The sequence below is a fragment of the Aulonocara sp. 'chitande type north' Nkhata Bay genome, linkage group LG20 (genome assembly GCF_057382095.1).
Source record: "Aulonocara sp. 'chitande type north' Nkhata Bay isolate Kocher_YH1m ecotype deep benthic linkage group LG20, A_spYH_male_GT1.1, whole genome shotgun sequence".
NCBI classification, from domain to species: Eukaryota; Metazoa; Chordata; class Actinopteri; order Cichliformes; family Cichlidae; genus Aulonocara; species Aulonocara sp. 'chitande type north' Nkhata Bay.
In genome coordinates, this window is record NC_141363.1 from 3,177,290 (window position 1) to 3,299,278 (window position 121,989).

Genomic DNA, 121,989 nt, shown 5'->3' on the forward strand with positions numbered 1-121,989 from the left:
GTATGCCCCTGCTGTGAAGTCCTGCCTCCATCTACTTGTCGTTTAATCACTGGACAGCTGGACAGGTTCATACAAAATATTAGATGAGGCCAATTGTCCTATACATATTTGTGACCTAGGGGTGGGATTGATTGTGAACTGGAAAGGGAAAATGCTTAGGGAGCTGAGTACGGCTGCATCGTCACTGATTTGTAGAATCATTTTTGATTCGATACAGGATCCGATTCAATTTGATTGGAATCTGGAAAGTTTTGCCTCAGAAATATTACAATTCTGATCATTTAACAGTATATATCCATAATTTCGTATCTATTAAAAGAAAGCTGACACATGTGAGACTTAATTAGAGATGTAAACAGAGAGTTATGAAACCTGCAGCTGCAGAAGCCAGCGAAAAAAAAAAGAGGCAAACACAGCGCGGACCCGCCGACACATCAAAATCTGACTCTGACGCGTCGGGTCCGCGCTCTGTGTTCACGTTTGTATGCAGAATCCGTAAACCTGCTCCCAGTTACTGTTTTAGCTGCATGGTGTTTGACGACATGTTGTGAGGTTTAACCTGAGATGCTGGCGTTTCAGGCATAATAACGTTAATTTACAAATCGACACGGGATTTTAATGAATCAATATCACTTTATTCAATTTAGCATGGATTGTAATCAGAAAGGCGATAACCCACCCCTAATCAAGAACTTGCAAAGTAAAAACATGATCTATGTCAGGTAGCCCTTTTGTTATTTACATTTAAAAAGAGGATTAGTGTTACTGTGCGCTGGCTGAGTCTGTTTCTTTTCTTAGAAATAGTTTCTCCTGCCCTGGAGAAAATCCACTTGCATGGAACAGAAGAGGCTGTGGAGTGCAGGAACTACACTGCAAGCTGGTAGATATGCAGGTATTCCTGGGTCCTGCAGACTATCACCTAAAAACAATAAACAAAATGATTTTCTAAACTGTAGCAATGTAATGTACGTATAGTGTCAAATACATTGTTGTAGTCTTCATTAGCTTTAATTCACATGGAAGTGTTCCTAAAGTCATATGCTGTAATGATATTTCCATTATGAAAACATGATTTTGGACATTTCAAGTTTTTCACTTCGGCAGATAAAATGAATTGAGCAAAATCAACTCAAAAATATTCCCACACGCCAGAATGTCCTCTCTTCCTCGCTGGCTCCATATCTGTCAGTGGAATGATCACCTCTTCGCTCTCTGTCACCATCAACACACTCCACGAATCCCGTGGATGATTCACTTCCTTATATCCGTTTGAATCAGGTACCGAAGCAGTTACGTGCGTAATGAAGCTTCGGACGTCACTGGTCACGTGACTTTTGCCAAACGAAGCAAGCCTCGACACAGTGCTTCTGAACCAGTGTGTTGTCTTTTTTCGACACACGCTCCGGAGCGTCAGCTTCAAGCGGGCCATCACTAGGTTATACATTTTTGTAAATTAACACGGAACTGATGCACACATTTTACTAGACAACATTCTCTGTTTAGATGAAGATTTTTAAATAATATGATACAAATGCAACACATTTTCAAACACTTCCAAACACAAAAGAGGATTTTTTAATAGACACTGGATTAAACAAACTGTTGTTGAAAAAGTTTATATTAGAGATTTTAAAAAAATGTAAGAGCAATCCCACAAAACAAAAACAAACAAAACAAAACCAAAAAAAGCCTGCTAAAATATAAAAATGTTGCTTCAGCACTAATCAATTAATAGGGGAGACCGGGGATAGTTGTAACATTTTTGACATTTCTGTCTGTAAATTGGAGCTCGTTTAAGGTAGTGGATTCAAAATGTAATGCAAAGTATTTACATGTCTCTGCTATTAAATAGTGCAGCTATTTTCTCTGCAGCACAATTACCCATTGCATGGTATGGCCTCAAACACAAAGAGTGAAATGTTACAATTAACCCCATAGTCTGGGTTAGTTGTAACATATCCCGGGGTGAAATGTAACACAATGAAATAAGGGTACTAACAAAATATTAACATGTAATCTTTGTTTATTCAACACATGAATGCACTTAGAGCCATTTATGTAGCTGTGTGTGTGTGTGTGACAGAATGCAGAAATCTAGCTTTTGAACATATTCCAACCCCCCAAAAAAGACAAATTATGGAATTTTCTGCAACTGAATATTTCATTAATTTTGGTTGGTCTTCCTTGAGTTTGGCCTCATTGGCTCAGTGGGCATTATAACCTACAACTCTTGCACCAATTTTGAACATAACAATGAAGCTGAAAAAATGTAGTTGTTCACCAGCATCGCAATTCCATTACTTTTTATCATGGCTTACCTTGGTGTGGTTTGCAAAGTGCTTCAGAAAGATGAGGAAATCTGTTTCTTGCACCCATCCTGATTTATTTCCACTACCAGTACTTCCTACTGGTCCATCTCTGACACAGTGGTCAGCATAATGTATGTGTGGGAACACAAACAGTGGAGGAATTGTGTTGCCAATGGCATTAACCGCATATACAAAAGTGACCAGTGAACCTCTCTCTGCTGATGTCGTTGCCCCAACTTGTTTAATATAAGTTAAAGTAATAGTGTGGTAAGTTGTAACATCTGCATTATTGTTACAACTAACCCAGACTGTTGCTGTTACAACTGACCCAGACTCCTATAGCCATGAACTAGCTAACATTACAGCCAACGGCTAAAACATTAGCACTAAAGACCTACACAGAATATATCCCCATAGACATACAAATAACACAATTTAAGTTTGATGAGTTTAACTGCAAAGCAGATAATGCTATTAGAAATTGAAATAAAGTAGAAAAACTTACTTTTTGGCATACAAATTACTTTTTTTCGTGTTAAATTGTCTGTGTTTGACAAAATGTGCTGATTTTTCACATGTGATAGCAGAGCTGAATTGGGCATGCACAGGATGAGTCACATCATTTGAAACTTAGCCCTGATTGGAGAAATTGGAAGTGTTACAACTGACCCACGTTACAACTATCCCCGGTCTCCCCTACTCTCAACCTTCGGATAAACTGCCTTTTATATCCTATCGTTTACTGCAAAATCTTTTTTGCAGTAAACGATAGTTTAGTTAGATAGTTATTTATTTTACTTTGCTGTCCTCCTTGCTGCATATGTCAGATTTATAGTGTGTCTCATTCTGTTATTTAAAAGTCTCATCCTTGTTAAAAAATAAATTACGGTAGACTGTAATTTTAAATACCATCTATCTTCTACTTGTCGCCCTATATTAGTCTACAACATGTATTATTAGTCTTAATATTTGATGATTTACAGAGGCTTCCACACTCAAAATATTTAGATGACGTATTTAAATGCATTTAAATTCCCCATTCTGTCAACGAAGCAATGCTTTTAGGTCAATCAAACAGCGAGAAAGCACACATTCGCGTCAGATTAGCCTACTTGGCCACATTGCTCCAGGTAAACACCTGGCATCCAATCAGCAGCGCAACATGCAAATCGAGCAGGTATCAGAAGAGCAGGGTGCAGATAGGAAATGGGTATTTGCAGAATAACGCCCGTGTATCGGGCGGTGACTTCAGCATTTTAAAGGAATAATACTCTGAGCCTGTATTCAGAAACTGAGTTCAGATCGCCGGTGTCTGCACTTCTCAGGCATGCAAACACCATGGGCATAAAGTGTGATCAGGAACGCGTTTTGGCATACGGGAAAGACTGACTCTGTGACTGAGAGCGCTTTTCCAGATGGAGACTGACCTGAGGTTGGAGTCAAGTTTGTGGATCGGAAATAAAAGATATCGGGCCGTCCTCACAGGTTGGCATTTGAAATGGACTGAGGCGGATAAAAAGAATGGTGACAAGAAAACAGGTAAGTGCTCGTGTATCTCCCTCACATCTGTATCCTAGATGTTTAATGGGGCTTTATAGAGACTGTGTTTAAATGAGAGCGCGACACAAACACTCAGAAAGTTTCACAATGCACTTCTCCCCTGTTTTACTTAACATTTAAAGAGCCAAATATAAATGTGCACACATGGACCACTTTGCAACACCACATTTAAAAGAGAAAGTCTGCTTCGTCTGCACTGTACTGACATAAACTGAACTGAACTGACAAAAAAAGACAGTGGCCTACACCACAAACACCAATTACAAACTAGGCGTTAAGTTTGAACACAAGAAGGGGCACATCAATTGAATCTAAGTGCATGCAGAAAACGTGAAGAACGAGTTGAGCAGCACAAACATGACACATGACCTACAAAGGTAGTTTACTAAAAACACAGCCACAAACACACCCACCTCCTGGCATAATATTATAAGCCAACACTGAGCTTAAATTCTAGTTTGCATTTTTTTTTTAAAAAGTGGGTTTTTTTTTCTGTCTCATCCACAAATATAGGTGAAAAAATATTTTAATACTGTCCAGTTAAAACCACTAACACATTGTGATTTATGATACACTGCCATAGTAAATTATGTAGAATTTGATCCTTTTAGGTGTGCCAGTCAGTCAGCAGACACAATAAACCTTCTCCATCTTATGTTTTTAAAGGTATCACATAAACAATAGCTCAGCTCTATTCAAGCGTCCTCGTGAGCCACCGCATCTTAATAAAGCAGCAGCATAAACGAATAGGGGCACCATGATGAAACTGAAGCAGCATGGAATTTCAGCTAGCATTATTGTATTGTTTGGGCCTGAGACCTGGCAAGGAACCAGCTGTATCATGCATTAATTTCTATGACAAGTGAAAAATGAGAAACAATCCTTTTGTAGAGTTAAAAAGTTCACTCAGTTGCAGCGACACAAAGAAACATGTTTAATCAATTTTTTCACATTGTGCGTTTGCGCGATTGAAGTTTCAGTACCTGTGGCAGAGGTGGTTGGAGTGGAGAACGGTCGGGTGGAGATCTTGCCCCAGAAGTCAGTTGAAGACACAGACAAAGATTTCACAGGTGGGTTTTAGATGACGGTGTAGTTCGAAAACTATACACCCAAGTTCACAGCTTACTTTACAATTTTGTGCAATGTGTGCCTGTAGCCCCCCCTACTATCATCATCATCACCACCACCACCACTTCCAACAGTTGATACTATGGTTTTACATCATGGTTTCCATTTCTTGTATCTGTCATCTGCCTTCAGTTTTCTACATCAAGCGTAGCAGGAGTAGAAGCACTTATGGGTTGTTGTGGAACCTGGGCCGGACCCAGTTCAGCTGCCCCAGTCGGGTCCTCAGAGACCAGTGGACAAATCACCTAAGGACTGCCCTCAAAACTCACAGTAGGGGTGGATAATTGGACTAGAAACACAGCTGATATTTAACCTTGTATTTCTCCTAAATAGACTATTATTTTACTTTAACAAAAAAAAAATCTGTTGCATATCTGACGTTTTGAGCTCCCATCTGTGATATTCAACATGCATCTTTCAGGTCCTTTGCGTCCACATAGACTGTTGGTGTTCATCAACCCATTTGGAGGAAAAAAGAAAGGAAGAGAGATCTACCATTCACTTGTTGCCCCTCTGTTTGAGCTGGCTGGGATCAGCTCTCATGTTATAGGTAAACTGATCGCACAGTTGATGTTTAAAGTTTAACTCTGACACACAGCCTTACAGTTTACATGTAATCATTATATAAACTTTTTCAGTGACTGAACGGGCTAACCAGGCCAGAGACCACCTCTTGAAGAAAGATCTGACAGGCTTTGATGGGTAAGTGCTATCAGCGCAGCGGTATAAATACTGTTGTGAAAGAGCACTGTGAGGTGCTTTCATAATAGAAACGATTATGTTTGTTTATTGCAGTGTGGTCTGTGTGGGTGGCGATGGCATGTTCAGTGAAGTACTTCATGGTTTGATTGGGCGGACACAACAAGAGGCAGGTCTTTGTGAGACTGATCCCGCTGTCACATTGCAGCCATGCCCACTTCATATTGGCATCATCCCTGCAGGTTGTTGTTCATAAGCAATTATAAACTGATGGCTTCAGATTTAAAGGTGTCACTCTCACTTCCTGATATGTGTTATCTATTTTAGGTTCCACAGACTGTGTGTGTTATGCCACAGTGGGGGTTATTGATCCTGTTTCTTCAGCTTTGCACATCATTATTGGTGAGGAAATATTGCATACGGTCATGTGAAAAAGAACGTTTTCACAAGACTCTCTGCAGCTGCGTGGAAACTAAGTACACCCCATGTCTCAAAGAACTATATTCGGTAGCAAAAACTTGAAATAATTATATTCGTATTACCACTCTTCTTTACAATTTTGCTTCAGTTCATTGAGGTTTGGATATTTTTGTTCATGCACAGGTCTCTTAAGGCCCTGTCTGATCTGGACTTTTACTGGGTCATTGCAACATCTCGATTCTTTTCTTTTTAAGTTATTCTGTCGTAGATTTTGTGCTTGGGGTCATTGTCCTGTTGGATGACCCCATTTGGGACAAGCATTAGCTGTCAAACAGATGGCCTCACATTTGACTCTAAAAAAACGAACCCAAATCCTCCACCACCTTACGTGACTGTGACAGTCGGTATTAGGTGTTTGTGGTGCTGTGCTTGGTTTTTAAGAAAAATAAAGCACCGTAATGTTAAGAAATGCCCTTATAAACTTTTCCAGATTGATGGTTTTGAGGTCATTGCTGGTGCCCTTCCTCCTTGGCATTGTGTTAGCAAACACCTGAATGCTCCAGATCTGCACACTGCAAAATCTTCTGCTTTTATCGAGGTGCTCACACTTATGATAATCAATAATCAAGTGCATTTGATTAGCAGTACCTGGATGCTACTTCCCCTCAAAATTCCTATGGAAGCAGTTAACAGTGTATCGATGTTTTCATAGAATCGCACAGTCTTGTGAAAACTTTTTCTCATGAATGTAAAGGGAGTGTAACCCTGATCATATATATTTTTTTCAAAATTGGAACTGTATAAATAAGTTTGTATACCCACCCCTTGATGCCCTCAATGCCTTGCAGGAGACTCTCAGCCATTAGACGTGTGTTCAGTTCACCATGCTTCCACCCTGGTACGCTACTCGGTATCTCTGGTGGGCTATGGCTTCTATGGAGACGTACTGGCTGAGAGTGAAAAACACCGCTGGATGGGACCTCTCAGATACGACTATTCAGGTCCAGACCGATGATTCTTTTAAAACAAAGCAAATGACAGTCTGCTGAAGAACATTCTGTCAGATTCTCTATATTTATTTTTATCTCAAAGTTAAAAATTCACCCTGAAACTGTAACTGTTATCAAGATGACCAAATTGAAAGTCTCTAGTGGCATCTGTGCTTCCCTTTTCAGCATTTGCTATAGTAAAACCACTGTTGTTCTATTTTAAAATCTTGCACATATACAGTATCTGGTGTTCTGTATTTTTACCCAACCTTAATTTTTTTTCTTCTGTATAGGTACAGTTGTGTACCTGAGCAACAGAAGCTATGCGGGCATAGTTCAGTATCTACCAGCAGACCCACTGCTCTCCAGCCCTAAGGATAAAACGCGCTGCCTCTCAGGGTAAAACGCCTACTAGAAAGAGATAAAAAGAGACTGTGCTCTTCCTCCCATTGTTAATGTAACTGCAACTTTCACTTGCAAGTCAGGCCAAAACGTGACCTTGAAGAAAATATGAAAGCCTTTAACTTTTTTTGTTACTCTGGTGGGGGTTTTAAAAAGGAAGATCATTTTTAATCTTTTAATTTGAAAGCGAGAAGGTGCCCTTGTGAAGAGCATCATTATTATTCAAGGACTAGTGAAATGGGTCAAATTCACTTTGAGATACTGTAACTGCTACCCCCTGTAGCAGGGACTCGGGTGTTGGTTGCCCGTTCCTTGAGGAGGGTAGAAGAGACATAGCAAGAGAAACTTGATCTAGTTGAAAGTTGAGACCAAGCCTCTTGTTAGTACCTTAGTTTTTGTTTGGAGCAGGTGTCTCTGGCTGTCAGCGAATGGATTATAATGCTCTTATGAATGCTGTTGCTAAGGTCAGGGAGCTTGTTAGTTCACAGACTTGAAGGAGAGTGAAACTCTTTGTTCTTTTTAGGTGCAATGTGTGCTCCAGAAGTACAGAGCGACTATTCCCACACACTTCTGATTCAGGCTCCCTGTACAGCTCCCACTTCAGCCAGTACAGCAATGACTCTGAAGGTAACGATACAAATACTCGTAAATTCTGGTACATGATAACAAGATAACATCAAGACAGCTGCTGCAGATTGGTGCACATCTCAAATGTGGACTGTTGGTTTGAGCTTGACTGTGGATGCTGTTTAAGTGCAGTGAACTCACTGTCATGTTCAAGAAACCAGTTTGGGATGATGAGAGAAGAAGCCATCCAAAGATGGGTACCCTGTGACACTGACTGACACCACCACCCTTAAGTGTTGATGCAAGGCAGGATGAATCATGTTTTTATGTTGTTTATGCCAAATTCTGACTCTACCAACAATCAAAACTGGAACAAAAGTGAACCACAAAAGATTTTTTTTTCAGTGTTCTGTGGTCCAATTTCGGTGAGCCTGTGAAAATTATAGCCTCAATTTCCTGTTTTTAGCTGACAGCAGTCGCACCCAGTGTGGTCTTCTGCTGCAGCCCATCTGCTTCAAGATACAACTTTTTGTTTGTTCAGACGTGCCCTTCTCTATACCTTGGTTGTCACGACTGGTGGTTTGAGTTTTTCTTGCCTTCCTGTTGTTGTCCACAACACATATTGAAATAAGTAAAATCACACAAATGTTTTTTTTCCCCATTTCCTTACTCTATTAAAAATTGCCTTATAACCCCTGGGGCACATTGGCCAAATATTATTTTCTTTTAGAAATCATCAACATCTGCTAAAATCGTTCTAATTGTAGCTTCTCCAATCTCTTCGTCTCTCTTTAGGTGAATGGGTGAGTGTGGAGGGCAGGTTCAGGTGTGTATCGATCACTTGTATGTCCAGCTCATGTGCCAGGAGCCCATTAGGTCTCTCTCCGTCTGCTCATCTGGCAGACGGAACAGGGGATCTCATCCTAGTATGGGACACTCACCCACTGAGCTTCCTCAAGTTCCTCTACAGACACACAAGCACACAGGACCAGGTATATCACATTCAGCTGAAAACAAATGGACTGAGAAACTTTAGAAACTGCTTGACCCAATCGTTCCTGCTTCTCCTAGTTTGACCTGCCGTTTGTGGAGGTCCATCGAGTGAAGGCCGTCCGTTTCTCTCTCCCAGATGGCAGAGAAGAAGAGGTGCACGAAGGAATCGGAGAGCTGAATCGCGCAATAGGTGGCGAAGAGCGAGAATACGTGGACACTGTAAGCAGAAATGGATCTCAGCAGCAATTGGCACAGAGTGTGGTGGAGCGAGAGACGATGAACGAGCACAAAACAGTGGCTCCCATCCTGTGTGGTCTGTGCTGCAAAAAGACTCCAGCTGTGTCCGTGTGGAACTGTGATGGAGAGATTCTGCCTTTCACTGAGATCTTCTGCAGGTAAGAGCACCACCCAACATGTTGTTCTACAATTCAATTTTATTTATACAGTGCTAAATTACAACAGTTGCCTCATAGCCCTTTGTATTGTAGGGTAAAGATCCCACAATACGTTATGAAACATAAGATATATAATTAGATTTGTTCACTTCTGTCAGGATCCACGGTCAGCTGGTACGTCTGTACGCCAGGGGCATTGAGGACGGAGCAGCCATGCAGAACTGCAGCCAGGAGAGTGACAAGAATAAAAGTAGATGCATCACATACAAATAGTCTGAAGAATGGAGTGTTTGCATCGTGGGACTGATTTGTGAATTTATTAAAAAATTAAAAAGCCAGACTTGCTTTCTGTGATTGCCAAAAAGTTCCTTTTATTTCAGGTACTTCTATGGATTATCTTCATTGTAATAATGATGAAGACTATTTATTCTTAAATGTGCATGTGTGTGTTAGTTGACTACCGCTTGCTAATTTTGGGGGCTTTTTTTCTCAGTAAACTACATTAATTTATACAGTATGCGGCAAGTGAGCAGCTTGTGGTCTGAATTTTATTTATGTGCACAAGTTTTCAGAGAATAGAGTCATGGGAAATGCAAACAGAACTTGAAAGACAAAATCTTTGTGCAATGACTTTTTATTGCTTGACTTTTTATTGCTTGATTGTTCAGCAGCAGTGCAGATTGTATATCCAGCTGAATAAAAGGTGAATGATTACTGGTTCTACATTATCAGTGAACAATTTTCTAGCTTCACACAAATCTATGAAATGCATGACAATTTACAAACATATATGGCCCATTAAAATCATTACTTCAATAGGTTGTCACAAGAAACTACAAATAGTTGTTTAAAAAGATGTTTGTTCTTGCTGCACTTCAAAGTACTGGCAGGATCACTTAATGGTCTATTACTGATGTTAAAGAAACTGTGTGCATGCAGTTCCAGTTAGGCCTTGAACCTGGCAGAGACAAAGTACAAGAACCAGAATAAATCTGGTGAAAACTGCTGATAGAAATAGAAAAATATAAAGCCATTTGAAAACACGTTTATGCATTGTAAGAGATTAACATGTTAGTAAGAGAGTTCTTAGTTTAGATTAGAACATACCTGAGAGTTGTTCTTACCTGACGCCAGACATTTAAATGTGTTTCCTGCATGACTGATACTAAAAGAGGCTCCTGTTGTTACGAACCAGGCCAGCAGGTCCTTCTGGTATACATGGGTCTGTTTATGACTCCCATTGGGCATTAGTGACAGTTGTAAACAAAGGCCTTACAATACAGTGAACAATCTTGAATTCTTAAGAGTTAAATGGCACAGCCAGTAAATAATTATCCTATACTAGTATCTATAAGATACCATAAAGGTTGTAGATTTTCCATGTCCACAATGTCCAAAGGTCGTAGGAATACAGATATTTGCAATGCTTTTAAAAAAAATTGCAAGTAAAAGAGTGAATGATGATTTATTTAGAAATACCAGATTTACATCAAAATCAGACTGTTACAGCTTGTTTTAATCTCTGCTGTCATAATTAGTCATGAAAAGCAGTGCTTTCTTCTGTGCATGCAGAAATCAATCAAGTGCAGCAGTGACTGCAGTAAACTTGTTTGTTTGTTTACAATCTTTTCTCAAGTACTTGATTGTGAGACAGAAAGAATTAAGCGGTGTGGGGCTGCACCCACTTGTATGTTCCCTCATAGCGAAATCCCACTCTCTTCAGGAGATCGTCTGCTTCTCTTGGACCACGACTGTGGACATAACAGATAAGATGGAAAGAAGAACTGTCACTGTTAAAGTATGATATGCGTATTTCATTCTGCCTGATAAAACAGTATTTACCTTCCATATGTGTAGGGAATGGGGCGTGGCTTCTCTTTCTCTACTTGGTGGAGGAGGGGGGTGAAGATCCTCCAGGCCTCCCGTAACTCATCACTGAGACAGAAAGATGAAAACATTTCAACAAAAAAATAAATAAAAAGAGGGAACACTGAAAATCACTGCCTAAAAAATTAAAAAGAGCTGTTTAAACGTGGCCGGTGCACATCTCCAACTAAAAGTGTTGATAAAATATTTGGCAACAACTGTGCAGATGTGCTCATGTTTTCAATGATGGCACCTACCTGCGAACAAAATGCATTTGATTTCCACAGAAGACATCCAGTATGAGTCTTTCATAAGCATCTGGGAGCTTCACATCCTGCAGATAGACAGCAGCTGTTAAACTCCTACATGCATACTAAGTTCAAGTTTACTGGCCTACAGTATCAAGGATAAGTAACAATGGGACATCCACCATAAAAGTCTCAAAATGTATTAAATATAATATTATTTTAAAAGTGATTTATTGTGCTTTTTTCCAACTCCACCTATTGCCAAGAGAGTCTTTGAAGAACAGGTGGGTGTCACTGCTGTACTAACATCTGGAGCAATTTGTCTGAGATGACTGGATTAAGGATTTCCACACATACTGACATCATTTCAAGGTAGAACAACCCCCCCAAAAAACTGAAGCAGTCTAAGCCTAAGGTTGTGGCTCACAAGGATTGCTCATAAATAAATTGTCTTTTCCTTACAGAATATATACATTCTGTAAGGAAAAGCATAATACGTTTCCTGCAAGAGTAAGAGTTGCTTCTGAAAGCTGGAATACAATTAATATTTTGACATGAGCTTGAGGCACCTTGTATCGACTCTTGTAGGTGAGATCCAGCTCAGTCTCCTCTGGATTGAAGTAAACTCCAGGCCTCTTGGTCATCATTTTTAAGTAAATGGCTTCATCTGGCTGCACCCGCACCACCAGCTCATTCCTCTGACAGCAATCACCAAAAATGTCTCCCGGCACGTCAGTGAACTGCAGACGTACTTCTGCTTTCCGCTCATTTAGTGCTTTACCACAGCGCAGAATAAAAGGAACTCCTGATGTACATGGTGTGCATGGTGCGATGACATACATAATGGATGCAAAAGCAGAAGGAGAATTTAAGGAGGCTTGATAAAATGTAGACTAGGAGAGACAGGTGAGGAACAAAAAAGCTGGACTAAAGCCTCACCATCCCATCTCTCATTCTGGACATGCAGGACTGCTGTTGCAAAAGTTGGTGTCCAGGAGTCTTTGGGCACCGTGGGATCATCAAGGTATCCCAGTCTGGATTGACCTTCCCCTTCAGGATCTCCGACATACTGGCCAAGCACAACATCTGATACTTCAACAGGAGGTATACACTTCAACACCTTCACCTAGAGTTTGAGAAAAAAATGGGGTGGATAAAGGATGGCGAAGACTTGATAATCGTGCTATGGAAAGCAATTCCCAAATTCTTCCAATCCCTGGTTTTACCTTCTCATCCCTCACATCATCTGGACTGGTAGAAGGAGGTTTCTCCATTGCAACCAAACAGAGCATCTGGAGAAGATGGTTCTGCATGACATCTCTATATTAAGAAGAAAAGAAAGCAATGAGGGAAAGTTTACAAACTAGCTTTTTTTTAACTTACATTTATCTGAATGCAGTCTCTCTCACCGAATAATACCAAAGTCATCAAAGTATCCTCCACGGCCCTGAGTGCCAAAAGGCTCCTTGAAGGTGAGAACCACACAGGCCACACTGTTCCTGTTCCATATGGGTCCAAAAATGCGATTTCCAAACCTGGAAATGAGTGAGTAAAATATTACTAAAACAAAACAGGAGGATGGAAAAGTTGAATAGTAATGAATACTTCTGAAATTCAGCAATACTGTCTATGACAACCTGAAAGTTCATTCCTGTGATAATGTCCACCCAAAAAAGTCTGTACTGAGCTTGTTACCTGAGCACCATGAGGTTTTGGACCATCTCTTTTCCCAGGTAGTGATCTATGCGGTAGATCTGGTTCTCTGTAAACAGGGACGACAGGTGGGTTGACAGTTCCTGTGAACTCTGGAGGTCACGACCAAAGGGCTTCTCGACAATTACCCTGTTCCAACCTCTGCCACAAAAACAGTGGATTAGGAAAATGCAATCAACACCAAGTGAGATATTGACTTTAAGGACTCGTCAGGTACTAACTTGAGGCTCATGCAGTGGGTTCTGATGTTTTTGCTGACATGATGGTAGACAGTCGGTGGTAGAGCCAGGTAGAAAAGTCTATTAGCGTTGGCGCCCCCAGGGAGAGATGACAGATGTTTGCTGAGTTGGTCGAAGAAGCTGCCGTCATCATACCTGCCACTCAGGTAGGAGTTTTTACTGAAGAAGGCTGATAGGTAGTCGCTTTCTTCATCACTGACCTGAGGAAGATGTGGAACAATGATTTCTGAAAACACAAAATCTTATCTTTAATAGTCAAACACCCTTAAAGGTATTACCTTCATGTGGGGCAGACATGCTGCCTTGATGTCCTCTACAGTCAAGCTGGACCGAGCAAAACCCACAAAAAACGTGTTGTCTGGAAGAAGGCCGTCTCTGAATAACCACCTGAAAAATTCAAAGGTAGCAATGCAGAAAACTTTGGCCAAAGGTCAAACTCTTCATTACACAAGGTGACCAAACAACTTTAAAGCACAGCTCTGTTATTAATGTAGCTGCTGTGTGCGTGCTGCAGTTCTTTACTCACCATAAGGTTGGATAGATCTTCTTTTTAGCAAGATCTCCCTGTTTAAATCATACAAATTTAAAAAAAAAAAAAACAAAAAAAAAAGTTTCTTTAGATCTATTCACAGTGAACGGACACTCAGAGTCCAAAGACTAAGTAAACTTTGGAAATAATCACTGTGGTGCAAAAGAATCTGCAGAGTAATTGAATAAGTCACATTTTCCAGCAACACACCTGATCTGCAGAACTCAGACTTGTAAGTGTGAATTAGGTTACTTTAAAAAAAACATTCATGACCGATAAACATGCAACTGGTACTTTGTTCCCGGCTCAAAGCCAAAAACGGTAAAAATGTTTTCGCTGCTAAATCATCAGCTTCTATTGTTGCTCAACAAAGGAAAAAGTAGATGCAGCACATTTCAAACTGCATGCGCTCACACCTGGCTTTCATTCGGATCACCACACTGCAACAATATGTGAATTATTTTTATGCACGTTTTTTTTTTCCTCAAACCAGCCCGTGACTTCAGACACCGCGATGTGTTTAGAATACGGTGCTACTACAAGACCAGTGACCACATTAAACGAGACATTTCATCATATGCTGCATGAAAGAGCAGTTTTAAGAGCTGTACTCACAGATGCTCCCAGTATGATGAATAAGTGTGTATTGGAATGACTTGACCGCTCCTCCCCGTAAAGCTCCCTCCTGAGCTGCCCAAACACCTCAGAGCGAGTCAGACTCTCTGAGCTCATCTTCTGACCCATCTGTTCTTCGACCGTCTGCTGTGACCACTCGTTTCCCTGTGGCTGCATGACACTCGACATTTCAGCTGTCATCCTCGCCTTGCAGAAAAGTTTCCCGACTGTGTGCTGCCACCTACTGTACAAAATGGGTAATGCATCTGTGCCATTGCTTCCTCCAATGTAACCGCTGCCATTTACTCTGCTTTTCCATAAATCTCATTTGCATATGAAATCAAGAATCCTCACAGTCCATCAGCTGAAGTTTGATGAACCTGCTCAGTGGCGTTAAGTCACATTTCAGGTCTAATCACATGAATTTAATGCCATGAATGTTTCTTGCTCCTCAGCCACTCCTTAGATAAATGTTGCACAACTGCCTAACAGGTATCTCTGACAAAGCAAGTCTTAACTCTTTGTAGGAATGAGTTCTTATCAGACTACGACCCTGGACACAGTTTTCTCGGGCTGTAAAACGAATCATGAAGCGTTTCCAGGCTGACAGCTTAAGGCTACCGTAACTTTGAAGCCCAATGAGTTGATATTGCAGTATCAGTAACCAAAGAGTCTTTGTAAATTATTCCTTTACTTCTTCCTAGGAGTGGCTACATTTTGTTAATCAGTGCCAACCATTGCCCAGCTAAAAAGAAAATTAAGATTAGTGCCTTATGTAATATTTATCAAATATATACAAAGAAGCACAACGTACAACAGAAGATTGTTACAACTCCAATATATTTTAGTTTTTATGTATAAAACTTTCAGGAATAGTCTTGGCAATTAAAAACAAAATAAAACAAAAAAATAAAAACCCAAAAAACAAAAGACAAAACAAACAAACAAAAAAACATACTGTGTACAAACAAGCCCTCATCTAAAACATAATTTTTATTTAAAAAGCAGACATCTGTTACTCCTCAGTAAGATATAAACTTATGATCACATTCAGTGTCTGACAAAAACAAAGCAAGAAGAATTTTCCAAGTTTAGGAGCAAATCCAGTCATTTAAGGTCACGTTTTCACAGCTTCGCCCTGATCAAGGTGACACTCCCAGACGCTGAAGATCCCCAACCACCAGCAAATGTCTTTGCAGAGTTTCTTTCATAAATAAATTTAAAATGAACTAAGACCACCCCAGGCATCTGACAGATGTGACCGTCTTTACCTTGTCCCTCCTTCTTTAAATATTCATTCAGTATGCGCCCCAAGCTTCACAGCTTCGGTGAAGTTCTACTCGATCAATATTGATGTGGCTCCTTTGTGCCAGGTTTGAGAAAGGGGGGGAGGGTAGAAGGTATCAAAGGTCACCCGGCGGGAAGACTGGAAGGTCAGGTGAAAGTCCAGTGCTGGTGGAGTTCGGCAGCATTGCAGTCCATCAAAATCTGGCCTCCTTTCAACGCTAAACATTGTCCACTGCTTGGATTCTTCAGAAGATTTTCCTGAAGAACAGAAGGAGTTGGCAAAACTCAAATAAACATAATAATTAAAAGAAATAACTGTTGTTTGGATACAACAACAATTGGTTAAACATCTAGTTTGAGAAAAATCACAACCATCACAGGAGATTTAAAGCAAAAGATGGCCCTGCTGAAGGTAAAATCTCCCTAGCACCACCTCTAAAGTTTTCTACCTTACATATTATATATCATGCATTAAAGCAGTTCAGAGTGTACACACGGCAAGTTGAGGTTTTATAAGTTTTTCTTTGCGATGACCGTCCACTAGATTTTTCAGCAACCTCATGATGACACTCCGTAAGCTCATTCTTTTCCCCCTTTATTTCCCAGTTGCAGCTACCTGGAAGATGGCTGTAGCTTTACATGTGGTGGACAAGTATGATAGCGATTAGCTGCATTTGGCCAAATGTTAAAAAAGAAAAAGAAATGTTGGCCTCCAACTGCTCCTCACCTCTGTAAAGACCCACTCCTGTTCAGGGGCCACACTGGTACCTTTCCCCTTAAGCCGGCACAGCTCAAGCTTCACCGGGTCTGATCCCACCGCCGCATGAACACACAGCTGTTTTCCAATGTTATGACGCAGCTCCTTATGAGACGTATACTCAAAGTACTAAAGGACACAATCATCCAATTAGAACTCGAATGTTGAAAAGCATAATCAACTTGTCTTTAACATACTGCATCAGTTACTTTACCTGGTTGCCTCCCATGTTGTGACAATGATACATGATGAGAGGTTTACCCCCCTGGTTGTTCTCTCCAGCATCCAGGCACATATTAGACCCTAAGTTTTTAATCTGGACCAAACATGGACACAATAATTAAATAGTGCCACAGGTACACATCACATGTTGCGCATTAGATGTTCGCTATTCACAAAATTGACTCACAGATCCAGATTTTTCTGGATTTAAGTCCGGAATAAAGATCTCTGGGTAGACTGTATTTAGGTACCAGCTGAAGTTCTTGCAATGAAGCCTCTCTCTCAGATTCAGGCGATCAGAGATGTCTCCAAATCTATGCTGTACAGCAAAAGGGGCGTTATTTAGAAAAAAAACAAAAACAAAACACACTAATAAACTTATGAGTACAAAATCATATCAACATGAGTCTGAATTCCAGCCCAAAAGTATCAGAACAAGGGTGATAAATTATTCTTAAAACTGACCTCACTGGCCATAACTGCTGCATTTTGGTTACGCCGATAGTAGATCTTCTTGTAGTCATCCATCCAGACTTCAGCTAGGCGCACCTGGTTGCGGGTGATGACCTCAGTGCCCTTGGGGAAGGTGTGGGGGCTCTTGGTACGGAAGACGTGGCCCACCACAGAACAAGGGATGATCTCTAGCTGACCCCCACACTGCCACACCTGAATCAAAAATGACACTCAAACTCAGTAACAGGAGACTTGTGACAAAGTGGATCTGTGTAAGCAGAGATTAGATAAAGAGGTCTGACCCTGAATGACATTTCCACATTTTCACCGCCCCAAATCTCCATCTGGTCATCGTATGTTCCGATGTGTTCAAAGTACTTTTGTGAGATCGCGAAGAGACCTCCAGCAAAAGTGGGCGTTCTGAAATGTTCATAGTCAGACAGAAAACCAATCAGGTATTTTATACAATTCAGGAAGTTGAACGTGACACCAACATGACTGTTCTTACTTTACAGGGTAGGTTTCATCCTTGCGTAGCCTCTTTGCATCCTCGGGGATGGGTTCCCAGCCAAAAGACAGGCTCCAGTCAAAGTTACCTCTGTTATAGGCGCGGTTGGTGGCCACAGGCTTATGGAACTGGAAGCTGTTGAGGTCAATGCTGCTGATTTCTGGACTAACCACAGCAGTGGGTTCCTCAACAATTCGAGCCAGTAAGGGCTCGAGCCAACCATGGAAACACTCGCCTAAACGGGGAAAACAGGACAGTGATGGCTTCATATTTCTTAATATCAACTACAAAAATAATACCACATTCAGTGTAACATATAGACCAGGAATGTCAAACATAAGGCACAGGGGCCAGAATCGGCCAGCCAAAGACTCCAATCAGGACAACTGAACAGTTTTGGAAAATATGAAGGAGGCCATAGATTTTTGTGACTTAACTGTATTTTTGTGAGTTTTACAGCTTTGCTGCTGATAAAGAGCCATTCATGCTACAGCAAAGTAAGTGAATAATAAATAATTTTTTTAAAGAAATTAAAAAAAAAAAAAAAAAAATTCTGTAATTTTACACATTTATCATGAAGAAAAAACAAGATTTGCTGTTGAAATTGCACTTCTTTATCTTATTATAAGAAAGGATTAAATGTGTGGTTAAACTTTACACTGATACAAAGTGGAGTTTCGTTTGTCTGTTCCACTCAAGATCAAAGTGGGTTCCTTTTGACCCTCCGTGTAAAATGAGTTTGACCTCATATAGACAGTAATGACAGATGTTTGCTGGCATTATATTTAGCTGAATTTTTCTTTCTTCTGTGTGAAAATATTTAAATGTTGATGGAAAACACTGTAAATGCACAGACCAAAGTAATTAAGGATCTTGTATGAAAACGCTGAACTGTATCCGACGGTGAATCAGTTAGGCAGAAAGAGTTTAACAGTTACTAAATAAAAAGAGCGTAAAACAAAAGAGATAATTTCAACAAGCTGAATTGATTACGTGTGTCAAATGCAGCAGTCACTAAAAGAAGAGGTGCAGGTTTTGACTACATCCGTTTCAATACTGCTTCATTAAAAGCACTCCTTTTCTGGGGTCCTGCCCTTAAACTATGTGGTTTTAATATATTCATAAGCAGCGCATAAAACCAACACTTATTTAGTAGTACACGTAAGATGAAATAATCACGTATTACAAAATATGGACAAGTGAAAATTGTGTGGGTATGTGTGTATATGTATACGTTTACTGCTGTAGTAAACACTTGTATTAGAGTACTGGAGTATTAGATTATTTACAGTATTAGAAGCTGAAAAAGCACATACATTTAACCCTCCAACTCTGAAATGCCTCAGTAAATCACCTGGGATGATTAAAATGGAAACTTTGACTTGTGTATTGTTTGCATGTGCGTTTTCTCACAGTGTGCATCAAGGAAGGTGAGAACTTCAGCTTGCGCAATACTGGCACCAAGAAGCCTTGCTGTGATGAGGCCCTTTCTCTCTGGCTGCCTCACCACACGGACAATCTTCAGCTGACGTATATACTCCTCCAGCCTGCTCTTCAAATGCTCTGCAGGGAAGCAACATAATCATGTCAGTCCTTCCTTTACGTAAAACAAAAGTTGTCCTGAGGCAAGCTGCAACTTTGCTGCAATAAAAGTTACTTTGTAATCAATGCGGTTAATGTGACAGACATTAAACTTCAAACTAAGAGCATTTAGTGAAATGACATGAAAAAGTCAATCATCCATAAAGTTTGTACCCATGAGAGCACTGAAAAAAGAAATACCAATGAACTGTAAACACTGCTCGTAAAACTAGGTTACATTTCCTCTGCAGAAGCCTTCTTGACCACAGTGAACACCACATTTCTTACAAGTTTCAGTCTAACTGAATCCTCCAGCTTCGCACCATGAGCATTATGAAAGCGATCTGTTAGTCAAATGAGAACCTCACATACAGTAGGAAATGCATTTGAGGGTGCCAACATGATATGAGTGAAAACTGCTGCAAAAAAGGAAGAAAAAAAAAAAAGATATTTTAAGCTCATCTAATAGGCCACCAAATACCATTAATGAACAACAGGATGCTTGAGGTTTTTGATGACGTGTAGCAGTGGGCTCATTATTTTAGTGCGATTGCAATCTTTTAGCTACAACATTGTAGTAAACCTGACCTACAAATAAAAAGGCATTCCAATGACTGCACAGCTTAGATTCGAACTAGAGAGCAAACCATAACAAAGCGTCTTTCTATGAAACAAATGGCATGTCAGCAGATTTACAAAAACAAAAAAAACAGGTAAAAATGGTGAAGGTATGCTGATGCACAACATTTACCATTTCAAAAAGTGAGTAGTCAGCTTTGACAAACAGTGTAAGCAAAGTCATATCACCTGACATGCTGGATTGTATAAACACTTCCCATTTTGGAAAGCAGTGAACAGAATATTAAAAAGAGGTCTCTTATCATAACTGTTCTGCCTGCTTTCACCGTGTTGGAGGTGCTCCCAGCAGGCTTTCTATCACCCTGCAGCTCATATTCACTGTAGCAAACCTTCTGGACATTTCCCTGGTAAACACAGGGTCATTCTCATATATGACAATGCAGACCATTGTTTGCCTGCTCTAAATGCAAGTCTCTTCACCTATCTGTAAAGCACTACTTGCTTGCATTTTATGAGCAAGCTGCTAAAATCCCAAGTGAACACTCTAGTTTATCTTATCAAAGCTGATAAAGCGACTGAATTATTGCCCTAAAAATCCTGAAGGTCAGTTTTATTAAGTTGAGCCTTGTCAGATTTTCAGCATTTATCCCAGTTATTGCTTGACAGCTATTCCAATATTATAATATATATACACACAAAAAAAATAACCCACATCCCAGTGATTTTCTTTCACATTAAATTAACTATTCATGATTACAGTTATATCATGTAAGAAGTATTACTTTCTACAGGTGACAAAGTGGGGCAGTGGTTAGCACCATCATGTCACAGCAAAAAGGTTCTGGGTTCAAATCTAATGATCATCTAATGGTCAAGGGCTGCCCAAGCTTCCTCTTACAATCCAAAGACATGCTGCTAGGTTAATTAGTAACCAAAAGTGGCCACAAGTATAAATGTGAGCGTCAATGATTGATTGTCAGCTAGCACTGCAACAGACTGGGAGCCTCCCCTCCTCCTATGATGGCTGGGACACAATTTTATTTACATTATTTAAAAGGAAGAAAAGGAATAACTTTATTATTTGCTTTCTAGCAATAAAACTTTACTCCAACAGTGCTGTATTGTCACACACCACTGAACTGAGGCTTCTTGTCAGAGTCCTCCACATCACATATGCTAAGACATTACATGTTTTTTAACCCTTACCTGCAGTACTGGCATCATCTACCAAAATGATCTCTTTTAGTAGGATAGCAGGAGATGTGTGCAGGACGCTGAACACCGTCCTGAGGAGGGTGGACCAAGCCTCATTGTGGAACACTATAATAACACTGGTGGTAGGCAGAGGAGGGCAGCGACGAAACTTCCTCTCTACGCACCTGTGGGTGTGTGTGAGAGTGAGAAGCTTTCATGGTGGCAGTCTTGCAAAGTGACACATAAGAGAATATTCAAGGTTTGCTCACTGATACTTTACATAGCTCAATATGCATCACCTTTAATAACCAGCTCACAATAAAAGTCACTGGGCAGATAAATCTCCGGCCTACCAGGATGTACAAATGTTACGCTACACAAACAGAGCGGATTCAACTATTTACAACAGATTGCCTTGCATTGTACTAACCAGGATACTGCATTCTGTGCATACCATATTTAAAACTGGTTACAGTAAGAGTCTTTCAACTAAGTGTTTTTTTTCCCAGGGAAAATGGGAGCACATTACGCAAACAGATGTAAATAATTCACCTCTGTGAGTATGACCCCAGCTGCGATGCAGCACATTATCTGGCCTGTGTACATATCATCATACTTGCTGGCAAAACAGAGACTTGTCCAAGCTGTGTACGTAATAAATCTGATAACATGCTCTTACTCAGGAGGCCTGGTGTCATCCCCCAGACTGCGGCTGAGCGAGATACGGTCACTGGCAAACTGGTTGAAACAATGCCGTGTCATTCCCTCCTCCTTCTCCTTCTCCTCCCCTGGGGTCATGCTGTCTTTTTGAAACGCTCTCCCATCAGCCCCTGGAGCTTGGGGGTCCTGTGGTGGTCTCTCCAAGTGAGGTTTGAGCTCAGCCTGAGTGTACAATCCACTGGGGCACTTGGTGTCTTCTGTAGGCTGCTCTTTTACTGGTGGTGGCTGTGGAGCGCCGATCTGGAAGCCAATATTGTTGACAGCTTCTCGGACCATCCCCATTACCTTGTCCCTCTTTACCACCAGATCCTGTAACCAGGGGTCCCCAGCTGAAGAGCCAACATCCCTCTGAAGAACTACCAAGATCACCATGAAGAGAGTCCCCCCAAGGAGCACCAGTTTAAGGGGGGACATCCGCCGGCGTATAAAAAAACGCATTCTCTTAACGCTGTTAAGCAAAAAAAAAAGGAAAAGAGTAGAAGATGTAGAGTTTGTCTGTCTTGAACCTAACTTTGAAATACAATCCAGTCAACCCCCACACGCCTGTAACCCTTACCTTTTTTTTAAGCTGCTAGTCACCGAGCTATTTTTAAAGTAAATACAAAAATGAAAAGCATGATAACAATCCCTTAAACCGGCTTGCGCCTCTACAAGCGTCAACGGTCATTGCAGTAGGTAATCTAGCCAACCGTGCTCCTCCTCCTGTGTCTCTTTAGGAAACAGTCCCACAGGGCGGGTAGGTAGAACAGGGAAGAGGTGAGCGAGAACAAACACACCACACCTCTTTGTAAACACCTGAATTCACCTGTTCTGGCCACAATCCTCCACGAGCCACATGGCAGCAGGTGAGCCTGACCCTGCAGGTCCCATTCCAGTAAATAGGTGACGCACAATGCATTCCCTCAAGACACCCACACCCAAAGACACCTCATCAGTAATGATTACCTGTCACTTGATTCAGGAAGTAGTTTTTTTGCTACGTGGAGCATGACAGGAGCATAACTTCACCCAGCCTTGGAGGCTGTTTTCTACTATGAGACCTGAAAAATGATATCATTGCAATCCAGGACGTCCACGTTTCCTTAGCTGACCACTGTTAAGTAAGAGACCCATCACTCTTACTTGGTCATAATTAATTCACTTAACAAGCCAGCTGACTTTCAAACTGGCTCAACAGGACATCCAATATGGAGTTCCACAGGAGGAAATAAAGAACAAACCTTTCATTCATTCACTCATAACTCTCACATAAGTAAATACTGTGTAGAATTTACATCCCATTATGCCTACTCTTCCTTATCAGGAAGGCAAAACTTCAAATGAATCTATATCTTTAGGACTATCGTAGCGCATTTAGGCTGTGGTCAGCAAGATGCTGAGAGTGCAGACAACGCAGACAGCGGGCCTTCAGCGAAACGCGCTCACAGTAGAAATGAAAGAGGAAGAGTTGGTTGCATATGTCCTGGTTTAAGGTTCAAGTAGGGCCATTAAAAGCTTTAAATATAGCACGAAAAATACGCGTCCTGAGTCGTCTCAGATAAACTAGAAACGGCTCATTTTGTCCCGTGAAGCCAATCTGGCAATTAAGGTCACAGATGACACAAACGGCTCGCGACTAATAGGTGGGTATTGTAGATGTTTCTACACTTTAAATACTGCTACTTACCTCAAACCGACAAACAGCCGTCATCTGCACCTGGTCCCTCAGGCTCGATATTCCTTTATTGGTGTGTGTTCTCACACACGACGCGTTTTAGGGGATTTTTTGTTCCCTTAAAGTTTCCAAACAGGAGTTTAGCGTTAACCGGTCTCCCAGCCAGTGCTTTCACTCGAACAGGTGCCATTTGTTGAAATAATTAGTTAAAGTGAGTCCCCTGCTGGCGGCGCGAGTCTTGAACTTACACTTATTTCCGTGCGTCACATCTCACGCGCCAATTTTGACGATGGCACGAGGACCTTTCTTGAAACATACGAAATACAACAAAAATAAGAGCCGCAATTTAAAGAAAAATAAAATAAAGCTGCGGCGTTTCTTTCCCCCCACAAAGAGCCTCACTTGGGCTGCCAGCAGTTGAGACAGGCCACTGTTACTCGCAGGGAATACACATTCGTGCTGTTTTTCATCAGGGATTAGGAGGAATTTATGTCACTTAATTAATGTTCAGCATAGAGTGCTGTAAGTGGCATCGCTATTACCTCAACAGAAATTCATTATTTATGTGCACGCAATTAAATACTCTCTCCTGTATCACCCTCTTGAAACCGTAGACTGATTTATTCAGAAAACGAGAAGGAAGCATCTCTCGGGTTACTGTCATAGGGAGAAATCTTGATTGCAGTCTGCTGATTGACACGATTTCTAAATTAAAGCTAACAAACAGAGCACCACTGTCTGGGCTGAAGCTGGATTGTGAAAGTAGGCCTAATTATTAAGTCTTTATTATTATTACTGTGAAAGGTGGGGAAAGTGTGCAAGAGCATAGATTAAAACTGCAATCCAAATAAACACAATAAACAAATGTAAATAATAATAATAAAACCCCAAAACAGACATTTGTTGACTTCTTAACCAAGGGGAATTTAATCAGACCAATAAATGCACTAATGCAGTACTCTCAGACTGCCACTTTTTTAAAAGTAAAATGCAACATTGTTTAGTTAACCTTTCATATTGAAGCCAGAGAGGGACGAGCAAAAGTGAGGATCTTTTCTGCAGCCCATGAAGGCCGCATTTCTGGACAGAAAAGTGAGCATATCAATCAACTTTGAACCTTAAAATGTCAAAACACTCCTTGCAGTTGAATCAATCTGACCACCAGTACAGTAATCTAGCTCCTTCTGTAGTACCAAAGGCTTGGAAAAGAGTAGCTTTCTTCATTAGCTTCAGACAGAAATATTCATTGATACATACATTCATATAACTCGTTTCGGGGGTGGTGGTGGCAGGTGGGGTTACAAGCCTATGTGTGCCAAATACAAAATCAGGTCAAATACTGTTGTGTAAAGTATATACTAGTCCATGAAGAATGTGGACCTTGGAACTGCATAATCTCAAGGCAATACAGAGCAGACAGAAAATTTCTGCATACACTTAATCCTGAAGTGGTCAGGAAACCGGTTCACAATCCAAAAACATACATCATGTAGGCTTTCAGTTGGAATGAAATCAGTCAAAATCACAGTCCAGTAAAAGGCGTAGAAGACATAATTCTCTTCAAACTATCATTTTAACACACACACGCACACACGCGCACACATGCGCGCACACACACACACACACACACACACACACACACACACACACACACACACACACACAAATCAGGAATGGACACATAACTCCAAAGAATAATATAAAACATGCCTCGTAGCAACCAGTTTGGCAAGAAAGCATTGTCGTACAGTATCTTAAAAACCTCACAGTGAAGAGTGACGGTATGCCCACTTATAGATAAAGAACAGCATTCAGTAACATGTGGTCACACCCACACACATACAGCACATTGTCTCACACACACACACTGGTATAAAATGTTTCATAACAGTTTAACAATGTCTCTTCATTTCCGTGACAGTAATGCAATCGTGCTTCCTTCATGTCGTACTTCTTGTTTTTGGCTTGAACCAAAAAGAGAAAAAAAGAAATATTCGGAGAGCAAAGTGCTCAGAGATTTAAGGGAACCACAAACAGCCGAGATCCAGACCGTTAAAAACTACAGACTGGAGGAAACAAATAAGGCCCTGATAAGAAACACAAAAATCCAAGACAGGGTAGTTGCGTTTGTTGTCTGCATATATGTGCATACGTGCACGTTCTCCTTCATTATAAAGTCCACAACAAAATAAGGGTTCATGCCTGTCAATGACAGTGACATTACCGTGGCCTTTGCTAGCAAAAGGATGAATAAATTACTTAAGTTTACTGTACTTTTTGAGCAGATTCATTAGTGTGTGTCAAATGTCAAACACTTGTTCTTTGGTTATTTTCATCCATAGTGTTGTCCTTGCATATATTCTTTTATAAAACAGTTTTGTTTTTTCCACAAAAAAATAAATAATTACTCCAGATGAAATACTTGTACTATTGCTCATAAACACAAGCATAGTCACTTCCGTCCTAAGGCAACTGGGCTTCATTATCTCTCGGGCAGCTTGGGGAGAAAAAAACAACAACCTCCTAACACGAACAACACCCTCCATTTGTGCATCTGAGCAACATACAGTCTCGTCTCTGCTGGCCTTCTACTGTCCCCAGAGTGCTTGCACCACGCTTCGAGCTGACCACTCTCTGTCTCTCTTTGCAGTCTCTGACGTATCAGTGGAGTGGGAGTCACTCTGCGGTCAAACGGTCTCTCGTTAACTACCTGGGGGGCCACTGGTGAGGAAGTAAGTGGTCATCTCTCCCTTCCCCTTCACCTTGACGACACCTCGACATTCCAGCTGGTATCCATTGTTGGCCAACACGTGGTACAAGTCTGTAGTCACCTAAGAGATGACACGGATATTTGACACTCAGGATATTAGATATTCAACCCTTCCTAAGAGTCAGTCCTAGCTTCTCCCTAAAGCATGATGACGGAGGCATAAGTTTTTAAATATGAGGATTTAAAAAAAAAAAAAAATCTTCAGCACTTATTAGTGTCTGAAAAAAAGTAGTTCAATTGATACAAGTTAAACCAAAAAGTCTTCAAAATGTTATCTGGGAAATGAAAACAATCAGTTCACGTCAGTGCATAGCAGAGAGGGCATTTTGATATGCAGTAACACAAAGTGTGCAGCAGATGGCAGCGCTGCTGTAATGAGACTCAATCTTTCAAGGAGCTCTTTTGGCAGTACAGCTTTCGATGTTTCTCACACATTTCAAAATATCTGTTCTGCATCTATAAATAAGATTTTTTTGTTTTCCCAAAGCTAACTTGCTGTGGCTTTCCACCACTGAAGGAGATAACACTGCGATAGCTGCATGAAGTCTACAGGGAATTTAGATTTGGCTCTCTATTCCTCCCCCAGAGGGACTTTAGAGCACAATTACTGCTAGAAAACAACACAGGACTCTTACTTCGGGAGGGCAGATGTCTGGGCCTAAAGTGAAGTAAAGTGAAGGACGGTGCACTGATTGAATGTGCAGAATGTAGTATGTGTGGAAGCATCTGTAGTATGCTTCCACACAGAGCAAAGGTCTAGGTTTAGATATTGTAAACAAGACTTTGAACTGTGTGCGAAGAGCATTTCTCAGCTAGAGCGAAGATGGCTAATGTGCGGCCATTGTTTTGGGTGTAAATAAGCATTTCATGTTGGAATAACCACTGGCGACAATTTGATGACTAATTTAACGAGTAACTGGATTGGTATTCTATGTTGGCTGACTGATCCAACAATTACTAAAAGGACAAAACGTTTTCTTGTAAACATAAAATTGCAAACTGCTGGGGAGTAACTGAGTCACTGTTACCTGAATGTAGTCTGGCACGCCTGTGCTATCCATCCTGCTGGCCACATTGACCGTGTTCCCCCAGATGTCATACTGGGGTTTCCTGGCTCCTATCACCCCTGCTACAACAGGCCCCATGTTCAACCCTAAGAAAAAACATGGCTGTGAGACATCATAACAGATAGAGGACTTTAACTAAATATTAATGCAGCGTCTGCTTGAACGCATTATTGTTGATCTCCGTTGACTGACATCACAAAAGCGCATCCAAAGAAAACTTATCGGATTTCAAGAGCAATTTTCACTCTCCTTCGTGTTTACCTATCTTCATCTGGAAGTTGTTAAAGGAGTGCTCGTTGATGTATTTCATCTGCTCTCTAAGCCTCATGGCATAATCAGCCAACGCCAGGATGTGTGAACGGCCCTCTTTATCGTAGGTGGAGTCATTGAGGCCAGAAGCTGCCATGTAGGTGGAGCCAATGGTTTTGATTTTTTCCAGCTGACGGAACCTCTCCTCACTGATAATCTAGGAGAGAACAGCAAAGGACAGAAATAAAAGCAGCATAGCAACAGGTCAGCAGCACTGGCAGATGGTTACATCTAATGACCACACCGTGTCCAATAAATGTTTCCTAAATTATTGTAACGTGCATTAATTGTTCCTTATATTTCCTTTTGCTCACCTCATCAAAGTCAGCGATGATCTCATTGAGGAGCCTGAGACACTCCACCCCCTCGTTGTTAGCCTCCAGCTCCACATAAAACTCCGAAAAGTTGCTTATGGAGGCAAACATGACAGCAACACACTCACATGACTGATAGTACAACTCGTCATTACGACGCTCCCGTGCAAGGAAGTGAGCAGCTACGTCCTTTGGCAAGATGTTATGGAGCAAGCGGCGATTGTACGCCTGCAGCTCCTCCATGTCCTCCTTCTCCTCTGTAGCCTTAAGTGGGACAGGGAGGGATACGGTTACTTAGTCACGATGTCAGGTGACTGGATTCATGATGTTATTACAGCTGCTAGAATTGGCCTTTTCACAGAAGACAATTTGACACCACTCATAGTAAAGATTTTGACATTACATTTAGCTCCTTCACTTTTAGTCCTGCTGCCATATATGTGGGCTCAGCAGCACAGTGGCATGGCTTAATAAGAACAGAGCCACTGTTAAAGCTAAACTAACATGATTTTCAGGCTATGACAAGTCAAACTGCCCACAGTGAAAAATGTCTTTTGCTGAGTTTAAGTATTTTTGGTTTCCCTTTTGTTTATAGTCTACACACGTAATCGTTCAGCCTACCTGCAGCTTCCAGAGGAAGTCCAGACGAGCGGTGGACTCCACCTGCTGGCCGTGCAAGTAGAGAGCCAGAACAAAAACTGTGAGGATTATAGGAGTCATGACCTTTAGGGAGACCTTGGTCACATCGTCGCAGCTGAGGAGGGAAAGATAAGCAATGAATGAGTGTCTTCAATATTAAAACTGATGCATACCACTGTTCTGCAGTTTTATTGGAACCAAATCTGGAAAACAGCCAAGAAAGAGTCATGTCTACAAACTATATGGGCCTCTTAAAGTAGATATAATCAAATATACAACTTAACATACTGCTGCAGAGAATCATTAACAGGTTTTAATTGCCTCAGGGAAAAAAAAGAGCATATTTAAAAAAAATAGAACTAAACATGAAAGTAGGTCTATTAGAATATAAATCTTATTTTAAAAAGTAGGCTAATTTTAACCTAATCCACAGTACTGTGACACAATAGAGACTTTTCAGGTTGAAAACTGGGAAAACAGTGACTGTGTTAGCATTGCCGGTAGGGGACTCACAATTTGTAGGCAATGACCAGCATGTCTGCGTTGTCGAACAGGGCCACCTGAGGCCACTCCACTAGCAGGAGGAAAGTGAGCTGGATGAACAACATGAGAGCCAGCTTCCCTATGCTGCTGATGTGGAGGAACACAGAGCAGGCCAGCAGGGTCAGCAATACACTGTAGCTGAAATACTGCAGCACAGAGGAAACAGAGACAAAAGGAGGAGGAGGAAGAAGAGAAGTAGATTTAGGTTTAGAGTGGTAAGTCAAGATTTCACCAATGAGGAAAAACAAACATGAACATGAAGAACGCACCTATGATTCAGTGTGCATGTGCAAAAGCAAATACGAAAACCCCTTTTCAAATATTGGCTATGTAAGAGCGCTGTGTTCATTAAACTGCCCAGGTGATGATACAAAGTGACGCACACAAAGAGCCACTTTGAACTTCTAACATTCCCCCCCTCGGTTTCATGAAATCTTAACCACAACTGCAAGTGTGCACGTGTGAGAACAGACATTTTTAGTATGAGCGCTACAGAGGTTCAAGCACGTAATGAACCTTTACTTCTCTCTCTCTTTGTCACTAAGAGCAGGCTCTCTCATTCTCCATGTGGGTATCCGTAACAGCAACGAGGTGCTACAGCTGCTCTCACGCCTCGCACTCAAACTGTGAAAACCCCCTCTTCTGGATTGGGAATAATGAAAATGCGTCACAGACAAATATTTTAATCTTGCTGCAAATTACAAACAAAATTCAGTGAGATAAGACACGACTTCTCCTGTGGACACTCTCCAAACAATTCTGTTTCTTAGTGAGTGCTTCATAAAATCTGCCTCCTGGCTCTTATGAAAAAGCAACCGGAGGTGCTCATTCAGACATGAAAGGGACACGTTCAGAGGCCGTCAGAAGGGAACGAATGTCTGAAAGTGGCTTTACAGACACACAGGCTTTTTAAAAAATGCTGTGGAGCTGACCTCTGGAAAAGGGCAGGGCATTGTCTGGCTGGAACACAGAGTCGAACCGTTGCTGGTCAGGTTATAAAGCAGGCAGGAAGTCATTGATGTGTTCAACTCCTTGGCCACACACTCCTTCAGGTTCTCTCTGCTGCATGTAAACTGGCAAGAGAGAAGGAAACAGTTTGTCATTAAAGAGTCAATAATTGGAATCAGCGAGGAAGAGAAGCACATGTTATGCCTTATATTGCAGCACATATGGTGCTGGTTTTAGGAGGCGGTACAACATGTTTGCTGATTATTAAATAACTTTGACCAAGAGATGTACAGCGAAGGACATTTTTGCATAGTTTCTAGTTTTCATTGCTCCTCTCAGGTAAAAATAATGACTATAGGCATGTGTAAATTAACAAAGTCCTAGTAAACAAGGGGAACCTCAAGGGCTGTAAAAATAAGCCAGGAAGCTTCTCTCTTGGCCAAATGTGTTAATCCTCATGTTAAAATGCTCAGCTACACTTTTCATAGTGTATTTACATTCTGGTACAAAAAAAGGTTTGGCCATTAAAGCCACTTTGTAGCAATAGTTGTATCCCATGTCGCTTAACCCATTTTTAGTGGACTCATCTCACAAAAAATCTGTCTTTCTATGTGTTGCAGCCCATCTGAGAAGTTTTGTTTAGTGAAATTCATCTGTTACCTATGAACAAATTAACAGCGTGTATGTGTGTCTGTGCTTTGCATCCTTACCTTTCATAAATAAAGCTTGCTAACCAAAACTTGATAGCATTAGCTGACAACATAGCACTCTGCACCGAGCACTGCGAATACGTTTTAATTCTGGACTTCAAAAATCCAACATGGCACCAACACTCAAGCTTAAAAATGTGTGGTCAGGGGGGCAATGCCCATCTTTTATATAGAGATTTTGCCTTGAGCAGTATTTATGTCAAAATGCTGTATCTGATTATACCCTATATACTAGAAGTTTTCAGTATTCATATAGTCACGCATGTATGGAGCACATATAAAACTGAATGGATCTTTATAATGATCACATGAAGAAAATATTGATTTCTACAACCTCATCCATCACAGTGATAGATTATGATTAATTGCCTCTATCCAGCAACATCCATATAGCCAGAATAGTGCTTAATTACTTTATGTTAAAGTAATGTGTAATAATATTTAAAATAATCAGGAAATAAGTATTTCATGATGCAAAAAAGCATCAAAATTAAGACAGTCCATACCATGTTAGCAAAAGAAGAGATATAGAGGAGGAGGATGGTGAAGACGGCCACCAGTGTGCTGTTTGCTCGAGATCGGACTATTTTCTTGGTCACTGTCTGCAAGGCAGCTGGAAAAAGCTTTGATACAGACAGCAGGGAGAGCATCAGATAAGGGAGAGTTAATGCCATTAGCGATGCTGAAAACATGTAATAATGTCTCTTATCTACAAGAGGAACCACATGATTGGCGAAGGCCTTTGTTTCGTACTTTGATGCAAGAGTAGATGGCACAGACGAAGAGGATGTTGGCGAGGATGACGAAGACGCTAATGTAAAGACCGAGCATAAGCGGCGTTCTGAGGAATAGATGAAAACAGAGTCATTAAGATGTACAACTCTAATGAACTCCTCATAAACGAATCAAGAGCACATTTCCTGTGCACAATTCAGTATAACTGGAAAAGGCAACTTGTCAAAGAGAACTACTTACTTTGGGAAAATAATAACTTGAATGAAGCAGATACAGCAGAAGACAAAAAGTATGCAGGCCACATATCCCCCGAAACGATCGTCAACTTTTTTAGAGTACTACAGAAAAGACAACGAATGAGAAATCAGATGAAATGAATTTACAATTTTTTTCTTTTAGGGACGTTTTGGGGTGAATTTCAATTTAATTTTGTCAAATGTCAACCTTTTTCTCAAGTTCTTCAGTCTGAAAAGTGAGCAGAAACTTCTTGACATGATCTTTCCTCAGCTGGTCAATGCTGCGCGCATCGATGGCCCGTCCGAGAAACTCATCCACCTCATCCTCGGTGTTCAGTGCCTCCTGAGTACAGCGACTGTGAAGTACAGGGAACAATAGGTCACTGTCATTGCTGCGTGTTTGCTTCACTGTGAAAGTGTGCGTGTGTGCGTGTACATGTTTAGACATCTTTGTGAGGACAGAAAATTGGCACGTTACTACCCTAAGTGTGGAGCAATAGCCACTTATGGGGACAAAATGCCAGTCCCCACGAGGTTGAAGGCGTCGAGGCTCAAAATGTGTTTTAGTGTCAGAATTACAATTGGGTTATGGTTAGGTTTAGGCAAAGGGGAAGTATTATGTCGATTAGATGTCCTCACTAAGACATGAAACGAGTGTGTGTGTGTGTGTGTGTGTACATGAGGATGTTGCCCTATGCTGTGACACAGAGGATGACTCAGAGATAACATGGCATTAGTGTGTTTGATGGATCTGACTGTGCAAAACCAACAGTTTACTCTAAAGTTAAACTGCTACAGTGACAGCTGACAAATCAAACACTTGAAACTGGAGCCCACCCAAAAAAAACCCACTCACTTTTCTTTGCTGGATGCTTCATCGATGCCCTGAGAAAAACAAAAAGAGAGAGTGAAAACAAAAAGAAAAAACAGGATAGAAAAAGAAACAAAGGGAAAGAGATTATCATGTGGTCACAGTACGACTGAAAAATAGACACAGACTCAGACATCTGCACAGCTAATCCCTGTGAGCCAGACTGATGTTTTAATTAATGCTGGGAGGCTTCAAATTACACCCTCTTTGCCCCTAGGGCTGAAACCCTTTGAGATGGAGAAAAAAAAAGAGGAGGAGGGAAAAGAATGTACGAAAGAAAAGGAAATGAGACTTCAAACATAGAGAGAGAGGATGTCAGAAAAAGTGTGTGAAAAAGAAAACATATGCAGCTGCAGACTCATCATATTAGCTCGAATAGTGAACTAGGAATCCTTGAGAGCCCTACAGATCAGTACTTCTTCTCAGGTCCTCGTTGTCTTCTGTTACTGTTTGCCACTCAAATGTATTTATTTATTCACAGAACACTGTCTAATATGAAGCCAAAAGTAAGATGGGAACAAATAAGCGTGTACAGCTATGCCAGCAACTCTGTGAGGCTTTACACAGCAACATAAGGTAGGCATGCTTACGTCACGTCACCAATACTTATCTTAATACGCATGTTAGCATGCAAGTCAGGACAAGGGTAAGAATACTCTGTAACAGTAAGCTAAGATGCCATCTGTAAAAACAGTACCATAAAAATGTAGAAATACAACCCAGACAGATGACGCTACGGCTGAAGTGTCACTAACTTTAGTTCTTCCAGTCGCCACTTGAGGCCAGTTCCAAAAGCGAGTCAAATCTCGTCTTCATGTTAAAATGTCCAACATCACAAATTTAAATAAAGATGTTTGCAACCCGTTATAAAGAATGATTTTGTTCTCCCTTCATAACAATTTTAAAGTTGGAGTGGGGGAGGCGGGGGTCATTTCCTTCAACTATTTGGATTTTCTTAAGCCTTAAAAGAAGAACAGGTGACCTCACAGTAGATATGTCCATCTCTTTTATACAGTCTGTGATACCAACTCTATCCAGATGAAATGTCCACAACAGTATACGCACACATTTTTTTAAACAACCTATTGAAAGTATATTTATAATTTAACTTGAGAGAATGGAGAGGATGAGGAGGTACTGTAGAAAAGTGCATACTGTTCCCTCTGTGTAACTCACCATCTTCTGGTAGGCTTTAGGCTCCTTGTTTCTGTTGAAAGACCTGTCAGGCACCCAACGTGGCATCACTCCCTCTGCAGAATTTGCACGTGTACGCTGCATTTTAGCTATCATGGCTTTCTCTTCTTTCTGGAAGTGAAGAAACCCCAACAGGGTAAGTGCTTTGAAAAATAACGTCTTCTATTCCAGGTGACAACCCATTATATTATTTGTGTGAAATATAGCACTAGTGTGGTATTCAGATGAGGTCAAGCAGATAAGCATGTGCGTGCGTGTGTGTGTTTGACCATGCACTAACCCTTTTCTGGCTGCAGCCCAGCACCAAGAAGGTTTCAATGTTGTGTTCCTTCAGGTAAGCATTCCTCTCCCCTCCAAATCCTGGCTCCACTTCATAGTCCCCATTCAGATACTGCAGTGTCGCTTTGGTGATGTGGATACGACTACACACACGCCCACACACAACATAAAGTGTGTCTTAAAACATAAATCCTATGGAAGATTAATCCAGCACGGTAACGAGGTAATTTGGGCAGGACCTACCCAGCCTTTCCCCCAGCCTCCATTTGGTTGGCAAGGGTCACGTCGTTAGACCACACATCAAACTGCCACTTGCGCAAGCCAAGCACCCCGCAGTGAACGCGCCCGCTGTGGATGCCCACCCGCATGTTCACGTTAACGCCTGTAACCTCTCTCACCAGCCTGCAGATGAACACACACACGAACACTGATGTCAAAAGGCGAGCATCACGTTCAGCTTCACAAAGTCTCCTCAAAACCCTGTGTGCCATCCACAGATAAAATATATGCAATAAACAAAGCCTCACATCAGATCCACATATACACAAATAATTAGTCAGAGTTAAAAGTAAAGGTTTGAGACTGTTCTAAAGGCTCTGGTCCAGACAGTTTTTTCCAGTCTTGGTGGATATTAATGTCAATGAGAGCATACAAGCTCTGCCTTCAAACCAAAGAAGCCATCCACCTGCTCTTCAAACCTTCTGTTTGGGAGGTGAACCCAATCACTCACAAGCTGGCTTTAAGAGAGCGTGGCTTAAAGGAAGTGGAGCAAAAGCACTAAGGCTAGGCACCTCAGTATAAGATAAAAAGGGAATATTGTGAATCATGCTAATTACTATAGTTGAGTAAAAGGACAAAAAATGGAAAACCAAGCATAATAAATCGTCTTCAACTTTCAGTGAAATATAACTGTGGCTGTCTTAAGTGTGCATTTTACTCACGAGATAGCTTCAATCATGTCTACTCCCATCTCTACACAGCAGTGGGCGTGGTCAGCACGGGGCTCAGGCAGTCCTGACACACAGTAGTAACAGTCGCCAAGGATTTTAATACGCAGACAGTGATTCTCCTGTAAACAAAGACACAACGCATAAAATGTTAGACCTTCACCTACAGCTGATTCACAGCATGTCAAATAGATTATAAACGCATAATGTGAATGATTTATAAGCCTCGGCAAAGTTCAATTAGCAGGTTACACAATGCTTAAGTATCAGTAAATGCATCATTTTCTATTCGTCATACTAACTAGGACTGAGACTACAGACTGTAAAGATGCGTATGAACCGGTGGTTCAAAGTTTCGCTATGACAGTAGTGGCAGCCAACAGCAAAGCTCACCGAAGCCAGCTTGTCAAAGCGGGCAAACAGCTCGTTCAGCGTCATGACCAGCTCCTGGGCCGTGCACTGAGATGCCAGGCTGGTGAAGCCCTCAATGTCTGCAAACAGTATGCTGCAGGAGAGATGATGGGTATGTGGGGAGGGAAACAGAGAGAGGGGAAGCAGAACAGACAGAGGGAAAGAAAGGGGAGAAAAAGGAGACACAGAATGCAATCAATCAACATGGTGTAGAAAGAGACAGCATGGTCTAGCGGCTCCCTCCTCCTGTTCAACTATCATGTGAGCAAGGGAAAGAGAGGCAGACATTTGTTCGGCTCTGGCTCGCATCATTCAGGCCAATGTAGGTCACCTCCTCCAGCCCTTCCCTCTGAGAACGCCCCCCTCCCCTCCTCTCTACCCCTTGATCCCTCTGTCTGCATGCCTTTCATTGCAAACTTTTGATAGTAATGAAAGGCGAGGATAAACAACACCCCAGACGAAAGTTAGACATGAAGGCAACAGATGGCGCTGTGACCACTGCGAGGTCATCCAACAGGGACAAACTCGCACTTAATTACAGCGGTCAAAGTCTTGTCTGCGTCTACCACTGTGGGCAAGATGAGGCGATGCCATGATGCACCACTTCATCTGTAAGGGACAGAATTAACAAATAAACAAATAAACAAACCTATAGTATTTTCTCACTGGTGGGAGCAGAGCCTAAAGTTGATGCCGGATGGACATTTTTTTTACCCATATTTTGAGATATGCGTTTTTGCTAACACCACTTTTAGTGAACCAGCTTCCTATTCTAAACAGCAGCATCATGAAAAACACATCAGGAGTAACCAGTGCAGTTTTTGGAAGAAAAAGCTCAGGGCTCAGAACTGAGTACTGAGTATGCCATATACTGTAGTTTTACTGGCAACCCAGTAAAACTAAGGTACTGAAACTTCATATACCTTAGTTTTACTGGTTTGCCAGTAAAACTCTATTATTATTCACTCCTGCAGTTACTTATACTTGGCAGGAGTGTTCTGTTTTAGAACTTCCCAGTCCTTCACACACAGAGAGCAAGGAGAAGCACTGGGAGACATGTGGCTACATGAAAAGACAGAGGCTGCGAGAGATGCAAGAATGGAGCGGCATCAACAACAATAGATATGATACGGATAAGCTCAGAAACAGCATAAAAGGGAGTCGCTCAGATGGACATGGGCTGTAAAGTGGCCTGGAGATGCACTGCGACTGTGAGCATGCTAACGTAGCTTAAAAGGACACCTTAATAACATTTGTGATTGCACAGCTCTCAAGTGAACGATCTCATGTGGGCGAGCAATGGGAAGGGATGAGCTGCTTTAATTACTGCTTTACTTAATGCTTTGCTTAATGCTAAATTTGATTTGTCTTTCTAAGTAACTTCGTACAATGCTTGACTAAATATAGTTTAAAATTACAGACCTGTTAGGGTTAAGCTAATCAAAACACTCTGAATATCTTGAGTTTAGTTGTTTTCTAAGTGTTATTGCCTTTTCAAAGCAACCCAAGTATTTTTTATTTTCTAGTCTTGTGTTGAATTTGGATAATGGATTGCTTGTGTAAGTTTATACCTTGGTAGGTCAGTGGTGCTGCAGCTGGGTCACCTATGACAGGAGATCTTTGCTTTAACCTCATTACAATCTCCACGCCACCACAACATGGACAGTGCTGGCTAAACTCTGCTGCAGTACAGCCAATAGAAAGATTCAATCACCTGTTAGTAGTCAGTCATCAGTGATGGATGAGAGTAGGAGGCAGCAAACTCTGAGATCTGTCGGAAATTATTTGCTACAGAAAGCACATCAGCGTCCTGAAGCCAATATTGTTGCTTATGCCGGTGCTGTCAGTGTCAATAACCAGCAACATGCATAATACATGCTCTAAAGGAAATAGCGGTTGGAGGGACTCTGAGGTCGAAGCTAGCTGAGCACTCCCACATTTTTTGAGCCTTATAGTATGTTCGTGCAGAAGCATGTGCGTGCATTCATCTGTCTGTGTTTACCTAACATTGTCGTGTTTTTGAATGTAGATCTTGTGGAACATCATATCTTCCTTCTTGGCACTGATATCAGCCTGCATCTCCATGGCAACGTGATGTGGCAGCACCGACAGCAGTAAGCGCTCCTGAGAGAGAGGTAGAGATGACACAAGAGAATGAGAGAACAGACAGAGAGATGAATTAAAACAGAAAGGAAGATATGACAGTGCACGATAAAGAGAGTTCATTCATTTTCAGCGTTTTCCACTGTTGGAGTGTTTACTGAGTCACCCTGGCTCGCTGGGATCTGCGTGGGAAGGTGTTAGTAAATTAGAGTGGAGCGGAGATACACGTTATACTCCAGAACATATTGTTGACCTCAAAAAGGGAGACAAACAAGTTAGACTAGAAAACTGAGACACTCATTTGTTGCTCTTCTGCATTTGTGTATATGTCTTTCTACAGGACTTGGTCTCAGCAGGTGTCTCTATGTGTGTGCCTGTGCATACCGTGTGCACATAAGTGTACCTGTTGCTGGTTTTCCCTCTGCAGGTGCAGTCTGGCCTGAATGTATCCTCTAGTCTCCTGGAAGGCCTGTCTTTGGGAGACTTCAGCGGGGTAGTGAGTACAGATCCCGATCATGTTAGTGCACAGGAAGATCAGCATATTGGCACTGATCTGAAAACACACAGACAGACACAAAGCGTGAGGTCGAAGCTGAAAAGAAAACAAAAGAGCATCAAACATGTGCAGATCTTGTCATAATAATTCAATAAACTCTGACTGACCTGGGTGAGGTCATTGAGAGAATTACTCATAGGAATTACTGCAAGGCGAAAGATTCCTCAAATGTCTGAGGGGCCATTAGATATGATCTGGTTAGAGACGATGAGCATGGCCTTGTGTTTGCTTTGCAAAGGATTTTTTTTTACACTTGTTCTTAATGGCAGAGAGGAAGCCCAGACTTTTTAATGCTATGAATCAGTGGAGACGGGGGAGGATTGTGTCATTCCAGCTTTTTTTTCTTAAGAGCTAACAACAATATTGTATTTATTGCGCTGAATCCAATTAAAAGGCAAAAACAGGGAGATTATTCCAGCATTTCAAAAGATGACTTTTGTTAAAATCTAAAATCTCCTGGCAAATAGTACAAAGCAGAGAGACAGAACATCTTTTATGCAAGCGGTAGTCTATCTCAATGCGCAACTTCAGATAGAAGCAGACAGATCCATTACTGTAACTTCCTTGTGTGTACCCACTAAGTTTAACAATGAGGCTCTGAGAATGCTCTGCACAGTCTGTATAACATTATCTGTGGCTTGAGTAAATTAAGTTTATCGTGTGCAGTTAACTTTGTGGGGTCATTGACCTTAAAGGCATTCCTCTGTGCTACTCCACTCACTTTTTGTGTTTTCGGATGCGTGCCGTAAGCCAGCGTTTGAGTCTGTTAGTGATTTCTTTTCTCACTAGTCCACAGCCAAGACTGAAGATCAGAAATGGATGCCTTGAGCTCTGGACTTCCCCTCAGCTTAGAAACACGTGGGCATGCACGTTCACACACAAACACACGTCCCCTCCATGTTCAGAAACACACTCCAGCCTGGGAAAGTCACTTGACCTCTGACCACAGCCCAGGGTGCTTCCTCTGAAGATGATATCATCAATAATGAGAACAGGACATGCACGCACTGGACACACTAAAGCCTGAATGTTAAATCTGTCTTAAAGACAACACTCTCAGTGAACTTGAAGATTTGAAAACTTTGTGCCATGGCTGGTATGTTGCCAGACCAGTGTGTTTCTCTGTGCATGCTTGTAATGTGTCTTTATCAGACAGTTGGCGGAACAGAGCCGCTGAACTGGAGATAGGGGCTGATTATCTGTATATGTACATTCACTGCATTTTTTAAAGATGTGTCTCCGCCTTTTCAAAAAGCATCACTGCGCTAGCATCCACACTTCAACCCTCACGCTTGCAGAGTGATGGCAGATCCTCTGCCACTGTCCCCACATAAAGGTTTACAGTGTATACACAAGAGCTTACTATTTGTTGTCACGACAAGGCAGAGATAATCTAACAGCCTGTGCTTGAAATGAAACATAACACCATTACCAAAGGACAGTGGCAGGCAAATTTGGTTCATTTTGTTAAGTGGCCCTTCTAAGATACAGGACCTTCTGCAACTAACTGACCATACTTCTCAACAATGCACATGTTTCAGAGATTCGAGCTTTCCATGTGAGCAATTTTAATCCATATATTATTCCTAGAAAAGAAATTAACTGATAGTCTGGCTATGCACGCATAAAGACTCTCAGTGCAATGATGTGCTGGGATAGCGAGGATAGGCATTTATTTGCAAATAGGATGCAAATGTATGTGCAGCATTTATTGAAGCTTGCGAAAGCCTTAAAATGCAAGAGGGGACGAGGCATTCAGGACTATTAAAACCTACTGACTGCATGTAGAAGGGTAGTGCAATATAACAGCCGGATAGCTATAAATGAGTGAAAGTGAAGTGTGAAGAAACATGATGAACAAAGCTTGTATTAATGCCAACTTATATGCTTAGAGATTAGAGGCAGACACATTCACAGAGACTTTTGAATAAATCTTGTGCGTGAGCGTGTGTGTGTGTGTGTGAGTCCTTTTGGACTGGCAGCTCTTTGATCCTGAAGCTTGTTGTGTCTGCTGCTGCACTCATATCACCCAGAACTCCAAATCTAGCACAGACCCCCGGCTGAAACTACCCTGCCTAAACAGTGAAGACAGAAAAGCAGCTTCTCTCCATTAACACTGAGCCAGTCTCTTTATAACGACTAATCTGGATTTAGAGTATATTCCACTGATGCCTCCTGACCATTTTTCCTGCAGACTTTTGGCTCTTAAAGATGAGCCTGCCTACACATCTACTTAGGCAGGCACTTTTGGCGGTGAAGTTAAAAGGAGACCAAACATTGGCTTATAAGGTGCGGTTCACAGCAAGGTGCTTTATAAAGTTAAAAAAAGAAAAAAGGATAGCATGCTAATAATCAAATGAGGGAATGGGGGATGGAAAAGATCTCTGCTTGGCAAACACACACTAAATCCATTCTATCTTTAATAATATCCCACTGGACAATTCCCTCATGCTCAAGCATGCTGGAACACACATGTGCCCAGATCGAGTTATGACAACAACATCCTTATCCATTTTTTAAGAGATAAAAAGTAACAAAAAGAGATAAAAGTGAGATAAAAGTTCTTCTGATCAATAAAATAAAGTTTTGTGGCATTTGACAGCACATCTACACTGTACAGGCATTACTTTTGCTCTTTTAGCTAAGTGAAGGCAACAGTAAACCACAGAGTGGTCATATTAAATTGTAACTATAATCATGGACAATACACCGAGGGTAGCTAAAAACTAGGACCTGTCAATCACAGATACTAAAATAAGCCAGCTGGTTAAAGGCGCTTTTCTTTTGGTCGGTGCTTGGATTCATGCAGTTGTATCTAAAAAGCCTGAAAGAAAAGTTCAGATATTTCACTAACCCTGAGCAAAAAAGCTTAAACTTTAAAAGGCCAAAGTGCTACATCCCATAAGTCAACACTTGGGACACTGACTGCAGTTGACATGGGGACTAAACTCCAGCACATGACCTCTGATAGGCATCTGGAGCTTTTCAAAATGTCTTACAAAGATAAATGGCAGAGCCCAGTCACACGCTGCTGATCATAGCCTGCAAAAACACAAAACAACATGTAGTACCACTGTAGTAAAAATAGACAATACTGTCCCATTTTGTTTGCCTACACCTGATCTAATCAGCTGTCACTAAACTGTGTAATTACTCATTTAAGAAGGATGCTATTCCTTATAAAGACAGATGTTGCTGAAGGGTGGGGGTGCCTTCTTTGCCATCTTGGGCTCTTGCCATCTGGAATCTGAGCTTTGTTTTTGTCATGACTCCGGCCAAACCAAAATTGGTCTCAGGCGACCAGTGAGGCCACGGAGTAATCTTTGTGAAACGCTGAAGCAAATTCCGCGAAGCTAAATAGAGCTGGACCCAGGCCGCACATCTGCCAGATAAACAGATCCTGAATTAATACTTACATGAGGAAAATAAAACACGTGGAAAATCTCCCAGCTATCCTGGAATTACTATAACAAACTAACCGCCAGCTTAAACTACCCGCTCACTTCTTTTAATACCAACAAGTTTTTCCACAAATCAAAACACTGTGAAGCTTGTTTGTCCCTCATTTTCAATTTACTGTTAGCAGGCTGAACTACAAACTACCAGATAATATTCCTTGTTGAGTAAAACATACAGTACAAGTAGCTTGCCGTAATTACACTAATCTTCTTTTGCCACTTTATGTTATCTATGGAAGCTCAAGACAGACATGAAGAAAGTCTAAGACAGCAAGTGATATCAAGTCAGTAAAGTCATAACGATTTTAAAGAAAAAATAACAGTAAACGAGAGACACATGGATTGGTAAAGTTGGACACAAATAAGAAGTGAGTGGTTAATGAGAACATTGATGTTCCCTCAACAAAGAATAGCAGACACACAACTTTTAGCAATTACTTCCTTTTTGTTAAAAAAAATTATATCATGTAACATCTCCAGTTTGGGTTTGCTCCAGGACCCTTTATTTGCCCCCCATTTCCTCTCTTCCCCAAGATTTTCTGTCTCTATAAAAGTTCAGAAGTGTTACGAGCAAGTAAATGGCCTCATCGGTGCTGGAAGTTATATTCAATTTAAAGATGCAGTCAAATTAATAAAAATTAAAGACCATAAAAAGTGGAGACTGTTCATTTCTTGGTAATTGAGCAAACTCACAAATTCAGCAGAGGATCACACAAAGCCCCCCCGCCCCCCCCCCCCCCCCTCTTTTTTGTAAACATTTTGTCAACATTACCATAACAACTGCTGTTCTCATTTACTTACTGAATTATCACTCATTACGTAAAAGAATTTTAGCTCCAAGTTGTGGTTCAAATCACACAAGCTGCTGTGTGTCTCCGTTGCTCAGAGGTCTGGGGTCAGTGTGTAGAACTAGACTCAACCCTCTCCAGCTTTCCAGCTGTGTCCTTGCTAACCCTCCACTTCCTGCCTGCTCAGACCCTCACAGGCACAGCTGCAATTAAAACACGGCAGCTGAAGGAACACAGAATCTGACAATTAGACTATCCAACCAACCAACCAATCGGCAGTTCACTTTCCTCCTCCCAAAGACTGAGCTGTGTGACAGAGGTCAGACCTTGAAGTGTGTGAGTATGAGCTGAACATCCAGGAATTCCCGCTCGAGCTTCTATTTCATCTCTGTTTGCACATAATGTAAAACATAAAGGCCATTGCATCTCTAGAGAGACCAATGTAACATTAATATCGAGGCATTGCTCAAAAGAAGGAAAATGGCTCTGTAGTGCAAATCCAGAGCACCGTGTTTGTGTAATACATGGTAAGTTTGTTATTTTTTGGGTAAGACTGTCTTTAGGCTGGAGTGAGAGAATTAAAAGGGGGAAACATTAAACAACTTTAAAATAAATGTGCACAAAGGTCAAACTAAACACGCATGAGTTCAGTTTAACTGTTCAGTTATATAAGCATGTGCTCGCCTACTGTCCCGCCCTGCTCTCGCTCAACAACATCACACACCGCTGGCTTTTACTAAGTATGCAGATCAATACTGGGACAAGAACAGGTTATAGTTTAAACAGTGAAGACTTGTCTTTTGCCACTTGCTCGGTCAAGGATGAGCTGATACTGAACTCATGCATGCATGTAAGACATTTGCCTCCTGGGCTGATTTCTGGAAATGCCATGTGGCACGTTTATGAAGCCTAAAACATGAGCATCGTTTCAGAATTTGAGAATAGATGTATAAGTAAATACAATTTTAGAGAAACGCAAAGAAATGTACAACAAGAAATGTCCTGGTCACCTCTGTCCATTTCAACAGGAAGCGACTGTTTATTTTATCTTCCATATTCACAGAAGTTATATAATAATTAAACTAGAAACGTAGCATAAAACATATATTTTCTGAGCTTTTTGCACGAACACAAGACAGAGCTCACCTTGATTTGGATTAAATCTGATGATGTGAATTATAATCATGGGCCTGGGGTATTGTTATTATATCTGATGACATTCACTTAAAATGTGAAAAAAAGCATAGTCAGAGGCCCAGTCATTTAAACCTAAAAAAAATCTATACACACTGGATGACATGAGCTAAAAGATCTGCTCTGGTCAGCTGGAACACAGTATTGCACAGCACAGCGCATAAATGAGGATCTATGTAGTCTATTACATTCGACATGTGTTCTTCCTATTTTATTAGAAAGAAGGTGTTGCCTATTTGTACACTGATAGCAAACATGTTATTACAGCTTCACCCTATCAGTACCTCCTCACTCCAGCCTGACATATGTCGCCTCTGTTACAGTTTTGTAACTGTAACCAAGTTAGCCAGGATAACAGGACAGTTGGCTAGTGTAACTGTGACCTTTGACAGAGACCCATTCACCTTCCTGTCACGAACACTGGGATCGGTACTGCACTCAACAATATCCAGAGTAAAACCGCCTTTAAAAGCTTAGGGGCATACATGCCGCACAGATGCACATTTAACACCACTAATGGATTCCTAATATATATCTCTTGGCTGTCAGCCATGGCAGTTCAGCTTCAAATCCCTGTATTTACTTTTGCAGGGAGCCAAGTTGTTAGTAAACCATGAACTGTTATTAGAAGCCTGCACTTCCTCCTGCCTGACTCACACAGCTATTATTAGCCTGGCTATTATTTCCCTTATCACTCTCTGTATTTTAACAGTAATGTTTCACTTATTGTCAATCCTAATTTCTCCCACCCATGGTGATAAAAATTATCCGGGTTCGCATTGTTGCCTTTGGCTGTAATACAATAACTGGATGAGTCACAACTTCCTCACTCTCTGATAGGGTGGCGTCGGGAGTAAAGGGGGTGAGGGGTGGGCGGGTGGGGTCTTTTATTTCAGCTACTGAATTGTTTGGGAGGTGAAGTACCTGACGATGAGTTCTCACCATCTGACAGCAGCAAAGGGAGGGAGGCGCTCCGAGGCCTGCAAGTGAAGCTGATAGACAGATCGTGTATTGCACTTACTGTGGCCAATGCAGTAAGTGCAATACTATGACTGTAAAACACGTATGTAATACTGGACATGCGATTGGCTCCAAACAGCTCAGGCTGAAAATGAAGGCTTAAGTCTTTCTGGCTGCTCATTTAAGTATATGAACAGCAGCAAATAGTAGAGTGGTGTAAAAAGTGTTGGTATCCTATGCATGAACACATACTGAAGTCATGCTCACTATGTCTTTAATGAAATCTTTCACCATGTCTGATCATTTTCAAATGATGTAATCTCATAGTTATTTACACAGGGTCATACTGCTGACATGTTTAATGTTTTAATGACTTTGGCAACAATACATATCTCTATTTGTCTCATGATCATGCGTGAATAAAAATGCAGTCTGACTGACTGAATAAAGTGGCAGAGCTATGGGGACACTGACTGACTTTACATCCATGTCTAACTTTGTTTTGGGGTTTTCTTTGTTTGTTTTGTTTTTCTGTACTTAACTTGTATTGTATTTTTAAGTGCAAATGTGTAATGTGTAATATTTTTGAACCGATGACTCAAGAACATCCGAGCATCACAGCTGGTACCATCTAAATTCAAGACGATCTCTATAATTTTCATTTAGCAGCAGAGAGCAGAGGCTGTTCCCTACACGTGAATATCAGACATAGCGCCCGTCATAATTCAAAGGGTTAAAGTAGCTGAAGTTGTAGCTGCTTTTGGATTTTCTTATGCAACACAAATGTTCTGGCATAAATGCATTATGCATGCCTCGGTCATGCTTGCAACATTTCATTGACAAATTTCACCAGTGTTAAGCTGAAGGATCAGTGTGTTTCCACCACTCCCACATTCGCCGACCCCAAAGCAATTTGGCAAAAGAAACAGGTTCTTCCTCAGGTGTCGGATCACCACACAATCAGCAGAGTGCAGACTGGTTGTGCTGATGTGTCAAGGGGTAGTGTTTTTCACAGCTTCCACTGCTCTGTGAAAGAGTTGGTATTTGTCTATGGAAATATTTGTTTGTTTCTGCAAACAAATGAAAATGTGTAGCCTCGACCCACATATAATACAATACAATCATAGATCTTGGAAACACTGATCCAATGAAACAATGGTAGAATAAGGAACATGACCTCCCATACGGAGTATGGCTATAATAATGCCAGCTGTTACTTACTTTCAACCACCAAGCAAGTGCTCAGCACTATGAGCTAAAATTATAATCTTAACTTGACTCTTTTCACTCTGTTTTTCTACACCAATCTGCAACTGATCATTAGTTATTATTAATCTCCGTCTCTCTTCGACAGTATGTCTTTTTGTCCTGTCTCACGGCAGATAGCTGCCCCGTCCGATCAATCAGAGGTTTGTTCCTGTTAAAAGGGAGTTTTTCCTTTCCTCTGTTGCCAAGTGCTTGCTCATAGGGGGTCGCTTGATTGTTGGGGTTTTCTTTGTATTATTATCTTTACTTTACAACATAAAGCACCTTGAGGCGGCTATTGTTGTGGTTATATAAATAAAGCTGAATTGAATTAAACCCCCAAACTTATTTGATTATTGCACAATTTTATTGAAAACTACAGTTGTGTTTCTCTCTTTTTCATGTCCACACGCTAGAGCAGGGATCTGAGATTATAATGTTAAGTATCCAGTAGCCGAGCAGAAATGTCAGAAAGGCCAATCACAACAACTAATACTGACAGGAAATGATCATTTATATTTGGCGCCAGCAGATGTGAAGACCTGGGAATGAAACAGCTTGCACAACACATAAGTTCTCATAACAGACTTCACACCAAACCCAGTTAAAGGGATGAAGCGTGGAAAAACCCAGTAAGCAGAAGATGAGGAAATAATACATTTACTCTTCAGTTGCCAAGTTAATACACGGAAGGGATTTCAACCCATCAAATATCAAAGAAGAGTTTCCAACAACTTGAGCCGAACTCAGACAGCATGTCATCCACATCAAAGCCTTTTAAAGAAAAAAGTAACTGTGAGCAATAAAAGTGAAGACAAATTAAGCCATCTGAACTGTTCTGAAGTAAAATGTATGGATGCGATACAACGTGTTATTATGAGAACAGCTTAATCACTGAGGACTAACATATATAACTTATTTGTTAACTGACAGAGAAGCTTTAGAGTTTAAGGGATACAGCTTGTTAATCTCTCACAGGCACTGGTTTAATTTGGAAATCGTCAGTTGGATAATAAATCTGATGTTCTGAGATGCTATGCTTCTTCCTCGTTCGAAAACTAATTAAAAAGGACAAAGCAATGAAATGTTAGTGATTTGTGAGAAAAAGGAAACCAATGATGTCCAAAGTGCCTTTTGAGCCACAACAAAACACAATGAACAAAGCCTAAAAATTATGCAACACATTCCTGAGAGAATGTTGCACAAATGTTGTGCAGACAGTCTTTTTAAATCTTAACAGGCAGCACTACCTGTAAGACTGACAGAAGTTCACCTGAACCCTGAATCTGCAGGGCAACGGCACAACTTGCTTCTTCCTGAAACAGTCTCACCTTTGTTTCTTTGTAGTTGTCTCAGGAGGCTCTTCAGAGCAGAAGAGCACAGTGAAATGTGGAGATCTATGGATGGAAGCAATCCCCATGAGTAGGGTGAGCTCAGTCTCTGTCGGCTATGAAATAAAAGGCCACTCCATCTGAGAGGGATTTTGTAAGAATGGAATTATGACTCAGAGAAAAAAAAAGAGTGGAGAGAGAAAAAAAGAGAATAGCAGCTCATTTAAAGCATGGTGAGTCAGCCTAGTATTATTTCATGCTCTCAATCCGTGTCTGTCCCCTTGTCACCAGCGTAACCTCCACACACCCCTCACCCCTCCTGCTTCATAGTGGAGGTCCCTCACAAAGACCACTTTTGTCCTCGTTATCATCGGTTTCACATCTTCTCAGCTCTAATTCTGCATGAATATCTCTGCAGGAAAAATACAAACGGCTCAGGCACACAATGGGGTGGAGGTCGATAAGGTCCCAGAAGCAGAGTAACCGAGGTTTGTAAGGGCTTAGTTGTGTGATACAGACACAGTGACAGACTGAACGTTATTCCTTAATATTCATACAACTGAGAAGTACCCGAGAGCTGATTAAATGAAAGAATATGTCATTTTTTAAAGCTAAAAACAGAAATCTTGGTCATGAAATCCATATAAATTTGAGATGATAAATGCAAAAAATGAGTGTGCTACACTGTTATACAACAACAGAATTGAAGGAAAAATGTGATTTCCTCCATGCTTAGTAAAGCCAAAAAGAGATTGGAACAGTCTGATGTCCATTGATTGTTTAGAAAACTGGAACATGTTGTGTTGAGGGTCCAGACCCTCAGGCAAGGTAGCAGGACATCATCAGAAGACCAATGCAACAGCCAGGGCCAGAGCTAAACAGGACATCAAACCAACGGGCCCGTAGTCACGTTGTACACTCTGGGACATGAGCACTTAACACATAACCTCAATGTACCAGTAGAGTTATGTCAATATTGCCTTCTTCATAATGGCTGCACATTCATCTGGTTGATTAATAGTCATGACTGGTGGAGAAAGACAGTAACAGAGGGTCAGACCGCACATGTTTTTGAACTTATCTATTTTTTTAATTTAAATTTAATACATTTATATGGGAAAAGCTATTTTTAGAAATTAAAAACATAAAAAAAAATAGTCCATATCAGATCTGGAGGTGATCAGCTCATGGCACTGCTGAGGTGTTACTGAAGCCCATGCTGCTTTGATTGCTGAGCTCAGCTCTATTTCTAGTTTGGATCTTTTTAATGTTCCTCTTGACCATATTCCGTATGGAATATCAGGCAAGTTGGCTTACCAATTAAGTACAATAACGACATGGTCAGCAAACCAGCAGTAATTTTGACACTGCGGGCAGCTGCCAAGTCCTGCTGGAAAAGGAAACCAGCATCTCCATAAAACTGCTCTGAAAAGGCCTGGTAGGTGGCTGCACATGCCATGACACACAGAGCAATCATAGATCATAGATAGTGGTAACTTCATACTGGACTTTAAACACCTTGGACTTTGTTCTGCTCCACTCCTCCTGCAGTTTCTGGGACCGTGACTTCCAGCAACAGCCCACGCAAAAAAACTTGTTATGTGTTTGTTAGATGCTCAATGGGTACTAGGTGGCCCAAAGTGTGCCAAGAAAATGTTAATCACATCATTACACCACCAGGGTGGATGTCAAGAAGAAACCATTTGTGGTGGGGCATTGGTGAACAGTTTACAGATCATCTGAAGGGCCAGGTGCAACTCTTGCATAGGGGGTGTAGCTCAGTGGTAGAGCATTTGACTGCAGATCAAGTGGTCTCTGGTTCAATTCCAGATGCCCCCTATAGAGCCACCAATGGAAAAGACAACTCTGAGAACTGTGAGAGCAGTTGAGATCTGAAGGGGACCTTAGCTTTTTTTTTTTTTTTTTTGGAAGACCTTCCAAAAGTCCAAAGAACAATTGCCGAAAACAATTTCTCAACTGAAATCTCCTGAAACTGTCCCTCCCAGCTGCCTAAACACTTGATACAATAAAGAATGGCTCACTATTTTCATGACAAATTCTGGGCCTAGCAAATCATGCAGCAGAAACTCAGATTCATCAGACCAGGCAACAATTTTTAAAGTAATCTGTTGTTCAAACTTTAGAGATGGATGAATGATGGATGCATGAAAAATCCCAGTAGGTCAGTGGTTTGAAATATTCAGCCCACGTGGCACCATCAACCATGCCACATTCAAAGTCACTGAAATGACCTTTCTTCCTTTCTGATGCTTAGTTTTCACATCAGTGGGTCACCTTTACCATGTCTACATGCCTAAAAGCATTGAGCTGCTTCCATGTGATTGGCTGATGATAGATGTTTGCGGTAAATAAGGAGGCGAACAGGTGAACCTAAAGTTCTCTAAATACAGTTTTCAACCATTTTCTCTACTCGACTCTTGGCTGTCTAGGATATCAGCGAATAAAGATATAGGATAAAGAAGTCTTTTGACCTCTAATTATGCAGACCTATTCCAGTAGAGTCCAATAATATAAAAATACAAATTAAAGACATGTTGGTGAGATTGATTCACTACAAATCAAAAGAATTTCAAACAGCTTGCTTCTGTTTGGCAGATATAATCTAGACTCTAGACTGCATGTCAAAGTCTCCTTGGGCAGGATACCGAACCCCACCAAATCCCACCAAACCCACTAAACGCCACCGACCCGCTGAACCCCTAAGAGAAAGTGTGTGAATGTGAGATTAAATAAGCTTAGACATAGAATAAGCAGTTGTGTGAATGAGGCTTGTAGTAAAAAAGCGAGTGCTCACATAGAGTAGACAAGCACTATATAAGAACCAGTCCATTTTCCGTGTATATAAAAAACAACTAAACACACTGGCGTTGTGGAAAGTTGGCTGTGACTTTGACATCTATCAGCGTATAACATGAATTTAATGAAACGAAGGTTGTTCGGATTAATAGCTGATAAAAAAAAATGGTTTGCTGCAGGTCTGAAGGACATCCACTATTTCTGTACTGGAGGTCTACTTTGTTTACAAAACACTACGTACAGTTTAATAGTGCAGTCGGTGCACATCCACTTAATGCAAACACAGTGTAAATTGTGATAAAATCAATGAGTAACTGACAGCACATACAGAAGGAACCAACATACAAAAGTGATGAAGAAATATTTCCAGTGTGCTGGGAGCTGAAGTCATTGTAAGTGCCTAATCCTGTTTTGTTTTTCCCCACAGCTTCCAGTATGAAGAAGTAATCATTCTGTTTTCCATAAAATTCATTGCACAATCTGAGCATCCCACCCCACCCCATTTCATTTTACTACAGTACAATAGCCTCCTTGTTTTAGGGACTGGCGGCCTGGATGGCACCATGCTACATTATCATGATATTCCTCCACAGTGTAGCTAAATGGGCTCATTCAACTCAGATGACCTTCTACAAACCCCAAAAGAGCTGCTGGTAGCTGCCCTACAGCACATAATGTAAGCTCATTAAAAATCTCATTTGAAAACTGCTGAGATCTACAGTAGCATCTACTTTTAGTACATCACCTTTGACATGGAAAAGTGGTTAAGAGCCTTTAAAATGCTTTGTCCTATATTGATGGAAAGAGAAAGTAGGCCGTTTCCACTGATGAGTACAGTAACAACATTGTACTCCTTTGTGTCGTGATAATAGCGGGCCCAGACTAACACAAATCAACAAGTGTGAGATGTTTTGTCTTGTTTACTCACAAATTTTAAGAACATTCATACACAGGCAGTTACTGGGAATAATACTGGCTCAGCTTCAAAACATGGACGTGACCGTCGCTATCTTTTTGAAAACAAATCCCCAGTGGCTTCCTGTAAAAAAGAAATTGGTCCATGTAACCGTATTCCTGTTTATGCATGTATTTATAAAAAGACTTACCGTATTTCCCGGACTACAAAGCGCACCTGAATATTAGCCGCACAAGCTAAAATCAGGGGAAAATCCTGTTTTGTACATACATTAGCCGCACCTGACTAAAAGCCGCAGGTGTTTCAATGTTGACTTATCATATGTAAGAGAATATGCACAAAGGGAATTGCCAGGAAAGAGATGGCTGTTTGGAGACACACCCCTTTTATTAATATTTTGAAAAACAAGTTATGGGTACATATTTGCACATGTAGTACATAACAGTAACCTATAGCACACCAGAAAAATAGATTCGGACTACCTTTTAGGCTCAGGTGCAGTGACACAGCTTTAACAAGAAGAAAAGTCAGTCATTCACCATCTTTCTCTTCTTCCTGCGCACTAAAACCACCAAAGTCCTCTTCTCCAATGTCGGATACAAACAGGCTCATGATGGCTTCGTCATCCACTCTCCGCTTCTCTCCTTCGTTGTCACTTTCAAAACCAAAGAAATCCTCGTTGTCAGTGTCAGAGTCGAACACCCTCAGAAGGGCCGTGGCGGTGTCCTCCTCTCCATCATGCAGCAGTCCAGCCCTTCAAAATCCGTTGGTGATCGTGGATGTTTTCGCACTTTTCCACGCTGTCAGAATCCACCGGTGGAGTTGGGCATAACTTGCTTTTCGCAAGTTTATCGCCGCTCGTCATCCACGCCTCCCGCTGAATGCGTAGCGCTACTTTGAAGTTTGTTTTTCGCGCTACTTCGTACGGCACTACGTTGCCTGGCGGACGGACATGTGACTAACATACCACTCTTGAACCCCGATCCTTCCGCCAGGCAACGTAGTGCCGTACAACAGCGGAACAAACAAAACAAATCGTCTTACGATATCACAAAAATCATGGAAAATCCATAGAAAAGCCGCACCTGACTAAAAGCCGCAGGGTTCAAAGCTTGTGCAAAAAGTAGCGGCTTATAGCCCGACAATTACGGTAATTGTGATGTTGAACCAAAACAAAAAACTTGGAGTTCTGCAAAATGCGTCATTACTACCATTGGATATCCAATAGGAGTAAGCCAAACAAAAAAGCTTCGGACATATTTCTTTGTTAAGGGACAAATTTAGTTTTAGGGTGAATTTTTAGGGGAATTTTGAACAAAGACACACATTTAAATTCTCTCCTAGGCTGCTAGTGTCATACTAGTAACTAGGATTCATCACGCCATAGGACCTGTTCCCACTGATATTCCAGGCCAGCTCTTGTGCAATTTGTCATACCTCAGCCTTTTCTCCTTGTTTCTTTTCCTTTCCTTTCCTTGAGACATTTCCTTGTTTCTGCCTTTTCATTAAGAATAGCTTGTTGGCAGCCACCCTTCCACTGAGATCATTTGTGATGGCGAACAGTTGAGGGATCATCTGCTAACGGTTTGGAGCCCGGTACTGCTCTCGTGTAGGGGGTATAGCTCAGTGGCAGAGCATTTGACTGCAGATCAAGAGGTCTCCGGTTCAAATCCGGATACCCCCTGTAATACCTCAAGAGGGGGAAAAGAAAAAAATATTGGGGGGAATCCTGGCGAGCTGTTGCTCAAGACATCCTAACTGAAGGGACAGGTGCGTCTCTCGGGTCTTCAAGCTTTTTTTTTTTTTTTTTAAATGTCATATTCCTGACCTACAGAGATTGTTCGTCTGCAGGAAATTCTCTAGTTTTCTCACAATTTTTATGACCACACTGAACACAATTTCAAGATATGACAAGTTTTTGGCTAATAGCTCTTTGGGAATCACCTTGTCGGTGCAAACATAATCTGTGCTATCTTTGACATTTTTCATAGATTCCATTAAAGAAATATGAAATCATTTTATGTGTTTTTGTGACAGGATAGCAATAACATAATGCCTTTAAATGGTTTTTTGTTTTTGTTAAGCCAGCCATTGTTTTTAGACATAGCACTGGTTCACCCTTTGAGTTAGGGGCCTTTTTATGCTTTACTGATTCATAGGTCAGTGTTAAGTGGCTTAACAAGCATTCCTCTGAAAGTGGTCAAGTACAAGGACTGAACTGTAAGTGAGAGAAAAAGCAGCCACGATCCAAAGATAAAACTTTCAAAGACTTTCAGAAATCCTGGAGAACTATTGCTCAAGACCACTTTTAAAAATTACTAGCATGTCTGACTCCGTGTGTAACGGACATTACATGTTGTTATAATTACACAAAATGTGTTCTAGACCACAAATTTTATTTTCCAGTTTATACCTGACTTTTAGGACCTTCAAGCCTGTAGTTATGTTCTTTATCAGTTGGAGCCCCTCCTCATTGTCCTTCTTCTTCTTTGGTGCAACCCTATAAATACAGTGTACCCCTTTGGCCTCTCCCCTTTTCTACAATTACCCTGTGGGAGAGGTTGGTGTCATTTCTTTCCAGACCCTGTACAACACACATATAATGTATATTTAGCCACCCTGATGTTTCTGATTGTGTGTCTTTAGTTTAATTATTGTCATCATTGTGCCTGTTTTTGTTAGATGCTATAAATGTGTAGTATGTGTGTGCCACAAATGTGTTTTAGGCGCCGTTAATGCTAGCATGAATATATAATTCTGGCTAGCTTGGAAGTTGTGATGGGTTGAGCTAACCCTCTCCCCCACTGTTTGTGTTTGGTTGTAGGAGCTGGAGCGAGCAAGTTATTTACTTGGAGGTCTTTCTTTCTTTTACCTTTCTTTGTCAGACACAACGCAAAAACACACCGGTCACACGTGGAAGCAAAGTAAAAAACTGAAAAAAATAATACAATATAAAACATAAATGATGTTTGAAAGTAACTCAAACTGAGTGTTTTGAAATAAATATTCTACTGAACAATTGCTCTATGGATGTTGAAATAAGATCAAATTAAATATAAATGCATATCTCCATCTATTCTAGAATTATTGTCATCACTTACCTGTTTAAAAAAACCGAACTTATCCTTATTGTCTTTGCTGAGATACCAGGTGACTATGTGTACGATGGACAGCACAGCTCCACTAAGCACAGCAGCTCTCATTCTGACTGGCAACAAGGTATAGATAATGTAGATGAAGAACATTGTCCACCAGATGCCCTCTGATGCACTGTGGGGGGACACGCTGACGATCCCATATACTTGCACTACAATCAGTACCCCGATCACAAGGTAGCTCACAATCCACATGTAATCTTGGTGGAAGCCGTTTCGATTGCACACCACCATCATCGCCAGGAAAACAACCATGGCCACAGACAGTACTGAGATGTAGCCAGGTCTGAGGCTTGACTCCGGTTGGAAACAGTGGAAGGTAAGCATAACAACGCACACCACCACCAGAACTCCCATTAGCATGGTCAGAGAGCTCTGGTTGAGCCTGAAGAAGTACCGCTGATAAAGACGTTCCAGCTTGGTGGACTGAAATTTCTTGGATTGAAAAACCCGCACGACCTGCATACAACAGTCTGTGGCAGTCATTGTCTTGCAGCTACCCTCAGAGAACTGTCCTAATTCCTCCTCTTTCCTACCCTTCAGCTCACCGTCTTCGAAGCCCAGATTCACAGCCTTTAGACCCAGATCTCCACCACCAACCATCCGTTTCGCATAGTGGTCTTCCTGCCAGCCACAGCGCAGGCCAAAATTGTTCCCACTGGTGCCTGCCCCACAGTGGTAATTTTGAGGGGCAGCATTAGGGGTTTCCAAGTCCTCCGGGTCCCTCAGGCAGCTCATGTAACGTGGGTTGCATAGTGACGAGCTGTCCTTCCTTTTTTTGCCATTGCGCTCTCCCCATGCTGTCTTTCGCTGGTCCACTCTGCCTGGAAAGAGGTCTCTGGCCCATGACATCCTACAAAACACAACATACAATTGGTAATGTTTCACATAAAACAGTACTGATCTTGAAGCTTTTAATCTCTTTTAATATAGAGATTTGAGAATCGTCTCACCTGTGTTGGCTTAATTGTGTTTAGCAACACTGCGCTCTTTGGCCAGGCCACTAGTTTACCCCAGCGAGCACACACCATGAGCTCAAATTGGCCAAAAGCATCAGAGGGGCGTCTGCATTTGAGTTGCTTTCTTTTGTAGAAACAGTCAGTGTGTCAACTCTATACACCACCGAGTGCCTTTAAAAACCACCTGTTCTCCTGTAAAAGCAAATGAAAAACCAAACACAAAAAACATGTGATATTGTTAAGCAAACAAAGCATGAGGGAATATCACCTGATTGCATTAACATTAATAGTATGCATTTTTCATATTACACATATGTTTGGTGTTATAGGGCCTATTTATGCCACTGAATGTGCACGTCTTTGTATGGTTTGCCCATTCCACTTCTTTTCTTTCCATGCCTCAGCCAGCCTGGGACCACACTTTCAAATGTTTTTGTTCTGCCTGCAAAATGCTGAACTGTAAAAGCAGAACCTCCTCTAATTCCTGCCTCGTGCAGCAGGTGCCGTTCATAAGTTTTATCCTGAAACCATGACAAAGAATGCAGTCCCATTCCAACCAGCTCTACACTGATTGCCGGCTTCCACAACTGGTATCAAACACCACTTCTTGGTGGCTAGCACTCTGCCATGCTTTGCCACCGAAATCTGCCCCTAACATCTTGAGTGGGCAGGCATGGGTGTGCTCTATTTGACAACAAAGGCCTACTGAGTGGGCACCATCAGAGATCAAGAGCTCTCCAGTCCAGATTAAATTGTCCATGCTTCCCCCATTAGCTTTGATGACTCACTATAGCTGGATTGTAGCAGTACATGTCAAGGACAGCGCTAACCTCTAAACTCTAAGCAAATCTCCCAGGCTGACAGAGCTAAGACTAATGGTGGGAAGAGCAAGCATGAAGTGCACACATGTTTATAATCAACAGCAGCCTCTAACATGAAAGCTGCCAAGCTGAAAACTAAAAGGATAACTATTTAACTATATGTTAAATATAACCCACACTGGTGCAAGCTGGGAAACCATCTCTTCAGTAACTATTATTTAATTAAATTCCTTCCTACTTAATAATAGATTAATAGCTGATCACAACATTTACAAACTGGTAAAGTAATTAGCATGCTGTTTCACGTTGGGTGCATTTTTTTTTATTTTTTTTTTGGCGTATGACCCACTCTGGCACACTGCAAGCATGTGTCCCTTCACCTTCATTTTTCCTGCAGAAACAACCTTAGTCCTCGACTCATCCTTATACATTTACGACAGGTCAGACTGCGACATGCGGCTCTTATGTTATGCAATCTATGCAGGCATACATCTGCCATAAACCACGAAACGAATCTGTACATTGCACATGTGTACATTGGAATCAGCCGTCCTGCGTGCGTTTAAAAATTAGGACGATGCGTACGAGCAAATATCTGTATTATTGTGCACATTGACACGGAGCAGCAACAGTCCTGCGGTCACCGGCGCTAACATGATTCTGATGTCCGAAAACATGTTTGGCAATTACACGTGTAGGCCCAGGCTGTGTCTGAATAAGGGGCAGTCGGCCGAAGCGCATTACATAACAGGACGCTCTAAGTAGCCACTGAGGCACTGCTCCCAGTGTTCAAATGTAGCCGCTTTAACCACAAATCTCATGGAGACGGCGTTGGACCCGGATAGTCTGGAGTCAGCCGGGAGTGTGTGGGTTGCAGAAGAAAGTGCAGGTTGCCACACATCAGCGCCTCTACTAACTTGTCGTGAGTAAAACATTCCGTTGGGCAACTTCTGCCTTGGCAGCTGATCCTCTGATATCGGATGAATGTGCTATCCAGCTCACAGGACTACTGTACAGTGATAAGGGCTGTAAAAGGGCTACACACCGGGCCTGTTCCCCCAACATAAACGCGTACGTCATTATGTTTGGACTCCAAACAGGTCACTGGGCAAGAGGACGCTGGTGAAACGCTCTGGGCAGAATCGCCAAGTGTCACTCGGCTGATTCGCCTCTTCGCGTTAAATGTCACATTACATAAATAAAGTGATGTCTGCGCCTGTGTACAGTAGTGTACAGTCCCGCTGAATAGTTCAGGCGGCTCAACGCCGCCGCAGTCATCACAGCAAAACACACTCCAGTGCAAGTCAACTGCTCCCAGTCTTTTCCACGGCTCTATCCTTTGACTGCTTTTCAGTGTCGCCGAGCTGTAGCAAATTCACATTGTTGCCCAATACAAAGCTTAAGACATGCAGTGTACTTACCAGTGGACATCCAGTAGGAGTAACCGTAACACTGCAGTGGAGCTTAGCCCTGTCTTCGGTCTTTACGCAGCCGCCGTGACACACTTCGGATGCGGGTCTGTCCTTGTGGAAAGCAAGGGAAAACTGCGAAATTGGCAGGACAGCCTTCTCTCTTCCCAGCCAAAGCTACGACCCTACATTCACAGCGCTCCTCTCTCCCTCTCTCTATCTCTCTCCCTCACACACACACAGTCACACACACACTGACAGTTCCAGTCCAACATTCCCATCCCATTCATGATCGCAGGAGTCCCCCTAGAGGTGACGTGCGTGCGTCTCCACCCGCTCGAGTGTGATCCGCTCTCCTGCCCGTCATTATGTCCATTTGTTCCTTCCTCCTCGTTTACTTCACCCTTGTTGTAACACAGCGTGCAGATTAATAGCAAGCTAGGAGAGAACAAAGAAGCTGTTGTTAAGCATTGCATGCAAATATTGTCAAAACACCACCTAGTGGCGATGATTTATCCACTAAAAACTTCCAAAAGTCTCCCGAAGCGATCATGTTGACCTCTAAACTGTTTTTTATTCAGTTCTTACAATCATCACAGTTGGTCTTATATAAAGTACATCAAAACCATTTATTAAGAAACAACTGACTCGGGCTTAATGGCTGCACAGACCACCAAAAATCACTCAGTGCAAACTGTGTGAACTAGGAGCTCAACAAGTGCTCAATTTGCTGACAGGGACAATGAATATTAAATATTGGGCTTCAGTAAGCACGCAGTATGACTACATTAATGCACACAGTTGTAAGTTAGTTTACTCTGCTTTTACATGGAAGGACTGCTGCATAAATCTATGTTACAGCACCATATTTTACTAATGTGAGCCTAAATATTACTAAAATGGCTTTATATTAGCCAGGGCAACACAAGTGTGGGTGCAGAAGAAACAGAATAGAAAATGGAAAATTGCTTCTTATTTTGTTTGTTTTGGTCTTTGCTTAACTTTAAAATACTCCCGAGGCGTCCAACTGGATTTATGTCTCTAATTTAGGAGACTGGTGACAGTCTTCACTTCTCCTTTAAATGCAATTTCATGATTGCTTTGTGTGGGAAATTTATGTTTTTCAAGTGTCTTGAGACTAGAAATCATCTTTGATCTTTTATGCATTGTTGCACTTCAAAATGCATTAAACCTGCGTTCACAGAAAAATGTACAAATGTCATCTGTCCAGCATGGTTAACGCTTGTATAGATCTACCTCCAGCTGTTGTAATCCTAGCCAGGTCCACTCCAACCATGCTGGACGCCATCTGAGTCCAATAAATATATTTTGATTTCATCTGTCCAAAACTGTGCTGCCAGTTTTCATTAGCTTCTTTTAATGCTCAAAGTTCGAGTTTGAAGTTTTGTGCTGTTTTCAGACCAGATGTGTCTTTTTTTCTCCTTTTTCTTGGACACTGTGTATAGTAGGGGTTGTCCTAATGCAAAATTCTTCACAATATCTGAGCAGTCACTGAAACAGCAGTTTACCACACAGCTGTTCAAAAAACTGTAATTTATAGCTAAACTTCTATTTTTAAAAAAAGTTGTTTTAGATCAACGTTTGTCTTTTCTAGACAAGAACAAAATTTATGAGACCTTCCCGTCAGGTTTCAGGGACTTTCACAATGCTCAGTCTTCTCTTTTAAAAGTAATAAATGATACTCTACTGAATGTCTGGTGATTTCTGTACTGGTGATTGTTCAATCTTAGCTCCGCTGGGCCCGAGTGCTACCTTTTACTCAGTCAATCATGATTTACTCATTTAGCATTTGGAACATTGTGTAGGAGTCAAGGGTTTGGCTCGAAACAGGTTTCAGTCTTATATTAAATAAGGGGCTTTTTCAGTCTACATTGGAAAATACTCTTCTATGACATCTGGAGTTCCCAGAGACTCTATTTTGTGGCCTGTTCTGTTTTCTTTGTACATGCTGCCTCTGAATATGACATGTCTTTTTCATTCCAACTCAGAGGATTTACAAACATATACCAGGGAATCTTGGAAATCACTCCTCTATACAAGGGCACAATCCCTGTATCCTGGCTTCAAATAATTCAATGTTTCATATTTTCCCACAGCTAAACAAGGCAAGAATGAGGTTATATTGTGTGGCCTTCCATCTTTAGTTTAGCATATATATGGAGTTATTCAGTCAGTCTTATTTATTTACAGTTAGACCAAAACCCTTTAGCTAGATTTCTGGCTGGGGCAAAAAAAGAAAAGATCACATTGTTCCAGTGCTGACAGCCTTGCAGTGGCTCCCTGTGCATTACAGAATTCAGTATAAAGTGTCACTGTTTGTGTTTAGCCTTAAATGGTCTAGCATCAAATCATGTGGCAGATATACAGCATTCATATGCCTCCTCAAGATCATTAAGGTCAGCATCCAGTCACTACTAACTATCTGAGGGAAGCTTTCTAACTTGATGTTATTGCATCAACACCTCACACATGCATCAAGTCTTACTGTTTTTATACCTTAGCTGATAACACCTTTATTTTATGCAAGTGTACTGCCTCTGCTATGGTTGGGCAGTCAGCTAAACTCCTTCCCCACATCAAGACTCTGACGACACGATTCCCGGTTCACAGGTTTATTGACACAGGGAAAGGTGAAACTGTAACAAACAGTACAAGGCATAATCACTGTACTTATTCACCATGTACATATATAACGATGAAAATATATTAACCCAGTTTTTTAATATGTCAACATGCAATGTTCATATGAATTACTTCCCTTTTTAAGTCAAATACAAACATCAAATTATGATTTTAACAAGTCTTACTATAATGAATGCCTCCAATTCGTTTGTCATTCCCCTTTAACTAGCTCCATAAGCGATTGCTAGCTTAAACTGCATAAGATTGGTTTTATCATTAAACTTACAGAAAAATGAACTTACTTGAAAGAAAGTGGTCTATACATGCACATAAAATATAAAACAAGTCTATACATACCCACAATGCTACCAAAGGCATAGGATGTATGTGGATGCCACTGGATTTATCTGGCTAAGGCCACCATGCTGCACATGCCTTCTCCTTAATTCACAGACTTACTTCCTGTTTACCGACGACATCATGTCCTATTACAGACTACAGGTTTTAAGGTGGCACCAGAGAGTTACAATTGCATATTTAAACATTTACCAAATCCAAGAAAACAGTCTACCTTAAAAACTTTTGATATCAGAACACTCCCCGCCTGGCGTGATTAACGCCACCACACTTTGTCAATGACAGTTCAACACCTAGACATCTGAAGCCAGAAGAAGTACTATTTCTGTAATGGGTCTCACAAACAATGTTTCTCCTCCTGGCTTGATGACCTTGACCTCGACCTGGCGAACTTTACCATCTTTGCTTTGGAAGGTCTGTGTTACCAGACCAAGTGGCCACTTATTTCTTTGTACTTGACTGTCCTTGAGGAGAACAACATCCCCTGGCTTAATGTTTGGGTTAGATGACTGCCACTTCCTACGTGATTGCAATGTTGGAAGGAACTGCTTGCGCCACCTGTCCCAGAAGGTGTTGGACAGGTGCTGGACTTGTCTCCACTGATGCTTGTAGAGGTCAGCGGCTCCAAACTCTCCTGGAGGAGCAGGAACACAGTTTACCTTCTGTGTTAGAAGAGCAGCTGGCGTAAGAATGAATGAGTTGTCGGGGTCAGTTGTTACAGGAACAAGAGGCCGGGCATTAATGATGCCTCCTACTTCTGCCATGAAAGTTACCAACACTTCATGGGTCAGCTTCCCCTTGAGCTGGAGGAACATGGAGTCAAGAATCCTTCTAGCCAGACCAATCATCCTTTCCCACGTTCCACCAAAGTGGGAGGCATGTGGAGGGTTGAATGTCCAAGAGCAACCTTGGGCTGACAGATAAGACTTGACGCCATTGTGGTCGATGTTAGAGGGTATCTTCAAGGACTGACAAGCACCCGCAAAGTTAGTGCCTCTGTCTGATCGAATACTTTTGACCGGCCCTCTAACTGCTAGAAACCGCCTTAATGCGTTGATAAAGCTGGATGTGTCGAGGGATTCTATGACTTCAATATGTACGGCTCTTACGCTCATACATGTAAAAATCACGGCCCACCTTTTGCTGTGTGAGAGGCCTCCTCTAGTCCGGTGTGCAGAAACACTCCAAGGACCAAACACATCAAGGCCAACATTTGTGAAGGGAGGGTCTGTTGAGAGACGATCTGCCGGAAGGCTGGCCATTTTTTGGCAGCTTACTGGAGCTCTAAGTCTTCTGCATGTCACACATCGGTAGATGATGCTGCTCACTTTTCTCTTTCCACCAACTATCCAAAATCCAGCTGCACGGACGGCCCCTTCCGTAAAGAGACGCCCTTGATGGTGAACTTGTTCGTGGTACTGTCTAATGAGCAGGGTTGCAATATGATGATTGCCTGGAATAATCACAGGAGTCTTCTCACTCTGAGCAAGACTTGAATAGTGAAGACGACCTCCGACTCTTAGTAGGCCATGTGCATCAATAAAGGGATCGAGACTTTTCAGAGGACTACTTCTGGGAACCTCTTTGTGTATTACGATACATTTGATCTCCTCGCCATAAACCTCTTCTTGGACTGTTCGAATGATGATGTCTGAGGCTTGGGTGGATTCCTCAACACTAAATCCTGTCTTACAAAGATGCCAGCCCTTACAAGGTTTGTTTGTTGTGATCATGTTGTAACAACTGGCAATATGTTTCAGATGGGCGATTGCACGAGTCAGTGACTGCCACGAAGAAAACTTGGTGAATCGTTGGGACCTAAGTTGCTTGGATGCTGTAGCAGTGCTTAATGTGGACACAAGCGGTCGGATGTCTGGATCTGAACCTGGGTCCACAAGATCAAAGGTGATGTCAGGGATGTCTTGCTCTGGTTTGGACAGAAACCTGGGTCCACTAAGCCAGTTGGTGTCTTTTAAAGTGCCTGCAGCAACAGAACGTGTTGCATGGTCTGCAGGGTTCTGGTTTGTGGCCACGTAGCGCCACTGGCGTGGACTGGAGGATCTTCGAATGCGCAGGACCCGATTACTTACGTACACATAAAAACGCCTGGTCTCATTACAAATGTAGCCCAGAACCACCTTACTATCTGTGTAATAAGTCACAGCATTAAGCTGAAGATCAAGTTCTGCTGAGATCAGGTCTGACAACTCAACAGCCAGTACTGCTGCACAGAGCTCTAATCTCGGGATTGTGTGCTCTGGACGAGGAGCCAGCTTGGCCTTTCCCATGACAAACCCCACATGCTGGTTTCCAGCAGTGTCTGTGACTCTAAGATATGCTACTGCAGCAATAGCTTTTGTTGAAGCGTCAGAGAAAACACACAATTCTCTGTTGACAGCTGTCGATGGTGAAGTTTCAGTGTAGGGTCTGGGTATCGTCAGACTTGACAACTCTGTCAGTGAAGCTCTCCACGAGGCCCAAGCTTCCTCCTTGTCTCGAGGTAATGGCACATCCCAGTCACCATTCTCAGCAGTGAGCTCTCGCAGAATGGCCTTGCCTTGTATGACAACTGGTGCTACAAACCCAAGAGGGTCGTAGAGACTGTTAATGATAGATAAGACTCCCCGGCGAGTATAAGGTTTTGTCTCCTGGGAGACACTGAAGACAAAGCAATCTGTTTGAAGGTTCCAGTTGAGCCCGAGACTGCGTTGCATCGGTACTGTGTCTGCATCAAGGTCAAGATCTTTAAGGTCACTTGCATAGTCTCTTGAAGGAAAGGCTCTCATGATCTCCTTCTTGTTTGCTGCGATCTTATGCAGCCTCAGGTTAGACCTGGAGAGGACATCCTGTGTCTTCTTTAACAAGTTGATAGCTGCTTCGACTGTAGGCAGAGACTTCAGTCCATCATCTACATAAAAGTCTCGCATCACAAAATGCTTTACATCAGGGTCAGCATGGAACTCACTGACCTGAACGGATTGATGGAGGCCGTAAATAGCCACTGCAGGCGAGGGGCTATTCCCGAACACGTGGACTGTCATGCGGTAGTCCACGATATCTTTGGAGAGGTCATTATCACGGAACCATAGAAACCTCAAGAAGTTTCTGTCCTCTTCTCTGACCAAGAAAGAGTAGAACATTTGTTCTACGTCTGCTGAGAATGCAACAGCTTCCTTTCTAAAGCGAATCAATACACCCAGCAGTGTGTTGTTCAGATCAGGCCCCGTCAACAGCACATCGTTGAGTGACACACCATTGAATCGAGCACTGGAGTCAAAAACTATTCTGATCTTCTTTGGTTTCTTGGGATGGTACACACCGAATGTTGGTAAATACCATCGCTCTTCCTCCTCACCCAACGGAGGAGCCAACTCTGCATGACCATTTTTGAACATCTGTTCCATGAAGCTAAGGAAGTGTTCCCTCATTTCAGGCTTCCTCTCAAAGTTGTGAATGAGAGACTTGAGACGCTTCAGTGCCTGAGGCCTGTTGTTAGGAAGCTGCTGACGTGGACTCTTGAAGGGTAAAGGGGCTACCCAGCTGTTATTTGTGTCTTTCTGTAGTCCAGCCTTCATTATTTTCATGAATGAAGCGTCCTGAATTGAAGGAGCAACTTGGTTATCCTGTTTGGTCCTCTTGAACACATTGCATCCAAGATGGTCAACATCGCAGATGGACTCTTGTTCAGGACACGTTGGAAGATGGTCTGCAACCTGGATGGCGCTGTACCTTTCTTTAACACAAAACACATTAGGGCATGGGTTAAAGATAGATGGCCTTCGCAGCTCTGTGGTATTTGTATAGAAGGAGCTGATTGCTGATGGCCTATGGACACTGCCGAGACACACGTTGCCCACAACAACCCACCGCAGATCTAACTTCTGAGCATAGGGCTGGTTGTGTGAACCATTCACCTGTTTGCGGACTTTATGTACTCTGATAACGTCCCTCCCTAGGAGAAGCATGATCTGGGCATTTGGGTCCAGATCTGGGATGAGGTGTGCCAGTGACTTTAAATGTGCATGATGAATAGCGACATCAGGGGTTGGAATCTCATCCCTGTTGTTGGGAATTTCATTGCATTCTGTGAGACTGGGTAATGGAATGCGGACAGTCCCATCAAGAGATTCCACCTCATAGCCACTTGCCCTCCTACCTGATTATTCTTTTACTCCTGCACATGTTCTCAGTATGTATGGCGCACATGGGCTTTTGTCACCAAACACTTCAAAAAACTGTGAGCGAACTAACGACCTGTTACTTTGCTCATCCAAAATTGCATACAGCTTCACTGCTTTTTCTCTGTTCCCAGCTGGATATACCTTCACGAGGCATATTTTGGAACAGGATCGGTCCATCAGATCTCCCCCGCAAACCTTTGTGCATTTGGCTGTGATGTCCGATTGAGGCAAAGTTTCAACTTCCTCCCCGCCATGGTCTGGAGCAGGGTCCTTCACTTCTATCCAAGGTGCAGGCCCTGGATGTAGAGCTGTGTTGTGCCTTTCACTTTTGCACTCAGAACACTGCACTTTGACCTTGCAATCCCTAGCAAGGTGCGATGATGCTGAACAGCATTTGAAACACAAATTGTGCTCCCTCAAGAACATCTTGCGCTCATCAATCGATTTTTCTCTGAATGCACGACATTTGCGTAATGGGTGTGGTTTCCCATGAATGGGGCATACTTTATCACAATCATCAAGCTTTGATGAGAACTTACTAGAATCAGAACTAGCTCTGGAGGATACGTCCGTTTTACAGACTGAGATTCCTCTATGCTTGTTTGGCTGCCACGCTAACTTTTCAGTCCTGGAGCTGATGTCTGTCTGAGTGATGAAGTTGAAGCTTGGATCGTTGGCAATGCTAGCCTCCTGGCTAACAAACTCTACAAAAAAGGTAAAGGGCGGATACGGCACATGCTCTCGCCGCTTGTACGATGCGCCAGCTGAAGCCCACTTTTCTTGCAGACGAAAGGGGAGCTTCTGCACAATTGGATTGACACCTCTTGCTGTGTCGAGGAATGAAAGTCCAGGTAGGTCTCCTTCATCCTTAGCCGAAAGAAGTTCCATCAGAAGATCACTCAACTTTGTTAACTTAGCATAGTCTCGATTTCCTACCTTTGGAAATGTGTCAATGCGCTTGAAGAGAGAATCCTCTATTGCCTCTGTTGAGCCGTAGGTTCTATCAAGTCTTTCCCATATCATATCCAGCCCAGCTCCTGGATGATTAACATGAATTGCTCTGATCTGCTCTGCGTGTTCTTTTGACTCCTTGCCAAGCCACTTTAAAAGAAGATCCATCTCTTCACTCGCAGTCAAATCTAAGCCACTGGTTGCAGATAGAAATGAGCGTTTCCAGGCTCTGTAGTTCTGTGGCTTGTCATTAAATTGAAGTAAGCCTGTAGACACAAGTTCACGGCGTGCAAGATATCTCACAAAATCATTTGGGTTGGGGCTGCCATAGTTGGCGTTAGGAGATATGGGATAGGCTGAGGGAAATGCACCACTATAGTCATTTTGAGATCTGAGATTCTGGGTTGGAGTAGCAGATCTGTGTTCAAATCTTACTTGTCGTGGCTCGTGAACATCTTCTTCCTTACAGATCTGAACTCCATGTGAGCTGGGGAACGGCTGTGATTTTGTTGGCGTAACACTTTCATGCTGCTGATGCCCTGTCTCTGATACTTTGCCTTGGTCCGCAACATACTGTTGTGTTCGTTGAATAGTTTCTAGAGGGTCAGAATCTAGTACAAGGTCACAACTACGTCTTTCACTATTGATATCAGCTGCAGCTTCTAGCACTTCTGCCTCCACAATGGCTGCAGCAGTTTCTTTCTTGTATTCTAGCATTTGCATTGAGGCTTCCAATTTAGCCTTTTCTAGTTTTAGGTTTATTTCCTCCTCAGCATAAGAAAGACGAGCCTTTGCTGCTTCTGCACATGCTCGTGCCTTGGCTGCAGCAGACCCAGTTGATGATGCATAGGAGTGCACAGAAGGAGCGTGCGAATGCGTTTTTGACATGGTTGTTTCTTCTGACTTGGACTGAACAATTTCTCAGCGAATCTCTGCTTAGATGTGCTAATTGTCCATTAGTTGATTGTGATGATGGTCTCCCTACCATCTGTCGGCGTTTCCAAGTTATCTTGCCCGCTAGGAAGTGTGGTTTCACTGTACTGCCTCTGCTATGGTTGGGCAGTCAGCTAAACTCCTTCCCCACATCAAGACTCTGACGACACGATTCCCGGTTCACAGGTTTATTGACACAGGGAAAGGTGAAACTGTAACAAACAGTACAAGGCATAATCACTGTACTTATTCACCATGTACATATATAACGATGAAAATATATTAACCCAGTTTTTTAATATGTCAACATGCAATGTTCATATGAATTACTTCCCTTTTTAAGTCAAATACAAACATCAAATTATGATTTTAACAAGTCTTACTATAATGAATGCCTCCAATTCGTTTGTCATTCCCCTTTAACTAGCTCCATAAGCGATTGCTAGCTTAAACTGCATAAGATTGGTTTTATCATTAAACTTACAGAAAAATGAACTTACTTGAAAGAAAGTGGTCTATACATGCACATAAAATATAAAACAAGTCTATACATACCCACAATGCTACCAAAGGCATAGGATGTATGTGGATGCCACTGGATTTATCTGGCTAAGGCCACCATGCTGCACATGCCTTCTCCTTAATTCACAGACTTACTTCCTGTTTACCGACGACATCATGTCCTATTACAGACTACAGGTTTTAAGGTGGCACCAGAGAGTTACAATTGCATATTTAAACATTTACCAAATCCAAGAAAACAGTCTACCTTAAAAACTTTTGATATCAGAACAGCAAGTGTGGACGCGTGTAGAGGAAGTCTGGGAACATTTTTGTTTTTCTTGCTCTTTTTAATTAATTAATTAATTAATTAATTAATTAAATGTATTTATTTCTATTTATTAATTACCTACTAGGTAGAATTTGTGCCAGGTCTGAATCCCATAACACTTGTTTGGAAGGTTATACAAATATTAGACATTATTAGTCGGTAGTATACCTCATCATGCAGCTGCTCACTGAAGCCATTATTAACCTCCTAAGACCCAAACTCTTCCACGACATGCATTTTTAATTTCTCTTTGATATTTCGGCATATTGGGGCCCGATGAATGTAAAAACAAAGAATTACCAGATTTTTTTTAACCTTATTTTTGTTTTTAAAAAAAATAAGAGACACATATGAGGATATTTGTTTAAAATTTTGATAGAACAGTATCAGTATAATGTCCTCGTAAGTGGATATCAGACCCATGTAGAGCAAAATTGAGTATTTTAGTCTAAATAACCCAAAATGCGATGTCCACATATGTGGACGCCAGGTCCTAGGAGGTTAAGGAAGGGAAACCGGAATAAAAGGCTTAAATGTGCAGATGACACAAGAACTGAACTGGAAATCAGTGGCTACAGGTCTTGTGAAGTGATGAATGTTTTACTGAAATTGCCAGTAATAAATGTGCCATGCATAGCCATCTCAAGTGTTTACAGAGAGTTTTTTTAAAAATCCAGTTAGTGCCGGTTCTCTGGGTGAAAATGCCTTGTTGATGCTAGAGGTCAGGGGAAAATGACCAGACTGCTTCAAGCTGACAGGAAGGCAAAAATAACTTAAAAAAAAAACCACACAGTTAAGTAACCACCAACATATGAAGAGCATCTCTGAATGGACAACAGGTCAAACCTTGAAGCAGATGGGCTACAGCAGCAGGGGACCCCACCAGAGGCCTCACCTGTCAACTAAGAACAGGAAACTGAGGCAACATTTTACACCAAAATTGAACAGTTACTGAAAAAAATGTTGCCTGGTCTGATAAATCTCATGTCAAATGCAACATGAAAACAAGGATCCTTCCCTGTATAAGTTGTTTAAGCTGCTGGTGGGAGTGTAAGGATGTGAGGGACATTGTCTTGGCATCTAATCACTGCATAACAAGCATACTTGTCGTATTTCAAAGATAGTCTTCAATGTGTCCATTTTTTCTATGGAAGCTGAACTATTTACAGCAGATAAACACTATCTGAAAACCATGAAAATATGAATCTGCCTCTTCAGCTAGGAAATGCTCTTGAGCTATAGTTTTTTTTTTAATGTTAGAGGGTCCTTCAAAAATGTTACCTGATCATTTGAGCTGCCATAGGGGGAATCTGGAATTGAACCAGAGACCTCTTGATCTGCAGTCAAATGCTCTACCACTGAGCTATACCCCCTCAGAGAAACTGCATCTGTTCACTGAAATCTAACCAGTGGATGGGATGCTGTTATGAAGCAATTTTTAAGGAAGGGAAATAGGATAATTTTTTTGATTGAAAAGGCCAGCAATAGATATGGAGGAGGTCAAAATGCATAAAACACAGTGGAGCTTGTGTCATTCTTTGAAAGCCATGACTGCAATTCAGGCAGTACTGTTCAGGATCTTCTCAAAATTGAAAAAATTATAAACACAGAAAAGCACCATCAGATTTTGATCCACCACGCAATACTATCCAAACTGTCTGATTGGGAACAGCTTCATTTTTCAGCATGTTAATGATCCCCAACGCACTGCCAGTGCAGTAAAGGCATACCTGGATAGAAAAACACACAGTGAATCAATACACACATGTATGTTTAAACTGTCTTAATAAATCACTGGACCTATTTCCTATTTTCCTACCAAAATATTAAGATTTTTTAATAGTCTTGACATAAGTGACCAAATATGAGATTTGGATTTCATTACAGTTTGCCCAGCAGAGGGTGCCAACGGTCACGGACTGTCTCACACACCCCTTATCTTTTTAAAATAAAAACAATCTGAAATTAAACGAACAAAATGAATCTTTCAGTACACTTCAGGGGCCTCTCTGTGTATGTGTGTGCGTGACTTTCTCCCGTGTCTTTGACATTGGCTGTGTGCTGTATACAGTTTAAGCTACCTGGTTGATTGGCTCGGTGTAAATGGAAGGCGTCTGCAGGATGTGAAGTGGTGGGGGCTGTTGGGCAAAGTGCTGGATCAGTGAAAACCGAGAAGACCTTCATCCAACCCCCCCTGCCTGGACATCTTCAGATAGTGAATGCAAAACGTCTAAAACAGCATCCCAGTCAAACAAAGCTCTTTGAATCTGAACAGCAAACAGAAGTAATGGGACTTCTGGGACTGTGATAATGAAGTAAATTAATATGCTTAGTCCATGTGTAACAGCACAGATTACAGACACTTTCTCCTTCACGTGTCGCTCTAATGAGCCCATTACACCAATTTCATGCTAAGCAAGGAATCCTGCATGAACCCTGAGCTTAAGAGCTTGAGGGGCAACACTTGCTTCGTAAACATTTTTAAATAACTGGGCCAAAAACAAATTGAGCCGCATACGGAAAGGGGAACAGTTCGGTATTAGAGATAGAAACATTATTGGATGAATTTATGAGAATTACTAAAAAAAATGTTCGTCATATATTCAGAAATTCCAAAATAGAAATCCAACATGAAGGCGCAGAAATCCAAGGGGACCGGGCTGTGCGAAAAGTGCAGGTCTTGCATAATTTATTACGAAAGCTGTAATCTATCCAGCCGTGTGTCCGTGCGCGTGGCTTTGTGTACAGTCATTGATCATGCCGTGAATCCAGAAACTAGAGATTTTACAGCGCAGATGCCGTGGGAGCATCGCATCCAAATGAAGCGTTATTACAGCTGAGTTTTCTCGGGCTGTGGAAATGTTTCGACGAGGCGCGGTGCTCTGCCTTTACTTGATGCCTTGTGGCTTTTTCACCCAAGTTGGGCTGTGGTGACCGAGACTGCTGTTATCTGCGGATGTCCCTGACCAATTCGAGCGTCTTTCTGCTGAACGAGGTAGGCTTTCAGTTTTTCCCTCTTCTTTTCTTTACCTTTATGTTGTCGAGGTAACTGAGGAAAATTTGGACTGTTTTTTGTGCTGGAAGGAGTTTGAAACCAACCTGCGTGCAGTGCATTTACAGTACCATGCAGACCTGTAAGGGGGGCGAAGGTAGTAGTAGCAGGTCCTTTCTGGGATGCTGATAATTAAATTAGACACGCTGACCACGCTGGGAATCTTCCGTTTGGAGTGGAAAAGCTTTGACGTGCATGGCACTGTCTGCCAGCTGGAATTAGGGACAGATGAGCTTTGAAATGTTCGTGATAGTCATTTCACCCAAAACAACAAAACTGGTCAGCTGGCGCAACAGATGAACTGCGTGTGTGTTTATAGTCCCACTTTATGGAAAATGAGGTAATAACTGTTTTAATACTGCAGGAAAAACAAAAGCAATTTAGATCATAACCGGTGTCATGCATTTGTGAATGAGTGTGGTAATTAACGATCAGTTAAACTGTGTGGCTGTGTCTTTGCCTCCTTTAGATTCTTCATGCTTGTTTATAATGTGAGAGGACTCCAGTCATTCATCAGAGGATGTGATGTAATGCAGTGCCTAAATCAGAGTGACAACGCTAAGGCCGAATATGATGGCTATCAGTATTTTATTTACTAAGTAACGCGTTTCATGTTGAGGGAGAGAAACACAGGCGAAGTTACTTCTACAGATAATATTGCAAAGCCTGAATTAGTCACAATGTTAATAGATACGAGTGAAATGATTCTCTGTTGATAATCTAATCTGCTTTAGGTGCTTTATAGAAAACACAAAAATCAGATTTCTGCTAAATTATCAATGTAATAATGTTGCATCTGCAGCAATCTGCACTTATTTAGGTTGTTTCATTTTGTGATGTTTTATGCCTAATTTAATCAAAGTTACCATGGTGCTCTGAAAGCTCTTCTTCTCCTGGAGGTTGCATTTCACAAAGACAGATCAATATATACCTGCAGCTATAGTGAGATGATTCACCAAACAATATTAGGAAATCTCACCCAAGGGGTCTGGACTTAAAGGTGACTGAAAAGTCAGGATACATAATTTTGACCATACTGTCAGCCAGCTGGCTGGGAAAGGTCCATCATCTGCTTCATTGTGTGTCTGGAAGCAAACTACTGGAGGTCCGCTCAGTCCCTCTGCAGTACGATGAAGTGCTAAAAGTCTCTCTGTCATCATGCTGAGGACTTTTTGGCACTAATCCCAAAAACTACATTTGCTATGCAAAATGTTCAGCACTCAATGCAAAATCAGATCTTAGATATTGATTCTGTTTTTTTCTATTTGAAAAAAAAAAAAAAAGCAGCTTACAGCGTTTTTCAATGAATAAAATGGGGGGGGGGGGGGGGGGAGTCATTTTTATACATATTTAACTATTACCTTTTCTCTTGTATAGAGAAAACTTTTATTTGGAATAAGGCCCTTTCAAATGTTCATTTGAGAGTGAAGTACTAGAGGTTACAAAAAACAAACTGTAGCTGCATGCACATCTGTGGTATCACAGTAAACTTCTGAAATCCCTCTTCTTTCTTTCTTTCTTTTTTTTTAAACTTTTTTTCGTGATTATATCTGAACCACTTTGAACCAACTTCTCAGTGCACTGCTTGTTAACTTCTCAGTGAACAGCCTCACCGGAGATTATGTAAGGTACATGTGCGCAGCTCGCCACTGCAAGAAGTACACTGTCTGTGTGAAACACTGCGTGGTGACACTCTCGCTCACTTCAATAACATTCCAGTCTGTTTACCTCCTCCCTCCTCTTGGTGTGCTGGAACACATTCTGTACCTGCTTGTCTGAACCCATCAAGTACTGTATAAACCTCATGAAAGGATTTGGCAGCAAGGAGTCATCTTCCCTCCACTCAAAAATCAAAATGCAGCATCCCCAGTGCCTTAAAATAGCTCCTCATCCATAATGCACCAGCAGCAGCTCTGCCCACAGAGGCGCTTCATATGGGACAGACTGACAGACATCTGCACTCAATGCTTGGGTGCAGCTCCTAAAGCTCCTCTCTTTCTCTCCTCCTTTTCTCCCTTTGTTTAACTTCCAAACATTCATTCATTCATTCATTCATTCATTCATTCATTCATTCATTCATATTTTTATTCACAGAATGAAAATGGATGCCTCCTCTGTGTCCCTCTTCTGTTTTTTTTCCTCCTCCAGTTTCACTATTTTCTGCAACTTAGCCTATGAATTATGAATCTCAGTCTTGTTGGAGATTGTCTAGCCAACCATGGTCCTCCTTCATGTGTGAGACTACTTGGCTTTGACATATCTGCTGCTTTTTTACATAGATGCAAGGTGCAAGGTGTGGTGAGCACAAATGAATGAACCTGGTTTGTGCAGACCTCCCACATCCCATAAAACACACACACTCACCAGCCGAGCAGCTGTCAGAGTACAGCCATCCATGACGTCTGCAAAACACACTCTGCGAACCACAGGCTACACCGGGGACGCCTCCACGTGTCGAACATCGCCCCCCATATCCCTCTCATCACCATCAGACTTTCTCCCTTCTTTAAACTTTTAGCTTTTGAGATGTTGAAATCCAGAGCGGCTGAAAAATGTGACAGGACTGTAGAAATGCTTGATTTTTTTCCCCCTTGGAGGTTTTGTCTCTGTGCTCTATACAGTTAGCCCTGCAAGAAGGTTCTGCTTGTTGGGCTAATATGTGATTTTAAAGATGTCTGCTTGGGGTGTATCCCACTTGTGCCCTGTGATAGGTGGGATAGCTGGATAAGCAGATAAGAAAACGTACAGAAGGATGTAGTTACAACACATGGTACATATTTATGTCATCAGTTTTCATCACAACTCTACTGATACAAATTTGGCAGTGATCACCAGATATCTTGGAAGAACTTCACAACAACACTTAATTTTGGAATTACTTGCTCATCGACTATGTACAAGCGTAAATTGGTTTGCCCAAATAATTCTGGCAATGGTATTTTTGTTAAAAACTTGTGAAAATTACAAGAAAATCAGATATGGTATAATTAAATATGACTCCAGCTTTTCCCTTCGAGTGCTTCTGAAGTGTCTAGGGATCCCAGTCATGTTTACCTTGGTTGTTGCTTTAAGGCTCAGTGCCACCCGATGCTGCATCACATTGTCACCTTAAGCATCATGGTGGAGTTCTGAAAGAACCCAGCATGCGCTTTTGGTACAAAGTCCCATCGGACAGGCAAGGTAGAGATGAAGGGTAGACTAAGGAGGAGGAGAGAGGATGCTATGTGGAGCATAGAGAGCCTCACTGACGTAGAGAAGGGTTGTGTACTGAGTGGTGGAGAATAGGAGAGGAGGGGGGCTGTAAAGAAAGAGAGAGGGATAGTCTGCTTACAAGCACGCTACAGTACACTTCAGTGTTACACAAGAGAGAGAGCACACCATGACTGCCTAGCACAGAGAGAGCAAGCAAGAGAGACGGGGAGTGTTGCTCTCCTACCTCTATCTGAGTAAGTATGGCGCTATCTCTTCTACATCAAAATTCCTTGCCTCAAATTGCTCAGACCTCACAGCAGGTCTGATTTTCAGATGATAAAAGATTTTGGCTGACTTTGAAGAGAATGGAAAAATCTTTCCTCATTAAATTTTGATTGAAAGTTTGAAGAGTGGAGTTGTTTGCAGTTGTTAAAGTGGGGGAAGACTGAATTTTGATCTCCATTTTACCGCTGTGAACAGATCTGATGGATATCCAGATTCCTCACCCTCAGCACTCACATTTCACTGGAAATGTTGCACTAAAGCAGAAAATGGCATTTAGTGCAGTTGTGTGAAAGAGGAGCAATGGTGGGAAGCTGTGGGCATGCTCGCAAGCGTTTCTTTCTCTGCTGGTGGGGGGAAGGAGTGCATTTGGGACCGCTAGGCTTCCTGTGTGGGGTCAATTAAATACTGCATGAGACAGAGCACTAAAAGCCTGTCCCGCGAGGAGCCAAGTGCTTTGTGTGTGTGTGTGTGTGCTGGTGCATCAGTGTGCAAAGCCTTGATTAAATTTGATGAACCAGCAATGTTGAGAGGACCACAAAGGTTCCAGTTCCAGCTTCTTTGAGGTCCTCTCCAGAATCTGTGCACCGGTGTTCTCATTGTTATCTTGATAAAAGAAAAGACAATAGCCTACAATGTGCTTTCATGTATCCATAGGACTGGTTTAATCTAGAAAATCCATCTGTATCTATCTAATTCGCTTTTGTTAACTGACATCTTTCCTCGCCTACACCGTGTAGTCACTGAATAGTTTTGAGACTTAAACGTGAGCGAAAACACTTTTTTTCAATGTAAAGCTGGATTGCGTGAGTATGTAGGCCACCATTACATATTGATAAGTCTGAAATCCCCCCCAGTTAGCTCGGTGCACTAAACAAGACACACCAATTAGGCCCAACTCAAATCTAAAGCCTAAATCAGGTCATCTTTTAACAAACACATCTGACTTAATGAAGGATGCAGTTCTGTTTAATTCTGCACTGCACCGTCGGTACACAGCTTTATGTGGGTTAGCTCCAGCCTCTCTGCGCTTTGAAGCAGTTTGGTGAAGTCAGGTTGAGGGATCCCCGGGGGGATGAAAGTCTAACGATGCACAGTGTAGCCGGCAAGGCCAAGTTGTCAGCATGGATGAAAGATATTCCTGGCTACGCTCGTTGCGTCTTCTTCTACTGTATGCCAGCGTCACTGACAACCCATCCATAACTAGTCACATATTTACATCGTCAGTGTTGTATTCGCAGCACTTATCTGTGCAGCTGACAAATGCAAGGTGTATTCACTCCTTAGGTCTCCTTAAAGAGTGGAGTTGGTGTTGAGAGAACAGCTGTTTATCAGTGTGTCCTCATAGGCTGCAGGGTTTTCCAGAGGCTCATTAAAGACTGGGATAAAGTATTCTGGGGTAACATTAGAGCAGGAGGAGGGTGGAGCTGCAAAGGACAGTATGGAGTATCAATCTGTGTGCCTCTCATATTGATCCACTCTGCCCTACTCTGGTTGCATTTCTCTCTGGCTCTGAATGATCCACCTTTCCCTGTACTGCTGCCTCAGCTAACACTTCTCACAGAAAGTAAGGTGCCTTTTCATGAGTTACAAGGCCAGAAAGATGAGCGGTTGACTGCAGAGTTCCAGCATGTTAATCTCCATATTTGTCGTTAAGATCTGGAGCTGTTTTTTTAAAGCCCAGATGGCACAGGGCTTCTCACATTGTTTACAGAACAAGAGTATGGTTGGAAAAAAGAGAGACAGATAATCATAGAAAGTAACGGCGTGCGAGAGTATCAAATAAAGATCTGCTTGTGCTCAAAAACTGAGCTGGTTTAAAATCTAATATTTAACTATGGGTTTTGTTTTTTTGCCTTTTTTGGATTCAGTACTTGGATACTTGGAGGCCACTGATAAAACTACTTTCAGTGCTTCTTTATTCACAATGGGATCACCACAGCAGGTAGCTCCGCATATTTGATTACGCAGACTTTTACACTGAGTGCCCTTCCTGATAAAAGGGATCCAAAGGATTTGTGTCTCCTTCCAGGACTTAACAGAGGATCTTTTACTTGTCAGGCGAAATGTGTGGAGCGTCACACTACGCCCTCAAAGAATTTCGCTACCAAAACCATATTATTATATTTTTTGACACCTGCTTCAAGATAAACAAACCATATATACAAATATAAAATTACTTAAAAATGTACACTTTGAATTTCTGTCTTTCTCTAAATGAATTTCATTTTTTGTCTTCATTGGCTTGTGTAAAATCTGAACAAAATTGCTATTATAAGGTACAACTGCACCACAATATTAAAAATAGATACAATATAGATAAACCCACCTTTACTGCAGAGACAGCGCACATGTACATGCACAGTTATACAGATCCCTGCTCTTGTTTCCCATATTGGCTCATTCATATTCAGATTGTCTGTCTGGCTTCAGTGAATGTAGCTGAGCCATTCTCAAATCTGCTTTACTCTTTCTTTAAGGAATTCATCAAAACTCACTGAACTTTAACTTAAACAGCCCTCGGCTATCTCCCCACCGCTGCCAGGCCCAGTCACTGTTGGGAGGAGTGTGAGGAGAGGAGAGCTATATTTAGAGCACCTGAACAGCAAATTAATAACAAAAAAAGAGACATATTCTCTTAATCTTGTCTTCCTGTTCTAGTCTGACTGTGTTCTTCTCTGCCTGTTTCCTTCAAAAATCTCTGTATTTTTTCATTTCTCCCACAATTTCATGTCATCTTTTTCTCTTAATCTACCTCCACCCATTTCGCTTGAAAATATAGAGCTCTAAGAATCAACAGTAGCAAAGCAGACTAATGATTTGACATTAAAAATGTATTGAAAACTCGCATGTTTAAGTTCTCTTTCTGTTGCGATGTAGTTCATATTAGCCTTTGCCTGTTTCTAGCCCTCTTTTTCATTCCTTCTAACTCTCTCTCCCTTTATGATTGTATGGTGCCATTACTCAGAGGCTGTTTTACCCACAGCCCTAATGATGGAAATATAGCTACCATATCTTCTCTGCTGAGGGATCGGAGAGTTATTGCAATAACTTTAATAATGTGTGTGTCTCTATGTGTGTGCGTGTGTGTGTGTTAATATGGTATGTGCTTCCCTGCTTGTAAAAAGCCACACAGAAATATAGCCCCAGGGCATTTTTTTCCTAAAAGCCTTGGCAGAGTGCACTTTCTTCATTCTTAAGCAGCGAAAGTTCAGTGAGGGTGAGAGAGCATGCATGCTGCCAGCACAATGGACCCCAAATCAGGGTCTTCAGTGCCTGGGGCAACGTATAGAGCAGGCATCCAGGCCTGGCTCGCCAGGAACGAGACTTTCTTCTGCAACGGAGACGTCTCTTTCTGGCTTATTAAGACATCTGATGGACTCTAGATGGCTGCTTGCTGACTCACCGATGCAATTCTGTTTTGTAGACTCATGCATCACCTTCCTGTCAGGAGGATGGTGCAGGGCAGGGCAAGCAGGCAAGCCCTACCCTACTCGCCCCATCTCGCCTTCTCTTCCTGTTTCTGCATCCACATGTTCGCCTCTCTTTCATCAACGGCTTTACATCCTCTGCATTTCTGAGTGTTATTCATTTTGCTTTTCCTGTGCAATAAGGAAAGATACCAATTGGCAGAGGAATGACAATCAGAGACTATTTTTAAGCTTTCCTTTGCTCAGCCATTGTTATTTTTACTTATCGAGGCTTACAAGCTTATCCTTTGTTCTGCTTTATTTTTAGAAGTTCTCCCTGTGCCCAGTAAAAAATTATACACTGCACAGTGAGAGTAAACACCAGTCCAGCAATGTAGTTGTTGATTTTATATAGATATATGTGTATCTTTTTCAGGATCTCTTAATACCTGAACTTACATAAGAGGGAGGTATGGAAAAACCTGAAAGGGTTGTGAATATGATGCTGGAGAGGGCTGCATGAGATTTGTGGCAGAGAAGGGCAACCCAAGGGAGAGCAAAGCTGAGCAGAGAAAAGATCTTTTTTTTTTCTTTAAATTTATTACATGAAGTCTGACTTGCAGCTAAAGCAAGAAACTATACAATACCAGCATGCGGGCGTGTACACAACAGTGCTGCAGTCAGGGCATCAATTTTGTATAGGAAATGACTGTTGAGGCAGCGCAGCAGTGGTTGTGAAGCACTTAGGCATCGCGCACCTCCCTCTCTCCCCACTGTTACCACGGGCTGAGGGGAGGAGGGTTACGCTTTTTCATTGCAATGGGGGGAAGAAAGCGCTGGCAGGAGCATCATGTCTGCCTCCGACTCGAGCGCTACAGGACTCATCTGCAACAAGGTACGCTGTTAACCCTCCCCCTTATTTAACCACTCTGCATGCGATTCCAGCCTCTTCATCTACGAGTCCTCCATCGCTCTGCTCAGAGGCGTCTTCATTCTGCTTTTTTCCCTCTTCTTCTTCTCCCCAACCCTCTCACTCTTTTCTCAGCAGAAGTCTGTTCACTTCATTCACTTTTCCAGCATAGCCCCTACTTGTCCTCTCGTCCCTCCCTCCCTCTTTTCTTCTTCACACACACTGAACTGAAAACACACAGGCTATCTCAACTCCATTACTTTGCAGCGGTGCTTTTAACTAGTAGTTCAGTGGGTGGCCTGTCTGATGAATAATATGACTCATGACCCATTTATTTATGGCTTGTCTGTTTATAAGGTCATCCATACCAATAAATAGTATACCCCAGACCCGTTTGTGGGTCTGTTTTCCCTGTTGTCTACAATAATGTTTCATGACATTATTGTAAAAATGCAGCAGCAGCTTCAACACTTCACTGTGGAATTCAAAAATAAAAGACTGAGGTATAATTTCTGGAATAAAAGACATAACAGTACTTTGATATGTACTGAACAATTAATGGAATAATGTGTATTTATACATCTGCATAAATATGTATCTTATTTTGCACAGATTGCCATAATATTGTTCATCTACTTCAGGCATGATGGCTAAGTATAAAAAGAGCAAACCATGGCTCTAACAGCTGGTTCATGAGCAAGGAAACTTGTTTTGTCATGTGCATGCTTCCCTCTGCTGGCAGGAATCTACAACTGCTGCTGTGTCATTATCACACGTTCCAGTCCGTAACATCTGGGGGATTTCTCTCGACACCCTCTTTGGCCATAACTGTCAGCTGCACTGTGAGCAGGTCTGTCTTTTTAAGGGTCCGGTCAGCCAAACAGAGTGAGGTGTGAGTTTGCACGGTACAGTAAAGCTGTTTCAACACTGAGACTGACCAGTGTGTCTGTGATTGTGTTAGATTCCACTCTTGGTCCTATTTTTGTGCAATCAGAACAAGGATTTATTTTTTTAATTTTTTTTTACAGTGAGACAGAGTTTGTCAGAGACTGGAATAAGTAGTGAAATATATTCATGATTTTTTTTTTCTGATCTTGTTTGGTTTGTTAGAAATATGGATTGAAGGATGCATAAATATGAGGGATTACAACCATGGCTGTGTCATACATTAGATCACTTAACAGTTTATTTAAAAATTAGGATCAAGATTCATTATCTGCATTTAACCTATCTAGAGTATTAGGAGCAGAAGGACTGAAATCCAGGTGTAAGTCTGTACACTGGACATTAAACTAGCATCCAGCTTTGAAGCAACAAAGCCATTATGCTGTCACATTGACACTAAAGCTTAAAATGTAAAGGTTTTTTTTTTTTTTTACTCATGCCCTTTAATATGCTTACCCATACTGATGAGTTGGAATTGGTACATGCATATCAGCATCTGTTCCCATAATGGCTGGCAAAAGCTTATTTCCAAAGTTCCAGCTTTCTTATTTCTTCACTGACAGAATTGCAATAGAGGCAAAAGTCTGTGAAATTCTTCTGTGACTGGCTTTTATTGGCACTGCATCATGGGATGTATCACACTTGCCTTTGAGGCTGTGTAGACGATTCTCTACATACTAATTGGGTACGTATGAATAGTTGGAAGGCACTGAGGAAGAAAGAGAATGAGAAGTAGTTAGAAAGACAGAAGCAAAAACACCCCAGAGGCTCCCCATACTATTAAAAGATAGGTTTAATGTGAGATTCTCAACTTCTGCCATGTATATTTTTACAAGGTTTGTGTGACACAAAAGAAAATGCCTGGACAGCAGACAGCTGATATTATGTCTATGGAAAGATCTGGACAGTGACAAAGAGAAAATGACTGTTGTGGAGCCCTTCTTCAGCAAATCAAAGCAGTTAAATTAGACAACAACAGTACAGCTAGTGTGTGTGTGTGTGTGTGTGTGTGTGTGTGTGTGTGCACTGTGTGCTAATGAGACTCTGTCTGAACTTTAGAATAAATATCCTCCTGTTCTATCTGTAGAACTTTATGGACTTTAATTAGGTTTTGTTTCTTGCGCTGGCAGACGCTTCAGATTCTGTTCTGCTTCTGGCAGGCTTTGATATTCAAATGATATCCACAAAACTCTGTGCTGGATTCAGCTAAAATATTTTTCTGTTTGTTTTTTTCTGGGCTGGGTGAGGGGGGACAGAGGTGGAAAGAGGGATGAGGCAGGTGGGAGACAAAAGGTAAATGAAGGATGACGTTGTTCTGGAGCTATATTTAGGTGTCTTATGTGGATACTCCTGTTTGGTATGTGAGGAGTCTTCCAGCCTTACATCCAGCTGGGACTGCAGCCACCAGGGAAGAGCAGGCTTGGAGTGAAAGGATGAGTGTGGAGTTTATGGAGTGAGCATTCTGAGTTTTATTTACATCTGTATCTGTCTGTGCCGGATTTACTAATTCATTTTTAATGATTAAACTGTGGCATTTCAAGAATTGATGTTCTTGAGAAATGATTGACTGACATTTAAGCACTTTTTAAAATACATATACATAAAAATTCCCCTATCTCCCCTGCGATCTATCCTTCAAGCTTGGGTCCTCTACTAGAGGCTTGGAAGCTTGAGGGTCCTGTACAGTTGCCGTTTGCAGTTTGCTAGGACTGCGCTCTTCTGAACAGAGATCTCAGATGTTGTTCTTGGGATCTGCTGGAGCCACTTGCCTAGCTTGGGGGGGGGTCACTGCACAAATTGCTCCGATTACCAGTAGGACCACTGTTACCTTCACCCTCCACATCTTCTCAAGCTCTTCTCTGAGCCCTTGGTACTTCTCTAGATTCTCGTGTTTCTTCTTCCTGATGTTGATGTCATTTGGTATTGCTACGTCTATCACTATGGCTGTCTTCCACTGCTTGTTGGTTAGCCACCACCATTTTGTCCGTCTGTGTCTGGAAGTCCCACAGGATCTTAGCTCGGCCATTCTCCACAACTGTTACGTCCCTCTGATGGTGATATAAGAGTTGCAAGGCTGCTTCTGCGGTTCCACAATGGTGCACTCAGAAAAATTATGGTTCTTAAATGGTTCTTCAGATGTCTTCATGGTTCTTTAAAGAACCATCATACGTCAAAGAACCTTTTTATTTTGTGGATGGTTCTTCAGCTATAACAAATGGTTCTTTAAAGAACAAAAGGTTCTTCATCCTTAGCAATCTAAGTTTGATGGTGTAAATGGCATAAATATTTATTCACTATAATGAGGCTGTGAATTATACTGTGTGTTTTCTTTGTGTGCATGTGTGTGCGAAGGGGGAGGGCGGGATACCTGGCAATTACCCTTTAAGAGAAGATGGTAGGAAACTGAATATTCAAATAAAAGTTAGAAATATTTGCAAACAGTAGACACAATACACACATTCAAATACTGTACTTTAGTTTTAAATTTTAATAAAGCATTACTATTTTCTACTCCAAGGCATTACTTTTGAGATTATTATATATTTTTGAAAATATAGCATAATGATAATACTAGTTATTGTAAACTTTACAAACCACCCAGCAGTATGTAAAGTCAAATTATAAAATACAAGTAAATAACAATTGCAGAACAGAATGTCAGTGTAATGGACACAGACTTCGTTTTGACAAAGCACACTGCTTAGGTAAATGATCTGAGTAGTTGTTCATCACTGAGCAATTTGTTAATATGTGTTTCGAGCCAAATAAATGACAGAGAGAGAGAGAGTGACGTCAGAACACGTCATACTATAACCTCCCGGGAGCGGACGGAGGGGGTCAGTCGTTGAGATGCGCATGCGCAGACGGAGTGTGCGAGCGGCGGGCCTTGACCTTTCGGGAAAAAAAACTCATGGACGGTGACAGCGAAACGGATAGCAGTCTTCAGTACCTGCTGGACTTTGAAGCTGTGGATTCTGGGATTGTTAGAAAAGGTAAAACATTTTCATTAAAACCTTATTACGGTTTTATTTTTGTTACTCGTCATTGTAGCTTGCTGTTAATGTTGTGCTAACAGTAGCGATTAGCTAGATACGTTAGCCGTTGACGTCAGCGCAATTTAGTATCCAACTGTTTTCCTAACAAAACCACTGTTATAATTAAGTGAAGCTGCTCCCAGCTAATTTGAACCTTTGGCTTCTAAAATATGTGGTTCAATTGCGTGCTGCGTACATAACCCAATGTCAGCTAGACCGAAATTAAAATTTAATATATTATTAAAGTCACTAAAATGGCGCCTGAAGCCTGTTGTGATGTGAGCTCTGTGTCTGCTCTAGAAACTCTGAAATTCTGTAGATCTCAGCCGTACATTAAATACTCACATGAACCTCTACTTTGAATTCTGTATGAGCTGTATAAAATACAGCTATGCATAAGAGTTTTGAATGAATAATTAGATTAGATGACTCTTTATTGTCTAATCTAATTATATACAAATGAATAGAAATGTGACATGAGAAGGTGTGTCTTTGACTGTTCCTGCATAACTTAGTTTCGGACTAGTTGACAAGTTATGCTCCGGTCATTTGATGTTTCCAAGATAGATGTTCTTTTGTAATATAGTTAATTTTTTTGTATATCTCATTTATCCACCATCATACATTAAGCTAAGAAGAGGTCGTTATACTAACAAGAGGTATCAACGTTGGGCCAAAGTTCAGCACATGGTTAAAGTTTGTAATCCAGCCAGGGTGTAAATATCACTCAGCAGCCAGAGCTGAAGCAGGTAGCATCAACACATAAATCTACTCTACCCGGCTTAAATCACAAGAGCACCTCTGACCAAAAAGCTGTAGATTTTTCTTGTTTGCACAAATTAATCCAGATTCACATTAATTGTGTTCACAGCTCCAACAAAATGAGGAAGAGGAGGGGGAGAAACACAATTAGGTTGAATTACAATTGGATGGAAGGCGAGGACAAGGAGAAGGAAGCTTAGGATGAGGAGGAAGAGAAGCAGCAGGAGCATCTTTAGGGATCCCTATGATGTCATTGAGGTTTGTTTCATTAATATGGTCCTCTCACAAAGAAAGATGACTTGTTTTAGTTCACCTACTTCCTGTATTAAATAGTGATGTGCAAAACGTTGTGAAAAACCATGGAACAGGCACGTATAGGGCATCTGCAGGTAAATGAACATCAAATCTCTAAGACAGACTGAAATCTGTATATTTATCACCCTTATGATAAAACCCATGTCAGCCATTGGTTTATGGACTTTGTATTTTGAAGCCTCAACACTTTCTTTATTGCTGTTGCTATGTTGGGACCATATTAGGATGAGGGATCAGAATCTGGAGTCATGCACACTATTGTTTCATTTAGTGTGTATCCATAAGATTCGTACAGCAGATCCAAGTTGTGCCTTGAAAACAGGAAAGTCGTCTGCATAGAGGAGAACTGTAATAGCAGGCTTGTACAAAGTGAAGCTTTGTGCTCTCGTTTTACTTCTGTCACCCTGTTTTGATGCAGAATTCACTTGAAATCAGGCAAGAACTGGACTTATTTTTTATAATGTGTTCTTGTGAATTGATTGTGTATCGCATATGTTTGATTTGACTTTCTGCAAGACAACAGTCGTCCGCTGACCAAAAAAGTTTTCCAAATACCTCCACTTGATCTAGCCTGCATTTAGAAAAGAATAGCAAAAAAATCTGCATCTCCTGCTTCAGATGCAATTTGTGTTTCTGTGTTCAGAGGCAGCGGCGAGAGGGGAGATCTCGGCTCATCCAGCTGGAGAGCCTGACCAGGAGGAGTGGAACATTAACTCAGCTCTTCCAGGGCACCTGGGCAGACTCGGCTGTTGGCATCGGCGAGGGATGACGTGAACGCCAAACTGGAGTCCATCACAGGTCAACTGCAGGTATGCGAGTCAGACCTTCTGAGGAGGGTTTCACTTTTCTCTTCTTTATAATTGACTCTTTTCTCTCTCTTTCAGCTCCTTGTCTCAGAGTGGGAGGGATTTGAAGCACAAAGGGAGGAACTTGTCGTTTGTTTGGCTGATATGGATGTCCGCCTGAGTGAGGTTGACCAGCTGACAGGAAACGCCAGTGAAAAACTGAAACAACTGCAGGTGTGGGTTTGTTTTGATATGACATATACAGGGAGTGCAGAATTATTAGGCAAGTTGTATTTTTGAGGAATAATTTTATTATTGAACAACAACCATGTTCTCAATGAACCCAAAAAACTCATTAATATCAAAGCTGAATGTTTTTGGAAGTAGTTTTAGTTTGTTTTTAGTTTTAGCTGTTTTAGGGGGATATCTGTGTGTGCAGGTGACTATTACTGTGCATAATTATTAGGCAACTTAACAAAAAACAAATATATACCCATTTCAATTATTTATTTTTACCAGTGACACCAATATAACATCTCCACATTCACAAATATACATTTCTGACATTCAAAAACAAAACAAAAACAAATCAGCGACCAATATAGCACCTTTCTTTGCAAGGACACTCAAAAGCCTGCCATCCATGGATTCTGTCAGTGTTTTGATCTGTTCACCATCAACATTGCGTGCAGCAGCAACCACAGCCTCCCAGACACTGTTCAGAGAGGTGTACTGTTTTCCCTCCTTGTAAATCTCACATTTGATGATGGACCACAGGTTCTCAATGGGGTTCAGATCAGGTGAACAAGGTGGCCATGTCATTAGTTTTTCTTCTTTTATACCCTTTCTTGCCAGCCACGCTGTGGAGTACTTGGACGCGTGTGATGGAGCATTGTCCTGCATGAAAATCATGTTTTTCTTGAAGGATGCAGACTTCTTCCTGTACCACTGCTTGAAGAAGGTGTCTTCCAGAAACTGGCAGTAGGCCCCACAAGCTCCTCTTTGATGATACCAGCCCAAACCAGTACTCCACCTCCACCTTGCTGGCGTCTGAGTGGGACTGGAGCTCTCTGCCCTTTACCAATCCAGCCACGGGCTCATCCATCTGGCCCATCAAGACTCACTCTCATTTCATCAGTCCATAAAACCTTAGTCAGTCTTGAGATATTTCTTGGCCCAGTCTTGACGTTTCAGCTTGTGTGTCTTGTTCAGTGGTGGTCGTCTTTCAGCCTTTCTTACCTTGGCCATGTCTCTGAGTATTGCACACCTTGTGCTTTTGGGCACTCCAGTGATGTTGCAGCTCTGAAATATGGCCAAACTGGTGGCAAGTGGCATCTTGGCAGCTGCACGCTTGACTTTTCTCAGTTCATGGGCAGTTATTTGGCGCCTTGGTTTTTCCACACGCTTCTTGCGACCCTGTTGACTATTTTGAATGAAACGCTTGATTGTTCGATGATCACGCTTCAGAAGCTTTGCAATTTTGAGACTGCTGCATCCCTCTGCAAGATATCTCACTATTTTTGACTTTTCTGAGCCTGTCAAGTCCTTCTTTTGACCCATTTTGCCAAAGGAAAGGACGTTGCCTAATAATTATGCACACCTGATATAGGGTGTTGATGTCATTAGACCACACCCCTTCTCATTACAGAGATGCACATGACCTAATATGCTTAATTGGTAGTTGGCTTTCGAGCCTATACAGCTTGGAGTAAGACAACATGTATGAAGAGGATGATGTGGACAAAATACTCATTTGCCTAATAATTCTGCACTCCCTGTATTTGATATGAAACATACGTCAGAGACATTATCCTAAACTGGACTAACAAAGGACCATGAGTACAACATGAAACGTACATTACATAGCGTAATGCTAAAGTTCATTGATCATTTTAATCATAAACTTGTTGAAATATTGTTACTGAACATGCAAACATCTGCTGATGAAAATGTGTTGATTTATTGGTCTGTTATGAAGCTATTGCTATTTCTAATGTGTTTTATCACTTTCTGATGTTTTATTAATTAAACAATACATGTATTGTTGTGTTATCTGTAGCTATAGTATTTATATATATTTATTTATAGTATAGCAAATATATTTAATTATTACTGTTTAAAACACTAATATGTGACATGTATTAGTAGTGATGTTGTGCTGAGGGTTAAAATGCCTTTTTGTCTTTTGGTTACTACAAAATGACAATAAACCATTAATATATGTCTATGCTGTGCTCGTATTTATTTTACCCTACTCAAATTCAATTTATGATGCATTTTATTTTGAAAGATTTAAAATGGTTCTTTAAAGAACCACTCAAAAAAGGTTCTTTAAAATGGTTCTTTTAAAGAACCATTTTAAAGAACCACTCAAAAAAGGTTCTTTAAAATGGTTCTTTTAAAGAACCATTTTAAAGAACCACTCAAAAAAGGTTCTTTAAAATGGTTCTTTTAAAGAACCATTTGAAGGACCTTTTTAAAAATGGTTCTTTAAAGAACCATTTTTAAAAAGGTTCTTTGAAAAATGGTTCTTTAAAGAACTATTTTTAAAAAGGTTCTTTGAAAAACCATTAAAGGTGCCCCAAAGAACCATTTCTTGATGGTTCTGTGGGGCACCTTTAAAGGTTCTTCAATGAACCACTGAAAGAAATGGTTCTTCAAAGAACCATTGTTTGAAAGGTTCTTTGTGGCACCAAAAAAGGTTCTTCTATGGCATCAGTCTAAAGAACCACTTTTGGTTCCAGTTGGCACCTTTATTTTTCTGAGTGTGCACGAGCTGAGTAGCAGTGGACTGGTCAGCTTTTTTGTGATCTGGAAGCATGCCCACAGCTGATTCACAAACCAGTGACCCAGAGACAGAGTGAGCAGCAGCAGGCTGAGGCTGGTGAGATCCAGCGCTGGCTGCTGGTTGACTTCAGCAACTGCATTCAGAGGCACAGTTAGCAGCAGCATGGCTCGAGAGAAACCAGGACAGTGCAGGAATGTCAGCAGAACCACGCCTCTACCCAGAATCAAAACTTCATTGTGCTTTCTGGCACGCTGACCCTGTTTGCAGTTGTCCACACATCTGTGGAGTGTGTGTGGTAGAAACACCCAAAGCAAGCTGTGACTGACAGCAGGTGGTGATTCAGAATGACTTCTATTGACAGTCCTCAAAACGTTGTATAAATATTACACCCCACCTATTGTCAGGCGGGAGATGGAGCCTGATGTTTTGCAGAGCCTTCACCACATATGTGTTTTAATAAAATAATTTGTGTTGACCCACAAAAAAACAAAAACAAAAAAACCAAAACACTTATGTTACGACCCGGCTCAAAAGCCGCAACATAAAAAAAAAAGGAGATGAATAACAGAGTGTGGGTGAGAAGAGGTTTCATCCTAAAATGGAAAACCAGGTTGGCTAAAATGGCTGGTGCCACCAAGGCAAAGACTAGTGCACTGCCGGAAAGCTTGCCTCAGGTATGCTTTTATCCACACCTGACTAGGTGTGGCCAATTAGCACCAGCTGAAAACACTGAGACGATTAAAAGCTGCAGAGGGACGTAACACCTCCTCCCTTAAAAGGGTTCCTCTAGGACCCTTAAATTTATTAAAAGCCTCTCTGAAGCCTTCAGTTCCTTGACCCACAAACCTGGAATAAAAGTTAAAGCTAACAGAAGCACAGTGTTCACGTTATAGTTGGCATCTCTAAGCATGGATGGGCATGAGGATTTGAAGTTGCCACACTGAACAGACAAAAAGTAACATGTGACCAACACAAAGGAGCACAACAGTCAAACCCAAAATGATTACCTGATCTGCTACAACACAAAACCAAAAGTAGCAACAAATAATCACAACCAAGTGATCTGTTGTCTCCACCACACAAACAGTCACATACAAGTGGCCCTATACCACAACAAGTTACTTTAATCCAAAAAGTTCAGTAAATCAAGCGTACTAGTGACCAACCACAAAATGGAGAGCTATGGCCACACAATGATCACATCAAGGGTGGCTCAGCACCCCACAGTGTTATTGCCATCACCTGGCCAACAACACTCACAAGTGATCCAACAAAATAGCCATATTCCCCTCAACACTAAAGGTCACAGCACAAAACACTCACCTCACAAGGATCTCATTAGCATCCATCCACACTGACATATGCACACACAGGGTGTGCACACAATGCCAACTTAAAAACAGCCTACCTGCCTCAGCTACAGACCATAATCATGAATGGTCTCAAACCTCCTACCAAGTTTGGTGCCACTGATTTACTATGTGCAACTCCCAGCCTAAAACACTAAAAACAACAAAACCCTTACTTTTCCTACCCTAGTCTTCAGTGGTGTACCAGGCTCGAGGCAACTTTAAACGCGAACTCGAGAGCAGGCAGCAGACCAGAGATATAGTCTCCTACCAAACTCTGAAGCGTACCCCCACCCAGGATAGCCACCAAACACAAACTAAAACAATAAAGCAAAACAACAAACAAGTGCTTCGATGGAAGGGCAGCACAGCCACCCAGCTGAAACACACTAACTAAAGGGAGTTTGCACAATTACAGTGACCACCATCACTCACCCACTTAAAAGCAAAACAAACTGACATTCAGTCTCCACTAAAATGTCCAAATATCCCGGACGAGCCCCCACTTATGTTACGACCCGGCTCAAAAGCCGCAACATAAAAAAAAGGAGATGAATAACAGAGTGTGGGTGAGAAGAGGTTTCATCCTAAAATGGAAAACCAGGTTGGCTAAAATGGCTGGTGCCACCAAGGCAAAGACTAGTGCACTGCCGGAAAGCTTGCCTCAGGTATGCTTTTATCCACACCTGACTAGGTGTGGCCAATTAGCACCAGCTGAAAACACTGAGACGATTAAAAGCTGCAGAGGGACGTAACAACAACCCTAGTGGGCGTCTCCCATTTTGACCTAGGGACTTCCAGGCCATATTCGGCGCATATGTTTCTGTACACTATGTCGGCCACTTGGTTATGGTGTTCCATGTATGCCCTGCCTGCTAGCATCTTACATCCTGCTGTTATGTGCTGGATTGTCTCAGGAGGCATCTTTACACAGCCTGGTGTGATAGACCCCAGCCTCTGGATCTTGTGCTCAGAGCTTGTTCCTGTGCTGCCATCAGTGTTGGTCAAGTTACTTGAAAAAAAGTAATCAGTAACTAATTACTGATTACTTCCCCCAAAAAGTAATCCCGTTACTTTACTGATTACTTATTTTCAAAAGTAATTAATTACTTAGTTACTTTTTAAAAACACGATTTACAACCTGAATAGGTGATAAAGCGATAGATCTTTCAGCCCAATTCTACTTTTTCTGCATAATCCATCATACAAAATGTAATCAAATGGAAATGTCTCTTTTTTTTAACTTGTTTTATCAGTTTTAATCTTTTAACTTTATGCATCAAGCAAAAATGTAATTATATGCAACATTCTCTGACTTGAATAAATTAGTTTAACATTTAAACCTATTTTCTGCACATTCCAGCACATAAAATAAAATATTTTGTGTTTACACTCACTCTTTCAAATAGATGCAAGTAAAACACAGCAGAAAATAAATAAAGTCAAAGACTCAGCGGTCCTGTTGCTCTATTTTCACCTGTAAAGCAGGAGTGGCGTAGGCGGAGGTTTACCCTGGTGCAGGTGTGCCACGGTCAGTTGAAGAATCCGCGAGTTTCTCTGTGAGTTTCCCATTACGTCGTTGCGCACTCGGTGCTTGCTTGGAAGTTTAGGGTTTTTTTTCCGCTGTAAAAAGTTTTCTTCCCACGCACAACGGACGCTAATGTTTTTGTCACTTTTTATGGAATCAAACTCAAAATAAGGTCAGTACTTCCACGCTTTAAACGCTGCACGCTCATACTCTCTCCCACAATCGATATAGGATCCATTGTTGATCTGCACACAGCTGTTGTCACCAACGGCGCACTCGCTTACTAGGGGTGGGGGAAAAAATCGATACTGTGTAGTATCGTGATATTTTGTTTGCTAATAATGTATCGATACAGGGACAGCAGAAATCGATATTTTGTTACAAAAAAGGTTTGTGTGCTCTGACTTCAGAGCATGTTGATCCTTTTTCTGAGCAAGAATCCTGACATTCCTTCACTGTCCAAATGTGTTTAACTTTTTTTTGGCAGCAATAAACATGACAGTTTACTTATTTTAATTTAAGACATGTTTTATTTTAATTAAGTTTAAAACTTTTTTATTTAATGTAAAATTATATTTTGTTTTAATTTACTTTCAAATTCTTCTGTTGCTGAATGGGCTGCATAGTTTTCATAAATAAATAATAATAATAATAATAATAAATAAATAAATAAAATTGCAATACTATCGTATCGTGCGTTAAGTATTGTGATAATATTGTATCGTGGGATGTATGGTGATTCCCACCTCTATCGCTTACGTCACTGTCATGAGACATTCTTGCAAAAAAATCACGGTTTTAGTAACGCAGTAACGCAGCGTTCCTACGGGAAAGTAACGGTAATCTAATTACCAATTTTGCAATAGTAATCCCTTACTTTACTCGTTACTTGAAAAAAGTAATCAGATTACAGTAACGCGTTACGCGTTACTGCCCATCTCTGCCATGATTAGTGCTTCTGTGCTATCTTTCAGTCCAGCTTTGTCCAGCCACTGGTAGGACTTCTGGATGTCAGTCACTTCCTTTATCTGCTGGTGGTACATACCGTGCAGGGGCCTGTCCTTCCATGATGGTTCCTCCTCTTGCTCCTCTTTGGTGCATTTCTGCTCCCTGAGATATTCACTGAGCACATCTTCCTGATGTATTTGTGGATGTTTGCTGCCTTATCCTGAACTGTGGTACTGACACTCACCAGTCCCCGGCCTCCTTCGTTCCGCTTAGCATACAGTCTCAGGGTGCTGGACTTGGGGTAAAACCCTCCATGCATGTTTAGGAGCTTTCTCGTCTTGATGTCACTGGCTTCTATTTCCTCCTTATTATAACAGCAGCAGGGTACCTGATCACAGGCAGGGCGTAGGTGTTGATAACCCAGATTTTGTTCTACCGTTCAGCTGATTCTCAGGACTTGCCTGACCCTCTGCAGATACTTAGTGGTTGCAGCTTTCTTAGCAGCCTCTTCGTGTGGGATGCCTGTGGGATGCCCAGATACTTGTAGCTTTCCTCAGTGTCTGCAATATTTCCTTCTGGTAGCTTGATCCCCTCAGTTCTGACTACCTTCCCTCTCTTTGTTACCATCCGACTACACTTCTCCAGCCTGAACGACATTCCGATGTCATTGCTGTATATCGTGGTGGTGTGGATCAGTGAATCGATGTCTCGTTCACTCTTGTCATACAGCTTGATGTCATCCATGTACAGGAGGTGGCTGACGATTTCTCCGTTCCATAGTCGTATCCGCAGCCAGTTTTGTTGATGATCTCACTGAGGGGGTTCAGGCCTATGCAGAACAGCTGTGGGGACATAGCATCTCCTTAATAGGTCCCACACTTGATGGTGACTTGTGCTATGGGCTTGAAATTGGCATCTAGTGTTGTTGGCACATCCCCATTGAGTTCCTGATGAAGGCTCTACAGGTCCTGTTGATCTTGTACAATTCTAGGCATTCCAGGATCCATGTGCGGGGCTTCGAGTCACAGGCTTTCTTGTAATCAATCCGGGCACTGCACAGGTTGGTCAGTCTGGTCTTGCAGTCTTGGGCGACTGCTTTATCTACCAAGAGCTTGCGTTTCGTTCCTCTGTTATTCCTGCCAATTCATTTCTGTGTCCCTGCTCATGTATTGACCCACGTGCCTGTTCATCTTAGCCACTATGATGCCTGACAGGAGCTTTCAAGTGGTACTAAGGCAGCTTATTGGCTGGTAGTTGGATGGGACCGCTCCCTTCTGGGGGTCCTTGGAGATCAGGACTGTCTGGCTTTCAGTTAACAATTCTGGGTGTGTTTCATCCATTAGCAGTCTGTTCATTTGTGCTGCCACTTTAGATCCAATAGCTACTGAGCATTGACATTGTGGGTTGCGTCCTTCTCCCATATGCTCTTCCAGTATTGCTCCATCTCCAGGTTTGCTGGTGTGGTTCTCATATTGTTCCCCTGCCTCTGAGCGTATACCTTGGATGGTTCTGTGGAGTACAGCTGGTTTATTCTCCTGGTTTCTATTTCTGTGTTGAAAAAGCTGTGTTGTATTCAAGACTTTATACAGTACTGTCAGTATGATTTTAAATTGTAAAGCAGTACCAGTGGTAATAGTCCTATGTTGTTGTTGTTGTTTTTGTTTCATTATAAATCATATCCAGACATTGGATATAAGTCTGGATATTGCAGCATGTGTTATCAAAATGCTTGGTTGAAAATTGGACTTTTGCCAATGTATGGTGTGCCAGTCTGAGTGAATAAATAGACAGCAAGGTCGTGTTGCTTGTTAGTGTTGCAGAACTCGTGTTCATATTCCCCTGGGTGACATGCTTTGGAAAGCTGCAGAAGAAGAAACCCAGGTGCAGAAACAGGTGAATAGTAAGGAAAGAAAAGGGAAGTATGGAGGTCAATGCGTAGATGATGATCTATCTGTAGCTGAATCCGCAACATATGAGCTAAGTCTGTGTTTTCTATGCCGTGAGGAATTCTGAACAGCTGCTTCCAGGTACCTTATTGGGCTGATTTATGTCTTCTCCACCTGCTTTAAGACTTTCCTTCCTTTCCTCGTTCACTCAGGGTTCAGCCGATTCCTACACTAGTCGACCCTCTGATTCCGACCTGTCCCTGGAGGAGGACCAGGAGGCGTCTCGGCGTGAAGCCGAGCGCCAGGCTCAGCTGCAGCTGGAGAGAGCCAAGGTGAGAGCCTCAAGGTCAAAGGTCAATTATTGGCTTTAAAATCACCTCTACCTCCACAGGTACAGCAATAAAGTCCTGAGTCATGCTGAAAGCTTGCGTTCCAGTCGACCACTTTAGTCTTTATGTGTGTAAGGGTCTACAGAACTAAAACTAATCTTCAGATACAAATTTTGCTGAATATTAAAGAAAAGGTCATTCGATATATTGCCATAGATCTTATTTGTTTTGGGGGGGGGTTTGTCGTCCACAGGCTAAATCAGTAGCATTTGCAGTGAGAACCAATGTGAGTTACTGTGGGGCCCTTGATGAAGATTGTCCAGTCCAAGGTGCTGCAATTAACTTTGAAACCAAAGACTTTCTACACATAAAAGAGGTGAGAGCCATTACAATTCTGCATTTGTACATGGTTTACAAATAAAGTAACAATAAATATTTGCTCTGATTAATGTTAACGCATCTTGCATCATGAGAGGTGTCTTTCACTGTTACACAGAAATACAACAATGACTGGTGGATTGGTCGGCTGGTGAAGGAAGGGGCAGACATCACTTTCATCCCCAGTCCAGTCAAACTTGAGGCCATGAGGATAAAGCAAGAGCAGAAAGCAGCAGCTAGGTCAGAGATTACGCAGCTCTGAGAGACCTCTCTGTTTTTCTGACGCTGTTGTCCTAATTTTAGCAGCTTCCTCTGCAGCACACTCTTTGTAAAGTTATTTTATTACTTCTGCTCATATGTTGCTGTGGTTTGGAGGTCCTTCTTTCTAAATTGCCTCCTTAGGGGATCCACGCATAATGAAGCTTTGCATTATGTTGCTCCACAGGAAAGGAGGGAACGCGTCATCCGGAGGCTGGAGGTCCACCCCTCCATCTGCAGGTGAGAGAGACTGAAGGAGTCCTGCTGTCATGTCTGTCTGTCAGGCCTTCAAGCTGCTACCGAGTCAGATTTGCGTACAGGGACTATTTCTGGGCAAAAATGTTACCTTCAGGGAAAACACGTGTTTACAAAAATCTTTTTACTATAGAGTTTTACTTTAAATCAAACTGAAGTTCAAAAGTTATTTGATCACTGCTGAATTTGGATCAGAGCTTCCTGAATAACACACAGTTAACAAAACTGTGCACTTGTGAAGAAAAACTCGAGTGAATGCAAAAAAAAAAAGCCCAGATTGTTATTGTTCTTTTTTTTTTTAAATTGTTTTATTATTTTCAGTTTATTTCCAGAGTGGGGTTACTCATTTCTGTTTAGTCTTTATAGTTTAAAAATGTTTTACTCTTGTTAGCCCAGTTAGTAACTTGCAATTTTGCTAAGTGGAATCATAAGCCCCTCCACTCCACTTTCACAAACACTGGACACGCCCCTGCTCATCACTAATTGCAAGAACCCACTTAGCTTTTCGCCTCTTTGCTCAATGTTCATTCTGTTTGTTTTCAAAGCCAAACAGAAGCAGAAACAGGTATGTTGGGGTATTCATCTGTGTATCACTCTGCTCCGATTATTTAATTTAAATGTTTTTATTAAATTTTTATAACTTTAAAATCTATCTCTGTGATCGTGTATTACTGTAACTTCCACATATCTTAATTTTCATGACTTCCACACTGTCTGCTTGTTGCCTGTGCAGACTGAACATGTTCCCCCATATGATGTGGTCCCTTCAATGCGGCCGGTGGTCCTGGTGGGTCCTTCGTTGAAAGGCTACGAGGTGAGTCAGCCATCAGTACTGTTCTTCAGTTATTTGGGCCTGGTTCTGTTTAATCTTGTGTTTTGATGCATGTAAATTAATTTGATTTAAATATTAAATGTATTTTTAGAGATAGTTTTTTATGTATTTTTATTATGGACAACACATTTGATCACAGCTGCATTTTGGTCCAGTCAGAAAATATTGCAATAGCTATCTGACAAATTGATGCAAAGCAAAAACGACAAATTTCAGCAATAGTTTGGCCATCCTTTAACTTTGTCTCTAGTGTGAACATTTATGAAATTTGAGATTCATGCTGCTCATGATGAGTCATTGGCAGGTCAAAATCTCACTTTTTTGCTGCAAACATTATGATGTCCCACAGTAGCCTCTGCTGTAAAATGTGTATAATTAGTAAACTCGCATTGTTATTATGAGCACATTAGTATGCTGACACAAGCAGTTAGCTGAAAGTACCAGTGTGCCTAAGTGCAGCCCACAGAGCTGCAATGTACCATATCGCTTTTCCAGAAAAAGACAAATAAGCTATTCTGAGGCATTACTTAATGTTGCAGTAATCTAACTGGGAATGAAGCCTTTCATTCACTTTGCTTTTATTAACAAAGAATAAAAATTAGGAAATTAAGCAGGAAATTAAGCAATAATATTTACTGTAACTATATGTTAAACGTATTTAGATGTTTGAGTTATTTCCAGCTAGTTTCTGCTCTTTTTCTCTTCTGGATTCCCTTTCTAGCATGAGTTTAATCAGGTGTGGATTTTCTGATCCAGTAAAACTGGGGTGTTTGGCTTCCATTATCCCATGAACGCTTTTACTAAGCCGCAGTCCCACCCTGATGAAATTAAAGGGCACACAGTAGGCATCTTAGATCCATCTGAGAGCTACAGAACTGCATGTATGCCCCTTTGCATTAGCCACACCATGTGTTATACTCCCATACTGAACAGACACGCACACACACACGCACACACACACATGCACACATCACAGATGAGACATATGAAAACCCACTGCAGTCAAAACGAAATAATGTCAGAATGCATCAATTTCGATGACTCGGTGGATGAATATGTGAGGCATGTGCTTCAACATTTTCTCCCTGCCTTGCTCTTTCCTCTGTGGCGGTGCAGGCTATGAGCCAAGCTCTGTGTGTGTGTGTGTGTGTGTGTGTGTGTGTGTGTGTGTGTGTGTGTGTGTGTGTGTGTGTGTGTGTGTGTGTGTGTGTGTGTGTGTGTGTGTTGAAATATTTATGCGTTGCTCTGGTAATGTGCTTTGGGGATGCTCCAGTGGTGAATGCCAGGCTGCCTCTTTCTCTCATTCCCTCACATTCTCTTTCTCTGTGCTCCGTCTCTTGTGTACAAATTATTTTCGGCGACTCATCAGGGTTCTTCAGCACTGTCTCTCCTCCTTTCCACTCCTTTGCCTTCTTTCCCCATCTCTCTGTTTCAGTGTGGAAGCTTCATCCTCTACTCCAAAGGCCATTCATTTTTCAGGACTGTTTGAAAATAGACTGCTTCACTTCATCCTGGCAGTGCACAAACATCATTGTGCCACTCAGACATCCAAGTGATTTAACACTGAAAAAAGAAGCACTGTAATGCTGCTCATTTTTATCTGTGTTGACTCTTCTGTCTCTTTACAAAGCTATAACTGATTGGTCTTAAAGCTAAAAAATCCCATCACTGTCCTTCCAGCTGTTTACAGCTTCATTATAGTGTGTGACAGCTGAATTAATCCTCATTTAGTGCAGACACTTAAAGTCAGGTGTCACTAAAATCAGTGAAACATGCAAGAAATACTAAAGAGCAAGACGTGTGCATGAGTGAATGCATATTTCACAGCCCTTTCTCTCTCACAACGTCCCTCACTTATCTTCCTTGTTTCTGTTTCCTAGGTAACAGACATGATGCAGAAAGCTTTGTTTGACTTCCTAAAGCACCGATTTGATGGCAGGTGGGTAACGGCTGTCTGTGTCACTCTCTGCAGATGCAGAGCAGCGTACAGTAACGCTATGTCTGAACTGCCGAGCTGCTTGTGTGTTTCTGCATTGCACGTTTCGTGCTCGAAAGCACACACGATGACGATGATTTATTTTTAGTTGCAAGCGAGAAGGAGCACGAGCTCGTCTCCTCCTTTGAAATGGAACAGTTGTGGATGTGGTGTGATAAGATGGTTCTTGTTTAGGATCACTATTACCCGGGTGACCGCTGATCTGTCATTGGCAAAGCGCTCAGTGCTGAACAAGAAAGCCATAATGGAGAGATCCAACACACGCTCAAGTCTGGGTGAGATTTAGAAAAATTTTTTTAAAAACTTGTCTTTGATCTTTTTTTGCTCAATAAAGATGGACAGATGGATGCTAAAAATAGATGCCCTTCTGTCTTCAATGACAGGAAAACTTAAATAAGTGATGCAGCTCTGTTAAAAGTGGCTTATGCAACTCTCTGCCATTCACAGCTGAGGTCCAGAGTGAAATAGAGAGGATCTTCGAGCTGGCCAAGTCTCTTCAGCTGGTCGTCCTGGACGCAGACACCATCAATCACCCAGCACAACTCCTCAAAACCTCTCTGGCTCCCATCATTGTCTACGTCAAAGTCTCATCACCTAAAGTAGAGTACAATCCTCAAAGCTGCCTTTCTGGTCATATTCTGGATTCTGAGCAAACTAGTGGTTAATTAAACCTCTGTGGCACTATTTTAATTATTTAAATATTTGCTGGTTCCCAGCATCTGAGGGATCGTACACAAAATGCCTTGTTTTAGATGGTAAATGATGTACGTGGTTACATGGTTCTCTCCAGGTACTCCAGCATCCTCCAGCAGTCCAAAGCAGTCCATGCAATTAAGAGTTAGGTTAACTGGTTATTGTAAATGACTCCTATGTGTGAATGGTTCTCTCTCTGTGTTGGCCCTGTGACAGGCTGGTGAACTGTACCCTGTCTCTCGCCCAATAGTAGCTAAGATAGGTTCCAGCCTCCCTGTAAACCTGAATAGGATGAGAGGAAGAAGATGGATGGATAAATGATTGGATGGATAAATGATAACAGAATTAGAAAGTTCAACTCGGAAGGTTTTAAAATAGTACACTCCCCGTACAGATTAACATTTGTTTGAAGGAGCTCAAAAGAGGCAAATCAATGAGGAGAAATCATTTGGAAGAATTGAAGAGGAATTGAGACTTTGATGACTCATAATGGCAGAACAGAATCCCAGCAGTGATAGGATTTAGAGCACTGAGTGACTCTGAGTGGGAGATGGGGAGGAAGTGGGTTGCACAAATGAGAGTCTGAAAGGGAGAATGAAAGAGAGCGTAGATTTAAACCACACAGAGTGGAGGCTGATTGGCTCAAATAAGGCAGGTGAGAAGATGATTGGACTCGAGTAAAGATGTCAATATTGAGACGGACAGCACGGAAAAGAGGTAGACATGGAGACAGGAAAGCAGGCAGATGAGTGATTACAGATCTTTCTTACTGAACGTACGCATGAGCGTTATTTAAACAATTTCTGTCTGTAAGGGGTGTGTCTAATGCGGTTAAAACGGATAAATTAATTGTATGATATTAAATTAAAACCATGCTCGTTCATTTTTTGTGTGTGTGTCTGAATCATCTGGCAGGTTCTTCAGAGGTTGATTAAATCTCGAGGGAAATCACAAAGCAAACACCTCAATGTCCAGATGATGGCGGGGGACAAGCTCGCTCAGTGTCCACCTGTATGTCACGTTATGTAATTAAATGATATTTTAAAAGTTTAAAAAGTTTTCATTGAAGGACTTTGTATAAGTTTTCTCTTATCATTTTCTGAATCAACAGGAGATGTTTGATGTCATCCTGGATGAGAATCAGCTGGAAGATGCATGTGACCACCTTGCAGAGTACCTGGAAATTTATTGGCGTGCTACGCACCTCCCCTGTTCTGCCCCAGTGAATCCCTTACTGGACCAAAGTGTGATAACTCCACCTTCTGCTAACTCCAGCCAACAGGTAAGAGGAAAAAGAAACTCCTCAGGTGGTGCTTGATTTACTACTTTCGGATGCATTATTAATCACATATCCTTTGCTTCCTGTGTCCACTCTAGTTTTCTGAGACTCAAGAGTTGATAGAATGAGCACTACTTCAGATGTAGGTGAGATGAAACTTACTTTTCTGGATCTGCTATCGTTACCGTCTCTTGAAATTTGCCCCTTCGACCTCTGCAGGAGCAGCTTGTGCTGTCAGCTGGGGTCAGACAGTCGTAGCGCACAGGGACCAGGGCACCACCAGGGGGCAGCAGCAGTCCTCGTCTCTCCAAACCTGGCCACCACCTTCTCCAGCCACACCTGGGCCAAAGAAAAGAGGAAAAGCAGAGTATGGTGAGAGAGAAGGAGCAGGAGGCTGGTGAGCTGGAAGGAGAGAAGACACAAAAAACAGGAAAACAAGAAGAAGGAGGAGAATGATTTGATTAATGCTGCAACAGAAGAAGGAGCCTCCACCTTACTGCTGCCCCCTCGGCAAAAGCTCCCTGCTCCCACTACCACGCGACAACTCAGGGCCAATTTCTACAGCTCCACGTGCACTGGTATTTCAGAAAAACAGTGTAGCAGTGAAGTTACAACTCACTATCTGCCCCCTTTCTCATATTTTTCTCTCACCGTGACCTTAAACCTGTACCTCACTCCCCGCTTTTACATTTGAAGTCACGTCTCCCACCTGACAAAGGTGCGCCAGCCTACGTTTGCTCACACAGGCAGATTCACCTCTCACTGTAGCTACATCACACCTGTAAAGTTCAGAGGAAGTTAGCCTACAGTCCTGTAGCATAGCAAAGCTACCAGTGTAAAACCTATACACCCTCCCAACACAGGGTTCCAGGGGGTCTGTGTCTGATACACGCCACTTAAAGAGGGTGACAGAAAATCAGCTTTGTATGTCTTCCATCTCTGCAGCTCTCGATGAGTTGTCATTCCAAATGTTTAACCAAATGTTTTCTCTACAGCACAAATGCAATGTCAGAGGCATCATGTTGTCACTTATGTTAGAGGACTCTTACTTTCCCTTACTTGCAGCTCCTGTTTTATGTTATTCTTTCTATTGACCTTTTTACTGTAACTGTCGTTACTACTGTTTATAATTCGTAAGCTCACTCTCAGTGTCACTGATTGCATATCTGTACACAACAGTGATGCTGAACACATGTATAACAAGCACAGACATGCACAGACGGTCTATATGCATCTTTGTCACAGCTATGAATGTATAAACGCTGGTCCACTGGCTTAGGAAGGATTACTTATAATAACTGTGGTTTGCAGATGATTGGAGGCAAAACCCGAAAAGGTCTGTTATCACATCTAAATATCCTAAATGCTTACACTTTACAAAGTTTGACTGTATTTACATGATTTTCCTACCCCAAAGAAAAAATAGTTTGTAAAATTGTTTTATCCTCCCAGAAATAATTGATCACAGATAACCCATGTTTAACATGAGCTATTCCACAACTGCTCCTGACTTAGGACTAACTTCAAAATGTTCATTAAGATGGTTTGAAAGTAAAACTTTGGAACCAATGAGCCAATAATAATAATAATAATAATAATAATAATAATAATAATAATAATAATAATAATGGAAATATTAGAAATGAGAAAGATTAATGATTCCCAACAACATCTGTAGACAATTAACAGTTAAATATTACCTCAGTGTGTCTTCTGAACGTGGTGCTTGGTGATTGTAGCTCTAAATTACAATAAGCGCATCACCGTAAGCTACGCAGCCAGGAACATGGTCATTTATTTATTTACGTCCAATATTTTGCTGTTACTCTCTGTCAATATAGCGTCAGCATTAAGTTGCTCTGTGAATAAGAAGCTGTGGACACTCACTACACTACACCACTGAGAAGACTTCATCTCCTCTACAGGAACAAGATCTCTGAGCACATGAACTGATTGTAAAGGTTTACTTCCTAACAAGCCTGGGAAAGTATTTTATTATCACTGGACATGAGGGTGACCTCTGGTGATGTATTTACATTAGTACCAGGTCTTATAACCATTATTACTTATTCTCTGCCCACATAGCAGGATATACATTATATATATGCATAGACTTTAATCAAAAACATGTCAGATTTCATGTGCGTACAACCACCAGTGTTCTCTTTTCTGCATCCATTTCATGTCTTGCATTGCTCACAAAAATGAATGCGTCTCAGTAAGCACTTCAATAATCGCATTAATGCAACTGCTTGTGTCATTTAAAGCAACAGAATTCTGCTAACATATCATACATATAAATAATCGAATATATGTGCATGATATATTGTATTCCTGTTTCATCAGAAGGGCTTTTTCAGATCAGCGTCACATGAGCCGTTCACTCTTCAGACTAAATCTGCGCGACCTATGTAACCACTTACATATGCATTATAAAGGCTTAAATGTAAATACTGTATATTAAATATGCAGATACTATTATTATTATTAGCAGATTGCACAATAACAGCAAAAGCTGACAGGTTTTAACCAGTACACAATTCTATAATCAGCGCCTCAGAAAGCATGTGTTTATATGTAATATCCTCTTTCTTTCCTTTTTTAAAGAATGGTGCACAGCTTATATAGGACCACTATTAAGGTTGCTTCCACTAACACCCTGATTCATTTCTGAAGGGCCGGGTTTGAGATACATAACTTCTACTTGATGAAACACAGAGAGCACAGTACCTTCTTTCGATAAAACCTACTCAGCTTCTCCTGTTGCTTAATTTTTATTGCAAGAAATTTATACAAAAGTCAATTATACTTCTTTGGTTTTCCAAAGCACAATTTTTTACAATTATCATTTCCTATTGCGTTTCACTTGCCTAAATTCTGTATGCAATACAAAGTTTAGCATCAACGAGACACTAGCTGAGACTATCAAAATATCTCCTCAGTTAAGATGGAGTATAATTGCACTACTATTATTTATACTAAACGTTATGCTGTACCCACCTCCAATACAGAGGAAAAAAACTGTTTGGCCTAATGATGATGTCAACGTTTCTCATCGTTTCTGACAAGTCTGCAAGATAAATGATATCCAACAGTGTCTGATGATGATGTGTAATGGGTGCATCTTTTGTCAATAGCACATGAGAAGGAGGAGGTGAATAAAAAAAAACATTTCATTAACGTTTGTGTGTGCCATGTGACTTTTCATCAGCTATTCACAAAACCACCAACAGAGGGCAGAAGTAGCATTCTAGCTATCTATGCAACAAACAAGATGCAGTTTCCCATTTTGACATCAATCAAACAAAATTGAGACAAACTGAAATTAAAGTTGTGAGTCTGTCCTCCAGCCACCCCATAGCACTGCCCAACTACACTACTGGACTAATTGCAGATGAATGTGAGGAAGAAAAATCTTGTGGAAATCTTCTACTATATAAGAAAGTTTCTTCCCTTAGTTGTACCTTGGCTGAGACACCCATGTTTAGCATAGTAAGAAGGGGTGGGAGGGGTCATAACAAATTTAACAACATATTCCGGATCTCTATAATCAACCCACACATACTTTTGCATCATTCACTGAAAAACAATCTACTAACATAATTTATATAAGTACTAATAAGCCACTTGTTTCGTTCATTATGACCTGTGTTTCCTATGTAAGCAATATATTATTGTATTATTCAATTAAGCGTCACTAGGGAGGCTGGAGCCTTTCCCAGCTAGCTGGGCGAGAGGCAGCCTACACCCTGGACAGTTCACCAGGGTTAACACAGCAGGCTAACACGGGATTAGAGTTAGAAACAAATCTGCTAACATTGTTCATATACATGTTATTTGGAACATGATCATCTTTTACCATTGGTCCAGGGCTTACAGTACCCTGGAAAGGTCTTGAGCCACCCCTCATTTCTTTCTGTTTTATTAGCAAAAACTGGGAAATAGGCTCAGTGTATGTGTAAACATACATGGAAACACAGTCTATAAGGCAAAAACAGACATTTTTTTTATTCTAATGAGACTGAAAGTCAATGTTTAGTATGGACATCTTTAACATCTAACATCTATTCTTTAACACAGCTCGATCGGTCTTGTAGGCAAGTTTCCTTGTCATTTCTTGAAGACGTCTTCGGGAAAAGTCCTCCAGCCTTTGAGTCCATTCTCTTCTATAATGATTCCACACTGCATCAGTATTGAGGTCCAGACTCTGGGGAGGCCCAGACTGGACTGGAAATGTTCTATTGGATGTTTTTCTTTCCAGGTTTGCATTTAGTAAACTGGCAGTGTGTTTGGGCTTTTGCCAGTCACACTCTTTGCATGTTGACAACCTTGACCTGCTGCTGATTTTGGGCTCTGTTCTTGTGTAATTTGCCTTTTCTCTCTCATTGCCTTCCTTAAGATGAACTTCTTGACAGCCATCCTTCCACTGCAACCATTCGTTATGAGGCTTCATTAAGCAGTGTATGGATCATCAGGCCCCGTGTCATGTTCTTGCTGGATTTTTTTCTTATTTATCATGAACATGACTTTCAATTAGTGTTCATCTGCTATGGATTGTTTTTCAATGTATTTTGTACAGGTTACTAGTAACAAGGTGACTAAAAATACAATTTCAAATCGGTTCTTTTCTAAATATTTTGTTATGTTTAGACACAAGATTGGTTAATCCCTTGATTTAGGCGATCTTTATATTCAAATGATGCACAGATCACTGTTAGGTGGCTTAACAAACAAACAAGAAAAAAAAAACAGCCAGGTAAAAGGACTGGACTCAAAATAAATGAAAAAGCAAAGCAGGAAAACCTGGAGCTCTCTCTGCAGTAGCTGCTGTGTACAGTACTCTATAAAACCATATTTCACGAACTGACAGATTTATATAACTTCCATATTTGATCGAATCGATGCCTATTTACAGAGAGACTCAAAAAATGCAAAATGATGCTTAAAGTGTGTTAATTTGATGTAGCACATGTTAAATTTATGCCAGACCTCCGGGGTTACAGCTCCATCTGGTGACGATTTTGTGGCAGAAAAATAAATAAATAAAATCAGAATCTTGACTCATCTTTTGTTTGTTTTTCTGGGGCTATTTGTAGACTGCCGCCACTCTCAGTCTGTTGATTTAGCTACCAACACTGTCACCCAATACATCAAGGTGTGATAGCCTAAAGTGTCAATGCTTCCTGCAGTCAGCCTCCTCCTACCTCTCTTCCTCATCTCCCTGTACCAGCCATATTGGAAGGTGTCACTTTATGCCTGATGATTATTCACAGCCACCTGTCTCTGTCCCATCAGAGGGCATCTGTGGTGATCACACAGACGTCATGCTGCAGTTAGTTTAGAAGGGTTAGAGAGAGTTCGTAACCTGCAACTTTTCTTTTTCATACTTTCTGCACCACTGTATCTTATTTACTTTACCGATCAGTGGGGAAGTATTTTTTAACTGACCTGTAATTAAATATTTAAAATGCAATAATTATGTATATTGATATTGCTCTAGTTGTAAGTAATGAAGCTTAGAGGTTTTACATTGTTTCTACTGGAGTTGCTGTGTTGTTGGATTAGTCGAAAACACACATTTTTATCGTGGAATACAAGTTTATTACTTGCCCTCACAGTTATTCTCACCCCTGCCTTCCTTTAGCCTGATTTCATAGCTTCTCCTGTTATCTAAGCAATACAAGATTTTTAGATAGATTTTTCTTTAACCCTTCAAACTCTAAAAACACTAAAACTTCAATTTATTTGAGCAAACCTCACAAACCAAATAGAGAGTACTACCTGGTAAGATGTGATCAACGGTGGGAATGAAAGGCTAACAGCATCATAGAACATTTCCCCCTGCAGTCACATCCTTTATTAACAACCTTATGTGTGATGGCAGCGAGACACGTTAGGCTGTAAAAGACAAGGCAGCTCGACGGATGAATGATATGAGCTGTTTGTGAACAAAGGCAAATTGCTTTGACCCACTGGGTCAAAACTGAAAGAGCTGTGATTGGCAACAGTAAGTAAATTAGCCAGGAGGTCGCCAGACAAAGAAGAGGGAAGTTAATTGACTTTTATCTTTTAATTTCCCCTTTCCTAACAACGAGGCGCTGTTTCCATACAGTAATAACCTCCAGGGTGTGAAAGTCAGCTTTTGCGTGTTTCCAGGGCTTTGAGAGACCAGGCCTCTGACTTGACCCTGTGGGAAGCCGATAGATGGTCACCTCAGGGGGGCCTCACACCGTCCCACCGCATGTCAACATGATGACATTACTGAGTAACCACACAGACAAAGGTCAGACCTTTGATCGGTAAACAATCATTCCAACGTTGCGCCATTCCCATCTATCAATCAGTGCTTTCAAAATGATGTTTGTACTATTACACTTCTATATAATATAATAGTGTTAAATAACAGACAGTCAAAGATTATACATAATTTGCCCCACAAATGGGGGAGAGATGATTTTTTTAATAATAATTTTTAAAAATACATTAAAAAAAAAAAAAAGCCGAAGGAGACGTGTTTGCTAAATAAATGTGACTTGACTGAAGTGCAAATCAAAATAAACTAATTAGCAGGGAGAGCCCCATTGTTCTCAGCCAGTGGTGCTATCGATTCAGCCAGTCGAGTCAATTTAATAAGTCAGTTTGTGACAAGACACACAGGTGACAAAACAACAGTCTGCAGGGGGTGGCTGCAGATTACATTGTTCTTTAATCTTCTATGTTAAAAAATAAAACTATGTAAACCGATGATTGCACAGGGAGATTACAATTTTTTAGTCCTACTCGTGGACAAATGCGTCTAAATCTATTACACTTTCTTTCTTGCACAATAATCTTGGAAGTATTTCGAGATATCTGCTGTCACATCCTCCCAGACAGAATAACTCGAGTGCAGTAAAGGGAGCCTGTGGAATGTTGCGCTCCTATTGGCTGCTGCTTGCCTGTATAAAGAGCCGCAGTGGCAAATTCAATCAGATCAACTGCGGGCATCCTTCGAGAGCGAGACACCGGGTTTCTCAGTCAAGCTGGGACAACAATTGCTGGGCTGTTCTGCTGTTTCTTTGTCTTTCCCTTTTTCTGCTAAATAAATCCTCTGGAGCATTGTTGGGATCATGAAGGAAAGGAGAAATACACAACCGCTGGTGGTGAGATGTAAACTGGTTCTTGTGGGAGACGTTCAATGCGGAAAAACGGCGATGTTGCAAGTCCTGGCGAAGGATTGTTATCCAGAGGTATGCAAAAATGTGACTCGTGTTGAAGTAAAATATATGAGCAGAAAAGTCTGCCCTGTGTTCTCTTGACAATCGTGGTGTTGGGTTTTCATCAAATGGTTTGGAAACGGCACGGAGAAAACAGTGCGTCTGTTGCGGATAGTGACATATTGCTTGCGCATTTCCTAAAATTTCTTGCTTTTAAGTTTATTTCCTATTTACTGACCTTTATATCATCGGTAGCATTATTGTTTCATCATGTGGTCAGTGGAATTATGTTCTCTGCGCATTCTTAGCTGGTGGCCTGCGTTGAATATCTCCTGCAGCTGCAGCGATTAAAGTGATTAATTGATCCGAAATTCTGTCAAATTGAGAAGAGATATAGATTTGTCTTATTGTTTTATTGGTCAGTGCGTGTGTTTTGTGTATAGCACTGATTAGTTAACTTCCATTACCTGTAGCTGCCTGACAACTCCCCACTAACGGCACCGTGTTGCTAATTGCTCCCCAGACCTACGTGCCCACGGTATTTGAAAACTACACAGCCTGTCTGGAACTGGAAGAGCAGCGAGTGGAGCTCAGTCTGTGGGACACTTCAGGTAACCGATCACCTTTTCCGTGTGCATGTGGTGTGTGATCTGCAGTCCTGCTTGCCGCACTGAAGAGGATTTGGCAATGCCGCGTGAATGTAATGAGTGTTTGTTTTTGCTGGAACACCAGTCTCTGTATTTTTTCCCAGTTATTCATTTTCGTCATGACATTTTTTTATTTTGGAGGACGAAAATGGAAACATTGTGTTGTTAAACATTGGTAAATACTTAGGGAAGGGCTTTATAGTCTATTTCCCCCCTGTTGATGCAGAGGTACATGGGATGTGTACTTGTTGAACTATATACTCTTTCAAATCTCCCATTTACTACAAATTAAATTTCCTCCGATATGAAGTGTCCCCCTTTTTGGATGTGTCTGGATGTAAAGGACTCTGCAGATCTACAAGTGCATTTTTGTGCCAAGTGTGTTGCAGTGGAAAAACTGGGCAGAAAAGACTGATTATTCCGCCTCGCTTGTTTTTAATGCTGACTCCGTGCATCATGTGTTCATTTACACTAAGCGTGAAAAAGAGGGTCAATGTGTCATTGTAGATCTCCCAGGAAATCTGCTGTTCAGACTGTTGACCTGAATACTGCGAGCACGGGTCTGCAGCACCTGTTTGATTCCCTTCATGCTCGCTGCACAATAGTTTCTCTCGCCAGGCCACATTCCTCTCCGTCCACACTCGTGCTGCAGCCTGACTAGGTCACACTGGCAGTACAAGTGTGATTATTTATTCATTTTTGTGCACACCTGTGTCTGTGTACAACAGATCCTTTATATAACAGACCCATTTGTATGAGATGATGCAGTATTTACTGTGCTCTCATATTTTTTCCCCCTCCCATTATCACAAAGCGGCAAAATGAGGAGAAAAGTGAGTGTAATTCCGTCCCCAGACCAAATCCCGTTTTTAATCCCAGACTTTGGACCTTTGGTCTGGCCAGCAGGAGTGGGCCTGGTGCCCAGGGATGATGGGCACACAGAGCTACATTCTGTTGAGCAGGACAGTTTTTCTGGAGCAGACAGATAGGAGGGAGCTCAAAAAACTCTAGTGACCTGCATTCCCCCTCCATATGCTGCTCCAGGTCAGCCACTCAAACAGCATGATGCAAGGGATTAAGACTGTGAATGGGACTGCTGGGCAACCTCTTCTGACTGACCCAGTGAGTTTGTGGCTCTTTCTTTCTTTCACTTGAGCGTTCCCTTTGTTGCTCCCTCTTTGCTACTTTCTGGCTAATCTGCATAGATTGCCACTCCCTGCCCTTTACCAAACACCTATGGCACAATTCAATACCAAGTACAAAAGAGTACAATATGCACGTGCATAGCAGACTATTTGAAAATGGGCCAAAAAAAATAAAATCTATTTTTATTCACAATAGATTTGATTTAAAAGACCTGCCCCTCACACTCTCAGAGGAGACCGCATGTGGTCCCCTTCCCCCTCATCTTTTATAGATGACTCTTTTATCACAGGTATCTGCTGTCAGGCTCGTGGTGATGGGTGACAGGCAGAAAGGGGTATTTGTTAGCCACACCGCACAGTTTCCTCTCCTGTGCTGTAATTTGCTCTAATTGCGTGGAGTTTGTGCCACCCTGGCCCACACCACACTGAGACGGTCTCCTCATTATCCCAGCTCCCCTTCATTGATTGCACTGACCTCATCACTGGCTCCACATGGCAGGCGGCTCCTTCTCTCAGCTCCAATATGGATTTACAGTCTAAAATCAATCCACCAGTTTTAACCAGGCTTATCTGATCAGGAATGCTGGGGAAAAGGGGAAAGAAGGGAAGCTGAGCTCTGTCTGGTGTAGCGCACAGATAGTGAAAATAAATCCCATTAAGATGTTGGTGTGTAATTTATTTCAGGTTTAATGATGTTGCTGACGAAGCCTTGAAGTTCAAGATCGTACTGTGTGTGTGTGTGTGTGTGTGTGTGTGTGTGTGTGTGTGTGTGTGTGTGTGTGTGTGTGTGTGTGTGTGTGTCTATATAATCACTTATTGTATGATGTATACATAATACTGACTTGGAATGAATCCAATGTCCATTTAAGCTGATGAAACACTCTGCTGGATTGTAAAAGGGGGCATTTTTAATATTTAATTGTCATGTTGATGACCATATGTCATGTGATTTCTCTAATAGGCACCCAGTTTGTAAAACTTAGGTGCTTTTTAGAATTGTAAGCAGGTACAGTTTAATTCCTCCATCTTTTTCCATCATTGATTCATCAGTGATCTATTTTTTTTTTTATTTTTATTTTTTTTATTAGTAGTGTTTAGCTTTGCTAAATGTTTCATGGACTGTTGTCCAACAATCAGTTTACACTAGCTGAGAAAAACCGGCTATATTCTCAAATGTTTCCTGCCTTATTTTATCCAAATCAACATTTCAGGGTTTTTAAATCAAACTCTTTGATGTTGGACTTAATTTTCTTAATCCAGTGTCATCAACTATGATGATGTCAAAGTAAAGCTTGTTAGCAGATCATATAACGCTTAGGAAAAAAGCACCTCCTTCACCCTGCAGGGGGCTTCAGCACTAATTCTGACTGGCTTATGTGAATCCAGGGAACAACTGCTTGATGCAATATAATATGTTTTTTGGAGCGTGCTGTGAAGTCCGTAGTCCTGCGGCAGCACCACAGCTCCCAGTCGGCTGAGTGTGGGTGGAGGCGCAGGGCTCCTCTCGTCCCCATATCTGTGAGTCATCCCATCACTGGATCATTAATCTGTCTGACCTCCGCATTTTCGTAGTGAGAGGAGGAGTGCTAATGATGAAAACAGGCTATGTCACTCACTCGATTTTAGCACACATCCACAGACACACAGTTATACTCTCGCTCGGGCAAACACAAAGCCGATCCTCCCCTCCCCCACCTGTAGCCTTCAATACAAGGGCCTCCGTCTTCAGCCCTGTGAAGCCTACATCCACTTAGGCCCAATCCTCACCTCAAACACTCAGATCTGGGCACCGCACCATCAAGACGGATGAAGTTCAGCTCAGCCACAAGAATTTGGTTATACTCCTTTTTCTTTTCTGCCTCACTCTCCATGTTTTATGCCTCAGAAACTCTCCATCTGTTGTATAGAGGCATGCAAGGAGGAAAGCCATAATTTGGGCCATGCTTATAGGCGCTGCATGAGCACCCAAACCATTGTGTGGTTTGCTGCAATGGAGAAAGGAAGGGAAGAGAGTGAAAGAGACAGATAGCAGTAACCTGTGATATTACACTGCAGGGGGTGAGGGATTAATGGCAGAGGAGGTCTCTTTGTGATATGGCTCAGTAGGGTATACTTTGGCTCCCGCTCTTCTTTTTCCTGTGGCTTTTTCTTGCCACAATAGTAACAGCTATTTCTTCCAAGATTAGAAACTAGGCCCTGGTGTGTAAGGAAGGTGCTGCCGAAGCTGCGCCTATGCCAAGTAACATGTTACGGGGGGTTTGAATACTAATATTGAGGTGCTGTATGTTGCTGTAAGTACAGTATGTTTACTGATTTGTGCATTGTTTGTCCAACACAACAAATAGAAGTTTTATTTATATGTGAGGACAATAGTAACCAAAAACAAAGAAAGAAAGGTGGGGGAGGCTTAGATGTCCTTTGCATCCCCCCTTCCATCTTGGCAGGCTAATTGATTTGTCAGCTTTAAAAGCATCGGCTCTCGGACCTCTGGTGTAGCCTTCCATTGATTGTTGCATTTAGATCAGTGGCCATTTAATGCAGAATCACATCTTGTTTGCTGGCTCTGTGATAACCCCTCACAGGAGATTGAAACGATTTCTGGAGCACCCGACCTCTGACTTTCCCATTATATACCTCACGTATATGGCGTGGCACCGAAACTCGTAATATTAGTGTCTCTAATCCTTCTGATTTTAACATGTGTGATTTTTAACATGTGTGACATGACATATGTCTCAAATTCTTCAAACACAAAGTTGTGTTTGTGGCTTTTCTGCTACAATTAGGTGTATGTGGTGTAAAAGCGATGGTGTTTTCTTATATGTGACATCTGTAAATAATTTAATCAAATTGTCTCTTTTTTTTTTTTTTTTAACTCAAGAATAGAAAAAAGTCATTTTTATTTCTAAAGGCATGGAAATGGAGCTGTAACGCAAGCATGTTCCTTTGTTCTTTTGCAACAGTGTTTACTTTCTTCAGGACATTGAGTCCTGAGGAATTTCATCACAGCTTGTCATTATTCCACTCACGGCACCCAGCAGCTGGCAAATTCAGTTTTACCCTTTGATAATGTGGAAAATCATTAAGTATTCATAAGCACATATCCGTTTTTGTGTACACATACATGCACGCATCTGTGTTTTCATGTGCTTTTTTTTTTATGTTTTCTTCTGCTGCATTGTTTCTGCACCGTAAATCAATTAGGACGGTTGTGCAATGAGTTATTACACAGACTGCTTGTGTTATCTGTAGCTATAAAAGGAACGCTGAATCCCTTTTGGGATTCACACAGACTAAAGTAAACATGTTAATCCCATTGAGCAGCCCCTCTTCTGTTTCATCTGATAAGGGACCGGATTCACCTCTGCATGCATCTGAATTTAAAAAGTGTGCGTCTGTGTTAGCGCTTGTGGTTCCGGCGCATGTGAATCATTTTGTGTGATGGGCGTATGTCTGTGGTCCCAAACTCTGTCGCAGAGAAGAGGAATGTCCCCAGCAGTAGGTGGGTGGGCCGCTAGTGGTGTAAAATGATTGAGTGGCAGTTAAGGCGAGCCTTTACAGAGAGCCAGGAGGAATGCCTGATGTAGACGGTGGATTCCAAGGCTGTTGCTGTGGTAACAGAGGGACTGGAGGTATTGCTTGCCGAGCAGAGGATTTTTGGGGGGGTGGGTGGCTTACTTAAGGATTCTGAGCATGAGTGGGAGCGTCTGCCTGCCCCGAGCCCTGCCGTTCCACTTGCGTAATCTACTGCAAGAGAAGATCAATGAGGATTTAGTGCTCGATTGTCATCTTCACTTCTAAAATGCCAGCCAAGAATATAGGAGCAGCAAAAGTAGCAGTTTTACCAACAGCAAAGCGGAGCTCAGTGGGAAGAAGTGATGCCGCGCACACCTAACTTAAGCAGATGATTTCTCTTGCTCTTCGTCTCCTGCTCAATCTTCTTTTTTTTTTTCTTTTCTTTTTTTACCAACTTCCTGTTCTCACAGCTCTTGGATCTGGCCTAAATTAAAAATGAAAAAACAAATTGCTCTAAACTTGCATGTATACACACTTTATATTACAAATGTAGCTTGAAGCATTGCACATTTAAGATGGATACTTAATTGATCCCACAAGGGAAATTATTGTGTTACAGCAGCAGGATAAAGAATAAAAATGGCACAGCCTACAATTAACAACAGATGCATATACTGTTATGTATGTATAAATTTTGTATAACAGTCATTTTTAATAAAACAATGAAAATTAAATAAACATGAGGTTACATTAAAGAAGAGAGAGAGATATTAGTGCAAATCGCATTAACAAGTAATATGTAAAGTGTAAATCTAAGAAACATACTTTTACAGTTTTCTGTACCATCAGATGTTAAATAACCTGAACAGCAAATGTGTTCATTCACACCTAACTATGGCTATGCAGGAGTTCTCTTTTGTCACACAAACCAGCAATATGAAGTTACTATTAATTGACCTGGCATATTAAAGAAGACTAGACTTGGTTAAACAGCAGCAAAACTGGAAGTTTCCTCTTAAAAAAACATGATTAAAAATATTTCTGAGCATCCAAAAGTTCTAGGAAATGTTTTATGGAATGCAAAACTACTTTTGTCTACATTTTCATAGTTTGTTATAACATTGCTCTCCTCTCTCTCCTGTAAGGTTCTCCGTACTATGACAATGTGAGGCCCTTGTGCTACAGTGACTCAGATGCAGTTTTGCTGTGTTTTGACATCAGCCGCCCAGATACTGTGGACAGCAGTCTGAAGAAGGTAATGACTTAAGGTCACTTTACTTCAAAGTCCTATTCTCTCTTGTAGCCTACTGTGACTCCAAAGTGTATTAACAGACTATTTGTCACCATACACCAACTGATCACCTTTTTGGGTCCACAGTGGAAAACTGAAATTCTGGACTTCTGTCCAAGCACACGTATTTTACTCATCGGCTGTAAGACCGACCTTCGCACAGATGTCTGCACACTGATGGAGCTGTCCAATCAGAAGCAGACTCCAATCACCTATGAACAGGTGAGACAAAAGAAACAAACGAAGATCCATGTGTGTGTGTGTGCGTGCAGATTTTTACAACTATGCCTTTCCTGTAACACCCCGTCCCAAAGGACTTGTCTCCACACTATATCACAGGAAAAAATTAAACGGCACCATGGAAGAATATCATGAACAGTATCGGTTATTGCTTCATTTATTGCAGGGTTCTGCTATGGCTAAGCAGCTGGGTGCAGAGGCTTATCTCGAGTGCTCGGCGTTCACCTCAGAGAAGAGCATTCACAGCGTATTCCGCACCGCTGCGATGGCCTGCATCAACAAGCTGCAGCCTCTCCCGAAGCCCAGCCCCACCCGACGCCTCTCCAAAAGACTTCTTCACCTGCCCAGCAAGTCAGATTTGATCTCCACCACCTTCAAGAAGGAGAAGGCCAAGAGCTGCTCGGTAATGTGAGTGGAGACCTCTTGGGTTACAGTCCTCACATTAAACCCACATCCCCTGCGTCTTTGGTCTCGGGGAAGGGGGGGTGGGCACGATGGTTTTATCAGGGTTACCTGCTGAATCCTTCCCTCACCCCCCCAAGAAACCAAACACCACTCAGAAGAGGTGGACACTTCGCTGTCCACTTGCTCCTGAACCTTTTAGTGCACCTCCATCCTTTTCCACTGTTTATTTTTTGTTTGTTTGTTAGTTTGTTTTTTGCTTTCGAACAAATCATATCAGTCGAGGTTTGATCACCAAGCTACCATTTTATTTTCACCTGTGAACAGTATGCAACTACAATGGTGTTACATCTGTCTAATTTTATTATCTATAGGCACATGTTGATTTTGTCCGAAATGGAAATGTGCAACGTGTGACGTTTAATCTTGTGATGTAAATGCCTCTCGAAAAATTCAGTGGATATTTTTTTTTTCTTTAACTCAAAAAATAAATCTAGCATGAAACCATCAGGAAATAGCAAAAATCCTGTACATCCCTCTTAGTAAGGTGTGTGGGGTGTGAAATAGTGTGTCACTGGTTTCCCCATTTACTGGAAGTACATAGAATAGATGTACAGGGAGCAATGGGACAAACCGTGAGAGCTATTACATAGAGAGATGTTCTTATTGTCTCAGCAGTGATGACAGCAGGGATGAGAGCAGTGAGCACAGGCTGCTGTGCTTACAGCAGTCTAGGCTATGCCAGCCTGCACGGATTCTTGATGCATGGCTGGATAGTGTTGCTCTGCAAGCTTTCAGTGGAATAACCGGAAGATGCTGAAGAGGCTCCGTGTACACAAAACGACTGCAGAAATGCGGAACGGACACAAAATATAAGCAGAGGTTTAGCTGGACTTCCAGGGTGTCTTTTATCACTGCTGGAGTCTGGTGGGATAGACACATTTAATTGCTCTTGTGGTGACCAGGAGCTTAACCACAGTCGGTTCAATGTTGAGCTTAGCTTTGCTTAGCCTGTTGATTATTGAACCGTGGCTGGTTATCGATACGAGTTAAGGTGTTAGGAGGCAAATCTAAAAAGAATAAGATCACGCCTACATGGAAGTCAGACTGACCTGAAATGGTTTGTATTTTCAGACACTCTTCAGTAAAAAATCTGTAGCATTGCATTGTTGACAGTTTTTCAACAATTCTCAAATGGTATGCAGTTTTGAAAAAAATGCCTTTCATATTGAGTTCCCAGAAGTCAATGAGATTTTTGAATACTGTAATTACTGTAATATGCCTGTGGACTCCTCACATTTGCATCAATGCAATGTAGCACCCTCAACTTGATTCAATTCTTCCAAAAGGACTGATTTTTGTTTTGCACACACTTGTAAAATCTGTTCACATCCAATAAGCAGCACTTACTGTAGGTTACATTGCAAAAAAAAAACAAAAACAAAGGGAAAAATCAGACGCTTTTCTGAGCTTAAATCTTAGGCTTCATGGTTATGTGTGTGTGCAGCATCGATCTCCATGCTTCTAACCATAAAGCAATAACGATTTAAGTGCTTTGTGATGCAAAAGTAACCTGCGTGGCAATAACAACGCAGCTTTGTGATTACTGTCATGCTATAAGTGCTCCATGGATCGACATGTTAGAGATTGTTTCAATCTCCGCTGTACAAAAGGCTGCTGATATAGCCCCTCCTTCCCCCTGTGTAAGTGGTGATCGGTATATAGAAAACCAAGGACGGCGTTTGCGCTATGAACTAGATCAGAGTATTCCAAACAAGAAGGAACAACATGCTATTTGAGTTGTTGCTGTCAGCTCAACATAATCATAATAAAACCACTGAGGCAGTATGCCTCAAGTGAATTGTTTATTGTTTTTTTTTTTCAAATTTGAACTATACATTAAAGTCTAGCAATTATTCATCAAGGGCTAGTGTGGGTGGAGGGGGGGATAATGTGGGACTAAGGAGAACAAGTAATCAAACTGCACAGGCTGGCCCTGTCCAAAGAAAGCTATTTTTCCATTCTTTGTGTGCGCGCGTGTGTGTATGTTTTTATGTATTTAATGGCATGATGTGAGTCTCCGTGCTGTTTTTGAGATTTTTCTGAAATGGCTGCTCTGTCTGTACGGAGCTGTGGACTGCCCCTGGTAGTTGGAGGAACTTAAAGTGGTGATTTGCACAAAGGCTTCCAGTTCATGGTCACACACAAAATTCCTCAGCATTGCCTAGCAACAATTCAGCTCAGAAACACAGAGACTGGCTCTTGGGTTGGTTGTGTGGACAGATAGGGTTAGCTCACAAGCAGACATCCCCACATCCATTATTACTGCATCGTTTAAGCATTTACTGCGTAGCTTGTTTAAAAAATAATAATAATAAAAACAAATAAAAATTAAAAAATCTTGATATTTTTCTCTGGGTTTTTCTCTGCCAGGCCTTCTGATGATGGTTTACATGGGCGGCTCAATGACCATGTCAGTTAATATGCAGCCTTTGTGTTGTAGTCAGTGTGTGGTAAAAATGGTGCAGTCAAACTCCTAAGCATGTCCTATTAAAGTTGTACGATTGTACATACCGTCTCTTGTTTTATAGTCATTGTACAGCATCTTCGAGGGTGTCTGATGGAAGTATTGTTGCTGATGTGATTTATTTATTTGGTAGCTATTTTGCTTCTTTTTTTTTTTTTTTCTTTTTTTTGTTTGTTTGTTGATTGACATGTACATTTGTTTGAAATCTTTTTTCAAAAGTTGACTGTTTTTTTTGTTTTTTGTTTTTTTGTTTTGTTTTTTTTCTTCTTCTTCTTCTTTATTGCTGTGTTGAATAAAGCTTGCCCCGTTTGGCATCCTAAATTCACTGTTCTTGTTATCTATTTATTTATTTATTTATTTATTTTATTTTTTTTGATCACTTGCTTATGAAACAATACACTACACTAGACATCTGCTCAGTATCTCCCCAGTCACGTCTGCAGGAAGTGAGGTGCTTATCTTTTCCACTCAAGCGAAGCTAATAATTCCTTTAACAGGCTCTGTGTCACTGCCTCATTAAGGATAGAGTAAATTTATATCAGGATGATGGCGGATTACTGTCATTTTCCATTACCACAATCCTGATCTTAGATCTTAGTTACCGTTCAGGGAATTATAGCCAGAGTGGGGAAAAAATGTAAATAACACATGTTTACCTGCATAAGTAACATGTTGGGATGAAGAAGGAAAGATTCTATCCTATTTTAATTAATTGAATCAAGTTATGTGACGGTGTTTTGTTGTTGTTTTTTAAAGGCTGCTTTTATCTGCTCTCGTCCATCTTCAAATGCACCACATCTGGTTGCTGCCAGCTATGGAAGTGTCTCAGATGAGCTCAAGCAAGCCAGCCAACACATATGCCCTCACATTTTCTATTCTTATCTGTAAAATGCAATGCCATCCTCACAAAATGTTCATAAACTTTATCTGTTTGGTGTTTTACACCTATAGTGTAAAGTTCTAAAGTTGTTGTTTAATGGAAAAAAAATTCCCGGAGCATCTGTAGAGGATTGTGGTAAGAGTGGCAAGACTGAACCAAAGGAGATGTGGACTGGCAAAACAAAACAGCGGATGAAGCTCATTTAAGCATTCAGTAGAGGTGATCATAGCTGCAGTCAGGTGATGGAGTAGACATCTCTTTCATGATTCAATAATTATCAGAAAGGTGACTGGTTGTAAGCAAAACAAGTCAGACCCCCATTGCCGTATGAAAGCGGATTCTAGCCGTAATGGGAACCTGAATACGCAGAGCAACAGGAGCACACCAAATTATGTGGTAAGGCTTTTTCTTTCTTTCTTTTTACTAATGATAAAAGACATTCTTGTGTTGGTGTTGAATTTCTAAAATGAACTCATCATAATGACTTGAAACATTTTTTAAAAATGACATGAAAATGAACCTGAGCTGTCCTGAGGTCAGCTTAGCTCTTGCGGCTTTTTTTTTTTTTGCTAAAAACAAAGTGAATTATGGGCTGTCACTAGGGGGATTGCTAGAACACCTGAAATAGAGGCAGACATTGTACACATGCCGACACAGACACATTGGGTGTGAGGACATGTAAATGGGCCACATACGCTGGAAGTCATAGTAAATTAGGCCAACATCTGGCTAGGCACAGAGAGTTCACTTACCCACTCAGCTGTAGTATGTACCGCGAGGGCTTGGTGAAGGAGAAGTGGCACAGTCCAGTGCATTTTTAGGATCAACCCTGGCACTTCGTTGAATGTCTGCCATCTGCAGCTACCTTGGAGGGGTTCTTTGTCTCCAGTACAAACAGTGGGTCACTTTGACCAAGGATTATTGTGTTGCCATTAACAAAAGTTGGAGAGGGAGCGCTCACACAAACCAATTTACTGGGATGTGTAACAGTGAAAATCAATCCACATTGCAATTAAATTCAAAAGAGAAGCATCATCATATCGTCCACCAGCCATGCTGCCAAACAGCTCCAAGCCACTGTGGCAAGGACTCGACATATCAGACTTCAAGATGTTAGCAGTCAGATGTTTGAAATCCTGGAGATTGTCAGTGGGGGGCTCTCTGGATTATACTTCTACTTATAATACATTCTGAGAAATGCTCATTGGAGAATGATCATCTGTGGGATGTGTTGAGAGCTTCACCTTGTGCTCTTTGTCATTCTCTGTCTTTTCAAACAGTCCTAAGTAGTTTTTGCCATACAGCAGGGTGCTTTATCATGTTGAAAGAGGCTCCTGACAGTATCATCAGGGTCATTAATCCCCTGTTATACTAGGCTGGGAAATTAAGCTAATTGCAGCTGTAGCTCAAATGTTACGGAAGTGAACTAATATAGTGAAGGTATTTCTTTCTTTGGCGTAATGATCTGAAGTAACTTGCGATTTTCCATGAACAGCATGTGCGCAATCTTAACCCTCAGAGCTGATTCTGTGCAGCTGAGGGATTTGTCTTCAGAGCCCTGTGTGTTTCTTGAACATAAGAACCAGACATTTGAGTTCAAATGAAAAGGTGGTGGAAGAGCCAAAAATCTATAAAACCATCAGTCTATCCATTTTCTTAACTGCTCAACTTGAGGGAACTAAAACCTGCTACCAGTAAAACAGAGAGATAATACAGAGAGATTAACAACCATTCATGCTTGCATCCATACATTGGCAGCGGTGGTAGCCTCACTAAGTCCATAAAACAATGAGCATTTGAAGAATAAAGGCAAACTTAGACATAGAGAGAAGAACAAAAAAAAGGGGGTACACAGAAGAACTGACAACTAAAGGACTATAAATACAAAAACACCAGAGACCGACAAGGTAAGCAACTTAAAAAAGGAAAGAACAGGAGCATCTTCTCAAATGAGAGATATAGAAATGAATGAAATGAACGACGCTATGGTGACGAACCAGCAGGTGGATAGCAATATACTCAAATTCAAAGGTAATGTGCAACCTGCAAAATAAATAGGATTAAGAACTAATATTTATAGTATATGATGATGAATCGATGTTCGTGCCGGACAGGACTTTTTCTGTAGGGGTGGATGGGGGTGGAAAGGGAAATCTGAAAGGAATTATGTGGCTCTAAGTGGACAGCCCTCAGTGCTGTTGTGTAACATTAGCATCATGTTCTGGGTCCTTGGATAACTCTCTTCAAAGACACAAGAACACATTCCAGAAGTAACCTGTCACTTTATACTTCCTGTTTGTACACAACCAGATTAAAATCTTCTACATTTTTTACATTTGTTATTATTATTGTTATTATTTTAAAAAGGAGCTCGAACACAACAGCAAAACTGTGCGTATCCATCTGTTTGTGCAGAAATGTGCAGAATCTTAGATTACTGATGAGGTGTGATGAGGTGTCGAGTCCTGCAGTGTGGGCTCTCTCTCTCTTTCCTTCCCCTCTCTTGCTCACTTACAGACACACAGACACCAGATTTTCTGCCTCTGCCGCAGTGCAGGGCAGGGCCAGAATATCCAAACCCATCAATTTCCTATAAAGCCAGTTTTGTTCAAGAAAGGAGCAGGATGTGAACACTGCCTTCCTCTTATGTGTTATCTGAACATATCTGGCAGTAAAATATGTACTTTCAAAGTAAAAGGCTTTTTTATTCATAGAAGGAAACAAAAACAATATTAAAATTAATTTGCAGGCATTAAAGAAAAAAAATCTTGCTGTTAATGAGCAGTTCCAATAATTCTCCATCAATTTTTTTTCTTACAAAATGTTTTAGATGTTCATAGCTCCCCAAACATAATGACTAATGGCTTCTAATCTTCTGAGGTTTATTCCTCCACTGTAAGCTTGATGTTTGTGTTTCTTAACAAAATGTCTTAACAATTATTTATCATATTGATTTGAAATTAATTTGCAAGTCTCGCTGAAGCCCAGCTCAAATCAAAACATCCAAGAGCCACAGACCCTGTGGGTAGTCTGATGACCTGTCCCGGATGTGCCCACCTCCCTGCAGCCATGACTTCATTATGAGCACATCCTTTTACATCATTATTTTACAAACATAACAGAACATCTGAACAGATGTGCACCTTCAGGTTCAGCACACAGTAAACGCTATGTCCCAGCTCTTCCACACCTGTTAGTGTGACCCCTGACTCTGAACTCTCTCTGTGACCAGAAACGTCACGGATGCATCAGTTTTATACTGAGGATTTCCCCACAAACAATCGTCACATCTAAAATATAAAACAGGCAAACACACACACACACAAACATGCTCTGTCCCCTTCTTTGTGATCACTTGGCAACCGCACACAAAGGCCAAGGCGTGCTCTGCTGCACACAATGTGACACTGCTTGTGCATGTCAGGGTGGGGAGGAGCAGTGAGCTGTACCCTTAACGATCATGCACAAACACACAGAGCGGATTTGGCTACAGGCCACATCCTGCATGTGTCTGCACAAGCCAAAATAACATGGAGACATTTGGTACAGCACCCAAAAGCACCATCCTCTCATCTGGAGAAATGAACAGCAACCAACGCTTTGTCCTTCATGCTGATTAAATGCTAGATTAGTTTGTCTGCAGCAGACTGAGTGCACAGCAGTAATAATTACTCTATAATTACACCATATTGTGTCTCTGCTGTTTTTCACCGCTGTCGTTTTACTTTTTACTCAGTGGTCACTACGACTGTAGTAGCATAAATCAAGGAACTTTCTTTGATTCCCTTTCAGTTCTGCAGCCTAAATGATGGATAATGCTCCTCTCTTAACTCAGAGAAAACATGAGCAGTCATTAAAAGGATCCATGCATTCCTCCAAAGAGAGCATATCTCCACCAGTGAGCAATGTGAATGCATCTGTGCAACTGTTATCCTTAAGGTCCCTGCAGCTATCGTAGAAGTGTTAGTGAAGGGAAGGCCGAACATACTGCAGGCAGCACTCTGCTCATTTTTGTGTGCTCCACTTAGGGAAATATAGCTACAGGCGGGAGTCTGTGCTTTTAGTGGTCTGGGGGACTGTGAGGTGTGTGTGCAGCTTATTTGAAGATGCACATGGGACCAGAGGGCTCTCCCACTGAGCATCAACTCTCCTGCTTCTGTTGGGGGTAGGGCAAAGAAAAATAAGGAGATGGGAGATGGGATCTGAAACAAGTCCAACAGCGAGGATGGGTGCAGAGGGGGTTCAGTATTTTCGCCAGATTTAGTCTCATCTCAATTTTACTTCCAAATGAAGAGGACTCTAAATAAAGAACTGCAATATAAAACCCCTGCTGAAATGGATAGGGTCACTGTAGTGTTCAAGAAGAAGGGGCGTATCCAAGAGAAGCACTGAGGAGAGCAATGACATTGATCTTTAGTGACACGGGAGCTGTAAATCACAGAGAATATTTATTTATTTATTTATTAACCTTTATTTAACCAGGAAGATCCCATTGAGATTAAAAACCTCTTTTTCAAGGGAGACCTGGCCAAGATAGGCAGCAGCAGATGTCTCACAGTTACAGAAATTACTCAAACACAGGCAGCAACAACACACATGCAACAATAAGTGAAAGAATACAAATAAAATAAAAATAAAATTCAATAAAATTCAAATAAAATAAAAAGTCAGTTAAAATGAAAATCAATCTAATTGAAACAGTTGCATGTTATGGACTTGGCCTCAAGGATTCGTAGTTTAGAATACACATACTAGAGAGATGTTCTTGCCTGTACTGACCCAAAGGGGCAAGTGAGGCATAGAGGCGATGTAGATTACATAAGCAGAGCAATGTGAAGAGGTCTTTGCTGCCTGGCAGCATCCAAAAGAAACTAAAACTAGCCAAGCTAGAGTCATGTTAGAAAACTCAACCTACCGGTATGAAACCTATGAAAAAAGGAAGTATACATTATGAATAGTCCTGCAAGCTAGCTCAGCCTCACGTTTCTAAGATATGCAAGTGAAAAAGTGTCACTTCACAAACTTGACCTTCTGCAGCTCGACAACAAGCACTGGGTTGGGTTTGATGTAGACGGGTTAGGGTTTAAAAAATGAAACAGTGATGATGTAGAGGTTACAAAAAATTAATGTATCAAATAAAACAGGGTTCAATCACAAATCAGATTTATAATAATATGATATAATATCCTAACATCCTGGAACAAAAACACTTTGAAACTCTACATTCTTACACGCTGAACCTTATTAAACGCAATCCGTGATGGTATAGAGAGTGGCTGAGTAAATATTCAGCCACTCTATCTGTATGTCTCTACTTTCTTGTATTGTTCTTGCTTCCCACTCTTTGTCCCTATTATGCAATCAAAATCCTGATGACCATCACAAATAGAGACTGCTTCCGTGTCTGGGTATGAATCATCACCTTTAAAAGTACTCGGAGATAAAAGAGAAGTTTTAGATCAGTGCATTGTCTAGATACTGGAATGCAGTCTGTTACTATGCAACACATCAGCTCCAAAGATATTCCCGCTGAGGATTTTCATCCGCCATCTGTCTGCGCCCTCCCCCTGAAAGCTGTTTCTTCTTTTTCCTCTGTTTCTTCTTCCTCACATATTTCTGGGTTTTTGATTCCCAGCTGCTTGAGGGGGGTGGGGGGGTGTTTGGAAAATGAATATTCGTTTCCTTCCAGACGCTGTTCTTTTAGCCTTCATCCTGACTGCAGAGGCACC

The 121,989-nt window shown here is 41.5% G+C and overlaps 6 protein-coding genes, 1 long non-coding RNA gene and 3 other non-coding genes across 16 annotated transcripts; 6 read left to right on the forward strand and 4 right to left on the reverse strand.

The window, feature by feature from the left end:
• The first annotated feature begins 3,492 nt into the window (after window positions 1–3,492).
• Window positions 3,493–10,243, forward strand: LOC147304844 (ceramide kinase). Its single transcript, XM_086277522.1, has 13 exons — window positions 3,493–3,848; window positions 4,844–4,939; window positions 5,130–5,267; window positions 5,419–5,547; window positions 5,636–5,699; window positions 5,793–5,938; window positions 6,024–6,098; window positions 6,965–7,117; window positions 7,399–7,504; window positions 8,031–8,134; window positions 8,870–9,066; window positions 9,146–9,462; window positions 9,621–10,243. The coding sequence occupies exons 1-13, from the start codon at window positions 3,725–3,727 to the stop codon at window positions 9,733–9,735; spliced, it is 1,764 nt and encodes a 587-aa protein (XP_086133648.1). The 5' UTR covers window positions 3,493–3,724; the 3' UTR covers window positions 9,736–10,243.
• Window positions 10,086–15,115, reverse strand: LOC147304845 (glucose-6-phosphate 1-dehydrogenase-like). Its single transcript, XM_086277523.1, has 12 exons — window positions 14,673–15,115; window positions 14,055–14,092; window positions 13,807–13,915; window positions 13,511–13,728; window positions 13,272–13,430; window positions 12,986–13,111; window positions 12,803–12,896; window positions 12,516–12,702; window positions 12,146–12,381; window positions 11,586–11,662; window positions 11,305–11,397; window positions 10,086–11,213 (listed from the first exon to the last, which is right to left on the reverse strand). The coding sequence occupies exons 1-12, from the start codon at window positions 14,871–14,873 to the stop codon at window positions 11,123–11,125; spliced, it is 1,629 nt and encodes a 542-aa protein (XP_086133649.1). The 5' UTR covers window positions 14,874–15,115; the 3' UTR covers window positions 10,086–11,122.
• A 379-nt stretch (window positions 15,116–15,494) lies between these two features.
• Window positions 15,495–23,815, reverse strand: galnt6 (UDP-N-acetyl-alpha-D-galactosamine:polypeptide N-acetylgalactosaminyltransferase 6 (GalNAc-T6)). 2 transcript variants are annotated; one of them, XM_086277520.1, is made up of 11 exons: window positions 23,640–23,815; window positions 21,933–22,421; window positions 21,266–21,438; window positions 19,313–19,462; window positions 17,900–18,134; window positions 17,694–17,811; window positions 17,404–17,604; window positions 17,126–17,257; window positions 16,931–17,032; window positions 16,687–16,845; window positions 15,495–16,217 (listed from the first exon to the last, which is right to left on the reverse strand). In XM_086277520.1, the coding sequence occupies exons 2-11, from the start codon at window positions 22,409–22,411 to the stop codon at window positions 16,107–16,109; spliced, it is 1,860 nt and encodes a 619-aa protein (XP_086133646.1). In that variant the 5' UTR covers window positions 22,412–22,421; window positions 23,640–23,815; the 3' UTR covers window positions 15,495–16,106. The 2 variants fall into 2 exon arrangements, with proteins under 2 accessions (XP_086133646.1, XP_086133647.1); XM_086277521.1 differs by lacking the exon at window positions 23,640–23,815 and adding an exon at window positions 22,530–23,608.
• A 705-nt stretch (window positions 23,816–24,520) lies between these two features.
• Window positions 24,521–60,608, reverse strand: LOC147304847 (adenylate cyclase type 6-like). Of its 4 annotated transcripts, XM_086277516.1 has the most exons (24): window positions 60,313–60,608; window positions 59,830–59,969; window positions 57,325–57,750; window positions 55,077–55,274; window positions 54,070–54,976; window positions 38,107–38,256; window positions 37,603–37,724; window positions 35,583–35,694; window positions 35,184–35,311; window positions 34,486–34,644; window positions 34,244–34,385; window positions 33,946–34,074; window positions 32,755–32,783; window positions 32,107–32,254; window positions 31,903–32,000; window positions 31,681–31,768; window positions 31,434–31,550; window positions 30,202–30,342; window positions 29,240–29,415; window positions 28,709–28,841; window positions 28,088–28,351; window positions 27,726–27,930; window positions 27,426–27,550; window positions 24,521–26,458 (listed from the first exon to the last, which is right to left on the reverse strand). In XM_086277516.1, exons 5-24 carry the CDS (start codon window positions 54,973–54,975, stop codon window positions 26,330–26,332), a joined length of 3,501 nt encoding a protein of 1,166 aa, XP_086133642.1. In that variant the 5' UTR covers window position 54,976; window positions 55,077–55,274; window positions 57,325–57,750; window positions 59,830–59,969; window positions 60,313–60,608; the 3' UTR covers window positions 24,521–26,329. The 4 variants fall into 4 exon arrangements, with proteins under 4 accessions (XP_086133642.1, XP_086133641.1, XP_086133643.1 ...); XM_086277515.1 differs by having other exon boundaries at window positions 59,830–60,608; XM_086277517.1 differs by lacking the exons at window positions 59,830–59,969; window positions 60,313–60,608 and having other exon boundaries at window positions 57,325–57,755.
• Window positions 49,003–49,074, forward strand: trnac-gca (transfer RNA cysteine (anticodon GCA)). The gene has a single exon. It is a non-coding gene; the product is annotated as a tRNA-Cys (tRNA).
• trnac-gca (transfer RNA cysteine (anticodon GCA)) lies at window positions 52,581–52,652 on the forward strand. Its single transcript has one exon. It is a non-coding gene; the product is annotated as a tRNA-Cys (tRNA).
• Window positions 60,609–68,510: 7,902 nt separating the features above from the next.
• Window positions 68,511–68,582, reverse strand: trnac-gca (transfer RNA cysteine (anticodon GCA)). Its single transcript has one exon. It is a non-coding gene; the product is annotated as a tRNA-Cys (tRNA).
• Window positions 68,583–69,985: 1,403 nt separating this feature from the next.
• On the forward strand, window positions 69,986–101,646 carry LOC147304851 (voltage-dependent L-type calcium channel subunit beta-4-like). 3 transcript variants are annotated; one of them, XM_086277030.1, is made up of 14 exons: window positions 69,986–70,204; window positions 92,609–92,728; window positions 92,979–93,101; window positions 93,222–93,343; window positions 93,549–93,601; window positions 94,162–94,181; window positions 94,350–94,430; window positions 96,329–96,387; window positions 96,619–96,719; window positions 96,892–97,043; window positions 98,053–98,148; window positions 98,249–98,419; window positions 98,515–98,562; window positions 98,636–101,646. In XM_086277030.1, exons 1-13 carry the CDS (start codon window positions 70,166–70,168, stop codon window positions 98,542–98,544), a joined length of 1,167 nt encoding a protein of 388 aa, XP_086133156.1. In that variant the 5' UTR covers window positions 69,986–70,165; the 3' UTR covers window positions 98,545–98,562; window positions 98,636–101,646. The 3 variants fall into 3 exon arrangements, with proteins under 3 accessions (XP_086133156.1, XP_086133154.1, XP_086133155.1); XM_086277028.1 differs by lacking the exon at window positions 69,986–70,204 and adding an exon at window positions 77,662–78,040; XM_086277029.1 differs by lacking the exon at window positions 69,986–70,204 and adding an exon at window positions 77,662–78,040 and having other exon boundaries at window positions 98,515–98,558.
• Window positions 81,819–84,645, forward strand: LOC147304852 (uncharacterized). Its single transcript, XR_015126655.1, has 4 exons — window positions 81,819–81,993; window positions 82,907–83,055; window positions 83,756–83,921; window positions 83,997–84,645. It is a non-coding gene; the product is annotated as an uncharacterized LOC147304852 (long non-coding RNA).
• Window positions 101,647–105,399: 3,753 nt separating the features above from the next.
• rnd1b (Rho family GTPase 1b) lies at window positions 105,400–113,629 on the forward strand. Its single transcript, XM_086277436.1, has 5 exons — window positions 105,400–105,645; window positions 106,136–106,223; window positions 112,066–112,175; window positions 112,299–112,433; window positions 112,618–113,629. The coding sequence occupies exons 1-5, from the start codon at window positions 105,526–105,528 to the stop codon at window positions 112,861–112,863; spliced, it is 699 nt and encodes a 232-aa protein (XP_086133562.1). The 5' UTR covers window positions 105,400–105,525; the 3' UTR covers window positions 112,864–113,629.
• Window positions 113,630–121,989: the final 8,360 nt, after the last annotated feature.

Excerpts from the sequence above, each read along its gene's own strand:
- LOC147304845 (XM_086277523.1), bottom strand. The coding sequence starts at position 14,873 with ATGACAGCTGAAATGTCGAGTGTCATGCAGCCACAGGGAAACGAGTGG. Across the intron at positions 13,431-13,510 it reads ACCCACTGCATGAGCCTCAA|AGGTTGGAACAGGGTAATTG; the intron begins GTTAGTACCTGA and ends TTTTTGTGGCAG. Across the intron at positions 13,112-13,271 it reads CAAAACCTCATGGTGCTCAG|GTTTGGAAATCGCATTTTTG; the intron begins GTAACAAGCTCA and ends ACTCATTTCCAG.
- galnt6 (XM_086277520.1), bottom strand. The coding sequence starts at position 22,411 with ATGCGTTTTTTTATACGCCGGCGGATGTCCCCCCTTAAACTGGTGCTC. Across the intron at positions 17,258-17,403 it reads CAGCAGTTATGGCCAGTGAG|CATAGATTTGGAGACATCTC; the intron begins GTCAGTTTTAAG and ends TTTGCTGTACAG. Across the intron at positions 17,033-17,125 it reads ATCCAGAAAAATCTGGATCT|ATTAAAAACTTAGGGTCTAA; the intron begins GTGAGTCAATTT and ends TGTTTGGTCCAG.
- LOC147304844 (XM_086277522.1), top strand. The coding sequence starts at position 3,725 with ATGGAGACTGACCTGAGGTTGGAGTCAAGTTTGTGGATCGGAAATAAA. Across the intron at positions 5,548-5,635 it reads GATCAGCTCTCATGTTATAG|TGACTGAACGGGCTAACCAG; the intron begins GTAAACTGATCG and ends AAACTTTTTCAG. Across the intron at positions 5,700-5,792 it reads GATCTGACAGGCTTTGATGG|TGTGGTCTGTGTGGGTGGCG; the intron begins GTAAGTGCTATC and ends TGTTTATTGCAG.
- rnd1b (XM_086277436.1), top strand. The coding sequence starts at position 105,526 with ATGAAGGAAAGGAGAAATACACAACCGCTGGTGGTGAGATGTAAACTG. Across the intron at positions 106,224-112,065 it reads CAGTCTGTGGGACACTTCAG|GTTCTCCGTACTATGACAAT; the intron begins GTAACCGATCAC and ends CTCTCCTGTAAG. Across the intron at positions 112,434-112,617 it reads CTCCAATCACCTATGAACAG|GGTTCTGCTATGGCTAAGCA; the intron begins GTGAGACAAAAG and ends CATTTATTGCAG.
- LOC147304851 (XM_086277028.1), top strand. The coding sequence starts at position 77,996 with ATGTCTGCCTCCGACTCGAGCGCTACAGGACTCATCTGCAACAAG. Across the intron at positions 93,602-94,161 it reads GTCCACCCCTCCATCTGCAG|CCAAACAGAAGCAGAAACAG; the intron begins GTGAGAGAGACT and ends TTGTTTTCAAAG. Across the intron at positions 96,388-96,618 it reads AAGCACCGATTTGATGGCAG|GATCACTATTACCCGGGTGA; the intron begins GTGGGTAACGGC and ends GTTCTTGTTTAG.
- LOC147304847 (XM_086277516.1), bottom strand. The coding sequence starts at position 54,975 with ATGTCATGGGCCAGAGACCTCTTTCCAGGCAGAGTGGACCAGCGAAAG. Across the intron at positions 34,075-34,243 it reads TGGGCTGCAGCCAGAAAAGG|AAAGAAGAGAAAGCCATGAT; the intron begins GTTAGTGCATGG and ends CTTCACTTCCAG. Across the intron at positions 27,931-28,087 it reads TCATCGCTGACTTTGATGAG|ATTATCAGTGAGGAGAGGTT; the intron begins GTGAGCAAAAGG and ends GTTCTCTCCTAG.